Source organism: Meleagris gallopavo, chromosome Z, assembly GCF_905368555.1.
Source record: "Meleagris gallopavo chromosome Z, MGAL_WU_HG_1.1, whole genome shotgun sequence".
Taxonomy (NCBI): domain Eukaryota; kingdom Metazoa; phylum Chordata; class Aves; order Galliformes; family Phasianidae; genus Meleagris; species Meleagris gallopavo.
Window position 1 is genome coordinate 15969313 of NC_139435.1, and position 121896 is coordinate 16091208.

The window sequence follows — 121896 nt, forward strand, 5'->3', positions numbered from 1 at the left end:
AATAGCATAACTGCAGCACAGGATCTTATTATCCATGTCAGCTATTAAGGTTTAAATGTCCTCTTCTTTAAGAGGTAGAAACCAAGATAGATAAACTTTATGCCAATGTAAATAAATATATGAACATTGCAATTGTCCCTAAAACTGTCAGTTTCTTAATCTATGAGTACACAATAATCTGTCGCGACTACAGTGAAGAAATTATACATCCCTTTTGCCAGAAAGACTTCTGATCCCTCTCCATGTATATATACATATTAAAAAAAATAAAATAAAATGCTATCTTTGAATACATTATACAAAAGTACAACAATTTTGTGCATTATCTTACCCCATCTCAGTTGTTCACAGGAACAGCGCTGTACAAAACAGAAGCTGGAAAGACACTAATTAATGTTAGTGTTGCCTCCTGTGGTCAAGTGGGAAAATCTCCAAATCAAGAACTTGAGTTTGATACACTACCTACTGAAGAGGCTGGATGCTTCAAACAGTACCATACTGAGTCAGCGTACCAGCCAGTGATTTATGACCATTTTGTTTCCTCATAAATTTATGTTGCTATTTGCAAAATTTTTACAGTATTTTTGCACAACAAATAATTGTATCAGGTCAATTTCAACTACATAATGTGTTGGCTATATAATTTTCCTTATGTTCAGATATATGCTCCAGTGTTCTGAAGGCCGGCAAATACAGACACTTTTCATTCCAGAAAAGAGCATAACAGTGCTTGCGGGAAAAGAACAGAATTATACACCAGAACCGAGGGGGAAGGCAGAGAAAGGAAACAGTTTTTCACACCTCATCAGTGAAACCATCTTCACTGTTTGATCATAACTAAAGTTTCCACCCAGAAAAACAGAAAACAATATTTAACTTCTTGGAAGTAATTTGCAATAGAGCAAGACATGCACTGAGAATACTTTTCTTCTGTATTGATACTATTCAATTTTTTTCATACACTTCTTTGTTTTACTATATGTTGCTCAGCATACCTAATTAATAAAACAGGTTTTCTTGCTCTATATCATCCAACTTAGACATCTCTTACTTCATTATCATATTGTAGCAATTGTGTTTCTTCTGACAGAGCTAGGAAACTATTTAAAAAGCAGCAAAGATGAGTTAGTCTGCTAGAGAGATTACAGGCTTCTTTCTTATACTCAGCCTGCTCTAACTCCCACTTGAAGCCAATGGGGATCTCACAAATAAATTCAGCTGGAGTTATATTTTTCTCCTAGGCAAATAGCTTGGGAATCTGTTCTCAAACACAGATTTCATGATTGGAAGAATGTCTCTAAAAATGAAATCTAATTAAATTCTCTGCAGAGATAGAAGCAAACAATTCTCAGCAGTTTGTAAAGGACATCATTTTTGAAACAAGGATTAGTATCACTCAGAATATTTTATGTCTTTCCTTATTATTCACTTTATTTTTTAATGAATTACTCTCACTATGAGATTTCTGCTATCCTCTCCGAAACCTTCTAAAGCTATGGAAAGAACAGATTTATTCTCAGAACTCCATTTCCCATTCTACGATATTTCAAGTTATAAGTTATTACTGTATTCTGAACAAGCCAATCTCATATAATATACCACGTATTGTTTTGGATGAGGACATATTTCAGATTATTTATAGAATCATAGAATCAAAGAATGATGTGGGTTGCAAGGGACCTCAGAGATCACCATGTTCCAACACTTCTGCCACAGGCAGAGATGCCAACCACTAGGTTAAGTACTAGATCATGCTACTGAGGGCCTCATTCAAACTGGCCTTGAACACCTCCAGGGATGGGGCACCCACAACCTCTCTGGGCAGCCCTGTTCAGCACCTCATCACCCTCTCAGTGAAAAGCTTCCTCATGTCATCCAATCAAAATCTTCCCTCCTTTAATTTGAAAAGATTTCTTCCTTTTCTGTCTCTATCTACCTGTGTAAAATGTTGATTTCTCTCCTGTTTGTAATCTCCTTTTAAATACTTGAAAGCTATGATGAGGTCTCCCCACAACTTTCTTTTCTCCAGACTGAACAAGCGCAGCTCCTTCAACCTGTCTTCATAAGAGAGGTGCTCCAGCCCTATGATTATCTTTGTGGCTCTCCTTTGGACCCTCTCCAAAAGCTCAACACTGTCAATGACATTATTAATTGACAAACACCTTTCCTGCATTGCAGTTCCAGATCAATACACAGTGCTCCAGATGAGGCCTTATGAAGGCAGAGTTGAGGGGGACAGTCACATTTCTCTCGCTGCTGGCCACCCTTCTTCTGATGCAACCTGGGATACCATTGGCCTTCCAGGCTGCAAAGGCACACTGCTTGCTCATGTTAAATTTTTCATCTTCAAGGACCCTTAAGTCTATCTCAGCAAGCAAATCATCACTAGGAGTTCCTCTCCCTGTCTATATACATACCTGGGATTACACTGACCCAAGTGCAGAACTGTCCACTTTGCTTTATTGAACCTCATTAGGTTTACTTGGGCTCACCCTTTGAGTTTATCAAGGTGCCACTGGATGGCATCCCTTCCTTCAGCTGTAACAACCATATCGCTCAGCTTGGTGTCATCAGCAAACTTGCTGAGGGTGCACTTGATCCCATCCTCTATGTAGTTAACAAAGATTTTAAAGAGTACCATCCCAACACAGTCACAGTTCATCATCAGTCTCTCCCTAGATAGAGAGCCATTTACCACAAACCTCTGACCTTCCAATTAATTTCTTATCCACAGAATAGACTAATCTTCAAATTCAGATCTCTCCAATTTAAGGATGTGGTATGGGACCATATGAAAGGACTAGCAGAAGTCCAGGTAGATGGCATCAGTTGCCTACTACATTCCTTTATTTTTATGATAATTTGAAAGCTGTGCAAATATATAATGCTGATCCATTGCAATAGTGATATGCATGTTGATTTCACAATACACCCATTGCCTTTATACATTGAAGTAAATTCACAACTCATTAGCAGAAATGTTTCTCTAGAAACCCTCAACTCCAGTATGAATTCCAACTGCTTTCTGTGGCACCACTGATCCCTAGAACCAAAAAAAAAAAAACAATCAATAATTTATCTTATTATAACAGTCTGTGATCCTAATAATAGAGAACATGACAAGGAGGCCTACACTTTTTGACTCCAAAAATAGACTACGCTAAATTTTAGAAAGAGGTGTCAGTGTCTTGTATGTTCTGTTTGACTGAATGTTATAGAATAACCAACAGCCATCTTGTACTTAATTAAAAAATGAGGAGTCTTTCCCCTGTGTATTAAATCATTGGAAAACAACAGGACTGCATAAGACAATAACACTAAACAGAGCTGAGTTCCAGGGTACTTGAACCTTACTAATTTCAAGTTGATTGCAACTACTGAACTTCTGTTCAGAGCAAAGGCTGGGATTCTCCAAAGCGTATGAAATTATGATAGATCACTCATTAATGGGAGATTTCCATTCTTCCTAAGAAATAACATAAAGTTGTAAATAATTTATTAGCTGCAGTTAAAATTCATTGCAATAAATGTCAATATCTCAACTTCTAAATGTATAAACTGGTGCATAAATGAAAGATTTTCCACTACCTAACAAAAACTTGCTGTTATAACCCTGAGATAATTGAATATCCAGAGTGCTACTTATCTTGGCCACTGCTGCCTTCCAGCTGTACAGTCTGCTGACTTAATTTCAGAGGTTGGTTGTGATCTTAATCTTTACTGATATCTTCTAAAATATTAAGTAGAGCCAGTGGTTTGTTCCCTGTCTCTTTCAGAATGGCTTTCCCTATTATGTATCTGCTAAAACATTTCTTATCTCTCTTGCCGCTTTCTTGGGAGTTCTGGAATGGATCTGTATGTCCTGACATTCGCACAGGCTTCAGACATTCTAATTTTTTGACCATCTCTGTTGACAAGTTCTTATTATTCTTCAGTATTTCATGTTCTTCCCTTGGGAAATGACTGTCCCTATGTTTTTTTGGAAGCCCAAAGTTAAATCATTTGATAAGTCTAGTTATGTATTCCTCTTTCTATCAGTAAATAGCATCCTAGGTTCTGTCATCTCTTTTAACTAATCTTTATTCCTAGGACCATTATGAGTTTTATTTAGTTGGGCACTTATTTCTCAAACATCTTTCATTTCCAATTTTCCTACAATTGTTTATGCTTGGTCTTTAACATCTTTTGTATTTCTTCCATCACACTTATATCCAGCATATTTCTTTTTCACTTCATTACTTTTTCTTTTTAGTGACTGAAGTGGTTCCAGTCTCTCGTGTACTACGTTAATCATTGGCTACAGTGCGTCACCTCACTGATAGCTACTAAATGCAGTACGTTTGCTTTTATAATCTACTATTTATTCCTTCACTCAGGGTCTTCTGTCCTCTTTCATAACTCATCACATTGAAATACTACAGCTTTATTAGCCCCAAATATTACAAAGCTAGATTTATAACCTCTGCTTTAAGACTGCTATAAAATAGCCTCTAAATAATGGTGTTAAAAAAAAAAAAAAGGGACCACCTCAGCCTAAAACCAATTTGGCCTTGTACAGTGTTAAACTGGTCAAAAAGGTTCAGCCTTAGAAATAACTGGGAGCAATTTGTCTCTGCACAAATGTAAAAATTACTTTGATTTAAAATATCGACTTTTCTTTGCACTAGTAAATACATTTCTGTACCTATGATAGCCCATTTGCAAGGCTCTGTTGACATTTCCACTTGGAAAATTTATGGTTGGGGAGCAAAGGAGTAAAACTCATTGGAGCATGTTCTCCTTAGCTGTTTCATCAAGCAAGCGAGAATAGTTACTACATGACACATCACAGGAGTACTTCACAAACTCTGCATACTTCTCTTCTGATGCCTCATAGAGGGAATCAACAAGGGACTAGAATTACTCAGAATCACAGAATCACAGAATGGCCAGAGTTGGAAGGGACCTCAAGGATCATGAATCTCCAACCCCACTGCCACAGGCAGGGCCAAATGAAATAAAATTCTAAAGTACTTCACCATACTGTCAGCATTAAGCCACACACAGTACAGCTTCTATGCAACAAAGCCAGCATTCATTCCTTCCTACTTTTTCAGCCTTTATCACAAACTCGCTTTTAACAAGGTTTGCCACTCAAAGGAAAAGAGTTGGGAGTATTTTCTGAGAAATTTCACAGAGATACAAAGGGATTAATAATAATAGTTATATAATAATAATAATAATAATATATTATTTATTAGCCCCAAATATAATAATAATATATTATTATTATTATTCTATAATTATATATTATTATATATTATTAAATATATTATTATTAAATAATAATTATTATTAAATTAATATTAAATTTATTATTATTAAATATATATTATATATATTATATAATATATAATTATGTATAATTATTATTAATATTATTATTAGGCATTGTCCAGTTCTTCCTTAGGATATTCAAAAAAGAGAAATATAATCATATCGTAGAATCATAGAATGACCTGTGTTGAAAAGGACCACAACAATCATCTAGTTTCAACCCCCTGTTATGTGCAGGGTCACCAACCACCAGACGAGGCTGCCCAGAGCCACATCCAGCCTGGCCTTGAATGCCTCCAGGGATGGGGCATCCACAACCTCCTTGGGCAACCTGTTTCAATGCGTCACCACCCTCTAAGTGAAAAACATCCTGCAAATACCTAACCTAAAGCTCCCCTGTCTCGGTTAAAACCATTCCCCCCTGTCCTATCATTATCCACACCTGTAAACAGCTGTTCCCCATCCTGTTTATATGCTCCCTTCAAGTACTGGAAGGCCACAATGAGGCTTCCCCAGAGCCTTCTCTTCTCCAAGCTAAACAAGCCCAGTTCCCTCAACCTTTCCTCATAGTAGAGATGCTCCAGCCCTCTGATCATCTTAGTGGCCCTCCTCTGGACCTGCTCCAAGAGCTCCATGTCCTTCCTGTACTGGGGGCTCCAGGCCTGGATGCAGTACTGCAGATGGCGCCTCACAAGAGCTGAGCAGAGGGAGACAATATCAAATTAAATTCTCTGAAAACTGTCTACTCACTGATTGGCTGTGGTACAACAGAAAATTATAAATTAATAAATAAAATCTATAACCAAATGAAACAGAAACACAGTTAGGAAAGTAACTAAGAATAAAGCAGCATTATTATGCCAGTAAATGAATCCATACTATCATACCCATGCAGAGAAATCATTACTTTATACTTGTTCTAGTTCTATTCTTCTCGAACTGACTGGATTTATTCTGATGCAGAATATCAGCACTGTTTTTATGATCCTCTTATGTATTAATAACTGTCACAGAAATGCTAGATCATATCTCAATTACATTCTTTCAAATGAGGGTGCTTGAATATTGCATTTTAATGTTCCATGTTCCATGAAATCAAATATCGTACTGAAAAACAGTTCTTTGAGTAACACATTTCATACTTAGTCGGTGTGCTTCAGATACCATCAATAGGTTTTGGTTTGTACAAGTTTTACATTTACCTACTGAAAATATTTTTTTGGATAACAGTTCCGTAAAACATGCTTGCTTTGTTTCTTTTATTTTTAATAATAAGCTACAGGAATAAAGAATTGAACCTTTTTTTAAGTTTTTATCATTTTCTTTATTTGCAAACACATTTGATTGTCTTTTATTTTTAAATAATCTCTATTATTACTTTAGTTATCCTCATTTTTTTTCTTCAATTGATTAGCAGTGTACTCTATGTCCAATTCATTCAATTTCAGTGTCCTCTTTTGAAAGATGAACATCTAAATCATTTTTAAAGATTGATTTTATTTGCTGTCTAACAGGCTCTACCTTCTGATTTTGTTTCTTATAGAGCTCCTCGCTTTTTTGTTTTCAGAAAGTTGCCTGTTTCATTACTTAATACAATTTTCTTTCTGTGAAACATTTTCATACTTTAGACAATTTTCCTTTCCTCTGTACATACTTTGTTTATACTACACCTTTTTGTCTTCATCTCCTTTCTCACTCATTAAAGAGTACCTGCATCAATTCCAGCTATTTCACTGATTACAATAAACACAGTTTCCATTTAGCTTTTTCTCTCACAATGATTCAAGCAACTCCTAAACTTCATGTCTGTGATGTGAATTTGGCTATAAAAGCTTTCAGCACAGCTATTTTAATATACTCACATCGGTAATACCATTCATTTTATTTACAAAAGAAAGAATAAAGAAAGGGTTAGGAAAAATATTTACTGTCTTCTCAATTAAAGTCTAGTCATCCAACAACAGTAGTTCTGCCACATGAGTATTTTGTTATTATTTGGAGCTGTTGCTGTTTGCTAAAGCTCCAAAGAGCTCTGATTAGTGCCAGAATTCCTCATCTCTATATTACAGACACAAAGAAGAATATTATGATGCTAGCTGAAAAAGCCTTAAAGTCTACAAGATTCAACAAATAGCCTTTTCCTTCTGAAGAATATATTCCATTTCACTTTTTTGCACATTTCTCATTTAAACCCTTTCTAATATGCCTTTTTAGGTTTTCTTTTTGTTTTCAAGCTGCCTGTCACACTGTATTATCTTTCATTTCATTCCGGAAGTATTCACTCACTTCATTTTATTTCATTTTTATTCCATTATTTCACTCAAAGACATTAATTTCATCCTGCTTGATACAGATGAAATCATGATTGGTTATGAACATTATGCATTCCGCTCCTTAACAGTGAAATATCTTCAGTGCACAGGCATCATGTGAATCTGAAACTGTAACAGGTCTTCAGAATCTACACACCTCTCCAGGTTTTTAATCCAGAAAATAAATTTTGTTTTTGTGCATAACAGATCCACAAAGGTTTAGTTATTTCGCTAAAATTTACACCTGCAATGCTATAGCTGCTCTTGTTATAGTGTTTCCTCTTCTCCAATATTAGAAGCTAAATAGCAGCTTACTCTGTGCAGGGCATTGTCCAATGAGTTGTATCATATGAATTTTTTCAAAAAAATGTGCTTTAAAGAATTTGAATTGGCAATACTGTTCAGATTTCCTAACAATCAGAAGGAATTTCTCTCTTATGATTTGTTTTGTTTTGTGGCATAGTATTCTTGAAGTCATTTAACCTTTAAAGATTACAAAGACTCATAATAGTAGTATGTGTTTTACTTCTGGGCCTTCTCCCCTGAAATTTGTGCAAAAGTCTGTTAGATATCTCCTTGGCTGAGTGGCTTGTTCTGCAATTGATTGCCTGGAATCACTCTGACTGCAGTCAGATTCCACTGGAATTTGTTGTTCCCTTTACAAAAAGGCAGACCTTGCCTTCTTCGCTTCCCATTTGGAATGACTGTTAAGAACCCTCTAACAGAGTTTGCAGAGATTTCCTTTCCCATTATGCTGCACTGTAGGTTTTCCTGTGGGAGGGGTGCTCAGATTCCCTTCTCTCCGACTTAAGGCAAAACATCTATAACAGTATCAGAAAGTTAATGAAATGGCTGACTGTGGGGAATGGCTGCTGTTTGTTTTCTGGCCTCTTACAGTATTTCCTGAACAATATTAAAGTTGTATTTCTAATATGCATAATACTGGCATGTCATAGTGTAAGCACAGATTTCCCACAAAACTTTCAGCTGTACCTCCAAAATAACAAAACTGCATGCTCTCAGCTTCCACTATTCTTGGAACAGAAAAAATTGACTGATCCGTAGTTCTGGTCTCTAAAATCTCAATCGCAGAACAGGGCCTTGGACAAAAATAAATTTGAGTGTTACACCAGTTGCTGTCAGGACTTGAAAATGTATGTGGCGACCATATGGCAGCTGCAAACTAGACTTATTCTTCTGATTAGTAACTACATAAAATTGACAAGAAAAACTCCCAGTTTCATGAGGCTTCAATTCATTCTCCTCCCATTTAGAATTCAGGTATATTACACACACATGTAGATGAAGCTCCCAGGCCTCTTCTAAACTGGTGTAGATTGGGACCTCAAATATAACCTACCACTAAAGCATCCCCCCCATTGAAATCCATCTACAAGCTTATGGGCTCCAGAAAGTCTCAGAGTTTTGTTTTCTTGGAAAATTAAAGCTCAAATATTAAGATCTTCTGACTCATGCACAGAAGTACAATTCTCCTTTCGTTTGCCTTCCTTTTTCTTTGAAATAGCTGAGGCAAAGGAGAATTTTGGAGTAAAAACTTCTCTTTTGATTCTAATTTCACTTTTACAAATGCAGTTTTCTCTCTTAGCCTTACTGAATTTGATCCCAGTCTTTACTATACTGGCTGACACTATCAAGGAGAGAGGAGGTCTTAAGCAACCAGAGGTTCCATGTTGTCATGACAGAAACCCATTTTAGTTTTTAAGCCACATTTGTTGTCACAATTATGAAGCTCACAGAAAATGGCTACACCACATGCAGTGAAAATCTTGGTCATAAATTCTACAGCACTTACTATAAAGAACAGTTTTTCTTGTGTTTTCATTCTTGAAGTAATTATTTTTGAGTGCTTTTAGGGCACATTAGGGCATCATATTTGAAACATTACTGCAATAAAACATGTTTACTCGATGAAGTAATACTATCTTTTAAGCTTAGCAGTGTCGTACAATCTAACCTCACTTATCATCTTAATTTGCCAGGTGCAGTTTGGAAGGAATCTTCTCATGAAAATGAAAGCTGCTTTCACTGGAGTCCTGGTTATTAAGATATGCCTGAAGTTTCCTCCAGTAACATGAAGTATGTGCAGCACACTGATATCTCTACTGAGAAAATAGTTGAGCCAGTTGGAGGGATGTCCTCACTTGCAAAGGTCAGCCAATGTGAAGTGTAACAGCTATTATTTTGGGCTTTCGAAGACTGGGAAGCCTGTACACTGTTTTTTCCCTTCTCTCCCTAGAGAAAGGATAAATACCAAATGGGCCCAGCTGAGATTTGTAAACTTAACAGCTAGAGATGGGGAATAAACTATGTCAGATCAGCAGTCACCACAGATTTTTGCTTGAAGATTAATTTCAGGGCATATCTTCATGTGGGCTTTCATTTCCCACTTCCTCCTCAGAATTGTGTGAATATATGTGTCTTCTTGCATTTAGTGTCCTCTTCCTTTCAGTATTCTTTTATATATATGTATATATATCAGGGAAGTAGATTTAAATTCCTTTTCTGCCTCAACTGAAGCCTTGTTTGTATAGATTTTCTAGCTGATACACTGAAATAACACTTCTCTTACTGTAGTCAAGCTTAAAACCTAGACTCAGTCTTAATCTGTGATATTTGTGACTGCTCTCAAACTCTACCTTGTATGCACTTCAGGACATAAGATGTGTCTTCTTTTATTCACACTTTAATTAATCCCCAAATCCTTTGAGCCTTCAAAAACTCCTCTCATTACACAAATCTTAAAGTGTGTAGTTGAGGCTGGGCACTTCTATCTGCTTGCCTTTTAAGTAGAATATTACAGTGAATGGTCTTGAGTCACTATTATGGCATGCTTTGATGCCAATATTCTCATAATGCTTGCAGCTGTAGTTTAATATGGAGACATTATTTTAGCTGTATATTTGCTTACAAATTCAGTTAAATGACTGGAATGTTGAATCCAGTTTGCAGGTGGGGCAGAGAGTTTGTGTGTTGTTGAAATGAGTGTTCAAATCCAAATACAGAGCATTTATTTTTAAGTCATTATTTTATCTAGACACACTTTTCAACAATCTGAGTAAGGAATTAAAATATAACATTGTGAACTATAGATCCTATACCCAATAAAATACTGGGCAGATATACTCATATTATTACATCTATGTACACGTGACATACTCATCCTGAGAATTAATACATTACAGAGTTTAGGCTGCTCCCAGCATTGCTACTCAACTGCTTCCACATGGTTACAAATAGGAGACTGACGTGCAGCATGGCTTTGCTTTATTCAGTGCTTTTTAAAGTATTGAAATAAAGAATATTCTTAAGGAATGAATTTCAAATTTTCTCTGTCCCACTACTAAGATGGATCCAAGAAAAATATGTTTCAGGGAAGGTATTTCCACAAGAAAGAGAATACTCATTTTTCAGATTACAGAGGAATGGATGTTACTGATTCAGTAGCTTCAAAATATGTTTTTTATTCTATCCCTCAACATTCTGCTTGTACTGTGCCACCTATTTGAGATTCCCAAACAGAAAACGCTTGTATGATAAGAAGAGTATTGTTGACAAAGGAGAATTTTTCAGAATTTCATCCTGAAGATGACCTTTCAACCAGAACACAATAATAGAGGTAAGATGGAGTTTAACTGCTGCTATGTCAACACCACACTGGTATTTTATATATTTTATTCCATGTCTTGGCCACTCAGTGACTCTTTTCTATGAAACTGTTGCACAAAATATATTTCTTCTGGGAATGTCACCCCATGAAGGAAGAAGAGGTTATTGCTCTCAGTAGTGGTATTTTTCAAAGGAACAGGAAAATACAGCTGTGATTTCCAAATCCATCACATCTGTCCCTGAAACTCTTTGACATGTTGAGAGAAATGGCATGCACTTCTCAAAAGAACAGTTACTCTTGTACTGGAGCAGCAGAAAATTTCTCTGTCTGCCTAGAGTACATAAGTAGTCATCATTAAGCTAAATACTCAAAGTAACTTCATAAAATAATTACACTATGTTATTGCTACCAAGTGATTCCAGGAATCCAACAAAGAAGAATGAAAAACCTCACTCAGATGCAAGCTCAATCATTTTTTTATTACAAAAAGCACCCTCGGGAAGAACACAATTTATATTCGTATGTATTTTTTACTTGTCATTCCTTCAGCTTGATGGGTGTCAGAACATGATGTTTTTAGTAGACTTGCAATTGCTCAAGAATTTAAATATACCCTGTGATTATATGCTGCAGGACCAACAACTGAAATGCCAAATGGCCATTGCAATGCTCCTGGCAAAACTATTCTCCCTTTGTGGAAAAAAATCAGGTGCTTGTCTGCAGCTGCAATTATTGTCTGATGTTTGGAATAGGCTTTGGCTGCTCTCTTTCCCTCCTCTCTCCTTCTTTCTCTCTCTTCTAAGGCCTATTCATACAGTCGGAACACTGCATAAATTATCATTTTAGCAGGATGGAAAGCAGGTTTACTACTGTATTATTTGATGTTACATAATTGCTAATCCATTTTCTGTTAGAAAAGTGCATTTCAAAGTTTCTGAAGAAATAATCTTCTAAAGATAACTAGGAAGTACTGTAAGTGAGTACACAAAATAGTGAAATTAATATTAAATTCACTAGCAGGGCACATTATGTTTATACCAATAATAGTATAAAATAAAATACTTCAGAACTGTATAGACCAGACTGAATATATGTTATAGACCGAGTAATAGTGACAACTTTTGAAAATTATTACATAGAAAAAGCATAGAATAATAATGTTTTTTGTTCATAGGAAAAAGAAAACCAGTAAGTGACAAAACGATCTATATTGTCTATATATTTGCTTTTTGAAATATTACATGGATCCTTGTATCTGAACAAACTATCTTCATTTGATTTTCAGCTTCATTCTTTGAAGGTATATATATTACCTTTTGGCCAAGCAAGAACTGCGATGCAAGTTTAGGGTGACCAGAAATATCAACTTCAGTGCAGCATTGTAGTGGTATACATACCCAGTACTCATATTTGAACTCTAGAGCTGTTCAAACAGATGCCATTTGTATAGATCCTAGCACTGACCCCGGGGGAACACCACTGTCACTGATCTACATCTGAACACTGAGTCATTGATCACCACTCTCTGGGTAGTATAGTTTTGGACATAAAGCAAAGACTAGTAAAGCTAACACTTAGTGAGTTTTAAGGTCCAGGCATACTCTAGTAGTTGAGAAGATGTGTACAGTCTTCATCAACAATCTTCTGGAGTTTTTATGGATGGCACTCTGAACAAGGTGTAGTATCATGTTTTAAGTGGAGCGCTGGTCTGATGGAGTGTGATGGTTCCCACATCCTTTTTTTTTTTTTTTTTTACAGAAAGGCCAGGAGTAAAAATGTGTTGAAGTATCCAAGGAACTGTAAGAACAGACAAAATGACATATAACAAGACAAATCAGTGTCACGGAGTTAACGAGATCAATCTACACCCGTGACAGGGGGCGGTAGGCCCCCTGCCCTCCCCTTCCCAGCCCACAAAATGGGAAGGAAGGGAGGAAAACCAAAAAAAACAGCGGCAACAATCTATGGAGGAAAACTTATTTTACTAATTATGATATCGGAATGCAAGATAACACAATATAATACAATCTGATTGAAATTGAGACTAATAAATCAAATAAAACAGGAGAGAGAGAGAGAGAGAGAGAGAGTTCTCGATACCGATTCAAACCTGAAAAGCTTGGAACGGCCAGGAAAGCACCCTCCAGCACCTACTGCCAGGCAGTAAGAGACCTCCCCACCCGGAAGGGCCAGATCCCATGACTTCTGTAACGTATAGGGATAGGTGCCTGGAATTGGAGCATTAACACTTTAACTCCCAGTATACTACATGATGTATTGATGCGGAATACTGAGAACCAAACCAAAACAAAAAAAAATATAAAACCATGACATTCCACCCCTTATTCTACATCACTACATCATGCTTAATTTATATACATATATAAGCGAAAAAGATGATTAAAATGCATTACACACACGTCTATATACATATACATAGAATTATCGACTGCACTCCCCCAGCATCAAGTTTCCTTGTGGTACACATTGAACATCCCCGTTTTTTTGCATTACCCACCAAGTGGTCCCAGATCCCTGGGCAAAAACAGTACCACGGAGTGGGTTGCCCTTTCCAGAAGCTGGAAGAACCCAAACTGCTTTTCCCAACATGTTCTTTACATGTACAACAGGGACTTTATCTCCTTCTACAGTAAGTAGGGAGCTGGATTGGGTAGGACCATCACGATTGATAGATCCTCTGGTATTGACTAACCAGGTGGCTTCTGCCAAATGCTTCTCCCAGTGTTTAAATGTACCGCCTCCCATTGCTTTCAGCATAGTTTTTAACAACCCATTGTATCGTTCAATTTTACCAGAGGCTGGTGCATGGTAGGGAATATGATAAATCCACTCAATGCCATGATCTTTGGCCCAAGTATTTACAAGAGAATTTTTAAAATGAGTCCCATTATCTGACTCAATTCTTTCTGGGGTACCATGTCGCCACAGGACTTGTTTCTCAAGACCTAATATGGTATTTCGGGCGGTAGCATGGGGTACTGCATAGGTTTCAAGCCACCCAGTTGTTGCCTCCACCATAGTAAGCACATAACATTTACCACTGCGAGATCGTGGCATGGTGATATAATCAACCTGCCATGCCTCTCCGTATTTATACTTTAGCCATCGCCCTTCCCCCCAGTGTGGTTTCATCCTTTTGGCTTGTTTGATTATGGCACATGTTTCACAGTCATGAATAACCTGTGCAATAGCGTCCATAGTTAAGTCCACCCCTCGGTCTCTAGCCCGAGGGAATGCTTCTAATATTTCAAAAATAATTTTATTAGTGTCATTTTTCCTGCACAGTAGGATTCATGTAGAGAATACAGGAATCAAATGGAATCTATGAAATATTGGAATGCTTTTTGAGAAATGAAAAAAATAATAATAAAAAAGAGTAACAATGATCTAACATTGGCATTGGATCAGCAAGAGATGTTTCTGGTTAGATTCTAAAATCTTCATTCTAGCAAATCTGTGTTTAAACTCATGCCAGTATGAAAAAGGACTATTACTGAAGTACATTGCACTTCAGTATAAAACCTAGACATATTCAGTAGCTGTACTAGGTGTTTTTATAGTCACGATGTTTTTAGTTCCCTATTTAAAGTTGTTAGCATGCAAAGGTTGCCTAGTAATCGATAAGTATAAGTAATAATAAGTAAATGAGTCACATCTGTCATTTCCTGGATTGATATTTCCAGGAAGGAACAGTGAGTATGATTGAACAAAATAATGAGTGAACAAAATAAAAATATTATTTAAAGGAGAAAAAAAAAAAAAAAAAAAACACCAAAGAAAACCACTAGAACAGTAACTGAAAATTCTCTATCAAGCTGACTTACGAACTTTCCAGTCTGAAAACCTGCTGTTGCTTACAGTTTGCATCAAGAGCTTGGTGTGTAATAACAGGTACAGGAAGTAGGAAAGGGAAAAATATCTGTAGCACATTTTGTAGGGAAACAAAGAACAGACATTCACAGCCAGTGAGGGTCTCCTTATACTAGTGAAGATATATCAATATAAAGGCATTTAAATATGAGAGGAGAATCTTTCTGTTTTCTAGGTAGTGTATACCTAGTGTATTTTCATAGTCTCAGGAAATGAATTCATTTCTAAGTACTTTACTTGCAAATGGAGCACAGAAGTTATTTGAAAAGAAGGGAAGAATATTGAGATAGCAAGTCTGATATATACAGATTTAAATATACACAGCTTACGTTTTAGAAGAGACCGCAGTTTCCTCAATGCTGTTCTAGGGTAATGCAACACCACTGAAGTGGCATTTTTGATTTTGTTTGATTTTGTTTTTAAATCTATAATCCAGAAAATCTCCTGCAACAGGTAGAGAAGAGAAAGCAAAAACTTCTAGCTGCAACCAGTTTCTGTGGTATAAAGCACGGAAAAAAAAAAAAAAAAAAAAAAAAAGGCTGATAAAAATTGTTGTACTCTCCTGAATGTTCTTTTCTGCTATTGACTCTAGGGGAACTGGCATGAAAAGTACTAACTGGGCCTGACTATTTCTAGAATCATTAAGATTGGAAAAGATCACTAAGATCATCAATTCCAACCCATCTCCACTATGCCCACTCACCATGTCCTCCAGCACCTAATCTACACATTTCTTGAACACCTCCAGGGCTGGTGACTCCATCACCTCCTTGGGCAGCCTGTTCCAATATCTCACCATTACTTCTGAGAATGTTTTCCTAGTATGCAACCTGAACTTCCTCTGATGCAATTCGAGGCCATTGTCTCTCATCCTGTCACTAGTTATGTGGGAAAAGATGTTGACATCCATCTTGCCACAACCTTCCTTCAGTTAGTTGTAGAGAGCAATAACATCTCCCAAGAGTATCCTCTTTTCCAGACTAAATAATCCCAGTTCCTTTAGCTGCTCCTCATAAGACTTGTGCTCCAGGTTTGCTGCCCTTCTTTGGACATGCTTCAATATCTCAGTGTCTTTCTCCTACTCAAGGACTCAAAACTGAGCACAGTGCTCAAGGTCCAGCCTCATCAGCACCAAGTACAGAGTGATGATCGCATCCCTAGTGCAGCTGGGATACCAGCTGATACATGCTGGGATACCACTGGCCTTTTTGGCTACCTGGGCACACTGCTGGCTCATGTTCAGCTGGCTGTTGACTAGCACCACCAATTCCTTTTCCACCATGCAGCTATCCAGCTACTCTGCCCTAAGCCTGTAGCACTGCATGGGGTTGTTGTGACCAAAGTGAAGGACTCAGCACTTGATCTAGTTGAACCTCACAATCAGTTGAATTAGTCCATTGATCCCAATCCCTCTGTAGTGCTTCATCTGCCTTCCAGTTTCATGTCATCTGCAAACTTACTGAGGGTGTCCCCTCACATTTACAGTACAGCTCTTCAGCCTTAATGACACTGGAACTCATTTCTCAAACAGGTGTATTTTACCACGCAGTAGATCTAATTTAAAACAATTATTTTAACAATTCAGAGTAGATACTAAGGACAAGTCAATGCCTAAAAGAAATGCACATCATTCTGGATAAAAATTTGACACATTTGACTTAGCATTGTGTTGCCTGTTAGCACAGTGCCACTGACTGTCCTTTTCATGAGCAGAAATATTTGTGATTTAGAATGCATATTATTTGCTGCCAGCAAAAACTTTTGAGAATCACATTGTTACAGTACTGCCAAACACGCTTCTAGGAAATAATGTTATTTAATTATATTAAAGACAGAAAAAATGATTCAGATGCTCTAGAAAATGAATCATATTGGGGGGGGAAAACTAAAGTTCATTTGTTACATTGTAATCCTTCCCCAGGCTTTTCTTGTTCTACAGCCTTCTGCTATATACTAAATGAAAAATCACTACAGAATCCTTATTTTTGATAACTCTGGCATTGCTACTGCATTCGATCTGAGAAAAAATGAACATTACAAGAACAGTTTTATGTGCTAGGAAGTAATCTGATTTCCCATGGAAACAGTGCACAACGTAGCTCATTGTTACCACTAACAGACTTCCTTAGTGATGGTTAGATTCACCTTTCTTTTCCTTACTTGACTGCTGTTTCTAATTTGTGAGCAAGAAACACTGAGTTATTGTCTGTTGGTAACTTTTTTATCTTTATGTCATAATTTTTTAATATTTATAAAAAGCAGCAGTGGCTTGAAACTAAATGTCTGTTTTTTCTATACTAAAGATTTGTGAGGCAAGGTCTAATAATATTGTATTATACTGTATTATATTACATTGCATCACATTATATTATATTATATTATATTATATTATATTACATTACATTACATTACATTACATTACATTATATGTCTTCCTATAAGAAATTTTTATTGTTTTAGGGGCTGGAGTTTTGTTGTTGTTGTTTTGTTTTGTTTTGTTTTGTTTTTGTAGTGGTGGTGGTGATCTGAAGTGTGGGGTTTTTTTATTTCCCTGCTTGTTTTAGTTTAAAGAATTGCCAGAGAATTACTTGCAATATAATTTGTAGCATTAAAAAAAAAAGTCAAGAAAAGTCACTATGATACATGCCATGTTGCTTGGCATTCAAGAAAAAATGAAAGAGGCCATTAATCTATTTTTTTTGTTGTTGTTGAATAAGAACAATTATAGCCTCAATATCAACTTTAAAAAGGAGATTTCAAAAAGGGTAGTAAGATTGGTTTTCAGCTCTTGTCAACTACGCTTGGATCATCTTCAGTAGCTGACATAATATTCTCTAAGATTATGATACAGCCAGATACGACAGGGTGAGATTTGACCACAGGGAGTAAGAGAGTAAAGAAGGAACATACTGAAGGGCACTCTCTCTTTTCATCTGTCACTCACGCTTTCTCTTCCCCACTGTTTTCTTCAAACATACCTAATTCAAATGACATTTGTGCACTCCTGGTCAAATGTTCCAAGTAGGGTTGTGTCCCATCCCTGCATTATGTTTTTAAGACATTCAGCCAAGGCATATGAGACCAAATTTGGGCTGTTTCTGCTGCATGAGAAGAATCGAACCCACAGTTTCCTCTTTCTGAACAATGCTCTCTTGCTGAATCCTCTCACAATCAGATAGCTTGTTGGTTGTAGGAAGGGTTGCCCTACAGAACTCATTTTAAAATGATCTCATTTTTTTCTGGAAGAACCTGTGGAGAATATTTTCTCTTTCTTGAAGACAACATTCTTTCTAACTTACATAAAAGCACTGAAAGCTACATCTTGTTTTTTGTATAAACAAACTCAAAATACAAAGTCAGCAACTCTAAGATAGCTACTGGCTGTTTCTTAAAGAAGGAAGATGGTATGCTGTTGGCAAGTGAAGGTTAAAAGTATAAGGGCTTAGCTGACAGCAGTAAGGGTCAGTTTCAAACAGCTTAGGAGATCTTCCTAAAAGTAACAATAAACATTACAATAAATAATAAACATTAAGGTCCTTCAAGCTTCCAGAAGAGAACAACAAAGATGATCACGGGGCTGAAAAGCATGTCCTGTGAGGAAAGTGTCCCAGTACAGTGAAGAAGAGGCTGAGAGGTGATCTCACTACTCTCTGCAGCTCCAGGAGAAGGGGAAGCTCCCAGCTTCTACTTCTGTGAAATTATGGCAGGATAAGAACAGCATAATGCTGCCAGGGGAGGTTCAAATTGGGCACTGGAAAATATATCTTTACAGTGAGGATGGTCTAACACTGAAACAGATTTTCTGGAGAGGTGGTTGATCCCCCACGCCTATCATTGTCGAGAGGTTTTTGGATAATGTCCTCAGTAATATGCTTTAACTTCTGATTATCCCTGAAGTGATACAGAGATGGAATTGAGAATGTAAAGGCACAGAAGGAACTAAATTTGGCAAGAGATGTGAAAAGTAACAAGAAGGAATTCTACAGCTACACTGGTTGGAAGAGAAAGTTAAAGGAGAGTGTTACTCCTAAATGAGAGAACTGGCAACAACAGACATGGAGAAAAATGAGGTACTTAGCAAGTTCTTCAGCTCAGTCTTTATTAGGAGTCAGGCTTCCCAAGTTTCTCATTTTCCTGAACCTCTAGGAAGGAGTTGAGGGAACAAAATTTCTCCCACTGTAAGAGAAAAGCAAGTCTGAGAATACCTGATGTCCTCCTCTACTCTGCCCTTGTAAGGCCCCATCTGTAGCACTGCATCCAGGACTGGGGCCCTCAGCATAAGAGGGACATGGAACAGTCGGAGTGGTTCAGAAGATGGACACAAAGATGATCAAAGGGCTTGAAAATTTCCCTTATGTAGACAGGCTGTGGGAGATGGGAATGTTTAGCTTGGAGAAGAGAATGCCCTGGGGAGACCTCACTGTGGCATTAGATATAACTGTCTTGTCAGTTCACAGTAAACATACACAGTGACATCTTTCTTCATATCTCTGCTTCACAACATCAGATAGAAACTCATGTCACTTTTTAAGCTGTGACATTAATTTAGGCTAAAGGGCAAAGGAAAAAATCACACTTCATCTCTGAGCTGTAGAAGTCAGATGGAGGGCACAAAAAGCCTTCCTGACACCTCTACTTGGAAGTACAGATATAGCTCTTCTCATGAAACCAAAGGCAAGAAACTTGGCTTCCACTACTGCTGGCACAATGCGACTTCTCACGTTGGTACCTGTATTGTTTCTTATAGAAGAGAAAATACTCTTTACTCCATTTGGAGTGGTATTTTCTTGACATATTCTCAGTCACATCTGCCAAAGGACAAAGAATGGCTTTACATTATTATTTTCTTTTAAATTAGTTAAATTAGAATCAGTCTGTTTGTTCTTTAGTTACCAATGTGCTTCCTTGGAAACTAAATCCTAGATTTATGACATCTGATTAAAATAGACCTCGATTTTTCAATAGCAATATCTAGAGCTGTGTATTCAGATCTGAAAAGTTTTACAAAGCTATGAGAAATGGTCTAAGGAAGACAGAAAATACTATTTTGTTTCAAACTCATTCACAGCATTAAGAAGTAAATATAAATGTACATTATACATTTTTTGATATAATATATATATTTTTCAATAATGTGATGCTGTCTGTTCTTGCAGTTCATTTCAGAATTATTTTAATTAAATATTCCACCATTCCAGCTAATGCTGTGTTATTTCTGCCAGTGCCTGCCCAGAAATAAAATTGCATGTTAAAGGAACAAATATAATTACTAGCAAACTATTCTCTCTCTCTTTCTCTCTCTCTCTCACACATACGCGCATACGCGCACACACTCAGAATAAAAAGGACTGCACAGCTAGCAAAAGCAATCAGTTGGATTGCTTAGAGGAGTTGCCATCCCTGCTGCTGTCCTGCTGATTCCTTCTTGTTGACAGTGCCTGCAGCACGCAGCAGAGCTGGAAGTCCAACACTGAATACATCCCAAGGAAAATATTCATTTCCATTACTTCAGCCCTGACTGCCTAACTTTGCTGTGTGTCTGCATCAGAAGTACATCCTTGCTTAGTTCTTGCAAGCACATCAATGGCATGGTCTTGTGGGACTGGAGCCTACTCTTTCCCTGCTCGTACACAGCTCCTGGACCACCTGTGTCTAACACAGGTTTTATTTATAAGGTCTTTCTGCTCTGTCCTGACTTCTTCAGGTTCCAGGTTGGTGGGATCAGATATAACATTCTGGAAGTGTATGTATGCAAGGAGTTTGGAAAGGGGATAACAAATCTGACCATCCTCAAGGTTCTGTCTACCCTTCATATGCTTACTGTTTCCCATAGCAGCAATCTCTAAACTTAAAAGCAAAGCTAAACAGAGAGCAGAGTCTACAAAAGGAAAAAGCACAAGAGAAGGAAAAACTGGGGGAGAGAAGAAGACCCTTAACTCCCTCCATGGGGGGGGCATGAAATCAATATGTCAATGAATATTACAAGCACATTCCACACATGTCCCCCACCCCCACTCCTTACTCCCCTCACCTCCTCCTCCCCCCCCAAAAAAAATGCTCAAGAAAAATCTACCATAAAGCAACCAAAAAAACAAAAAAACAAAAAAAACAAAAAAAAAAACACACAACAAAAGAAAGAAATAAGAAGAAAAGGGGGAAGGGAATAACATGCCCATAGAAGTGCTTTTATCTTTTGTGAAATTCCGATTACTGAATGGATTTTAGAAAACTTTTTTTTAAAAGAAAGTTATTCTCTTCCGTAGATCTCATACATTCTGACACTTCTACTGCAGATTTTTCATCCTAGTTTTCATCAGTATTCTCAGCAAAAGGAAACTAGTCTCAGACCAAGATCATCCTACATTTTTCTGCACAGAAGCTGCATTCTGTTTTGTTGTCTCTCCCAAGTGTTTCTTACGACAGAAAGGCTCACTTTTGATTCCAGGATATTTGTTATTCCCTTTATTTTTTTTCCCATTGCAGAGTCTGTATTGATTCAGATCTCTAACTACACAATTTCAGTTAGAACAAAAAATAACACGTTTCTCAAGTTGTTTTTCCATACAGATACTTCTGTCCATACTGAATTATATTTTCCCTGAATCCAGCTGAGATTCATTACAGGCATCTGGGGAATACAGTTTCCTACTGTGCACTGTCGCAGAACTCACACTTCAAACAATCAACAAATTACTTCTATCACCACTGTTGAAGTTTTAATGGGATCAAGGTGGACAACAGCAAGAATCAAAGATAAAAAGTCCATCCATTTGCATGTCTTGGCAAAGAAGTACGATAAAAATAGTCCAAACAGAAGTGGAGGTTTGGGGTAATATCAAATAAACTGTCACAAGGTGAGGATAAATCCAGTTTGCATAAATATTCAAGTCGTGAAAATAGCATATGAGTCTAAGAAAAAAAAAACTATGACACTCTGAAAAGAGATTCATTACAGTATTTGGTTAAATCTTTGCTACTTCTTCCTCCATAAGCTTCTCTGTTGAAATTACAGTCAATTAAATTAATCTTTGTGATAATAACTAAGCACCATATAAATCTAAATTTCACCCGGTGCAGGAGAATTTCACTGTAGCCTATACAGCTACCTGAGTAAAAGAGTTAAGGTTTATCACATTGCATTAATGTTGCCCTCTGCCTTAAATATGGACATAATCTCATGAAGTTAATAGGAATCAAGTTAAATTGTAAATTGTTTCATTTCTTTTGGATGAAAGTAATAGTACAGGAAAGCCTTTATTGTAAGCATACAAAACATTAAAATGAAAAGCGAAAACATCTCTTCTAAATTTCAGAAATTTAAAATGTTCTGTTGCTTCAATAATCATAAGCTAATGCTTGTTTTATATCTTATATAGATCCAAAATAAGAAATAAAATATTATAAATTTTAAGAACAGGTTCGTATTCTTTGATTACCAAAACAAATTGTATTCATGTGATTAAATCCAGTTAGTCTGAAAGAACTGCTTGTACAGGTAAGAAGTAATTATTCCAAGTATATGTGCTCTGAACATAAATAAATAAAATAGTTAATTATGCGATAAGGAGGCTTGAAATCCAAATAGTCTTTTCCACATTAGCGTTGCAAAAATTACCTTGGTTTATTATGAACTTTCCCTTTAAAAGGAAACTAGAGGTCATTATTTGAGTCAGCAGAAAGGATTATCATGCTGGAGTCAGCAAAATTGTTTCATTTAAAGTGCATATGGAATTTCACATTATTATTCTTGCAGAATCTCATTATTTTCAATGTTGCAGAAATTCTCTAACATAAAATTATTTGTGCTCTACTTCTTCACATAGTGCTGAAAAGCAAGGCTAACACAGAATCTATCTTTATTAGCATATCTATACTGCTGAAGGTGTGACTAAACAGGAGGACTGATGGTTGGTGGTCCAATTAGTTAATCTTCAGACCACTAGTGATACTGGTAGGTATAGTAAAATGATTTCTTGAAGTGCATTTGCAGTTTTTATCTTTTTGTTTTGTTTGATTGATTGTTGTTGTTTGCTTGTTTGCTTTCCAGTCAAACTGAATGTATTTGTCCTCGAGAAACTTCTACTCCACCACAGACAGTCAAAAAGTAAATATTCCCAATATTTAGTATAGCAGTGGTCCTTACAACCATTGGAATTTCCTATCAAGACCTAAACAAAAACCAGGTAACCATCATCCAAAATGTAGCAGATCCTTATGCTTTTCACCCTACTTTTATAAGGTATTCCACCCAAAACTGTGACAGCCAATATTGGCTACTGAAGTAAAGCACAAAGGATGATCTTATTTGAAGTAATATCACTACAGACACTGACATTGTTTCCAAATATCAGGCACAGATCAAACTTGGTTGTTAGAGTGGAAGCAAAGTTCCTGAAAAAAATACCTGTTATTCTAGTCTTAAACCCCTACTACAGAACAGAATGGAATGGAACAGAGCAGAATAGAATGGTTCAATTGCAAGGGACATTCAAAGATCATCTAGTCTAACTGCCTGATCACATCAGGGCTAAACAGAAGTTAAAGTTTATTAATGAAGGCATTATCCAAATGCCTCTAAAAACCTTAAAGGCATGGAGCATCAACCACCTCCCCAGTAAGTCTGTTCCAGTGTTTGAACATCCTCGTGATAAAGAAATTTTTCCAAATGCCCAGACTGAACCTCCTCCATCACAGCTCTGTGCCATTCCTATCCTGCCATTCCAAGTCAGTTTCCCCTCCTTAGAGAGATGAATAGAGCAATGAGGTTGCCTCTTGACTCCTCCAGACTGAACAATCCAGGTCTCCTCAACCTCTCTTCAAAAGACATGCTTTCCAGCCCTGACATCATCTTTGTTGCCCTCTTCCGGATGCTTTCAAGCACTTTGATATCCTTCTTCTGTTGTGGAGCCTAGAACTGCATACAATATTCAGGTAATACCATACCAACGTTACATTTTTGCTGGCTGATGCTATTTTAACACACCTCAAAATGCAGTTTGCCCCTTGGCTGCCGAGGCACAGGTCATACTGGACCTGCTGTCTGTCTGTGCTGCTCCCAGCCCCTTGGCCTCCAGCATTGCTCTGTCCCAGAAGATGGAAAATTACATTTAGAAGTTGAAGGAGATGTTTCTTTGAAGATGGAAGATGAAGACTGAAGAAGTATTCAAGAACCATAGTTTTCTCCTCTATTGCATGAGAACTCTCACAGATAGATATTATATCTCTGAAACATGCCTTTTATATGGTCATGCACACTGATTTCAGAAGATATTTCACAGACTAGAATGACGTGCATGATAGCCATGAATCTTCAAACTCCAGAGTGATGTGATAAATGCCTTCTACATACACTTCAGAGCTAGAGCTTCTACAGGGTCACTCATAACACGCATTTTAAGATGGAGGAATCCATCCTGAACAAACTCTCTTCCATCTTCAGCTATAGAAAGCATAAACAACCAGCTTTTATTTCATTCTCAGATGTCAAAAATTGGATATAATTAATGCAATATAGATGAAATCCTAAAGTCAGTTTGAGGCTGAATGAACTTCAGGTTTAAAGAATGTAGTATTTTAGCATATCAATATCAGGTATTCAGAGATGTGCAAAAACAGATGTTTTTGCAATATTTTACAATATTGTAATTATTTTTTTAATTATTATTTTACATGAGGAGATTCTTCTAGTTCCAGTCAGGATCTCTAGTGCAGATGCTTGAAAATCTCTTTTTGTCTTTTCTACAGTACATTATTTTAGGGCATTCCAACTTCTAAACAACCATGGATTAAATTATAGTTGCAGTCAAAACTTCAATACATACACTTCATATTTCATTTTATCTTCACTCTATTTGCTGTATAAGCTCTGTTTTCATTCTGTAAATTACTGCTGCTCTCCTGCTGGAAGACAAGAAATTTAATGTATTTTTGCATCACAGAGTTGAAGCATCTGGGAAAAGGTGTGAAACATTTTCATGCTGAATGAACGGATGTGCAGTTATTCACACATTGCTTTTTCAAAGGTTAATGGAGTATGTTGTATCATTTCAAAAACTTGTTATATTGTTTATTTTGGATGCAATGTTCACTCACATTATGTTAAAATTATGTTAGTTTATTCAAGGTCACGTATTGTTTTCTTATTTTCACTTCCAATTTAATTATCTTGCACAAAGAAACGCCCAAAATTATGAACAATTTCTGAGAAAACATTAATCAATGTTTTGATAATGAACAAAGGATATGAATAGCAGAAGAAAGGTGTTCCAGAGCTACAGATTTAAAAGAAGAGAAAACAGGAAATAAAAAGTAATGCCTATATATATCAAATTATGTTCTACTCGATACTAGCAGATATTTGACAAATGGCTTTGGTTAGACAGTCACAATTTAATTGCATAAGACGTATCTTACCACAAAACATAGTCAGGTAACTTACTAAGGAATTCTCTTCAATATTGAATTTCAGAGTCAGAAATATAGAAAAGCTACAGAAATTATGATCAAAATCCTCCTATTTAGTATATATCGATACATCAGTTTTTATTCAAGGAGTCTTACACCTGCATGTCAGATTTTATACCCCTTTTCCAGTCTTCAAAGGATCATTTTTTATTTCATCTTGTTATGCATGCCAATTCTATTTTTTGTCAAAAAGTTTCACCTTGTCAGATAAAAAATAGCCTAGACTAGTCTTGATAACAACCAAACTGTGCACAGTTTATGGATAATAGATTCCTAAAAGGCAAAAATTTGTTTAACCTTTTAAAAGAATGTTAAGATATCATTTTGGGGTAGTATGATTTTTAAAATGTTATATGACTCAGTAAAAAAAATAGAAAACAAAGCCAAAGAAATTTCATTGCGCTGATTCTATCTCTTGTGAGAGATACTATATGAACTTAAGAAACTGTTTTTTATATTTTAGTTAGGATGTAAACTTGAACTACATGAGGAGCATGTAATATTTAAATGATTGCTCAATTATTTGTTTAAGAAAACAAATGCCAAACTTCAATACACTCCATGTACTTGTCTAAACATGTTTTTTAAAATCAACCTATCTTTCACATAAACCTCCTCAGCAATTTTTATATATTTAAAAAAGACTAAGCCTTGACCCTCCATTTGTTCAAGATAACTCCTTTTAAGTGTTAGACCTGGGATAAAGAAGTTCAGATATCATACAATGCATTGTCAGGAAAAGGCGTGGATAGTTTGCATACGACATTTCCTGAGAGCTATGTTTATAGGGAATTTGCTTTGTTATAGTTCTGAAATCCATTCTGCTTGTTATTAAACACTGTTCTTTTGGGAATATTCATTGACCAGTGTTCTTGCTTACTACAAAATATAGTATACAGTTTTCCCACAGATGTTTCTGTTCCAGATACAACTTATTGTGGTATTGCCTTTCATAGAATATCCTTCATTAATTATTATAGCATCTGTTTTCATACTGATTTCTGTAGCAGGAAATAGACCACAAATGAACCAAAAAAGCTGGTGATAAAAAATATAAATAACATCTTTGCTTTCTTGCTATTGTGTTGGCTTTTCTTCAGTCCTGGTCAGTATGTGAGAGAGTAGCTGTTAGGCTGGGTCTGAAAATTAACTCTACAGAGCTACTTTATCATCTGTTTTTGATAAGCAGGTAGTACAGAAATACAGGTTAGAAATATAACACTCCACACTACATAACTATGGCTATGATTCAGTAACTGCAAATACATATTATAACTCTAGGGAGGTATTTTGTGTTTTATTGACAAACCTTCCTCAAATTGAAATTGTCATTATTAAAAAAAAAAAAATCATGCTATTTAAAACTTATTCTTTATTTCCACATTCTCTCTTGTAGTGTATTATTTCTATTTCACAGTGAAAAAAAAAATTAATGGATTATAAAGCTCTGGTCCCCTCACTATAGAAAACACTTTGAGGCCCTAAAGCATGTCTGAAGAATGGCAACAAAGCTATGACTTCAGCACTGAGAGACGTAGCTAAACAGGCACAGTGTTGATAAGTTGAACTAAACGCTTTTAGTGGTCTTTTCCAACCTTAACGATTCCATGGTTCTATGATTCCAATACACATTCATGGGTGAATGAGGTTGTTAATAGCATGAAATCTGGTGATTTTGTCTGTGGACTGCTTTCAGTAATTTTATGTGAACAGAAGCTAGAAGCTACGTTTTAAGAAGAATGCATCATGCCCAGTCATATTTTTGAGCATATATTTCCTCTCGTAAACTCTGATGCTTTTCTTCTGAAGTCCATGAAAAATTGAAAAAAAAAAAAAAAAAAAAAGGCAAGGATAATCTTAGATAATGTTCAGCTCAAGGATTTTGAGAAGTGGGTACAAATGCTCCATAACATAATAATTTTGTTCTTTTGGGGGGGTTCTGCTTCAAAGCTATTGGTTTAAAGAATTTGAAGCCCCATTTGAAAATTCTCAGCTATGCTGGAGAAGACAACAGGAGTCAGTGGGTTGAATAAATCTGTAAAAAAAAGAAATAAAATTTGTCTATTAAACAGACAATGTTTTATTTTCTCTAGTACTGCAGAAATGCATTTTTATTTACCAAAACAGTATATTAAAACAAAACTGTGCTCTTCAGTCTTTCAGACTAAACAAACATAACAATTCCCTTGGCCTTCAGATCTGTTTAGTCTGAAAAAAAATTTTGGCCAACTCACTGGAAATACTATTCCTCCACTGTGACAGGTTTTCTTAAGCATTTTGCAGGCCTAACATTTTGAAGAAAGTCAATATAATATCTTGAAAGACATGCAAAAAATTACTTATTTAACACAAAATAACAGCTCAAGACCACAAAGACAAGTGGCATGTGAAATATTAATTCAAACTGACTGAAAATTATGTTTTATTGGATTTCGATACCTTATGAAAAGCACAAAATTGATCACTTCTCTGAATTATAAGCTTCTTTTTCCCCACTAAAAATAGTCTCTGAGGACCAAGTAGAACAGAAAAAAATGTAAGAGAGTAACAAAAATAATGTATTATGAAGGGTTAAATCAAATTATAATAAATCATTTTTATAATATAATGTTATCATGTTATAGTATTTGTAGCACTAAATAACATACCATTTCAGTACTTATTCTCATTTTAACTGCCCTAAATGAATGACTTTACCATCAGTCTGATTCATGAAATCCCTTACCAATTTGCCCAACAAGCACAGCATGCAGATAAATTTTGGAAAAGATGGTAGCAGTAAAAAAATCAACATAAGCAAGTACGGAATGTTCTTGATGTTCATTCTCATTGTTTTATCGGTTCACTGACCATGTGCAATGAGTAAATTATGTTTATTTAGAAAGTTCTCAATTTGCTTAGTCTATTTAGAAGATCTTATGTTGTATCTATGCTGCTACTATGTACCTAACTGTAGAACTTTCTTGATGTTGTCCATGTGGCTATATGGCTAATAACTGTATAAAAAATTTGTCTCTAATTACAGTTTACTTTTCAGTTTGGATTAGTTGATTTTTATGATTACCAAGTCTGTGAATTTTCAATACTCTTTTCTCCACAGGTTTGCTCTTTCCCATATAAAGCACACAATGCTGATTCAGCATTGTAATCACCACTATGAATCTTGTTGCCATACCTACAGCTAAGCTGGCTGTCTTATCGTAAACTAAGTATTATGTCTACAAGGCACAGCACTGTGGTGATTGCTGTACTCTAAACTCCTCTTTCTGCAGCCCTTTCATTGTCCTACTTTAGCAGAATCTACATGCTGCTGTAAGTACTAGCTGGCTGTGTGGCATGAACAAACCAGTGTAGCTACATACAACTAACAAAATAATGCCAAACATGAATTATGGGAATGGTTACAGCACAGTGTTTGCTCAGATTCACTGCTCAGTTCTTATCTTCCTCCACAAAACAAGACAAAGTATTTTCACAAACGAACTCATCTGACAGTACTCTGACTGACTTGACTTCAGAATCATGGAATCACAGAACATCATAACAGGTTAATTACTATGAATCTGTACACATCAGTATCCATGTCACATAAAAAATGGTAAACCTGGAAGCTGGGATTTTTATCTCCCTATCAGATTAATAATCCAGGAACCCAGGAACCATGCCTGAATCTACAAATAGCATCTCCTGGAGCTTTGTAATGCAAATGTCAGGTAGACAAGCTGGTGCAATTTTAGCTTTGGATCATCTCTGGAAAAAATATCACTTCAATACCATTTCAAAATCTCAGCAAAGACCTACCAAAGACATTTTTCTTCTGGTTATGAGCTATTTTTCAATCAGCTTTACTGCAGTCAGAATCATTTAGCTGAGAACTGAGGCAATACTTCCTGGAAGAAATAAAGTTATCACATCTGTGTGACATGTATTCCTCACTGGCTAGGTAAAATATTTTCAGAAAAGGTCATAAGCCTCTAAATAGGAGAGGAAATGGGAATGTGAACAAATGTGGTAACAGGTATAATCACTCACTTTATCTTAAAACAGGCACTCATGAAAATAAACATGCTTTTCTTCTAGCAGACCCAATTAAACTATGTCCTGAAGACAGAAAACCTTGTGTTAGAGTCTGAAAGGTTTCTTAAAAAAGTTGAAGATCTCAGGCAGAGAATTGCCTTTTAGGTGCATAGGTATTCGATAATGGTGCCAGACTGAGTTAATGAAGAAGCTGCAACCCGTTTGGACCAAGGTCAAAAAGGCTGCTGAGCACAGAGGGCAATGTTCTCCTGAATTGCTCCATGAGAATTTACTTGAATTGCTGAGACAGCTTTAAAGGTTCTGCAAAGGGTGCTGATCTGAACCAGAGTCTTGGCTTTGAGCCTGTCCCCATTTGAGAAACAAATGTCAAAGACAGTAAGCACAAATTAATCCAGGCATAACACTCATATCCACTAACTTACCAATGAACACAATGTTATTAATGAAATTAATTCTGGTTCTAGAAAATACATTAGTTATTTTAACAACCCTAGTGTGATCTCTCAGCTCTTTGACTCAGCTTTATTCTAATAAACCATCTTTGAGGAAGGTGACACAAGTTATTCCTAAAGAATATGATATTGTCTGGAGAAACAGACATGATTCGTCCATGCTTATTATACTATGGAATATCTTGAGAATGAAAGAAATTGACTTCAGATTGACAAACGTGTAAAAAAATATTTCTTCTATCTTTCACTTATCTACAAAAGAGGCAACTTTGGTGCTTCTTCTCTTAATACTGTATCACCTGAGTCAGTATTACCTTGCAGCAGAACAAGCATGCATCTGTCCATAAAGTTACTGCTTCTTGACAGTGGTAACCATCAGTTTGGAGAATTTCCTTCTCCTTGCTTCTTAGGTTTCAAGTAAGTTCTGGTTGCTAAAACCTGCTACAATTTCCTGCCAGCTAACAGAAGTTTTTGCACTGTTCTCTTTTTTTAAGATTGTACTTTTACAACAAACAAAAAATACTTAAAGAAATCACGCACATGTATCATAACTTCTATTAATTTCTAGCTCTGTGGCTGGTAAACTGGAAAGGAGAATAATGCAGTAGGTGCAACTTTATTTTGTTTCACAGGCGATGAGTTTTGAGACTAACAGCTACTAATCGCAAACTCCCATTGTCAGAGCAGAACTTCCTCTTTCATTGTGACTATATACTTTAAACAATTTCTAGGAAGTGCTGAAGTTACATTTGCTACACCCAAGGCTTATTTTACAGAAATGAAACACAGCTGCTTACTTTTTGCATCAGGAAAAATTAAAATACTGTGAGAAATTTTTCTTTTTAAGTTAAGACAGAAGCTGTGTTTGCTTTGTAGTTTAGACCATGGATGTCTAACTTTTCGCATGCATGGACCCAATGACTGAAGAGAAATTGCCTTTGGACACATATAAAATACATAATATAGTTAATGCTTATGAGCAACAAAAGTTCTGTAATAAATAATCTTTTATTAAAACACAAAAAGGATGTAAAACTAGCAGAATATTTGACCTTGTTTTTGTGAAACTAATGCATGAGTCTGGTTTGATGGAAGTAGTGACAATTCCTAGTGATTTGTCAAAGTGCTCATCACAGGTTTCTTATCTAGTTTTACTCTTCCTTTCTTCTCAGAAAGAGTGGTGATGCATTGGAACAGGCTGTCCAGGAAAGTGGTGGAGTCACCATCCCTGGAGGTTTTCAATAAAAGGGTAGATTTGGCTCTGAGGGATGTGGTTTAGTGGGCATGGTGGTGATGGGTTGATGATTGGACTAGATCACGTTCTTGGTTCTTTCCAATTTCAATGATTCTATGATTCATTATGTGCTGCGTACTTAGGTTACCCCAAAAGTAACGTCTCCTATCTATTACAATGGAAACTACAACAGATACAAAGAGCACAATAGCACTATTTAATAGAGCAAAGTCTTAGCTACAAAACATGGTTTTTCAACAGATGCCACCTGTATGCATATTCACCAGACACAAACAAGAGCCTGCATGCAGCACTTGAGTAAATCTGCACCAGCAAAAGTATCCATCACCATTGTCACTCTTGCCACAGCTAAAAAGCACCACCCACTGTCTCACTGTGCTGACATCCACTATTTGGTCTCCATAAACATTTAGCAAACAACAATGAATGTCATTGGGTAGCATTTTTTTCTGCATGGAGGAATTCAATGGCACACCATTGCTTCATATGCACTTCCATGACAGATGCCAGTTTGTCAGACTGCTCCTCTGCTGCCATCTGTCATACAGCAACAACTTGTACTGAAGTATTGGTGGGAAGTTTCAGCCTCTACTGCCATACCAACATCCACTACTGGCATTGTAGACAAACATCACAGAATCACAGAAGTTAGAAAGGAGCTCAAGAGATCATGGAACCCAACCCACTCACTAAAGCAGGTAGCATACAGTAGGTTGCACAGGTAGGCATCCAAACAGGTCTTGAATATTTCCATGGAAGGAGACTCTACAACCTCTATGGGCAACATATTCCAGTGCTCCATGACTTTTACTGTAAAAATTCCTGCATGTCTGTGTGGAACTTCCTATGTTCAAGTTTTAAGCCACAACTCTTTGTCCTATTGCTACACATCATCAAGAAAAATCTGGCCTTATCCATTTGCCTCCCACCTTCCTTTAGATATTTATAAACATTAATAAAATTCCCTCTCAGTCTTCTTTTCCTCAGACTGAACAGACCCAGGTTACTCAGCCTTCCCTCATGAGGGAAATGCTCCATCTTTGTGGCCCTCTACTGGACTCTTTCTAGGAGATCCCTGTCTTTTTAAAACTGGGGAGCACAAAACTGGACATGCTGTCCTAAATGTGGCCCCACCAGAGCAGAATAGAGGGGGAGGATCGCCTCTCTCAACTCACTGGTCATGCTCTTTCCAGTGCATTCTAGGATACTACTAGTCTTCTTGGCCACAAGGGCACAATGCTAGCTCCTGGCGAAACATCTGCCTACTTTAACACCCAGGTTCCCCTCCTTCTCTAATAAAATAGGAGGTATTACTTCCTTACAGAGTTTGTAATTAAGACTAGATGATCTCAGGAGATTGCTTCCAGTTGAACAGCTGTATTATACTTTCATTCTGAACCCTTCTGGCCTGAAGAAGCCATAATCCTTAACTACAAGCATTAGTTTCAACAGAAACCTGCAGGAATCCCGGTAGAAGTCTGCCAGTTTTGAGGTAACTCTGGAGACTGCAGATGTGATTTGAAAAGACTTTCTATCTAAAAAAGAACACCAAGTTATAACTCTGAATTTGAAAGTGAGTGTCTCATTAACTTCTAACAAAATAACGTGTATTACCTTCTCTGTCAGCAGTCCACTGTTTCTACATCATTCATATTCATAAGGTTTCAGACTCTGGCCTGAAGGTAGCTAGAGATGCCTATCTGTCTGTGTCATGAACTAAAATATGTAGGTTTCAAGAAGTAAGATTTCAGACTTACCCATGTGTTTGATATTACCTTACTTCTGTAAAACCCAACAATGGATAATAAAACCCAGTAAGGCCTCTGTATGAATGCCAGGACTATATGCCTTACCAGAGTGACACAACCATGAAGATAAAACCATCACAGGGTTTCAGACAAATTATTCACATGAAAGTGCAAGTGGAGTACTGCGATTTAGATTATGGGTCTCAATAGTACTTCTGAAACAAAGAGTTACAGTTATCTACAGAAAGTGGAATTCCTACAGGCATCTGGTTTGCAACATCTATTAAAAAACTAGCAATGTGTTGCTTGTTAGAGAGGATTGCGGAAAACTCATAATTTGTCTTAAAATCACACAGTTAAAAAATAAAAAAGCAATTATTACAAGATTTGAAGTTTCTGCACTACTGAAATATTTTTCTCATTGACCGTTTGTTTTTTAACTCTATGAAATAAAACATACAATGGCATCATGACCAGGCTCACATTCCCATAAAAGCAAATTTCTTTTCCAGATCATGAAGATTAAATGAAAACATGGACAATATTCTATATTTAAATGTTGTTTTTGAAATAACTGAGCAAAATAACAGAAATGGAAGAGGAGTGTGTGTATGCATCTGTGAAAAGGGGGGAGAAAAAAAATTTATGGTAAAGTATGTAATTTGTTACAGAGCTCAAAGATACATTGTTGGCATAATAAGTAAATAAGCAAGCAGAAAATTAAAATCACATTGCAAGAGAAAACTCTGAACCAGGATTTAAATATATTTTCTTTGTAGGAAGATGAATCAAAGGAAGTTGAAGTAGCACAGGAAGTGATGGAAAGAGGAGAGGTTAATGATAAATAAATGAATAAAGTGAAACATGCCAGATAAGTTTATCCCTTATTGTTCCAAAATCTTCACATGTGCAGACAATTCACATTTGAGATGCCTATATTATTAAGGTACAGCAGTTTTGATCAAGACAAGCTCTACAAACTGAGGATCAATATTGAGTTTAAAAAGTGCCCTGAGAAAATGTAGAAAAGTAAAGCAGTGTGACTGAGGATGTGAGATACTTTAAATCTGCTAAGGAAAAAGGTCAGATTATTTTGGTAAGAATACAGACTGCATACTAATTTTGTTCAAGAATATTTTATGATTGTTGACAGATACTACAAGATAAACTAAGAAGGCATAAAATGTTCTGTAGAGAAGAAATTTAACACAGAACACAAAAGGCTTCTTCCATGTTTCCTACCAACATTAATTAAACTAGCACAAGTTGCAAAACAAAAATTTTATGAAGATCCCTTTGTATAGTAGAAAAGGATTCCTGGCACATTTGTTACCTTTAGTTAATACAGATGCAGCAGAAACATGGGCATTCTCCAAGAATATCAAGTATCTGCTAAAAGCTGAGCTGTAAAACATGAAAAGATTTATGCATAGAGTATTGCTGGAACCATACCAAATCCTACAACATCTCCTGGTACTTAAAAAAGGAGCCCTTGAATATATCAGACATAATAAAAACAAGACTATAGTCCTACAAGTTTTGCCAAGTGAATTCTAACATGGTTGTAGAATCAGGTTGGAAAAAATGGAGACTAAAAATGAACATCAGAGCAATCAAGGTGAAAGACATCTTGGAAACTGTGAATAAGCAAGTAAGAAAAAATTAAAATGTAAATATCACTAATCCACAGTACAGTGTATACTATCAAAGATGATAATAAGAGCTTTCAATGATAAATCTTCACTTAGAAGTTATACGAACAAGCTCTGCACCATTTTTTAAGCAGTGCATAATATCCTGTAAAAATAACAGTGAACACTGCAGAAACATGTTACATCTCTCTTATATTCATTGATTCTGTCATACTATTCCTTTAATGGAAGTAAGTTAAGCATACTTTTGGCTATATGAAGTCAAAAGTCATTGCTCTCTTGTGCTACAGATTACAGATGTCTTTTACCTAACAATCAAAATAAAGGAAAATGGTAGAACAATTTCAACAGAAAATTAGTCCTCTGTACATTACAGTCACATTACTTAGAAGAGAGCCTACCACTAACACTGTTTCTAAAGCTTTGGTTCCAGTTCCTTTGTCTCTCACCTTTACGACAAGGAGCATTTTCACTTTTTTTTCATAGAAATGACGCCCCGTTAAAGAAGTATGTCTTCCTGATTTTTTTTCCCTGTTTTTTCACAGTCCAATTCTTCAAAGCCTTTAAATTAATCTTACATTACAAATATTTCTATCGGATTCCATGGAACTGCTACTGCACTCAATTATGCTTTAACATATTTATCAGTGATGTAGGCAGTGCGATGGAGCACACCTTCAGCAACTTTACAGATGACACCAACCTGAGCAATGCAGTTGATATAACAGAAGGGATGACATCCAGAGGGACCTGTACAGGCTCACAAAGTGAGTCCACATGAACAGAATGAGGTTCAACAAGGCCAAGTGCAAGGATTTATATCTGGGCTGGAGCCATCCCAGACAAGTGTACAGATTGAGAGAAGAATTTCTTGAGAGCAGCACTGCAAGAGGACTCAGTGGTCCTGGTGAATGAAAAAGTAGTGTGTATTTGCAGCCTAGAAGGTCAACAGTATCCTGAGCTGCACCAAAAGGGATGGCCAGCAGGACAAGGGAGGTGGTTGATCCCTCTACTCTGTCCTTGTGAGGCCATATCTGGAGTATGGCAACCAGGCCTGAGGCCCCCAGCACAAGAAGGAACTGGAACTGTTGCATTGGGTCCAAAGGAAAACCACAAAGATGATCAAAGGGCTAGGGCATCTCTCCTGTGAAAACAGGCTGTGAAAGTTGAGCTTGTTCAATCTGGAGAAGAGAGAGTTCAGGGTAGAGCTCATTGCAGTCTCCCATTAGTTAAAGGAAGCCCATAATCAGAAGGGAGACCAACACTGTGCAAGGTCTGACAGTGATATGACAAGGGGGAATGGTTTTAAACTAAAAGAGGGGAAATTCAGATTAGATGTTATGCAGAAAATTTTCACTGAGAGTGTAGTGAGGCATTGGAACAGACTGCCTAGAAGCTGCTAGAGAAGCAGCCCTTGTGTAAAACTTAGAACTCAGTATCTACATGTATATTCTGAACAGCTGTCTGAACAAATGCACTCAAGCAAAAAAATATGTATTCCGCACAGAGACAGTAGCTATTCTACAAGCAATAGGAGTTTGTTTTATTCTGAATTAGTTGATATTCAAAAATAAACAATGGTCTATAATGTAATTTACTTGAATGTATTCCAGTTAGTAAGAAATTCTAGCTCAGTCCAACAGTTCATCTCTTCTATTGTCTTCCTTTTTGACATTGCCTAATGCAAGATGTTTATGAGAAAATGAAATATAAAAAAAAATAAGAAGAATTTAGAAGAAATTATATGCAATCTTACATCAGGAATGTTTGATTTTAATCTCAAGAAGCCTTACCCTCCACCATGGTGTACACTCCCTACATATGTACCAACTATCATTTACAGTTAGTTCAAATAGGTTTGAACTGAATAATTTAATCCATGTGCAAGTACTTAGTCTCCCTGTTTGTCCACTGGAGTAGCTAACCAGCATTGCAGACAGAAATCTTTCACAGTGATTTGAAGCAAACTCAACTTCTCCACATGCATTTAGTTGAAGTATAATGACACAGAAGGAATGCAAATATTTCATTTTAGAATAACAGTACAAGATGTTATTCTTTGACACCAGTCTAAAACTGTAAGTAGCAATATAACTTGATTAAAAAAAAAAATGACAGATTTTTTCAAAATCTCATCTTTTTGTTTGAATTCCACTTTGGTTTCCTTTTGTTTTATGCCTAAATACTTCAACTAAAAAAGACGCGTTTACTTCCTTAAATTGAGGCCAACATATCTAACATACTCATTCAGCAAAAGTTACGCATGTGCCTAATTTCATTAACTTTGAGTAGTCCCACTGTGGTAATTGGATTAGATATTATTTTAATGTGTAAAGGCAACCATATGCATAAATTATTCCTGAATTGGGACCTTAGCTCTTAAATCCAGCTTTGAAACTGTGCACTATTTTCTAAAATTTGGATTTCCACAAACTACAAATAAAAGTGTATTCAATGTGTTCTCATAAAATGTAAGACAGAAGTTGGAAGACATCTTTAGCTATTGTAGTGATTATGAACAGCTGTAGTTTACGAGTCTCCAAGGAACTTAGAAAAATTCCACTACCTTCCACTTACTCACCAAACTCTCTGTTCTCTGTTGTTTCTAGTAGCAGTAAGATCCCCAAATCCTCAGAGTATTTTGACTTCTCTTTCACTTGATTGAGGGACCATTGCTCGTTTTGTTCTATGAGCAATTAAGTCATTTTTCAGTAGCTCCAACGTAAGAACTCACACACTGATAAAGGAATGTCAAGTAACCTGAGCATAATTTGGTAAATATGAAAATAAAATCCTGCAAGGTGATATTTTACTGAGTGTTTATTGAACCCTGGAAGCGCCTACTCACAGGCTGGAACCTGACTGATTATTAACTTTGTAATTTATTAGTGAAGTCATTCAAGCTGCAGAGAAGGGAGGACATCACAGAAGCATAGAATCATAGAATGGTTTGGGGTGGAAGGGACCTTTAAGAACAACTAGTACTGACCCCCCTGCTATAGGCAGGGACACCTCCCTCTAGACCAGGTCACTCAAAGCCCCATCTAGCCTGGCCTTGAATGCTTTCAGGGAGGGGGCACTGACAGCTTCACTGAGCAACTTGTTCCACTGTGTCACCATACGCACAATAAAGAATTTCTTCCTAATATCTAGTCTAAATTTACCTTCTTCCAGTTTAAAGCCATCTCCCCTCATCCTGCTGCTACTGGCCTTATAAAAAGTTATCTTGGCTGTCTCAGGCTGTCTTCATAGAGAGGTGCTCCAACTCACTAATCATCTTTGTGGCTCTCCTCTAGACCTGTTCCAACAGCTCCATGTCCTTCTTGTCCTTCTTGTACTGGGGACTCCAGAACTGGACACAGCACTCTAAGAGGGGTCCCACGAAAACAGAGTAAATAGAAGGGTAGAATCATCTCCCTCAACCAGCAGGCTGCTCATGTTTCTCCTGATGCAACCTAGGATACGGTTGGCCTTCTGGGCTACAAGCACACACTGCTGGCTCACACTGAGTCTTTCATCAACCAATATTCCCAAATCCTTCTCCTCAGGGCTGCTTTCAAGCCATTCTCTGTCCAGCCTACATTTGTGCTTAGGATTGCCCCTACTCAGGTGCAAGATCTCGCATTTGGGCTTGTTCAACTTCACGAGGTTGGTATGGGCCCATATCTCAAGCCTGTTCAGGTCTCTCTGGATGGCATCCCTTGCTTCCAGCATGTGAACTGTAACACTCAGCTTGGTGTCGTCTGCACACTTGCTGAGGGTACACTTGATTCCACTGTCCATGTCACTTACAAAGATGACAAATAACACTGCTTTGAACCCCGATCCTTGAGGTACCCCACTCATCACCGATCTCCACTCGGACATTTAGCTGTTGACAACAACTCTCCAAGTGCAATCATCCAGCCAATTCCTTGTCCACTGAGTGGTCCATCCATCAAATCCATTTTTCTCCAGTTTTGCAACAAGGATGTCATGTGTATCAAACGCTTTGCACAAGTCCATACAGACAACGTCAGTTGCTCCTCCTTTACCACTGATTCTGTAACTCCATCAAAAATGCCACCAAGTTTGTCAGGCATGACTTGCCCTTGGTAAAGTCACATTGGTTACCACCAATCACCTCATCTTTATTTTCCATGTGCCTTAGCAAGGTCTTCAGGAGGATCTGCTCCATGATCCTGTCAGGCATAGAGATGAGACTGACTGGCCTGTAGTTCCCTGGATTTTCTTTTTTTCCCTTCCTGAAAATGGGTGTTATGTTTCCTCTCTTCAATCAGTTGGACATTCACCAGACTGTCATGACACTTCAAATGTGGATAGTGGCTTGGCAACTTTGTCTTCCAGTCTCCTCAGAACCTGTGGATGGATCTCGTTGGGTCCCATGGATTTGTGCACCTTCAGATTCTTTATTTAGATGGTCTCAAACCTGATCTTCAGTTACAGTGGGCAGGTCTTCTTCCTCCACATTCTTACCATTGCTTTCTGCAACTTGGGTGGTGTGGCTAGAGCCCTTCCCAATGAAGATTGCAGTAATGCAATGCCATGCAAATGTCCACTAGATAAGGACAAAGGCAATTGCATGGTATTTCCCTAGTACATAGTATAGAGAGACACAAAGATTTGGGAAGATTGTCCTCTGGAGAGTTATTGCATCTCCAAAGCTGCAGAAAAGAAAAAGAATAAATTTGACCTGTACTCAGAAATGTTTTTCTTCTGCTGAGAAGGGGACAGAGGTGACAATGAAGCATGCCCAGGTCTCTCCTATCCTACTGAGAGGGGGTTGGCCATTGGGAAGCATTATTAATTAATTAAAAGTCGGCAGATGTCCCTTTAAGGTCTGCTCTGCTCTCCAGCGGCTGTAGCCGGAGACTTAGAAGGGGATAGGATTGGCTTTATTTGTACATCTTAGCGCTGGGTTAAGAGTAGGGGGTGGTTTCCAACGCTAAGAGGTCTTTAGTGGCTTAGGTGGGAGGAAAGTTTTGCGCGGCGTTGGTGGGGGGAGAAGCAAAATTCCTCTTGATGTGAAGGGGAAAAAAAAAAAAAAAAAAAAAAAAAAAAAAAAAAAAGCCGTAAAGACTGAATAACAAACAGGAAATGCCTAACTCGGCTGCGAGGCGGACGGGAGGCGCAGAGCGCTGAACTCCACTCGCAGCACAGCCACTACCGGGCGTGCCGGCGGCAGGATCGCTCCCGTCTATCGCTCCTGTCTCGGCCCCGGGCTCTCGGCCCGTGGCTCGCAGGAGCCCAGGCATGGCTGCCTCCTACTGGATGCTGACAGGTGAGGAAAGCCCCTCTCTTACTTTGAAAACCCTGGTCCGAGCAGTAGTCCTCCTTTCTTCGGGAGGGAGAAGAAAATGTGGGGTTCTGGCACTCCAGAGATCGAGTTCCCGCTGCCTCTGGTCCTTCGGTCTTTCCCTTCCTGCCTGTCCCGGGAATGCTCTGCTCCATCTAGCCCTCCTGCAGGAGTTCGTAGGTACTACTTCGGGTTATTTGTCTGGGAACTTTGATTCTTACAACAATCATGCAGTCGTGTGGGGGAAAGAAAAGTGCTGCTAGATGAAGATGAATGGGTAAGAAGAAATACTGTAATTGGTACTGGCTTGGGAAAAGAAATGCACCCTGCAACATTTTTATTTTTATTTTTTTAGAGCTTTTCTATTTTCCTCCTATTAGATTCAAAGATATCATGCATGGTAAAGGGGAATGTAAGGAAACAGTTAACTACCCAGTTAACTTGAGGAAAAATGAGTTCATCCGGAACTGAAATATGTAATATTGCCTTTTAGGGTTTCATTTATTGTTAGGAATTTACTTTCTTTTTCAGTAAAACAAGTATGACAAGAAACATTTCTTCCCCCTCCCCCAGTAATTATGTCTGTAGCAATGCTTTGGAACTAGAATCAGGAAAATCCAAGGTGTGGGAAAGAGTGTAAGGCAATACTGGGATTCATGTGCTTAGAAACTTTGACACAGAACTCCCCAGCAGCTCTTGAGCTAGCAACTAGAACACAGTGAACTTGAATCAGTACAGAGGAAAAATCCATTTCAAAAGAATAATCAAAATGCAGGCAGCAGTTAGTGGGGAAAAGGCAAGACAAGGTTTTTTTCCTCTTCACTGTGCTTATTGTGCAAGAAATAACTGGTATGTGAACATGTGGGAATCTGAACATAGTTCTGCACTGTGCAATATTTAGCTCCTGTTCATAGATGTCATTACTGCTTGTACTACACAACAATATTCACCAAAATGTGTTTGTCATTCTTTAAAGAGGTCTGCTTTACTCACTGGCAACAATTTAGTGTGCCACTTCTTTTTCAGATTTTCAAAGTTGCCACTGGTAATACCAATGAACAATTTAGTAAAGTAGTAAAGTAGAACTTTAATTAATAAAGGAAAAAAAAAAAAAAAGGTGTATTGTCAAATAGGAGTGCATCTCAAGGATGGGTCCTGACCAACTCCATTAGTAGTTGGTGTGAAAGAGAATACACTTATAAAAAAGCTAAGGCATTATAGATAAGAGGAACAGGATTCAAAGCATCTAGGGTAAGTAAGAAAGAATGTCATATATAAATGGAACAATGTCAGAAAGATGCAGACAAGGGGATTTAAAATTACAGCAGAATAATATGCAAACTAATTACATGCTTTTCCTTAGAAGGGGAAAAGTAAAGCAAATACTATCATAGATTCATTGAATGATTTGAGTTGGAAGAGACCTTTATGATCATCTAGTTCCAACCACCTGCTATTGGCAAGGACACCTCCCAGTAGACCAGGTTGCTCAAAGCCCCATCCAGCCTGGCCTTGAATGCCTTCAGAGAGGGGGCATCCACAGCCTTGCCTGTTCCAATGTCTCACCACCCTCACAATAAATAATCTCTATCTAATATCCAGTCTAAATCTACCATCTTCCAGTTTAAAGCCATTTTTCTGTCATGTCGCTACCTACCTTTATAAAAAGTCCCTCCCCAGCTTTCCTGTAGGTCCCTTCCTGGGTACTGGAAGGTTGCTATAAGGTCTCCTTGGAGCCTTCTCCTCTCCAGGCAGAAAAGCCCAGCTCTCCCAGGCTGTCTTCATAGAGAGGTGCTCCAACCCACTAATCATCTTTGTGGCCTTCCTCTAGACCTGTTCCAACAGCTCCATGTCCTTCTTGTGCTGGGGCTCCAGAACTGGACACAGCACTCTAAGAGGGGTCCCACAAAAACAGAGTAAATAGAAGGGTAGAATCACCTTTCTCAACCAGCAGGCTGCTCATGTTTCTCCTCATGCAACTTAGGATACGGTTGGCCTTCTAGGCTGCAAGCATACACTGCTGGCTCACGTTGAGTCTTTCATCAACATCAACAATATCTGTGCTTAGGATTGCCCCTACTCAGGTGCAAGACCTCGCATTTGGCCTTGTTCAACTTCACAAGGTTGGTATGGGCCCATATCTCAAGCCTGTTCAGGTCCCTCTGGATGGCATCCCTTGCTTCCAGCATGTGAACTGTAACACTCAGCTTGGTGTCGTCTGCACACTTGCTGAGGGTACACTTGATTCCACTGTCCATATCATCTACAAAGATGACAAATAACACTGCTTTGAACTTCGATCCTTGAGGTACCCCACTCATCACTGGTCTCCACTTGGACACTGAGCCACTGACAACAACTCTCTGAGTTCCTCCGGTTCCTCCAGCCAATTCCTTATTTTTACAGCATGCACTAGAAGTCAAAACCATGCTAGAGTAAAGGAAAAGTACAGAAGTGTATGTTTGTGTATTCACATTGACTTTGCTTTTAGTTAACTCAGTATTTGCCAGGAGTCTAAAAACCCAGAGGTAAAGGAAGTAAGAGAAATGCAAATAAACAGACAAGAATGCACAGAGAAGTCACAAGCCTGACCTGGATGAAAGGAAAGAGAATCCTCAGCAAGTATGCTGATGATATGAAGGTAGGAGGAATGGCTAATACACCAGAAGGCTATGTTGTCACTTAGCTTGACCTGCACAGGCTGGAAAGTTGGGTAGGGACAAACTTTATGAGGTTCAACAAAGGGATGTGTGGAGTCCTTTACCTGGAGAGGAATAACAGCGTGTATCTGTACAAGTTTCAGGACAACCAAGGACAACCTGCTGGAAAGGGACTCTGTAGAGAAGGACCTGGGTATCCCAGTAGACAACAGGTTGACCATGAGCCAGCAGTGTGTCCTTGTGGCCAAGAAGGCCAAGGGTATCCCTAGGGTGAATTTAAAGGAGTATGACCAGCAAGTTGAGGCGGGGTTTTCTCCCCCTCTATTTTGCCCCTTTGAGGCCACATGTAGAATACTGTGTCCAGGTCTGAGCTTCAAAATAGACAAGAAACTTACAGAAAGAGTCTAGTGAAGGGCCACAAAGCTGATTAGGGGCCTGGAATAACTCCAGCCTTATGTGGATAGGATGTGAAACCTGAGACTGTTCAGACTGGAAAAGAGCAGACTGATGGGAGACGTTATTAATCCTTATAGATATTTAGAGTGTGTGTCAAGCAGGTAGAGCCAGGCTCTTTCCAGTGGTGCAGGTCCAGGGGCAGTAGGCACAAACTGCAACACAGGAAGTTCCATGCAAACATGAGAAAAAACTTGTTTATTTTGAGGGTGATGGAACACTGGAACCAGCTGTCCAGAGAGGTTGTGGTGTCTCCTTCTGTAGAGATATTCAAAATGCACCTGGGCTCTTTCCTGTGTACGGAATCTGCTTTAGGAGGGGATTGGACTAGATGATCACCAGAGGTCCCTTCCAATCCGTACAGTTCTGTGATAAGAATTGAGGAACTGCAATCAATGAAGAAAGACTGAACAAATTAGGCTTGTTTATGTAGGAGAGAGAAAATGGCAAGCTGTTGAGTGTTTCAAATCTATGTTTTTACAACAGTACTACTATATAAGAATATTTTTCCAAATGTCAGTGTTTCTTTTCTTTCATGAGAGCAGTAGCTCTATAAACCAACGTATTCAATATGTAAAGTCTAATATAAAGAGTTTATGTACTTGGTTTTCTATGTCCAACAAAGAACAAGGTAACTTATTGGGTAAAAAAAGAAAGAAATATTCAGAAGAATTTTAGTATTCATCAGGTATTGATAGAATTCCTAGAATAGATTACTTAAAAAACACCTCCATAATCTCCTTCACTTCAAGTTTTTATGAAGTTGGGTTAATACTTCTCAGGGTTGATTAAGGTTTTTTTCACCTGGCTTCAGTGTATGTGGTTTCAGAAGGGATCTGCTGCAATTTCCGCAAGCTCTGATTAAAAGAAGATGAAGGAAGAAACCTAGCCAGAGGAGTTGCCTTACTTTAGATAATTCTTCAGTTATATTCTTATGCTTATCCTGCTACTTTCTGGATTTTTTTCTCTCCTCACTGGTGATAATCATGTTGTCGGTATTAAATAAGAGTACTATACTTGTCTTTATAATACAAAAGACCAGTAATCAAAAAGAAATAGTTGTAGAACCTCATTTCCACAGAGAAGGAGGGAGTCCTGAAACTGCATAAGCAGGACTTTGGATGAAGGAAAAGAATGAAAACTGATTTTTTACCAATTTTACTCTCTACTTGCATCTTCATTTGCTCTTACAACAATAGCATCCATAAATCTCTCAGCAAAGTTCCCCCTGTATTTGATAATCTTTCTCACTAGCTCTTTTTGTCCAGAATTTTAATGTTTTTTGCATGATTCTACCTATAATAGAAGTCATGGGGGCAGGTGGTGGATCGAGTTGGGTGTCATAGGAACATCACCTGTCTGTCTAAAACACATCCCTTCTTCATAAGGTAGATGATCAAAACTTGAAGATACAGGATTGTGCGTCTTAAATGTGTTCACTGCCTTATTAATACTCCTACAAGTATTTGCTTGCCACCATTCTTGTTTTGCATTGCACTCAGAAAGGCAGTTAAAATGGATGATAAATTGCTGCAATTACTACTATCTGTTATTACTTTTTTTTAAGTGATAAACAGAAAGAACTCAGATATGACATCTCAACTTAGTTTTTCAACAAGACTGGAACACACCATAAAATTTAAAACTTGACTCTACGGAAGTTAACTTCATAGCTCTCTGTAACATGAACAAAATTAGTATGCGCTTACGAATTTAGTTATATGTGCTTAAACTTTTGGAGATGTTGTCTTTCTTCTGCTGCTTTTTCTCTAATATTCAAACAAATAACAATATTCAGTAATTACTTTTCACCAGAGTAGGCAGAGCATACTCATCTAATAAATGTTTTTCTTTGTAAGTGACAATGGGCTTGCTAATTTTAGATAACACCATTTAAGTTTACAGTTGCTACTAAATACTTGTGGAACATTGTTCCCAACTGTATAGAATCTCATTATTTATTTGAGAAAGTATTTAAGCACATCTCAAAATGCCTCTACAGCAACAAATTAGTATCTTGAGAGGTAACTTTATTGAGTGTTTATTGGTTTGGTTGTTACTTTTATGCAGCATTTGTGCTTTGCAATAAGTCACCTGCTTCCATGAGCTGAACACTTATTTTTTCAGGTACTAAGTTCCAACTTGCAAACTTTCTCTGAAATTTGTAGCATATCTAAGGATGTAAGGTTGCTAGTGAAAATTAATCTAGAACCAACAAGTGGAAAAAAGTTTGTAAAAACAAGGCATTGAAGGAAGAAAAATAAATACTAATGTGGAATGCTAATATACCCTTTAGATATTTTTACTGACAGAATAGTGTGAGGTCTACTCTTGCAATTTCATAACTGCAAAGAATGTAAAGAAAACTCACCATAAGTATAGCATTTGCAAAGACAAATGAAAGGAATTCCTGAGAAGCTAAATGCAGCCACAAAACGTTAATACAAATTATGAGTATGCACAAGCCCAAATTAAACAAATAGTTATGTGTGTGCTTATGTTTTATTCCCTTGGGTGGTCCAGTTTCCTTCTGTGAAAGTACTCATGTTAACAGTTAAGCATGTGTACTCATAGGAAGTGAGTCTGAGGTCTCATAAATAAATCCTGTTATGTAATATCTGATAAACTTGTTTTTACATCAGTATATCAAGATTAGGAACACTGAATGCATGTCACTGGGCCAGATATGAGTTCAGTGTCCTGTTCTAATCAGTGGCCAGTGCCAGATACTTTAGAGAAATTCCTATGATTTACATGAATAACAACATAATGGGAGATATGATTTTTGCTAACTCTAATCTTGTATCTCATTAAATCCTTCAGTCCAATTATTTTTCTTGTTAGGAACATTTTCTTAAGAAACTAAAGGAAACCAGAAAGTTCCTCTTAACCAGGAGGAAGGCAGCAAATTTAAAACTGTTAAGAGGATATCTTTTGCTTTTCAGTTATGGCTAAGGTATGGACATTCAAAACTTACTTTATCTGCTCCAGTTGTCCTGATACGCTTAGAAAGAAACATAACTTCTCTCTTATCAAATACTCTCACTTTCCAATCTTTTCTTCATACAAAAACATCCTTTTAGTCTCCATTCTTCTCAGTTTTCTCTCATTCTTAATAAATTTGCAACATTCCTTCTGAAAACAGCGTTCAGCACTATTTCAAAATTAGGAGAATTTGCACAACAGTATCAAGTTTTTTATATTATTTCTGCTTTGTTAAACTTGTCCAGGCTGCAAACTGAGCTGTCAATATCAAAACATCAAGCTTTTTATGAATTATGGTTCTCAGAGCTGTCTCATTTTGACTGCAGTCACCAGAAAATTCAGCAAGGAGCTCAAGTTTTTGAGCGTGTTTGAGCATAACTGAAGGTAGGATGTATAAAGAAAGATGGTGTCAGTTCAACCAAAACCCTTAAGGTCTTTCTAAGAGTAAAGTGAAACTAACAGTTCAGTTTTTAGTGTTACTTTGAACTGATTTTCATTGCGATCTGTAAACGTGATCTCTCTAGTCACCTCTTTTGTGCCTCAGCAGATGTTAGATACCATTGCCTGTTCAATGTGATTCTGAAGTATCACAGCGTTCTCTTATCACAGCAAGGAAATCAGCTATTTAGCTGTACTTTTCTCATCTCCTTTATCAGTACCCATGACTTTCCTCACGTACATGCCTGTAGAACTACTTAGTTGCCTGTCGGCCCCCCCGCCTCACAGCACCGAGCAGCACCAGGACTGCCCTACTCCCGCCTTAGGCTTTCTGACAGAGATCGGAACACTCCCGACCTGGCGGGAGCCGCCCCCACCTCCCCAGACGGGAGCGGCTGAGCGCTGCCGCCGTTGCGCATGCGCCAGCTCTGAATGATTGAGTTGGCGGCGTGTGGGAGACGTTGCGCATGCGTGGCATGCAAAAGGACCGCCAGCTCCCTGTAGGACGGCTTTGACGCACGCGCTTGGGGAGGTTGGTGGCAGGCACTGCGCATGCGCACGCTGTGAGGCGAGGTGGTGGCTGAGGGGCCTGGAGGAGCTGGGTCGCCGCTGTTGCGAGGAGCCCGGGTTTCACCGCGGGGCCGCGTTCCGTCAGCGGTTGGGGATAGGCCCCTGGCTGACCGGTTAGTAGCGAGTACGTCCCGCTCGGCCCCGCCGCTAGGTCTCCCGGGGCGAGCAGACCGGCTGGGCCGCTGCTGCCGCGGCTGAAGAGAAGGCGGGGAACGGCGCCGGCAGGATGAAGCTGGTGAGGAAAGACCTGGAGAAGGATAATGCGGGGCAGGTGACGCTGATCCCCGAGGAGCCCGAGGACATGTGGCATACCTACAATCTGCTGCAGGTGGGTGACAGCCTGCGGGCCTCCACCATCCGCAAAGTGCAGACCGAGTCGTCCACAGGTAGCGTGGGCAGCAACCGCATCCGCACCACCCTCACCCTCTGCGTGGAGACCATCGACTTCGACTCACAGGCCTGCCAGCTGCGGGTCAAAGGCACCAACATCCAGGAGAATGAGTACGTCAAGATGGGGGCCTACCACACCATCGAGCTGGAGCCCAACCGGCAGTTCACGCTGGCAAAGAAGCAGTGGGACAGCGTGGTGCTGGAGCGCATTGAGCAAGCCTGTGACCCGGCATGGAGTGCGGATGTGGCAGCTGTGGTCATGCAGGAAGGCTTGGCTCACGTCTGCCTGGTTACCCCCAGCATGACCCTCACTCGTGCCAAGGTGGAAGTGAACATCCCCCGCAAACGGAAAGGAAACTGCAGCCAACATGACCGGGCCCTAGAGAGGTTTTATGAACAGGTGGTACAGGCCATCCAGCGGCACATCAACTTTGAGGTGGTGAAGTGTGTCCTGGTGGCCAGCCCAGGCTTCGTTCGAGAGCAGTTCTGTGATTACATGTTCCAGCAGGCAGTCAAGACTGACAACAAACTTTTACTGGAGAACAGATCCAAGTTTTTGCAGGTAAGGAGATACGCTATCTTTAAAAAGTTTAAGAAGTGGATTAAGAGCTGTTATCTGTGTTAACAGAAAAGAAATGCAAGGAGTATGGGGAAATAATACCCTTATTGGAGAAAATAACTTTCTATTACAGCATCATAAGTTACAAAGTAGTTAGGCAACATTCAGGGATTTTTCTTTCCTCAGGTAACTTCACGCAGAATCACACACAGAAGTACAGAAACAGTAGTGTCCAACTTTGGGCCCCTCACTGCAAGAAAGACATTGAGGCCCTGGAATGGGTTCAAAGAAGGGCGACAGAGCTGGTGAGGGGTCTGGAGCACAGGCCTTATGAGAAGCGGCTGAAGAAGCTGGGATTGTTCCGTCTGGAGAAGAGAGGTTCAGGGGAGACCTTATTGCTCTCTCTAACTACCTGAAGGGAGGTTGTAGTGAGCTGGAGGTCGGCCTTTTCTCTCATGTAACTGGTGATAAGACTAGAGGGAATGGCTTCAAGCTACACCAGGGGAGATTTAGGCTGGACATTAGGAAATACAACTAAAGAGTGGTCAGGCAGTAGAATGGGCTGCCTGGGGAGGTGGTGGAGATACTGACCCTGGAGGTGTTCAAGGAATGTTTGGATTTTGTGTTGAGGTGTACAATTTAGTCAGAACTATTGGTGATTGGTGGATGGTTGGACTTGGATGATCTTGTAGGTCATTTCCAACCTTGGTGATTCTGTGATTCTGTAATCAGTATTAATGTTTTTTCCCTAGGGTAATTTAGCATGAAGTAGAGGAAATATTGGCTTTAAATATATATTTAATGAACTATTAAAAGTGAAGTACAAATTGAAAAGCAGTTTAACTGTAGTGTTAATCAGCCATGCTGTGTAACATGTAAATTTAGTTGCATCTTTCTTAAGGTTTTAAAAGAGGAAGATAAGTGGTATTGGTTAGTTAATGTTGCTGTTAGGTATAGATTGTGCGGACCAATACATTTGTTCCTATTTTTGATTCTAGTAGATAGTTGAGGTTTTTGTTGTTGTTTTTTTTTTTTGTTTGCTTGTTCATTTTTGCCTTTCACTGAAATAGGCAAAGTCAGATTGAAAAAATAAATTTTTCCTTTTTCATAAGGATTCTTTTATCACTTCAGAGTTGTTACAGGCCTAATCTGTACTTTCAGAATGGGGAGGGTCCTATTCTTAGTCGTCATAAAGTTTGGTAGTCCTAAATTACACTAATAAGTCTGCTCTTGCACATACAGGAAAATGATGATAATGTGTGAAAGCAAGCATAGAAATATGCATGTGCATTGGACTTAATGCTTTTGTGCTGGATGTCTTCAATCTTAAGAGGTCATCTTCTTGTATATTTTAATATAAAGAGGGTTAAGTTTTCTCAGTATTTTGAGATGCTCCTACCTTAGGTGCTGTTAATGACAGCTTGCTTATTCAGGGAAGTTTCTGAAGAAGTTGATTTTTTTTTTTTTTTTAATACGCTTAAAATACAGTTTGTAGATTTAGGTTAAGCTTTGCATTGTAGGAGAAGGAAAGAGTTAAGAAAAGGGTTGTAGACTTCAAGGAAGAGATGAGTTGATTATTGTCAGGATAAATATGTATTCTGGAAGCTATTTGTGATTGGCTAATCAAGAGAATTATATGTTGTATTAAAGAAAGAATCTCTGATTTTGTTTACTCCAGGTGCATTCATCATCAGGACATAAGTACGCACTGAAGGAGGCACTTTGTGACCCAGCTGTAACTAGCCGTCTCTCTGACACTAAGGCTGCTGGTGAGGTCAAAGCCTTAGATGACTTCTATAAAATGTTGCAGCATGAGCCTGACCGGGCTTTTTATGGCCTAAAACACGTGGAAAAGGCCAATGAAGCCATGGCCATTGATACTTTGTTGATCAGTGATGAGCTCTTCCGGCACCAGGATGTGGCTACACGTGCCCGGTATGTTAAATTGGTAGATAGTGTACGGGAGAACATGGGCACAGTGCGCATTTTCTCCAGCCTTCATGTGTCTGGGGAGCAGCTTGGACAGCTGACAGGGGTAGCTGCTATCCTGCGCTTCCCTGTTGCTGAGCTCTCTGACCAGGAGGATGAGTCTAGCTCTGAGGAGGATTGACAACAGTGGCTTCATTTCACAGTATCTCTTCCAACTGACATCAAAATGACATTAAAAGTCATCCCACATCATGTGTGCAGATGTACCATGATATGTAACTTAAGTTTTTGATAGTATTTCTTATACTATGTGTTTCTTCTCACCATACGAATGGATGTCTATTCTATGGTAAAGATGATTGGAATGCTGAGCTCTAGAGCTGACTGGTTTTGCAAGTTACACCCTGGATCTCCAGCACTACCAGAAACAGATCTCAGTCCCCAAAGCTGCTTATTCTTCATGTTAAGGCAGACTGTCAGCTTAATGTTTTGGAATGTGTATGAAAAGATAATAAACTATGAAGCAGAAAACTGTGTCAGACTCTTTATTTTAGCTCAAATGTTTGGAAACAGTATTACAAATTGAAAATCCGTCATGTAAGACAGCCAAACTATACTTGGTCTTCTTAGGAACTCATTTACCATATCTTAAAAAGCAAGGTTGAGAAATGGGATCATCTATGAGAGGCTTTCTGTGAAATGTTTGAAGCGATCTTTCAGAAACCTGATTCATTAGAGGGACAGTTTTCTCTTTAATGTGACAGTAGGTGCCTGACAGATTGTAAAACTCACTATGTCTGTTTCAGTAGTCTTTCCAAATGCTCTTTGGGAAATTGTTTGAGAGGGTGCCGGAGGAGATAGACAGAGTAGTTGTATGTGTGTTACCACTGACGGTGTTCTGATGAATTGGCACTGAAACTATTTAGTACCCAGTTCTAAACAGCCATATGAATATATGAGTAAGGTTCACAGAAACAGGCCCCTAGTTTTTATTAGGATTTTTTTTTACAACTAACAATAGAAGTAATTTCATAATCTGGTACCTTTTACCTGTTTAAAAACACATGCATTACAATGTGGAGATAAAAATTACGGACTTATAAACAGAATTTTAGCTTAAGACAATGACAACAGTAAAAATAAAGTTACTTCTCCAATTATCTGATTTGTTCAGTGAAAGCCTCAGTAAGTTTTATTTCTTCACTTTAACAGTAAGATCTTAGGGTAAAGAAGCGCAGACTGCTTTCAGATGCTGATGTGCATAGGCGTGTGAAATTGACCCTAGAATATTGTTTTTTCAGTTTAAACCAGTATGTGGTGATGAAGGTGATGGGTGTAAATAGACCTTCCTTGATTAAATACAGCAGTGGAGGAGGTAACTGGAGACCGGCTAAAAATAAATTTCATTTGGAAAAACCGCAGAACAAATAACAAAAACCTGAAAGTTTTATGCCGGATCAAATAGGAAAAGAAAGTAACGGCACTCTCAGTGCTGACCTGTGCCAGCTCTGTGATTTTGATATTAAGTATTGCTAAGTCATATAAACCAGAACACTAGCCCTAACTTGTTGATAGGAAGTTGTACTGAGTTGAAAGCCCTCAGAGGTGAAAAGACAAGCTATGGAATAGTTTGGTATTTTTTCAGACCGAATTTAAGACTGTTACTCCATTTTTAAAAAGGAAATTGTGGAGAATTTTTACTGTATACTTTTGTAAGAAAGTTACAATGGCAGTTTTTTTAAGTCTGTGTTTACCTCCTATGTTATGGTAGTGTGCACAAAGGAGGAGAGGCAAGCATTTGATAAAAACAAAAAATACATTCTCAGTGATTCTTTAATTTTTTTTTTTCAATTAAGATAGCAATTCTACACAGAATTTGCAAGTTATAAATATTTTTTTTTGTTTTTCTAGCTACTGCTATCATGTCATTAACTCTCTCAAAGAATTACAAATCCAGTTGTCCGAAGTATGGAAGGGTGGGATTTCTTGTTTTATAAGCATTTTTATAGTAAAATAAATATGCATGCACTCTGTAGACAACTGCATCCTGTTTCAGGAAACAGCTTAATGGCTTAGTTTTGAAAGTAGGCTATATTCAGTCATGCAGATGCTTAACCTGGCACAGTTCCAGGGATGTTAGTATCTTTTAAAATTAAAAGTATTTTAAGTAGTTGAAAAGTCTAGATTGACAAAGTTTTTTGTTTGGCAAACAGTTTAAGGTCTGTGTCTAGATAACACGCAGAAGATGCATGGTATCTGCAAATCAGAGGAAAAATATTTTCCTGTTCTGTTAGCACTTACTCAAGTCTTTTCTTTTGAGGTAGATATGCATGAAATAAAACCAGTCCACAACATGTAAGTTGGTTTTCTACACCATAATTTATTAATTTCAGCAGTATGTAAGTTTGGGTTTTGTACTGTTGTTGTGAGATAAATCTTTGAGCAAGGAGCTTGTTTTATCTTCTAATTTTTCAATTTTCAAAATAAGTGATTACACACTGCAGAACTTTTAATACTTACTGTGTTTGCTGGGAAGAAAGCTTTAAAGTATATCATGAAATTGTCTTGATAATAAATCTATTTATTTTCTTCATAGAGTATCTTTTGCAAACTAACTGAGATCAGACCCCAATTTATTAATTCTGTCACCTTTGGCATTTTCATCCAGTTGTTATTATATCAATGTAGGGCGTTGCTTATAGGATAAAGTCTACTGCAAACTATGAAGTTGCTACCATAGAAAGACCAAAATAATCCTGCTAGTTATTAAGTAAAAGATAAATATTTATTGAAATTACACCCCACTTAATAGTATTTGGCTCAGGGAAGTCTTCTTTCTTATGCGTTCACCACTGCACTCTTTGAGCTAAGAACTGGTTACAAATGAGCTTATGACCATTCCCTTATTGCTCTCATCATAACAACAGCCAAGTAGCTCTTCAGCTGAATTTGTGATGTAACTTCATTGATGCTTTTAAGGACATGTAATAATCTGGGGTAATTTTCATCATTTTATATCATTTTTGCAAATGTTAAGTAGCCCTGATTATAATAACTTTCCCTTTAAACATTTCTTAATTTATATTCTCAGCTGCTGACACTTGTTTGCATTTGTCTATAAAAGTGTATATAGCTGCCTTCTCTGACTTACGTATAAGTTGAGCTGCTTTAATTGCTGTCCGGATGCTGCATCACCCATCCAGAAAACATGCTAAGTTTTATAAAGATAAGCTGGGAATATAAGTGGAATTGTGTGTTTGATTTTTTTTTTTTTTTTTTTAGGGTTCTTTTGTTTTGGGAGATCACATTTCTTATTTTACAGGACAAAAAATTTCTAAAGCTGTTCACTCTATTGTTTTATATGAAGCTATGTTTGTCCAGTGTGTGGTCTATTTCTTCTACAGATCATCAAAGAAAGCAGTTTTAACAACATGAAACTGCAATTAGAGGGTCAGCAAATAGGAATCCTTGTTATAATTCAAAATTTGAATTCCTTCAAATTGTATTAAAAAGAAATTAAGGAATTTCTTCAGAAATCTATTTTCTTCCTTCTTAAATACAGCAAAGCTTTAGACTTTGTTTTTTCTCTGATGCTTTTATGTTTCCTTTTTTCAAGATACAGTTAAAATTTTTATTTTGAAATGAAGGTATTAAAATGCTGAGCTAGGTGCTGTTGAGATGGCTCAAGTTGATGATTATTAACATTTCTTCTGCCATAAACTGTGCTAATGTGGAGAACGACAGAGCTGTGTGTGTTCTGTTCCATCTCAGTTCCTGTAGAATGTCTGCAAGTTATTAAAAAGTTAAATGTTAGGACAAGTGCTTCAATGCTTTTGGGATTTAGGATTTTTCTTTAAGATGATGGGAATGAAGTAAAAACGAAGTCATCGCAGTAGTTGATTTTGCTGTGTCTTTGGTACTCTTTTAATAGCCACAGCCTGGATTTAGAGACTACTGTGTTCAAATTTACTGTGGGAGAATATTTTGCAGACTTTCTGTACTGCTAGTGTAGAGTTAAGAAAATCCCTACCCTTTTGGATCTTGTGGTTTTTGTTACAGTTCTTAATTCAGACTCTGACATGGGTCAAGCCTGGGCTATTTCAGTAGAGGAAAGAGTAAACATTGGCTGTGTAGCTTCTTGTGACAGTTGCCCTAAGAACTGCTTAATAAGCACAATACTTAGTTTTACTATTTTTTATACTTGACTCATGTAGGGCATTGACTTTGATTTGTGAATAACTGCTTTCGTGATCCAGAATACAAAGTTTAGTGCATATTCTCTGTAAGCTTATGAACTTGCCTTTATTAAAAATGTAGTATAGTTTTCATCAAAAAATTGTCATAAAATGTTTTAACCTAAAATGGAGTGTGATGGAAAGTTCTCTGAAACGATACTTGATTGTTTTTTGAAAATAACCAATGTCTCCTGGGAAATGCAATATGAAGCAGGACTTTCAAACACTGCCAGCTTTTGTCAGACTTTCCTGCAGCAGTTTCTAATTGCCTTCTGTTTGTGAAATGCTATATTCATAGCTAATGTAATTACTTTCATATTGCTTTATTAGTTACTCGAAGTCGAATTAGAAATGATCAGGAATTCTCTGGCAAAGTAGCTTTTCCATTAGGGAATGTTAATTGCTTGAAACCAGTCCTTTTCAGGAATGTATGTACCGAACTATATGGAAGTTTTTTTCTCTGGTCCAAAATGCAATTCCTTCTCAAAGACAAGCCTAGAATAGCAAGGAAAGAGTCTAGGAGTTCAGGTGTAATACAGAAATGGAAGGTATGAAGCTTAAGATTCTTTTCTGATAAGTTGTTGGTCTAGGCTAAAAGTGCTCCCTCTTTTGTAAACATTTCTGGGAAACACTGTTCCATATACTACAGAAGTGTTCCACACTGACTTGGGTGCTGAATCTCTTGGCATGTAGGGGATGATCTTTAGGTTTTTGATCTTGATAGGAAAGAAAACTGATTTAAAGCTGGGACTGTACCTCCATAACATACTGCAACTAGAGTCTCTGCGATTCAGAAAATAATCCTGAATAGAGTCTGGTGTTTAAAAAAAAAAAAAAGATATCTCATGGCAGTCAAACCAACCTTACTTTTGAAGACAGTTAATTCCTCATAAAACTTTATAACAAATCCTTACTTTTCTAGGCACAATTGATTATAGGTGTCTTTTTACTGATAAAATTTTAGAATGAAATGAAATGAAACACTGGAAATTTGTTACAGCAAGTAGCCGTATGTGCAAAAATGTGACATCCTCAAAGAATGTACTATCTTGATGATTCTTGAGATCCCTTCCAACCCAAGCCATTTTATGAGTCTGTCTTCATGACAAAGATAATGACTCTTAACTCATAGTTGTGTTTTGTAGCTGAAACAGTGACTTTACCACAAAGGCTTGATCCTTATCTTCAGATCTCAAGATTTCAGTTAGAGTTGCTAGGTAACAAATGCTGCATTTGAGATGTCTGATGGTTGGTTATCAGCCATCACTAACATTTCCTTCAAAGGCTTCTGAAGTTTTGAAACCTGCAATAGGTTCTGCTGAAGATAATCATCTTTTTCATTGACCTGAGTGTTCAGCCTGGTGACTTCAAATATTTAATACTGGTATAAGTGTTCAGATTTGCATATGAGAAATTTATTGATTACATTGTTTGTCATTTATCTTACTCAGATAGTTGCTATGAAACCAGTTCCATTCCTTTTGTAAAGATGAGTATTTTATCCCTGTATAATTTATTCCTCTCCTGAATCAAAATTGCTGTACTGGTATAGGGTAGGCAAGAGGGGAGGAGCTTAAAAAGATTTTTTTTTTTTTCCATACCTGTTACTGGGAGAGCATCTGCTGTCAGACAGACCTGCCAAACCTGGGGCAGCAGCAGCTGTCTTCACTCTCAGCTGGTACTTCAGGCAGTGGTGGTAAAAGGCAGAAAAGAAGCAGCTGCATCTTGAGGGAAAGTTCCTAAATTCCAGAGCAGTGAGAAAGAATGAAAAGTTACAGTATAACAAAAAGTATGAGATGCTGTGTTGAGTATGATTCTTCATCCTTGAAAACAGCAGCAGTGGATGTTAGAAATATCTGTAGTTTCTTCCAACTGAATTTTTCTATTCTAACACACCAGCTAATATGGTTAATCTTGTATCCAAAGAAGAGGAGCCGTAAGCCTGGGACTAGGCATTGTGATACTGGGAGCTCAAGAGAACTTGCTAATCCTTTCATTATGTAGTCAGTACAATTTCTGATGAGATGGCTAGAGAAATGTCACATGTGGTGTGACAAATACAAAAGCAGTATTTCTTGTTTTGTGAAAGACAGAGGCATTCAGCATGGTCTGTAGTCAATTTTTAATGAAAAAATATCAACGTGATTGAAATAAACGTTCCAGAGTTTCTGAGGATGAATGCATTGAGAAGCAGCAGCTAGAAAAAGTCAGAAAACTTACTATATTGAAAGGTGTTTTTATTAAATATTTCTACTTATGTTTCAGTGGAAGCAGTGTTTTTTATTAACCAGACAATTACATCAAGTTGGCCAAATTGCAAGGCTTTATGCTTTTTTCACTTAAATCTCAGGCATCAGTTATTACAAATATAATAATAGGCAGTCATTTAGTTGCCCAGTCAAGAGTACAAACCTCTTGATAAGAGATTTATGATTGCTTAGGCAATTGCAACCTGTCCACATGTTTCATGCAAATCTTCTTGCATGATCCTGTACTATTTCTATTTTGACACAAAAATCCTATTAAGATTTCAGAAATGACAAACTAAATGTTGACAATATATACTGACAAGAATAAGTCTAACCTTTCCGAACTTTGAAGACATGCTTTAGACCAAATAGGTTGTAAAATTTTTTGAAGTCTTTCTTTTCAAGCAGGTCACAATTGAAACTGTTACTGAAAAAATGTTTAGAGCTTTAGAGAAACATATTTTGAAATCAAATGTTTTCAGTTTTATTTCTAGAATGCTTTTTAAAACTGCCTGGTTCTCTAGCTTAAGCACTCTTATTTTGACAAAAGAACAAGCAAGAGGTAAATGTATGTCAGAGAGCAGAAAATTTCTACTACTGGAACGTAAGAAGACGGAATAATCTTTCAGACAGAATAATCGGAGCAAAAGGTCTCTTTAACGTGGACCTTGTTAAGAGAGATTCTTATATGAGGGACATGATATAGCTGCCAGCAATAGATTGGATGCAACAATCCGGACTCCTATGGTCTGTATAGAAGCAGCGTGCTTGCTGCTGTTGTTTTAGTGGCATTTTGAGTTGCCCTGTTTATATGACTACAATACTTAGAATGTGCATTTGTGCCACATCTGTGACTTTTTACAATACTGGCCTCTTGTCAGGATTGAGGGAGCAGGAGGAATTGTTTCTCAAACCATGCCTAAGCTGATGGTTTGAAGATGCTTGTATTAGGTACCTGATAGCGGTTTAATGCGCACTTGCCTGTCTGTCAGTTCAGTGCCTTCCAGTAACTCTAATGATTTCTTTAAAATGTGTTTGAGCATTTTGTTTGCAAATAGACATGAGGCTTATTTCACTAATTTTTAAATACTTTTCCTTCAGAAACAATGATCTCCCTCAAGACTCTGAGCTGAGATATTAACAATTGATCCTCTTTTTCTCTGGACAGTTTAGAAATGTCTATGGTAGATGAAGGCAACAATAGTATCCAAAGAGCAGTAGACCAAAGACTCATGACCAGGCCAGTGGTCACAGCCCCAAGCTGCCAGAATTCAAGGAGCACTTGTACAGCGCTTTCAGACATATGGTTTGAATTTTGGATGATATCATGTGGAGCCAGGAATTGGACTTGGTGGGCCTTGTGGGTCCCTTCCAGCTTGGGTATTCTATGATTCTAATTTAATAGAAAACCAGCTGATGATATATCTACGGTGGGGTAGCAAGTACTTGAACAAGTGCTAGGAAAACTGTGGTACCGAAGTTGGTGGCAATAGGTTCTTTTTCCTTTGTAGGGGGTCTTTTTTCAACTCTTGCAGTTCTTGTTTGCTTCAGAAACTGATTCATTCTTAAATATCACCAGAACCAGAATATCTGACTTTATCTTTGCAAACTTCTATTTACAATGGACAAGTGGCATTTACACAAGAAAATAAAATTTCCTCACTCTGATGGTATTTGGATGAAGTTGATGGAGATGTTTCAAAGTAAGAATAAAAGATACTCTGTGGAGCTCCTGTGGAACCTGAATACCTTTTCCTGAACAGGGCAGAGCTGGACAGATATCTTAAAATGAGATTTATTTCATGTATTGGAGGTAGGAAACATAAGTTATGAGCTCCGGTAAGGCATGTAGAAAGCTCTCTATTGTGACTTAGATGCAGTTTGTTTTCCTCCCTTTGGGGTCTAGCTTTAATTTTTTTGGAAGGGACACAAACCTTCCTCTTAAAATCTCTGAATGGCTAATTCTAAATTTCCCCGATTTGTTTTTTGATCAGTAAAAAAGAACATTTGCAGTAAAAAGAACTAGGATTAATTCTGTGACACTTTCAGCTGGCTTGCTAATAAAATCCCTACACCAACAGCTCAGCAAAAGAGGTGGTGATGTACTTTATGCTAGCAGACTATCTTATTTTTAAAAATAGCAGAAATTATTTGTGAGACACTTATTATTCATGAAGTTTACACAATGTTGTTACTCAGTATTATTAATCCTTGGCTTTTAGATAATTTCTTAAAATTTTAATTGAACAAGGTATAGTGACTACAAATATATAACACAGAACGTAATAATGTTGTTCTTCATAAAATGTTACTGCTGTTTTAAAAATTGTTTTATTGCTTTTGTTTCAGTGGTGAGATACAGATGCAAAGTTGACCTTTTTACTTTATCAGATTTTTTTTTTTTTTGCAAGCACTGCATGCCACTGTCTGAAACACTAGTACATTATTCCATTTGCAGAAGTTTAGTTTTCGTCAGTTGCTTGTAAATTATGTTCACCTCAGAAATAAACTGGAGTTTAGCTACCAACATATAAAATAATGAGTCTGTAAAAGTTTCTATGATTGTCCTAGATCGTGCAGTGGGTAATGCTGCTTCAGTAAGGTGAATAAAAGTTCATAACAGCAGTTTATGAATTAGCCTGTGCAGCACCAGTCGTTTTTGTGGTGGTTCCATGCAATTACAAAAGCAGACTTTAGAACAATGAACAAGCTTTTGTTTTGGTGATCTTCAGTTTTTCTCTAGGGTACTGTGTCTTTCATGACAGGCAGGTGGTGGTGGTTTCTTTGTCCATTTCTACATTAGGAAAATAATTCATGATCATGGATGGTTGGAGTTAAGGACTACTGTGGTCATAGCTTGGATTTCTCAGTTAAAATTCTAAAACTATGAAAACAGGAAACACTGATTCATATTCTTTAAACTATTCAGTGCAAGGGAAGATTTCTTATTTAGATAGGATAAGAAATCATATTGTCTTTGGTTTGCCTTCCCTTTCACCAATGAGCAGTAGAAAGTTTTGAACAAAAGAACCTGACTAGGATATTTGTATAAGTGTTTTGAAAAAGCGTTTTCTCTATTAGGCTGCTATAGCATCAACCTGTGCAGTTTAAATGGAGTTTAGCGTTTTAAAAATAGACTTGTTTTTCATTTTGCTACTGCAACTTATAGTTAGCTGTCCTTGATACAGCAACTTTGTCTGAAAAAATGATATGAAAGTCCTTTTGCTAAGGACTCTTAAGAGTTTTCAGGTCTCCACTAAAGTAAATATTTTGAACAGGAAAACATGGAATTATTATTTTTAAGCAGTCATAACATCAGAAAATGGAGCAACATAGTAGTTCCTTTTGCTAGAAAATGATACAAATGAAGAAAATGAGTGTTCTAGGTATACCAATGAAAATTATTGTGGGTGGCTTATTATCAGAAATATAAGGAAAGGTATTCATAATGCTTGCAGTTGAACACACATTAATACCTCTGCCTCAGAATTTCTGATAACGTATCTATTGTCTTTTGTGTGAACTTCAACTCTGATATGTTGTAAAGTACTTCTCTGATTCAAAAATGTATGTAAACTGGCTGATACTTAAGGGAGTAGTAAGGGAGTAGTCCTGTGTCAAGTTTGTCATACCATTTCTTGAAGTAGTTGTTCCACAGTCCCAGTCGTTGCTACATCTTCAGACTGAGTCATAAGCATAATGTTGGGGAATCTGTTACTTGAAGTGATTTTTTTGATTACATAAGCTAGAAGAGGTATTGGAGCTCCTTGTTTGAGTTGAAAAAAATTGAATTTGCTTCCTCCTGCCAAACATGTTACAGAAGTTAATATCATTAGAAATCTGGAAAGAATATTTAGAAATATTTAGAAATTATTTAGCATGATAATAAGGCTCTGGATACTCAAAAGCTGCATACTTGTATAGAAGAAAGTGTAAGATTCTTATTTAATCTAATTGGGCTTTTCATTTAGCATAACAGAAACAAAATTTATTGGAAATAAGCCTATTAGCAGTCCAGTTAACAATATGAATTAGTAATTTTAGAGAGTGTTGTGAGGAACATGTTTTAGTGTTGTTTTTTTTTTTTTAGGATAACAAATCCTTGTTCATTCAGTTAACTTTTTTGCACAAAATTAATATTTTGCTCCTTTTTAAACTTCTGATTTTCATTCCAGAAAATAATATACATGACCTTTTAACCATGCTTTTGTCTGAAATTTGAATTAATTGCAAATAACTGTAAATATCTTCAATCTAAAAAAAAAAAAAATTCAGCAGATAGGTAGTTAAATGTTAAGAACCAGATGTGGTGGGAAGAAATGGTCTTTGACAACAAAGAAGAATGTGGCTAGAGGCAGACACAAGGACTTTATGTTCTTGAACATTGTTAAGTATTAACGGAGCAAGTATATCCAAAAGATGGCCTGAACATCACTGAAGATGAGCTCAAACATTTTCTGGGAATTATTTGCCTTTCAGCAAGCTGCTGAATTTTCTAAGCCTGTATACATTTGTACATGTCTTGTAGCTGACCTCACATTTTTCGTAAGCTACTGCATATTTTTAAGACTTTTTCTCCCTTCTGTGAGAAACTGCAAAATGCTAAGAAATGTTCCAGTGAGAGGCATGATTTTAAATGTTCCAAGCTTTGGACAAAATGGTTTTATTCTGATGGCTGTTGAGTGGAGCAGATATCCTTGGTTTCTGCTGTTGTATGTACAGAAGTTTTAACTGTTGCATTGAGTTACTCATTCGGAATCACGTTACAAAGCTTCGATTCATTTTATTTTCAGGCTTGACACCACATTATAAAGCTATTTTCCAGTACAAGTTATTCAGTACAAAAGCTGGCAGAGGAAGCTTTATTTAATGAGTTTGAAATTTGGCTTTGAAAAGCAAGTGGCTACTGAACCTGGAACCATTTCCAAACATGCATTTCTGTGTCTTTTTTGGATATTTATCTACATTTAATGATAAGTCTTTTTTAATAATATGGGCTTACTCCAGAAAGTAAGTCTTTTGCTTTTCAAAGGTTAAAGATTAAAGAAAAAAGCTGGAGGCAAAATTAAACAAAGGTTCCTTTGTAGCCCTGAAAAATAAATAGCTCAATTTAAACTCCACTGAAAAATTTCCAGAAGTTAAAATTTTTCTCCATTCTTTTTTTCTTAATCTACAGCTTTATTTGAAATACAATGATAGTCAGCCAGAGCTGAATGCTGTGCAGGCTCCTACCGCAGCCTCTGTGGTCTTCAGCACTAAGGCCAAAGCACTTTGGCCTTCCAGCTCACAGATGGTGATTGTACCACACAGGCATACTTTCTTCCACTTGGGATGTTAGTGACTGAATCTCTATTTCATAAGTTGTGTATAGTGCTGCAGTGACATTATTACATGTAAAGTAAAAGGTAAAATGAAGATTCTCCCCTTCAGTGCATCTGTAAATAATCTACTTTTGTATGCTAGAGTCATCATGTTACAAATACTACACTTTTTTTTTTTTTTTATCTTTGTGAGCAAATACATGTCTAATCTTCCCTTTCTACCAGTCAGAGGCAGTCTAATTTTGAAGGATGATATTATTTTCTGTTGTTTTCATTTTATGCTTTTGTGGGAGGCCAAGGCAATATTCCCAGTCCTGCTCCCTTGGCTAATTGTCATGCATCTTAGCTTTATAAGTTTGATCATCCTTCCTAATGTCAGCTAGGTTTCATTACAATTTGTTGTTCCACATTGCACTCTTATATTGCTTACAGATCATTTAAAATACCATTCTAATATCACTGCAAGACACCAAAGCAGTATTTTCTTTTTTTGTCAGTTTTCTTTTTTTTTTTTTTCCTAAGAGAAGTCCATAAAATATTTTAGTGTTATTTTAATTTTTGTCTTAAACTTCTATTTTACTGCCAAGGGTGGATGCAGACTGTTCTTCTTTTACAGGCTTTCCTTTTTTGGACTTCCCCAGTATTTTCTAGTTGTGCATACTTTCATAAGACATTTCTACTTTTTCTTTCATGGCTGCATTCAGACTTGCTTTATTTAAATCTCTCCTAGCAAATTACAGAGGAATTAATAAGGGCATTTAAAATGCTATAGCACAAAGTGTTAGACTTCTGGTGAAGTCTAGGTGATTCTGACCAAATTCTGATGTAGAGAAGTGTGTGCAGCCCGCATGGTAAGCTCTGCTGAATGTAATATACAAACTTGTCCTTTCCAGGAATAACCTCTGATTATAGAGGGTGCAATTGTTATTAGCTGCAGACCATACAGAGACAAAATATCCAAACTGAAGATGCTCTCTTCTCTCAGTTTGGTTAGTTTCCATGGTGTCATTTATTGTGAGTGATTTGAGGTGATGTTTTTTTTCAGCAGTCAAGACCAGGTGTTAAGGTTTGTGCTGCCATTCTGGTTATGTTTACTTTAAACTATTCTGAGAAAATGTGGGTGCCTCTTTTGCAGTTCTTTGTCTGCACAGGCTAGAGGTCCAGACGAGTACCGGGAAAATCTATTTTAAGCATTTTTGTCTAGTTTAACACAACAACCAGGCAGACAGCATGAAAGTCTGGTTAAAACTTCTGTTAAGTATAACAGAAGAAAGGAAAAAAACTTATTAGTGGCTACTGGACAAGTATGAGCTACTACTCTAGGTTTGCAGTACTCTATTACAATAATATTTGGCTTGTTGTCTTGGTGACTGAGTGTTAACCTTTCATGCATAGGTACAGACTGTACTCAACTATGAATACCATGTGCACTAGCAAGTTTTCATACTCTGTTCAAATCAGCAGTGAGAGAGTCCTTGTCCCAGTTCTTCAACAGTGCCTCATTTGTTACAAAATGAGAACATAGAAGCTTAAACTTCAGTTTTATCCTTTGATAAACATTTATATTGTGCATCTCTGACCTGTACTTTGACCTGCCTTCTTAGTCATTCTGTTAACACATCACAGAATCATTCCAAATCTTAATTTATCTACAATGATTTTGACTACGTATGTAGCCAAGCACCATATGCCTCAAAAAAGTGCAGGGTTGTTTGTTTTTTTTTTTTCCTAGTTCCATGTAGCTTTCAAGATTCTCTCCAACATCACTATAGTTTTTGTTTTTCCACTGCTTCTGCCAGTACTCCTTTTACTTTTCCAGCATCAGTTTTCTTGAACCAGGTGAGAATGCATACAACTTAGAGAGAAATTGCGAATCTGGAAGAATACAAGCTAAATACTGTTATATGTATATTTGCTTATGTAGTGCTTATAAAGCATCATTTTCACAGTCTCAATTTCAGTTTTTTACTAACCTGTGAATTGCCAATTTTTTACAACATTACACTGAAAAAAAATGAAACAACTTGAAAACCATTAAAGTGAAGTTGTTCTTAGTTTTCTTATTTGGCAGTGTAACATTGATCACCGCTAACTCCGCTTTTCAGTTTGCCATCTGCACACTTTTATTCAGTATACTCATGGTATATTGTGATGAACATGGAAGCCGCAGGAGGTTGTGTTGTATGTTTGCAGAGGAAAATAGCCTAGACAATGTATACATAAAATCAAACTTCTGAACATCTGATTTCTAGCTAAACTGAAGTTGCAAGTTGAGGAAAATGAAAACCTTACTGAATCAAATCAAGTCTTTAGTACAGCATTTTATCTTCAAGAGTAAATGCAAGTTGATAGACGGAAAGATACCTGCTCCTCCTGTGCGCTCTTCCAGTCTTTTAATCTGCGTTTTCTGATCCAGATGCACTTCCTATATGGTTTGTAAATTACGGTTTTATCTTCTATTAACCTAGTTATCCATTGAATATATGCCATTTAGCATACAAAACATACTTTGTCAACAAGATCTACAGACCCGTTCCCTGCTCTGTGGAGTCTCCTTTTTAATTCTGACGAGTCTGACTCCTCCTAGCTACTTTTAATTTTTCTAACTCTACTTCTTAAAACTATTATTATTTCTGATTCTGACTTGACCTCTCTCAGAATTAGGAGGCTTTGGGGAGTTAGTAGCAAATAGTAGAAGACAAAAAGAAAATGTCAACTTTGTTTGTTTAGCATTTCACATTTTCAGGTTTTGTTATATTGGAATATAGAAAAGAATATATATTCTTTAAAATTAAAAATGTTGAGTGAATCACATCTCAGATTCAGAAAACTTCATGGACCAAGTGTATAATGAATATGTTGTAAAAATCACAATAATTTTCTGAGCTGTATTGTTATGAAGAAACTCCTCTGTTGGCAGAATGAAGTGAAGATTATGTGATAGACATTGCAGTAGGCAATCTATGTTACGATGTCCTCATCCTACTCATTATGTCAAAAAAAATAATAGCAATTATATTTATTCTCAAAATGCTATTAAAAACATTTAAGACAATGATAATTCATTACTTTTTTAAAGGGATATTTTATTGATTTAGTTATGTTTTGATTACTGAGAGAGAGAAAAAAATATCCTTTGCACATAAAGAGAAATAGCAACATTTTTAAAAATTATACTTAAATGATTAGAAAAGGCAGAAGATGCATGAATTACTTTTCTTGCAATTTTTTTTTTTTTTTGCAAATAAGATTTGTTTTAGTATGTTCCCTATTTTGTATTTCCTGACTGACTGGAGGAAATAAAGCTGAAATAACACAAACTAACTTTTCCTTTTTCTGCTGTCCAGTTAAACCAGAAATACCTACTAAGTGATAAGTAGTCTTTTTGTGATATTTTACTGCATTAAGCAGGAAATAAAATGCTGAGAGGGACAGATTAGTATTGACCATTGGGAACTTAATTATAGTAACAAGCTTTCTGTGAGAACATTATCAGGTCAGTAACAGAAGTACTTTAGTAACTAGTCATTATTTGAATGGTTTGACATGCAGCAAGCATTATAAATTTTGATATTTTTAATTAACTGTTAAATTTCAGCAAATGATCATGAAATGCTTATTTCAGATGAAAGCTGTATATAACTGTGTTGTTCAACTAATCTTAATGCTCTGTAAATTTGACTAAGTTTTGATTCTTCTGTATTAAAGGCACCACTCTGCAGATGAATCGATTTAAAATTGACTTTAGCATAATGAGAGTGGAAGAAATCACTGCTAGAATTTAAGAACATAGAAAAGAGAAAAAGCCTTATTTTTATGTACAAGTGGGAATGTTAACTAGTAATTCAGTAATTTTGACTTTTCAAAATAACATATAGATTTTGGCTGCAGAAGTCCATCTCTAAATATATCTCTGTATGTATGTGTGAGAAAGTACATTTTAAGTCTCTCACTAGCTACGGTAAACATGCTTAAAATTCCATTTTCAACTCTTGTCATTTACCCTCAGTAACTGAATCTTGTTATCTAAAAGTCTTGGTTTTCATGCATATTACTTCTCTCTCTTTTTTTTTTTTTTTTTTTTTTTTTTTAGCTCTCATTCACCTCATCGGTGCATCCAATGTTGATGTGAAAAATGCAATGACCTTCAGTGGGCCTCTTGAAGACATGTTTGGGTACACTGTTCAACAGTATGAAAATGAGGAAGGAAAATGGTAAGCTGCTTTTCTTAAGTTTAAACTCCAAATTATCAGATATTCAGTGACTCAAGTTCTGTATTGTGTTTCTAAATATGCCCAATATTTAAGCAGGATCTCTTTTTGTCAGTCTTCATCAGATTTCTTAAACTGATGAACTGCCATAGAGAAGCATGCAGAGTTTGGGTAAAAAAGATCCAAGTCAAAATTTGTATCTTTCATGATTTCCTCAAAGACAGGAATGAGTTCATAAATTGGGTAAATTCTCTCCTTGTTAGAGCTGAGCTTTATGTTCTGTCAGATCCATTTACCAAGTGAAGTAATTGTTCATCTTTTCCAATATTAATGTATTACGAGTGAAATTGCTCCTGCTGTATCTAACCTGTTTTACATATTTTTTCCTAAAGTGTTCTGTCAATGGGTATCTGAGCTGAGTTTCTGGTGTCAGTGGTGAGAAGGTTTCTCTGTCAAAATGTTTAGTAATACAATTCCTAGATTCTCTTTTGGAGGTCTAATTGTATCTCTCAGTTGGTAATATATTGTCAGTTGGGACCTGGCGCTACCTTCTTCACCTGCCATTTCCTTGTTATAATTCTCCTGAATTATAAATCTGGTTTTGGTGTGCTTACCATTATCATTACTTGTCAGTCTTTTGATAAGCAGTTTATGCTCTTGCCTCATAAGAACTAACATCACAAGCAAATCATGGGGTTGGAGGACTGAAATAGCAATTGAATGGTGAAAGGTTTGGGAACCCTGAGGTCTGCATTGTTGTTAGCTGATTTCTCTGTTTTTCCGCAAGCTTTGCCAGCAATCTGACATTCTTGATAAACCCCAGGGACTCCTGCTGGCAGCCTGGGACGAAGGACATGTGGCCGCTTGACAGCCACGCTGCTCCGCAGTGCCTCAGTGGATCCTTTCTTCAGACACCAGACCTGCTCAGTTCTGAGAGTCTGCCCTGCATGGGAAGTGCTCACTGAAACGAAATCGCAAAGCCTGCTTTTGGAAGTGCTAGTTCTTGACCGTCTTTGTTGCAGGATGTTTAAATACCAATCTGCATTCAGATAACGAAAGACAAATAATGACCTATTTTGAGCTAATTTAGACTTTTAGGAGATGGCGTCCATTCTAGGAGCAGGTATTTTGTACAGTAATAATATTGCCGCAGACTGTCCTGAAACCTTGTACATGCAAAAGCTATATGAGCCAGAAGTTACTACTCTCTCATTGGCTGAAGGAAGACCACAGTCTAAGCCAGTGAGTGTCAACATCTCTGAACATTGAACTCCCAGGTTGTTGTTAAGTTTTCAAGCTTTCAGCTTCCTGCAGTGTAACAACATACTGAGCAAGAAAGCTGCAGACTGGTAGTTTAAATGTAAAAAGCTTTTGTGGTGCTTTGTCAAGTGCAGTAACTCTACCTAGATACCCCAGGTAGAGTTTTTCAACAGAAACAGATGTTCTTAAAACCTGATTGCACTTGTTTCTCAAAGAAAGAGTAGAGTCCACTGGGCCAACAGATAAAGTGGCTTTTTAAACCACTTAACTCAATTCACAGGGCTCTTCTTTTATTTATTTATTTTTTTTCTGAAAAAAAGCACAACATGTAGGCATTGTCCTACTGAGATTGATCACCTCTTGCGCAATGTCAAGCATACTCAGCTTTTCTGCAGTTAAATGGAAGTCAGAGATGCACTAGAGGTTGTTGTGCATGCTTCTAAGTTTTGGTGTATGCTGTAATGTACTTTTTTCAGCTTGAAAGATCAGTCAGATCTAGTATGTGCTCAGACCATTTAATTTGCTTTTAAATATTAAAAAATCTTACTGAATCACAATGAGCTCTTTCAGTATATTCATTTGGAAGCTGGATGGTGTACTGGGTTTAAATTCTCCTTTCAGCTTCTTTTTAAAATTCCTAGACAACATCTTACCTGTATTTTGTAGTTGGTTGAAATATCTTGTGCCTGGAATCATTAATCTATGATTAAAGGCAAAATTAGTTCTCACAGTAACTATTCATAATCACCTAAGTGTCCAGAAGCAAATCTTACATAACTGTTACTCTTAATGGCAGGGTTTCTGTTTCCATCATGTGCTATGATTCCATTTTAACTGGAATTCTTCCTTTCACTTAATGGAGTCAGCCATTCACTGGGTAATGTGGCTGACAAAGATGTGAGAACAAAAACAGCATCCACCTCTAAAAAGCATTTTCTGCTGAAATACTGAATCTAGGAGTGAATGTTAATTTTTAGTGCTTAAAAATATTATGCAAGAATGGAGATTTTTTTATCATATAATCTTTTTTTTATTTAATTGCACAGAATAAAAGCCATCTGTAATGTTTTTTGAACTGCTGACTCACATTCTTCTTGGTGCTTGAGAACCTCCCCTTTTGAACTTGATCCCTGCTCAGCACTGAAATTTTTCTCCTAAAATATATTAACAATCAAGAATGATACAAATAAAACATATTTTTCTTTCCATACTGCTCACAATGTGTTTCATACATCCAGTGATACTATTTAAATATATATTTGGTATATAGGAATATTTCCTTTCCATGTCCCTTTTTAAAGAGGAAACAGAAGAACTTCTTTTTAACGCGTGTGAATGAGCAATATTAGATACGTTTCTTATCTTCCATCCTATATTCTTTGTGAAGAGCTTGCTGCAGATGTGTTCTGTATGTAAATTTTATTTGCCAATTTTCATGCGTTTAGTGGAAGATGAAATTTCAGATAACATATTTAATTTGCAGGGTACTTATTGGTTCTCCTTTAGTTGGCCAACCGGAGAAAAGAACAGGAGATGTGTACAAATGCCCTGTAGGAAGGGACAACCAATCCCCCTGCATAAAGCTGAATTTACCAGGTATGATAGCAAATGAAGCTGATATGTGGAGGTTTGAATCTTAAGAGATTTTATTTAAGAAGTGTTATTTTTATAGGGAAAATTTACTTTTGACTCCAGAAGTAAATGTGAAGGAAGTTCTGTTTGTAATATCAAAAACATTTTTATTTTAAAGCTTCTCATTGCCCTTTGGAAAACATGCTTGTACTTGTAGAATGGGCATTGGCTATGTTATCCAAATATTGTTATGACTGGCACTGATTGACTGTGGTTTGGAAATTCTGGCAGAAAGACCAAGGAGCATAGATTCATAAGCCACCCTTTCCAAAGCTCCATGAGGCCAATGAGAGCCTTCCAATTGCCTATTCAGTAAGATTTTGATAATCACCTAACTACAAAGACTGAAGTACCTAAATAAGGTGCAGGTAAATGTTCATCTGTTTCTTTGTCTTGTGTCAAGAGATACTCACTGCAGACAGAAAGAGATTTCCCCTTGATATGAATTCTCCTAAATATGCCTGTCACCCTATTTTTTTCATTCTTTTCCCTTGAAAAACTAAAAAGTTGCAAACATAGAAGCTATTACTCAATTATAGCAAGACAAGGAAAAAAAAAAAAAGGAATGTGTTCTATTTGACAAAACTGTGTGAACAATAATGTTTTGCTTTTATAGTGCTTTTATTTTTACTTTATTATTTTTGTAGTTAAAGAAAACTATTTGAGACAGCAACGCAGACAAATTTTCTGGGATAAAAGCCAGTCTCAAAATTTTTTCTCATTCATTGCAACTGAAAGAGGAGGATGAAGGGGTGCTAAAATATTTGATGGAATCAGTGTCAGTCTGTGTTTTATTTTAGAAGCTGGAAGCCCTTTGGTAGCAGATATATACTTTAACATTTTGTTTTCACATTCTGAAATACTTAACATTTTAATCTATTTATAGACGCTACTTCAGTGCCTAACGTCATGGAAGTAAAAGAAAACATGACTCTTGGAACAACCTTAGTCACTAACCCGAAAGGAGGCTTTCTGGTAAGAAAGAACTTTTTGCCAATTTCAAAAGAAGTCTGTGTTTTCCTTAGGTACCATACCAAATATTTCACCCGTTTTCATCTTTTAAAGGCATGTGGACCACTCTATGCTTATAAATGTGGGCGTTTGCATTACACAACTGGAGTCTGCTCCAATGTCAGCTCCACTTTTGAAACTGTGAAAGCGATTGCTCCATCTGTACAAGGTATGCATGCCACAGGAATTCTGTTGTGTGTCTGAAAATACAAAGTGCCAAACAAGATGAATGTATACACACAGGCATACCAAAAAGTCCGAACTCCTTTCCTTAGCTAGTAGCATTACCAAGTTAAGTAAATGTTTTCATTGTCAGTATATAACCTAAATTCTTTCTAATTTTGGAGTTTATCTTCATATAAACAATTATTAGAGGGCTATGTAACATCCAAACACAATTGCTAAAAATAGTTGCTTATGTTTTTTACTTAAGGCCAAAAGACTCTTGTTAAACAATGACAGCATGTTGTTAAGACTTAATTCAAACCCAATTTAGTAATATAAAAATCCTAAAGGCCTGGTCCCTTGGAATATCAGAGAGGAATTAGTATTTAATAAGGCACGCTCACCAGTAAATATTCCAGTTATGTGATCTTCTAATCCCATTCTTAAACATCAGTTTGCAAGAAAGTGCTTTGCTGTTCAAAGGAATACCAAACCACATAAACTACCATTGAAAACTTGTTGAATGACAATTTGCATCAAGCATGTCAGCTCGGACCCACTATAGAGGGATATATGTTTATTAATACATCATAGAAGTAATTATTATAATTATAATAATTACCTGCAATTATATATTTGAACCTTATTTAAATCAATTATTATGTGGCCATCTGTGTTGCAGAGTGTAAAACCCAGTTGGACATCGTCATAGTCCTTGATGGGTCCAATAGCATTTATCCATGGGAGAGTGTCACAGCCTTTCTTAACAGTCTTCTGAGAAACATGGATATAGGTCCTCAGCAAACACAGGTAAAATAATAGAAATTTTATTGTTGTTTAACTTGCAGGACAAAGAAAAAATTTACAGGAAATGAGATAAGAGCATAATCTATGGAACCTCTATAATTATAACACCATACTGTAATAGAGTGCAAGAACAAAGTAGCTGAAAACTACAACTGAGTCTGTCTATGCTGCTAAGTATTGATGTCAGGGAGGCTCTCTCTTCCCTCGCTATTCAGGCTGCTTGAAGAGACCAATTTTCTAACTGAGTGACAGAAGTTAAGCGTCTTAAGTAAGGCAGTTTGAGCTTTGTCCTTTCCTGCTTCCTTCCTTTTCACAGTCCCTTCTTGTCCTTATAGTACAAAGGACATTTTTGCTCCTCTAAGACAGACATTCATAGTTCAGACCCTTGATTGTAAGATATCTGGAGCGGTGTTCAAAATTTTGTGCTGTGGAGCATCAAGCATATACATTTGAAATGACAATAGCAAATGGCTTTAAAGCTGCATGTCATTAATTGCAGGAACTTCATTTCTTCCTAAACAGGCCCAAATTCCCTGCTGCAGTAAATCAGAGCAGTTTCATCATAATTCATGAAGCTGCAACCAATTACCACAGTTGAGGACGTGATATGTTTCACAGTGTTTTCAACAGAGTATGCAAACAGCAATTTGACCATATAAGGAGGAAGTGGTAAACATATTTTAACACAGAAAGTTTGATTGGCAAGAACCTCCTGTCACTTGATCCTCTCTCTTCTCCCAGAGTAAAGGATTTTTTATGATCCTTTATGGTACTTGATGTGCTATAGGTCAAAAATCTTGTTACTATTTCTCATTAGCTCCTGCAGATGTAAAGGATACAACTGTCCACAGATAATATCTCTATCATTTTCCAAGTTAATAGGATTAACATCCAAGTCCCTTATTGGCTGTGCTGAGCGCAACTGGTAAATTGTTGCGTATAAACTGTCACCTTTACAATTGTGTCCTGTTATTTTATACATGCCACTTTCCCAGGTAGTGCGAGGAAGAGGGAAAAACACTGTCAGATGTAACAGAAGGGAAAAAAAAGTGCTCTTGGTCCTTAAAGTGGTGATTATTGAAGTACACATAGTGTCTTGAGAAAATACTTAAAGATCAATGGCTGCATGAAAGTCATTACTACCTTGTGCCCAAAGGGCTTAATGCAAAGAGTATGTAGGGCAATCAATGATACTGCACCCTCGCTGTGTTCCTCACCCTGAGATTCTAAATTTTTTTCATTGGCACACCTCTTCTACTTGATTTTGGACTCCTGCTTTGTCCTGCACAAAAGGTTCTCTTGCTGATCTCCTGCTCACATTCCAGCAGTCAGTCCACCTGCAAAATCCATTCTTTCCAAGTTTTGGCATAGCTACTCTTTCTTCTCACATGTATGCTTATTCACTCAAGAGCATCAGCTTTGGCATCTAGTTACTAAAGAGTTGAAACATTTGAGAGGCAGATATGAATGGGAAAAGGGAAAGAAAGATTGAAAAAAATGGAAATGGAAGGCAAATATTTACAGAATTTTGGGAGAACTTGTTTCCTCTCCCTTCCTCCTAAGAATTTTATCCTAGCTAGCCTTCTCCTTTCCTCCCCGCTCCCTATCAAAGAACGCACTCATAGCCACAAGCAGTAGGAAGTTTATTCTGCTTCTTGCACCCATGCTGTCTCCTTTCTCAGAGGCTGCGTTTAAACTACTGTTGAATAGGAAAGAGGAGAAGCAGCAGAGCAGACTGGTTTCTTCTCCTTCATCTACAAACACAAAATAGAAATAAATGAGCAATTTTTTATTTTCTCTGATTTAACCATTTTTTCCTGTGTTCATTTTCTTAGGATTTTTGATCTCATTGAAATCCAGTGTACTTTCACTGACTTCAAATTGTTTTCTTCTCATTCAGGAAAGGAATGAAGTGATTACAGAATAGCTTCTTAGCTTGGGTGTGACTTGTTCAAAACTATGTTTTGATTACCGAGTTAGAAGAATAATTTTCCACTCTCATTTACCCTGTGCATGAACAATAGCCATTAGGGTTATGGTAAGTCAGAACAGAAATTCCTCAGTATCCCATTTGGCATATTTGAAAGCTAGGAGATTCAGATGCAAAAACACAAATTTAGTATAATATTTTTCAGAAATGCTTCCTTTCTTTCCTGTTTTCCATTCTCTGAAAAATAATGCCTTATTGATAGTTAAGCTACATATCTCAAGCTTAGGGATAGAAGTTGTAAAGAAAACATGACAACAGAGAAGAGGAAATGGAATATGGATTAAATGAGAAAAATAATGTGAGGACAAAAATATTTCTCTTTGCCTTATTCCACATTTTAATACAACTGCAAAGAAATAAATTTTTTATTTTTCTCTTTTAAATTCTATGGAGACAACTTTTTTTTTTATATGAGAATGTACTTTTTCAATCCTTAGTATATGAACAGCCTTCTCGTAGAAGAATATTTAAAAAATACTTTGATGTGCTCAATTCTAACTTCATAGCTCTAACGTAATGGCACTCAGAAATTTTAAAACATGTTTTTTTTTTCCTCCATTAACACATGAGATAGCCAGCCAGAGGTATTTAGCCTGATCCTTATTATGTGCATAAGGATTGTATCAGTGGACAAATAAATCATATTGTGTCATATCTTATATCCAGAAGAACAGAAGTGTTTTAAAGAAGCATCAAAAAAAATAAAAATTGAATGGAGAAAGATACCTTCAGTGGCTTGAAGGTAATTTGTGTCTGACTCCTTTTGAGCATGGTAGAGGAAACAAATCGTAGCTGGATTTGGCTGTACTTCCCACATCCCTCTGATGTGAATCCCATCACGTAATTTCCATGTACAACATGGTTTAGTAATTGATTAGGAAAGCCAAAGTATGCTCTCCAAAAAAGAGGCTGCTTTCACTAACAGAAGGAACAACAGGAAGTTATTGTAATTTAGAATGTTTTGTCCCAAAGTAGAACAGTCTTTTCACTTGCCTGTTCTTTCTTGCAACACCTTTTTCATAGGTACTGGAGACAATTAAAGAATTATTCTCTTGTATAATATAGATCTATGGTATGCTAGGTTACGGAACTTAGACTTGGAATTAAAAAGATGTTCAGTAGATTGTGGTCAATAATGTTGGGAAAAATGTAGTTTTTTCTGAAGTGGAGCAGAATTCATGTTCATCAGCATAATACTACTGCATTTTCCAGATTTAAAATAATTAGTTCATTTAAATTAGATTGCTGAAGCTACGCAGTTTGAAGACGTTTATTATCACATAATGGGATGTTTGCACTGCATTGGTATTTCATCAATGGTTTTCTATTAGATTTGAACCTTCATCACTATCTCATACAATAAAATTCTAATTTTGAAACTTGAACTTTAATTTATGATCCTGCAGGAGACCAGGACATGCAGCCTAGAACTGTTTTGTCGATTCTGAGAAGTTATGTTACCTTCTGTGAGGTGTGGCTCAACAGTAATGCCATGAAAGACGTAGAACGTGATAACTAGTGTTTTCAACGCTACTGCTAAGGAAGGGTCTCACAGAACAATTGTATCCCACAAGATAACCACATGCCCCTTTTCCTTCCTGATTTACAAGCTATGCAATGTAACACAGTTCTCCAGACTCAGATGTTCTTCCTATTCACTTCCTGAGAAGGAAATGCTCAAAATGTTTACTTGCTGTGATCATGTACAGTGCTTCCTCTCAACTAGGAAATGAGACAAGTCAGTGTCTTTTTTAGGAAAAAGACAACATCAGCATGAGTCTCTAGCACAGTAAAAGATGGGCAAATACTTATTATCCTGATCTTGGCAGAAGTCAGTGGTCAATTTAACCCTTGATGTCAATAAAATCCTCAGTGAAGGAGTCTGAATCCATAGAAGCAGTCTCACTGACAAACAGAAGTCTCTTGCTGTGTTTCTTGTGCATGGTCCTGAAATATTTGTTCTGATCCAAGAGGCCAAGCATGATGAAAACCTGTTGCTTTTCATCATTCAATAGGTATCTTTTTAAATGATCAGCAGCATCCTTTTCAGATTAGGTTACATGAAGGAGACTAATAACCTGCTAATAATCTTTAGCAAAATAAAATAATTATTAGAAGTAGTTTGTTGACTGCTATGACAAAAACAAAAAAAAAAAAAAAAGAAACTCAGTCATGAATGTAGTATTATCTACAGAACAGAAACAATTACAGCATGTTGTCTCAGTGTCACTTTCACAGATAGATGCCACAAAAAGTTGCCTTAGAGAGAAAATGCTAAAATTACCGAGACTGGATAGATTTTGCATTACACTTCAGTAATTTTATGTAGATAGCGTTTCATAATGTTCATGATATCAATATCTAGTACCAAATATTTGACAAAATCTATTCTTCTACTACAAGTCTCCTTTTTGTTTAAATATAAGCAATGAATGCCAGCAATCAAACATTGTGCATGGTCTGAGAGGCTATGAAAGTACCTCAGAAAACACTTACAAAGCAATTGCAAAGGACATACTAAGCCACCTCTAAAATAATGTGATGCTTAGTATCTACATGCTAGAGTGGTTTTAAAAATAAATGAGTGAGACATAAATGTGCCATGTAATACTGCATTATCCTAAATAATACCTATAAATTGCCATATGTAACATAAAATTGAAATATGCTAATGGAACACTGTGTATATTCTTCCCAGTAAAAGCTGTCAAGTACCTGCCAAAACATTAAAAGTGACAGAAATGAATGAGGGAAATTAATTAGTATTTAAGGATATTGCTTATCTTCTTTTCATTTTACATTTTGTTTTTGCAGCAGGTTCCCTCAAGCATTTGTGTTTGTTTTCAGTCCAAGGTGGTTGCGTTTTTTTGAGTCTTTTCATCACTCCCTTATTCCAGGAGCTGCCATTTTGTATTCTTTCCTCTGGCACTTGTCAGGGATATTACCTGCTCTTACCTCCTCTTGTGCTAATGGTTATGCTCTTTTGTCTTCATAAAGATACGGTTGCTTAGGTCTTTCTCTCAACCCCAATGACCTAAATTTATCAACAGAGCTTTGTTTCTAGGCTGTGTGTAGAGTAAATAGTCTGTTGATTTATAGAGCTTTGTTTGGACAGAATTAGGAGTTATATGTGAAGTACAGCCTCGTATTCTTTAAAGAAATCCCTCTGAAAACTTGTGACTGCTTGTTAGGGCATTGAGTGCCTTGTCCTAAAAGTGAACGGATCTGCATTTCAAATGACCCTGTGTCAGGAAGAACAAGGAGTTGAGCTTGCATTTTACTTTGTTCCTATTTGTAATAAAGAAACAACTTAGAAACTTGATTTCATTGACATTAACTGTTTTCCAGTTTCTATTTCTCAAATGCTTATAGGTGCTTCATATTTGGGGAAAGACATGGAGTATATGTAATTTTTTTCTCCTGGCTGTAGGTACAGATGAGCATTTACCTCACTGCAAGAGATGTAGCTACTTTCTTTAATGATGGTTGATTTTTAGTATAAGTGGTGTGTTTCAGGTTGGAATTGTCCAGTATGGGCAGACTGTAGTCCATGAATTTTACCTGAATACCTACTCAACAACAGAAGAAGTGATGGCTGCAGCCCTGAGAATACGTCAGAGGGGTGGCACACAAACTATGACAGCCCTTGGAATAGATACAGCAAGGTAAATTCACAAAATATTTTCACAAAATAATTGAATATGACAGGAACAAGTTTAAAAGATATCAAAAATAGGATGTGGGTGACTTCATTTAGCTAGATAAATGAGATTTAAGGTGAGGCTGGATAAAAAAGCTGTCCAACCTCCATGACAGTTACATGTGGCACCCTGAAAAGACAGCTGTTTCTTGAATGAAGGAAATGGGAAAGAGAAAACACGTGGAATAAATTTGTAGTCCTAAGCAAAGGCAATTGAAGGACTTGGGTATAGGTTAGGTAGGAACTGTGTATGCAGAGGGATAGATGAAATTAAGTTTTTCAGAGAAAATGGGAAAAAATAGAAATTTTAGTATTAATTTCTTTCTTCTGAGGTTAATATTATTGTGGGATTTAAGTCCACATTTGTCAGCAAGTCTAGAAATTTTATGTCGGAAATCTTTAAATCTTCTAGAGCAGAGGGGAAATAAAAACTTGTAGAATCTTAGAATGGTTTGGGTTAGAGAGTTCTTTAAAGAAATCTAATTCCAACATCCCTGCCTTGGTCAGGAATGCCTTTTTCTAGGTCAGGTTGCCCAAAGCTCCATTCAGCCTGGCCTTGAACACTTCCATTGTTGAGGCATCCAGGCTTCTCTGGGCAGCCCGTTCCATCCAGCACTTCACCATTCTCACAGTGAAGAATTAATCCTTAGATTTAATCAAAATTTGTCCTGTTTTGGTTTAAAACTATTCTACCTTGTCCTACTACTACACTCCCTGATTTAAAAAAAAAAAAAAAAAAAAGTCCCTCCCAGTCTACCCTGTAGACTCCCTTTAAGCAATGAACGACTGCAGTGAGGTGTCCTGGAGCCTGTTCTCAAGACTGAAGAATTCCAACTGCCTCAGCCTGTTTCAGGTGCTCCTGCCCTGTGATCATCCTTGTGATCCTCCTCTGGATCTCCTTTAACCTCCTAGCTGGGTCACCTGGTGATAGAAAGAGATCGGTTTGGTGAAGCAGGACCTGTTTGATATGATTTCATGCTGGCTAGGCCTGATGCTGATTGTTCTGCACATGCTGTCTGATCAGAATCTGAGGTGGCTTTAGCACAAAAGATTACCCAAGAATGAACTGTATTCATACACACAAGTATAACAACAATCTGCATTGCTAAACCTTTCATATTTTTTCCCTTTTCTCCTATTTCTAGCATGACAGTTTAACTTATCCCATGACATAGCATGTCTCCCTTCCCAAATATTCTTCTAGTTTAAATCTGCAACATCTTACTGATTAGCTATTTAAGTTCATGATTTGTTGATGCTATGTCTTAAGCTCAACAACATAGTTACTTTTTCACAAGTAATATTAGAGGAATACTTAGTTACAAGTAAGGATTCAATGGAGCCCAAGCAAGTTCATGCAGAATCAATTAGCAAATACTGAGAAACTGTGGTTCAGGAAGTCCCTGTGCACCACAAACCATCACAGGCTTGTATGTACAGGAAGCATCTACAAAGTTTCCTTAGCTCTTGCAGTCCCTCCTAACTTCCATTTTTGGTTGTCATCTGAGATGAATTTTAGCTTTTATTTGTGTGGGCAGTCTTTAAGTTTGGTGATACTTTTCTAAAAAGAGGAAGCCTTGCTTCCATCTTCTCTAGAATCCTAATCCACCGTTTACTTTTATGGTTCCATACAGAACCATGTCATGCCCAGCCTGCATGAACACCCTCTTAGTGTTCCTTTCCCCATCTGCGGTATTCATTGAGTCACCCACGCCTGCCATCACTCACTGGGAGCCTACTTCTGCCACGTCTACAACATCCTGTTTTGCTGGTAACTGAAGAAATACTTCTGGCCACTGAAAATGCTGCTTTAGTATGGAAATAGATTTTTTTTTTTTCAGATGTGGATTCTGGGGGAGGGGTTTTGATTGACATTGAGTTTTATTTTTTAAGCTGCCAAGACTGTTTTTAAGATGACAGTTTATTTGGTTAGGAAAATAATTATTCACCATCCAACATTGTGCTTGGGCTTCTGTCACAGTTGAAAGAATCCTTGTGAAACTCTGACTGTAAACTGTCATCTAAATTCCAATTGGTCTTGTTTGTATTTGTTCCTTGTTAATTTTTATTTCTCTTTTCCTTTATACTTCCTTTAGGGAAGAGGCATTTACTGAGGCTCATGGTGCACGAAGAGGAGTACAAAAAGTAATGGTTATTGTGACTGATGGGGAATCACATGACAACTACAGATTACAAGAAGTGATTGATAAGTGTGAGGATGAAAACATCCAGAGATTTGCAATTGCTGTAAGTGAAAAGTAATGGGAATAAAAGTAGGAGTCTGAAAAATGTTTCACCTTTCAAATGTCCGTCTAAAATGTTTATGTCACAGAATCTTGATGGAAATATAATCATTTCAGAGATTTACCAAAAAAAATAAATAAATAAAATAAAAAATTTAGCTTTGTTTTCTGATCTTAAAACATGTAAGAAAAAATTATCTGAAGGGGTTTAGTTTGGGTTGTTATTGTGTGTGGGGAGGGTTTTTTTGTTGTTTTTTTGGGGGGGGGTTTCTTGTTTTGTTTTTTGTTTTTTTGTTCTTCATTTGTTTTGTCTTGGTTTTTCTGTGAAGATAAAAGAGAGAAAGAGTTTAAAGGGCAGTATAAAATATAATCTTTTTTCTTAAAAGGAATATTGAACAAAGCAGATTAGTTCAAATCTTCTGAACATTTGTATAGACATGTTATCCACTTAGAAACAAACAATAAGAGCAAAGGTGTGTTATGGATGCACTGTATGCTGGGATACTGAAGTTGTCATTTTCATGTTGAGCAATCTCAGTAGCTGAATGAGAGGTTGAATATGATGGAAGCTAACTCATACAGAGTGTTACGGAACAATTAATGATAGATTTGGTGTAACCTCTGCTATATTTGTATATTCTATGCTGGAATCATTGTTTTTTTTCTCATTAACTTTTAAGATACATTGGGTCGTCTCTATTCCTGTCTCTCTCTCTTTTTTTTTTTCCTAGTAAGAACAACCTGTCTTATTAATACTCTCTGGTTCTGAGAACAGAACCAAATAATCTCGACCACCAAAAACTGATGAAGTATAGATCTTTTATTTCCCCTTCATACCTTAAAAAATGACCCTTGGAGGCACTGTTACCAGATGACGAAAAGCTTACTTTACTTGCATGAGTATCCATACAATGACATAATAGGGAATCAAACATTTTTAAGAAATTAATTGTCTTTAAATTAAATAAAATCATAGAACTGAAGATCAGTTACATACGGGTGGCATTTTCAATAGTTGCATTTATAAAGCTAGAGAGCACTGAAGAAAAATGTCCATGCTGATTATGCAGTAATTTTTAGCTAAAATCCCTGTCTAAAACCAAATTTGAATTGCTTCAGTGTCCAGGAATGCTAGAACATTGAAATGTGTTTGGGGTTTCCCTCTCAAAGCAAGAAAGTGCACAGATTTATTTTTTTTTCCCCCCCAGAAAAAATAAGCATTGGTCAGGGAATTGGAAAAATTAGTCTTTTTTTTTCAAGGCATCCTGAATTTTTACAGCAGCAATTTTGAAACTATTAGCCGAATCTGAAGTCTTGTACCATCATACTGAATGCAATGTCATGATGTGTTTACAGGACAAAGTTATACATTACAAAAACTAACAATCCTGTTCCTAAATAAGTATGTCCTTAATTGTTCATATATTGTGTTGAGAGAAGAACTGGTGGTACATATTTAGAAGGCAGTACAATTATATATTCTGTCTGGGACAGGGTGTTTTTTTTTCGCTTGTTGTTTTCTAAATTAAGGTCTATGTCAACAAATCATGAAAATTTTGTGATGAAAGGATGAAAGCAGCAGTTGAGGATAATGTATATTACACCATGCGGTTGCTTTGCTTGCTGTTATTGGTGCTTGCAGAAAAAAAGAAAAAAGTGAGCTCTCACAGTTCTGTTCTAGTTACAAAACAATGGCTTTTATTCAATGAAGGCTATAAATCTGAGGGAGGTTTTAATAGAACAATGAAGGTTAGATATGATTTTCCAATATTTTCTGACAACCTTCCTTGATTCTCTTTTTTTTAATTCTCTTTAGATTCTTGGCAGCTACAGCAGAGGAAATTTAAGTACTGAGAAATTTGTAGAGGAAATAAAATCAATTGCCAGTAAGCCTACTGAAAAGCATTTCTTCAATGTCTCAGATGAATTGGCTCTTGTAACTATTGTTGAAGCACTTGGAGAGAGAATATTTGCCCTTGAAGGTAGGACATTATTTAAAATTTTACTTTATGCCTGCATTAGTGCTGAGGCAAACACAAGACCACTTGCTTTTATCTTCCTTTTCAGTGTGTTATGCTGCATAAAATGTGTTATGCAAGTATTTTTTCAGCTGATCATAAAGATATTTTACAGTACACATCAAAAACATAGATAATAATTTGAATTATGTTCAGATGGATTTGAGTAGATGGAGACAGTAGCCTAGAAGAGTAAGAAGGGTCACTATAGTAACCACTACCATTTTACCCCTGGGTGAACTTGAACTCGCCTTCTCTTATGTAAAAGAGTGTTGCAAGAGTGTGTCCTAGACTGCCCCATGATCATGTGTTTGTCTGCCTTTACCTTTAAATACTCTTTATGGTTAGTTATTAACTACAATATATTAGTTTGCTGTACAAGTTAATGTGAATTTTGTATATAGAGTTGGCAAGATATATTTTTTCCTTTGGAAATGTTTGTGATTGTCAGATTTTAGCAGAGAAAAGTTATCTCCTCATGTCTCCTCACATTCTCCATCCAAATTAGGCAACATCATCCAACTCTGTTTCAAGTACAGTGCTGGTAATTGAAGACTGCAGTTTATTAGTTATAAATTACAGTGACCAACTCTGAAGGGCTTAGTGTCATACAAAGACAACATCCATCTGTTTGGGCTTATTTTTTTCAACATTTCAGCTTTCCAAGTAGCTAGAATTGTGTAGTTTATAGCTGGAACAAAAGATAACGTTGAGTTGAATGTAAAAATAATAATAATAATACAAATATGAGAGATTATTTTAAAGGTCTTTAAATTTGAGTTAATGTTTCTTAGACATTTAGGTATGTTTGTAGTGTATCATTTAATGTGAGTTAAATGTTTTTGTCCTCAGTTGATTGCTACTAAATATTTTTTTTTCCATTTTGTATATTCTTATTTTTTCCCTTTCTGAAGGATTTTATTTCCTCACTTATAAAACAAATTTACTTGAGACTAATTTAACTCTCTGAAGACCTAAGTTTAGCTTACTGAAGCTTACTCAGTACTTTAAAGTTCAGGGGATAGAAGCTCTTTTGTTAAGTTTATGTTTTATAGGAAGAATACACTTTCAGTTGCAAAACAGTTATTCAAAGAGAAGTTGAAAACTTAGCCATGAGTTTTTGAGACATGAGAAAAATCATTGTCTTTTATTATTAGAATGAAATCTGTTAATCATCCCTATTATATATAATGTAATTTTAATGAAAATGTTATAAACTGCTTTATTGGTCCATGGCAGGACAGAGGATATAAGACACAGGAACACTGAGTTTCTGGACATCGGTACGCTTTCAGTACTCAGATTCAAAGATTCACCGTATAGTACAACCCACTGAACTACCAGATGTACCCAGAAGAGACGGTGTAATTTTGTTACACTTCACCTTATCCCTTTCAGCAGTCTATAGTCATCAGGTAGTGCCTAGCTACCACATGGAACCCCAGCCTATACAAATAGCAGAGTAAATTGTGCTGGCCTCAACTTTCTGTTAAGAATGCTTTCTTTAGCAGGCTCTAGCCCTGCCACTGGCATTATTAATTAGTAAATTAAATTAGTAAATTGGTAAAGACAAAACATTTAAACAAGTTTTGTGCTCTAATGGTACAATTGCAGTTATGTAGATGAAGAGGAATCTAACAATGTGATTAAATAATAGAAATGTTATCTGTTTGTATAATAAATAGATCTCCTTTAGTAATGATATTTTCAGCATATTTCAGCATACCTCTTCTAAGTATCAGCAAGTTCTGCAGTACTCCTTGAATTCAGTTTTAATTTTCTGCAAAATATGCAGAAATAGACAAATATCTGCTTCTTGAATATTACAACTTTGCATTCAGAAACTTATGAACTATTAGTATTTTTGTGCTTTGATATATTTTTGCCGTATTTTCAAATTTCGTTTCAGATAGACTTGGCTGTATTAGAAAAAATATACTTATCCAAACATCAAGAAAAAAGGTTAAAAATTGAATTCTTTCAGCCTGTATGAGTTTTAGATAACTTCATACCCAAAAGCCTCTTTGATTTCCAAATCTTCACTAGAACTTCAGAAAACAATTTATACTCCCTCCTGTACCTGCAGAAATCTCAGACATTGCTTCCTCTGTCTGCAAGGCAAACTAGAGTGGAAACTAAGATGAGATCTTAGCTTTATACCAAAATGTGATGAGATTCAGTCATTAAGAGTTTCAATGAGTTTGTAAGACTGGAGCTAGAAGATGCTATAAGCCTATTTTTGATGGTTGTTTAGGCATGGTTTCCTGCTCCACCCAAAGCATTTCAGCAACTATTCTAGGTTTGCATGTCCATGGATATATTGTGGTGAATGGGAAGAAAAGCAGATTAATTCTGTCCCTCACAGCTTTCTTGGGACAGAGTAGTTCGTTGGATGTGTTCATTGTGTTAACCCTATACAATGTAGCTGAATTAATTTCTGTATGTATTGTGGAGGTCAGAGGAAACTAGATTCATTTTTTCCTCTTGTAGATTTCTTGTTTTTGTTTTGTTTTCTTTGTCTTTAAAAATACTGCAAAGGAAAATTCGGAGAGAGCTGAGTAATGAAATCTAACAAAAAAATCACACTTGACAGCCAGTGGATGTTTACACATAATCTTTTTCACATGCCTCTGTATCTCATGGCATGTACTTCTCATTTTAACGGCATTTTTATGTTTTATCCAATCTGTAGGCAGGCACAAATGTTTTTTCACAAAACATCCTTTATTAATGCTTGGCAGTTTGAAACTCAGTGGAAAGTTAGAGTGAGGCCATTATCTAAGCAGAATTCAGAAGTACATATACTTACAGTACTAGCATTGTCTTCTTCCTGAAGCTGTGAGAGTCATGTCTTTCTCAGCTCATTAACAAGCATCCTTTGTTGCATGATTAATGCTGTCACTGAAAAATATTGTTTATCAGCAAATGGGCAACTTAAAATCTTTATACTCAAAAAGAACCAAATTTTTCTCAGACTTAGCAAAGCAGCTACATCTTGTGAAACACACTGGCCCATTTTTGTATGTTGAACATTTTGTGTTTGAGATCATGTCTGCTTACTATAGCTAGTCATAAATCCCAGCAATTAGCAAAGACATACACGAGTGAGCAGTCTTTGTGGTTTAGCTGCTGAGTAGCAGAAGTTCAGTTTTATTTAGTAGTCCTGATGCCTGAAATTTGTGCAGCCATATCTTTCTATGCCTCAGTCTCATTCACTCTGTTTGAGGTTTGCCTCAGTGCTCAATTGGTAGCAAACTATCAGTTCTTCTTGGACAAGGCTCAGAACACAGATCATAGTTCCTTTCTGATGCCTGTTACCATGTCATGCTCTCAAGAAGGAATCAATATGCAGAATATAGTCACCTTACTTGTGATGCTCATGTACCTGAGAGCAAAGCACTCTGCTGAAGGCCTGCCAGTTTAGTATGCGGCATGTGACTATCTGAAAAGATATCGACAATACTACTAAATCACATGATACCTTTTTTTATTCAGTCACTTAAGAGAAATAGAAACATTTTCATTTGAATTTCTGGGAAGAATTATTGTTCCCAAGCCCTTCCCTTCACTTATGAATCTTGGAATGTTGAGATTTTCCTAACTTGTTTTTAACAAAGGTTCATACAAACATCAAATGTTTTTCATTTAAAGTTCTACTAGCTGCCTACAAATTTTTAGTTGCTTGAATACGAGGCTGGGGTTACATGGATGTGTTTTATTGTTCGCTTAGCTCAAGTGGAAAATGGCTTAACCATATTAATCAAACATTCCAAACATATTTAACATCAGCCTGAGGTCAAATCTCAGCCCAGAAGTATTACTTGGACAAGTTCTGAGACACGATCTTAAAATGGAAATGGTTTCTTTCACTTAATGGTAGCATTTAACACAAATCTTAATTTCTGTATTTACTGTGAAAATCTGTTGCAAGTTATATTCACAAAATAGTCTTGTTAATTATGTTATCCTTTACTATCATGCGAACATTTTCATTACGTATCTTTTTTTGTTTAACAGCAACAACAGATCAGCAAGCAGCGTCATTTGAAATGGAAATGTCACAGGCTGGTTTCAGTGCTCACTACTCCCAGGTAAACAAGCTGTCTGAAAAGAGAAGTTAGTTTACAAAGTAGATTTTTGTTGGTAATGTCACAAGTTTTGAATGAGCATTCAGAATTCCTACTGCAGCTCTGCTACTTATTTGCTGTTGGATATTTCCACGTTTCCTTTAACCCAGTATTCTGTAAAATGTGCATGAAGAAGGATTTTAAACAATGGGAGAAAATAAGTGTCTTATTCACACTAATTCTAAATGTGATGCTCCCATAGTATTTTTCTACCGGGGAAATATTCTATAATATATTATATATTAACTGTAAAACTGTTCTCTATAAATATTAATATACAAATTGTTATTATATTGTTTTGATGAACTTTAAACAGAAGATACATATGTAATGACTATTTCTGTAATAGATATGGTCTGAATTATCAGTAACACAGTACATTGTTAGCTCTATTAATATATTGAATACCTCAATTCTCAGGGGATAAATACTTACGAAACGGGATGTCAAAATCCCTGGGAATATTTGTTAGTAGAAGAAATCACTTCCTGCAAATGTTATTTATTTTTGAAAATCAGAAAATTCCTATGCTTGATGTACACAAATTAAATGGAAATTTAGCATGAGATCAAAGAAACTGAAAAGGGTTACACTTTAAAGATGTGAAAAAGTAGTGAGAGTTGAAAAGAGCACAAAAGGAAAATAATTTAACTGAGCAGACTTTGAGTCAAAGTGACGTCCATAGGAAAACCTTCTATACAGCTTTGTTTGCAACTCAGTATATCACTGGTAAAACAAAGAATAACAGACCTTCATCAGGATTTAACATAAATACTTCATTGCAGAAGTCTCTGTGTCCATTTTCACTGTGTGCTATGAGATTGTACATTATCCTTCAAATGCTGTATTTCACCTTACATACAGGTAGTATCCTTATAGAGAACCTTGAGAAGATTTCTAAGGATGTCTATTAGGTAGAGTGAATGTTTGAAGTTCCATAAAACTGAACTGCTGTCATCAGAGCTTGACTTCAGTAGTGGGTCCTCAGTTCTTTTGTGTGAAGTACTCAGGGTATCTGATGTCTCTTTTATCAAAAGATAGCATTCCTACCTTCTGGCAAAGCATTTATTCTTGATAAAAGGTGCTTTTTAAGTACAAGTTCAGCAGAGCAGAGAAAATTTCATCTTTCTAAAAGTTCATCTTTGGACTGCATTTAGATGTACTTTCTGACTAGCTTTGCTAAATTTCTTTCATCTTTCTATCTTGTGGCTAAACTTGAAGAAGATATATGTCAATCTGTCGCTTTTCCTGAATGGTCAATGTTTTTTTAAATTGTTTGTGTTTTTATCAAAGAGTGTGAGACATCCTCTAATTTGGTGGCCATGTATTTTAAGAAAAGCAGGACTAAATCTGATGCGCATACAGAAAGTATTGTCCAGCTAAGCACTGTGATGAAAAAAGGCTCACATAGAGAATTGGCTTTTTGTTTTTCTCTACACAAGGATTGGGTTATGCTTGGAGCAGTTGGTGCATATGACTGGAATGGCACAGTGGTCATGGTGAAGGACAGTGGTATTTCAATACCAAGTAATGACACTTTTCGTGACAGACATTCAGAAAAAATTGAACCCCTTGCAGCCTATCTAGGTAAGAAAATTAGCCCATATTGTAACATTTTTAATAAAAGCTCTCACAAGTCTCGCTTACAAATATTCTCTATTATCTTACACTCTAAGAGTCTGGCAAGTTTTATAATTTATAGACATGTCTAGTGTATGATTTTTTTTATTCTTTAAGAAGCAATCAACCAAAAAGTTAATCTGAACACTTGTAACCCTAATTACATCTGGACTTTTCTCCAATAAAGGTCTCTAATGTGTTCAGAGATCTCAAAGATTCCCCTTGCACTCTTCTCAAGCTTTTCTCTGCCTTCATAAAAAGCTTTATATAATTTCCATCTAAATCTTCTTTGCTTAAAATTAAGCTGTTTTCTATCACTTGGTGTACAATATCAAGAGCTTAAAACCATCCTCTTATAATAATGTACTATATATTGACAAGCTATTGTTTTTCTTTTAGGCATTTCTACCAAAAGGCATCTCCATTGCCTGTGCACTCTGCTGGGTTCTTCTTCCTATACCTCCTGGCTCTCTCATACCTTCTCTCATTTCATCCACATCTTCACTAATGAAAAGTCACCAAAAGAATCATTTAATCTTTTCCCTTAAGCACATTTTTTCCTTATTTACAGACTTCCATTAACTTTTTTTAATACCTCCATTTCAGACCTATTCACCAGAATACTTGTAATTTTACTACAATTTTTATTATCTACAAATATTATTAGTCTTCAATCAAATTGTTAAACTGTCACAAATACTAAAGACAGATGGATTCAAATGCTCCCAGAACATTTTGACCAGTGTCAGACCAGGACACTATCATTTTGACAGCCAATGACAACTGTTCTTTTCAACCAGCTATTGTGATCAGTGGTTCTGTGTCTGGGTAGAGGCCTGTCGCAAGCAGTGTCTATCAATGGTCAGTCTTCAACATCTTTATGAATGACACAGACGATGGCATTGAGTGCACCCTCAGCAGGTTTGCAGATGACACCAAGCTGAGTGATGTGGTTCATACACTGGAGGAAAGGGAAGCCATCCAGAAGGACCTGGACAGGCTGGAGAAGTGGGCCCATGTGAACCTAATGAGGTTCAACAAGGCCAAGTGCAGGGTGCTGTACTTGGGCTGGGGCAGTCCAGGTATTTATACAGGCTGAAGGAAGAACTCCTTGAGAGCAGCCCTGCAGAGATGGACTTGGGGGTCCTGGTGGATGAGAAGCTGGACTTGAGCCAGCAGTGTGCACTTGCAGCCCAGAAGGCCAGTTATATCCTGGGCTGCATTTAAAAAGGGGTGGCCAGCAGGGAGAGGGAGGTGATTGTCCCCCTCTGCTCAGCTCTTGTGAGGCCCCATGTTTCTTTGCTAGAAAAATGGACTAAATCCCCATCCAGGCCTGGGGTACCCAGCACAGGAAAGATACAGAGCTCATGGAATGGGTCCAGAGGAGGGCTACAGGGATGATCAAAGGGCTGGAGAATCTCTCCTGTGAAGAAAGGCTGAGGGAACTGGGCTTATTTAGCTTGGAGAAGAGAAGGCTCTGGGGAGACCTCATTGTGGTCTACCAGTATTTGAAGAGAGCATATGAACAGCATATGGAGCATATGAACTGTTTACATGGGTAGATAGCAATAAGACAAGGGGGAATGGTTTTAAACTAATACATGGGAGATTTAGGTTAGATATTAGGAGGACGTTTTTCACTCAGAGGGTGGTGACACACTGAAACAGGTTGCCCAAGGAGGTTGTGGATGCCCCATCCCTGGAGGCATTCAAGGCCAGGCTGAATGTGACTCTGGGCAGCCTGGTCTGGTGGTTGACAACCCTGCACATAGCACGGGGGTTGAAACTAGATGATCTTTTCAACCCAAACCATTCTATGATTCTATAATGATGATTCTATTTCATTTGTACCATCATCCTCTTACTCTCCCCAAGGATAGCAAACTGTACATTATAAAAATTCTGCTGAAGTTTAGACTTACCAGCCTGTGAACAAGTTTGATGACACTGATGCTCATGACTCTGAGCCTGTAGACAAATACACCTTCAGCCCTTTCATTTGACTCTGGTATTGTTCTTCAGTATAATTAACAGTGAGCATCTGTTTGTAGAGCCAGGCCTTAGAAAGCATCTGAATCACAGCAAGTATTTCTGATGCATTCTGTGTGTATTGCATCATGAATTCTTTTCTGCTTCATAGGCTATACTGTAAATTCAGCATCGACGCCTGGAGGTGTGCTGTACATAGCAGGGCAGCCACGATATAATCATACTGGTCAAGTCATCATTTATAAAATGGAAGGAAGAGAGGTGCAAGTACTTCAGAGGTTAAAAGGAGAACAAGTAAGTATGCATTCATGATTGATGAACATATCAGATGAATATAGCACGACAAATAGAAATAATGATTTCAAATGAGAAAACTCTATTGCAGAAGAACCAGATAGAACTGTAAGTTATAACTGAAAGATTACAAGATCAGAAACAAAAGTTAGGTAAATGCTCTGGTCTATTATGTAGCAGGAAGTAAAGGAGTCAGAGACTCTTGGATATCTTCTGTATGTGGGGTAAACCTTTGCTGATGTGAAAGTGGTTATAGCCATTTCTGGACTGGCAATTTTTTATCCACTGCCTGGAAAAGATGTTATTGGCAAGAAACAGATGTGATAAGCAACATTCTGTGGGGGAGAATCAGTTGGTATAGCATGAAATATTGAATAGTTTATCATTATATAGAATAGCAGCTGTTCCTTCAGGAAAAAAATAACATGTGATTACTTAATTAGAGAAGGTAGTATAATGTCATGCTTAAGCAAGTTGAAAGACCTGCCGACTCTAGTATCTCTAGGCTGCAGTACAATCTTTGATCAGGACAAATCAGGTTATGTGATTTTTGTGTTCTGTAGCTGACATCTGCATCTCAGCTAACCAGTCTTGGAGACTTTTAGAGTTAACGAAGAAAAGCAGGTGTTTTTAAGGTTTGAGTAATATGGCCCATCTGAGACCAATATCCAGCGTAAAAAGGACCACTTTTCATGTTGAGTGTAAAGGAAACAAAGAGTGTCTAGCTTAGCTGTAGAGTAATGTTAGATTCAACCCACACCTTGTGCCTTGACTATGAACATATCACTTTGGAAACAGGTGGAACAAAGGACAATGGTTTTAAACTAAAAGAGAGGAGAGAGAGGAGATTTAAGTTAGATATTGGGAGGAGCTTTTTCAGTCAGAAGATGCTGAGGCACTGAAATAAGCTGCATTCAGGAGACATTCAAAATTAGGTTGGATGGCATCCTGGACAATCTGATCTGGTGGGTGGCACTCCTGCCCACAGCAGGAGGTTGGAACTGTGTGATCTTTAAGGTCTCTTCCAATCCAAATCATTCTGTGATCCCACTTTTTTCCCTTGGCAAGCCTAAAAATATTGGTTGTCCTCTTTCTATTTATTACTGTTGTGACTAGCTTCCCTAGGACACTTCTGTTCAAACTCTCTCTACTGAGAGGCAAGTACAAATTTGGACAGAAATCAAGCTTCTAAGTCAAACTGACCAAAATGGTCTTCTAGATACAAAGAAAATGTCTTTGTAATGGTGACATTTGGTATTGTTGTAAGCAGCAGTAAAATAGATCTTGGAATCAGAACTGTTGCATGATGCTGCTGACTCTACCTCTGATTTATACCTTTATATTCCTGCAGATTGGCTCATACTTTGGGGGTGTTATTACCACAATTGACATTAACAGAGACTCATTTACAGACCTTCTCCTTGTTGGAGCTCCTACATATATGGGAACTGAAAAAGAAGAACAAGGGAAAGTGTATGTATATGCTCTGAATAAGGTAAGGATTGTATTTGTTGACCAACAGACTGCGTTCCTTTCTGTCTTCATATCCTTATGTTAATGAAATGTGATAATTTGAGCTGGGAAGAATGATATATTGAAAAGCAGAGAAACATGTTAAGAACAGAGAGTGTACTACTGATTATTTTTGAATACTTCTCAAACTTTTGTTTTTCACTTTAGTAGAGTATTTTGCATAGATAAACACTACTCTCTAAACTGCAACAAGATATAGATGGAAATTTACAAGGTTAATTTTTCTATCATATTTTCTTTCTGTTGTCATGCACTAGGGAGAAGTAGGGCTCATCCATCCTAAAAGTGTCTGTTCCAATGTTTTTGAGACTCCCCAACTTATATATAAGTTCCATACATTCAGCAACCTTTTAGCATGTCACAGCTAAATTAAGGAGTACCTCAGATGATTTTAGTCATTTGATAAGTCCCTCCTTCCCAGTTTCTATATATATCTTTTTTCTTCATTTCCCTTTAGTCCAACGTTACTGCATATTGTTATAACAGTTATCACAATAGTCCTAGAAATAATGGTCTCCTAAAATGCAATGGCAGGAGAAGGGCCTGAAGAGACTGGATCTACTTGACAAATAGCTCTTCCAGTTGCTTCATGTGTGCTGCCAACAACAGATTGATGGTGAATAACACTGGCAAGAAAACAGGAATTCAGAGTCCTCTAATTACAAGTGTTTGAAATTTGTTTTTCCTGTTGTTACTTTTATCCATCTTCAAACAAAGGAGGTGCAGCAAGGGCTTTTTTCTTACTAATCATTAAATTCCTAGGGCTAATCTCTTGGAAGGATTGGCTATATATCATGCTGTATGTGTGGTTTTGGTCTAGGATTCATGCACACTGGACACTGTTGGCCAGAAGAGTACGTGTGTGAGGGCGTGGAGTTTGTGTGTGCTGAGGATAGAATTCAATCTATGTAAGACATAACAGTATTGCCATCTGTGATTCCTATGAAGCTTGGCTTACTTCTCAAATTAAAAGACTGTCTTTGAAAGAAATATTTTCATTGTGTTGAGAATGAAGTTACTTACAGTAACATCTAAATACTTCTATGAAACTCTGCTTTCTTGTAAAACTATAATTAAAGCATAAGCATATGTATAGCATAAGCAGATGCAGAAATGAGGAAGCGAGATTTTCTTTCACACTCCCTGCTTAAAAATGTTGTAGTTACAGAGTCAGTTTCTACAGTGCACTCAGTCATTATGAATAGTATATAATTGTTTCATTTAACCAGTTTGTCTTCTGTACAGGAGCTTTCTAAAACCCGCATTGGTAAAATGTTTGTGGAAATCCACTAACTCTAAATCTGTCCTTTCACAGACAAAGTTTGAGTATCAAATGAGTCTTGAACCTATAAAACAAACATGCTGCTCGCCATTAAAACATGACACCTGCAAAGTTCTTAAGAATGAACCCTGTGGAGCACGCTTCGGGACTGCAATTGCTGCAGTGAAGGACCTCAACCTTGATGGGTATAATGATATTGTAATAGGATCTCCCTTAGAGGATGATCATCGAGGAGCTGTTTATATTTATCATGGCCGTGGCAACACAATCAGTAAAAAATATACACAGGTATGAAGTAAAATTTTACAGGTTGGCAGCTTCTGTACGTCTGTGTAGGACAATTCTCATTTCCGCATGTCTTTCCAACATAGAATCAAATTGTGACTTCACTTGTCATGATAATTTCTTTTTTAAAATGTTCAGTACTTTTAAATTCAGTCTGATTTAACCAAATTTGACTCTATATTGTTAGAAGATATATTTGCATGTTTTTATTAGAAATCTCCTGGTATATTCTGTGCAGCCAGAAAAGTATATATTTTGTAATTCTAAATATTTATAGCATATTTCTCACCATGGTAACCTTTTTAGGAGTATTATAAAGAAAATTTAATAGATTTAAAGAGTTTAAAAGCCATCTAACTGTGAACAAATGCGTGTTGCATGTTCCTAAGAAATCCATCAGCCTGCACTTTATAAATCTCTTAATGCTTTTCACAGCGTATTGCATCTGGTGGAGATGGGGAGAAAGTGAAATTTTTTGGCCAGTCTGTGCATGGAGAAATGGATTTAAATGATGATGGTCTGATTGATGTCACTATTGGAGGCCTTGGTGGGGCTGCCCTCTTCTGGTATGGATGTTCACAGCAGCTGTCAGGCTAGAAAACAAACATTTATTTATCTTGTGATACCTACATAACTTGGTTGGACCACAGTTTGGACTGTTTTGAGAATACTGATTTTGTACTGGTTTCATCTCATACTCTGATACTGGATGTGACTTTTCATATTTTCATGTATCTCTGGAAGTAGTATGAAATGTTCTAGATAATACTAATGGATATAGGAATGTTTTAGGGTGATTGCTATCCTCATAGGTCATATTCAGAATAGAAACTGATTCCACCTGTGGAACAAAGTAAAATAAGGGAGTTGGGAGAAAGCATTTTCTTTTATACTGTGTACTGTTTTATTAGCAATTTGAAGGATAGGTTCAAATGTAAGGACCATCACTAAGATGGTCCAACTCATTTGACCTCCTACTAATAAAATTCTAGTTTGACTCCTTACAAAAGAAATTTAGAAAAAAAACTATCTGGTGAATAGTGAAATTGTTTGTTTGACAAAAGATCACAATTACAACGGAATAACAAGCAACATACATTGAAGGAAAAAGAGAAAAATACCAGTAATATAAATAAATGATATAATATTTAATCTCTCATTTCTAAAGCACAGCTAAAGCTACTTCATAATTCTTTCTCTGGTAAGGCAATTCCTAGGCCAGCTCCCTGTCCTGTTGCCCCTCTAACTATCTGTCAGGTCCTGCTTACCATCCTCAAACTGCCAGATTTCCTAGCATTCATCTGCTGATTTGTCTTTATAAAAGCTCCCTGGGTCACCAGACTGCATCTTTGCTGGCTTTCTCCGCTATTTCACCTTTTAGCAAAAATGTGTACAACATTGGAATGTAACACAAATCAACTAAAAGCTACAGATTTTCTGAGAATTTCTTTCATTTCAGAGCTTACAGAAGACTCCTTAGCAAAGTCATTTTCCTGGTTCTGTTTTCCTGACTTCTAACTTTTGCAACCTAACATAGAAGAATATCACAGAAACTTTTAATCTTCTTTAAACACATTCAATTATACTGTTTTACACTCCATTCCTCCTCTGCCTTTTCCCCTGTTGTATTATCTTCCCCCAATGTTCTGCAAAGTTAATATGATAACTTTCAGTACAGAAAAGAATGCATCAAAATCTTTGTAGTATCAGCATACAATGATTAGTATTAATTACAATAATAGTATAACTTCAGACTTTAAAAGTTATGATCTACATTACCCCATGAAAAACAAAATCAGAAGTTATATTTGGTATCATAACATTTTATGATTAATATTTTCTGTCTTCAATTTTGGTGGTATTTTCCAACTTTTGTCTAGGATTATATCTGTTAAGATCTTTGTTCTTATAAAAGCTGGAATCTTCCATAACCGATCTTTTCTACAACAGTACACAGAATACCCAATATTCACATTAAGACAGTAAAGATTTGTCCTAGGGAGAACTGCTACATTCTGTAAGTTTGTCATCATTTTGTTGCAGTGGATATCTAATCTAAGTCTTGACAGTATTAAAAGAATCTTTCACTCTTCCAATTTGGCCTTCAATGCTTACAGCAGCTTTTGTTTATTTATATTACTGTAATTTATTGTTCTGTCAGCACTGGATTGAATTCACAAGTTTATGTGTGGGAACATAAAAAAATTCTTTTCCACAGCTTCCTTGAAATGTTTTTGATGAACAGGGATGCCACATAAATTGCACTTATTCTCAGTGAGCTGTATAGTCCAGGGTGATAAATGCTCCGTAGACAGGTCAGCAGTGCTTAGCCAGTTCTTATAACTATCGTTAAGTGTGAGGTAAAGCAAAATTTTTCTTAAAATTCTTTCATGCACATTTCACTTAATACTGCTGCTACATAGGAGAGTATGTGTGAGTGTGTGAGTGACTAGCATACTTCTTCATATGGAAGTTTGGCTTTCTCTTTGGGCAGGAGTAGCACTGGCTGAACAGTCCCACTGCTCACTGCTCTCCTCCCAAATGTTTGTGCAGCCGTGCAGTGAACTAGCCGAGAATCTCATCCAGCTGGAACAAAAGTCACCCAGTCTCCTCTCACCCTTTATTTTCCTTGTTCATTTTTTAACTTTGACCTGCTCCTCAATCTGGTCACCATGCAGCTGCATCAAAGCTTTTGTTGTTTTAAGTGACCCAGGGTGCATGCAGGATGGGGAAGAGGAAAGGCAGAGCTTGTCTAGCAAGAGATGACTATGGGGAGGAAGTAAGAGCAAGAACTTGCAGCCCACACTGCTCTTCCCAGGGTCTGGGACCTGCTGGCCATACTTCCTGCCTTTTCCTTCCTGCCACCTAGCCCTTTTATACAACTTTTGCCACCCCTACATTTTCTGGGTACGGGATTTACCTGCTTCTTCACTGTCATGTCAAATCATAAATCTGGGGGAAAAAAAGCTATTCTACCATTTTCTCCTGAATTTACTAAACTGGTATATTCCATCTTGAGGCCAAGAATAAACAGATCCAAAGCAAAGGTTTGCAGGGGAGTGGCGTATGGGGGTGTTAAAAGTGGGAAAAAAAGATAGTAAACCCTTGCCTGTTTATCTACCCAAAAACATAAAAATGACACACTAGCCTCTAGCCCTTGTGTAATAATTTGTTTGCCTGAGGTTGTCCCTAAGAATCAGTCTGGGTCTTCAGTCTCTTTTGAAGTGTAATCAGCTCTTTAGAGTTGCTTAAATGCTTTTTTGAGATACTTCCTTTCATCAGTCTGAAACAAATACAGACTATGGAGAGACCCTATGACCATTTTCTCCTTAATATGTTGCTTACTGATAATAGGTAATAAGTGTATAGTTAATTATTTAGACCATAATATGTGTGTATTTCAGTGTTCAGTGTTGTAAATTTTATATGTTCATTCTTAACAATTAAAAAAAATAAGTTGCTGATATTGTCTTCAAGATGCTTCCTCTAACATTTTTGTTTGTTTGTTTTATTTTTGTTAAGGTCTCGTGATGTGGCTGAAGTAAATGTTTCTATGCAGTTTATGCCCAAAAGTATCAATATCCAACAGCAAAACTGTCAGATAAACAAAAGAAAAACAATATGCATAAATGCCACAATTTGTTTTAAGACCAGACTAAAGTCAAAGGAAGATATATTTGAATCCAGTAAGTAGGAAAGTTCTGAGATATGTTACAAAAATGTTATGCACACATTAGTTTGTTTCTCCAAAAATTGGATACAGCTCTCTTTTTTAAAAGAGTGTAAAAAAGAATGTCTGAAGGTAAAATCACGGAGAATATTAATCTCAACTTCCTTTGCAGGTCTACAGTACTGGGTTACTCTTGATGCACAAAGACAGATATCTCGAAGCTTGTTCACAGAAACTCATGAGAGGAAAATGCAAAAAAATATAACTATCAAAGGGTCAGAATGTATTAAACATAACTTCTACATGTTGGCAAGTAAATCATTTAAAGTGGCTATGTTTTTCTCTAGTTGATACTGTAATAATCTAGATGTATTCCATTAACTGTAAACTGGACTTTTTAATCCTAAAACTGTGCATGAAATGCATTTACTGTTTACATATTTGTATATGTACATAGATGCAAACTATTTACTTTTTAAATGCTCTGTTTACATTTGTCTCTTTGGTATAGCTCTGTCTTAGAAAAGAGCACAGCTCATTCAATCAGTTGAATTAAGCAACTATCATAGTTAATAGTTTTGGCACATTCAAAACTGCTGGAGCACACAGGCTGTAAGTTTAATTTGATTATTGGTACAATTTCTTCTAATAAAACTGTAATCAAAAACTCCCAAATTAGGTTTGGGAATAGAGAATACTAATTGACTGTAAAAGAAGAAATGTAATTAGCAACTACAGGAATGAAATTGCCCAGATTATAACTAATGTGCACAGTGAATTGAGTGTTTATTACAAGCTCCCAACATTTTAAATGTTTAGCAACTTCACAGCTGTAGCGTAATTCAAAACTAATGATAAATGGCAGCTAACATTTGCTTAAGTATGCAGTATATTTTTTAGCAGCAATCTCAATTTGACTTCATCGAAGATGATACCAGTGTTGTTTCTCTTACTGATCCTTTAAGCACAACTGTAAAGGAAAGTCTACCAGCTGACATTTCTGAGATATTCTTAAATGAAACTGTCGTGGAAACTCTCTTGCTGTGTGACATTTTTATGATAATGACATACACAGAAGCATTAGTCATTATTTATAAGAATTGGCTTGCACATTAAATGCATTATCATCAATTGTAAGCATTCAAATATTTATCTAGCAAGGATGGTTACGTTGTGACTGAAAAATATTTTATCTCAGCCTTCTTTTTGCTTGTTGGTTTTTTTTTTTCTATCCTCCTTAACTAGCTTAGGTATTAAACTGAATGTCCATAACAGCAATACTATTTTTTTTTATCTTGTAGGACAAACCTGACTTTCAGGACTCTGTAAAGGTTTTGCTGGAGTTCAATTTCTCTGATCCAGAGAGTGGACCTGTTCTTGACAGCAACCTGCCAAATTCAGTATCTGAATTTGTAAGTCAGCAAGATTCTGTATTAATAAACAAAATATTTAAGGTGAAACACATATCCCACACAAGACCTGAAAGTATTGTTCAAAGAGATAGTTTTTAAGCCCATCCAATAGATGTGTCTTTTAAATATCTGCTTAAGTGTGAAGAACTTAATTCAATGAGTTCTTGGGACCCAGTCTAGGAATCCCTAGCTTTAAAGCTGTCCGGAATTAAATGAAGATACAGAGTAATTGTACAGTCTTTTTTTTTTTTTTTTTTTTTTTTTTGGCAGGGAAATATTAGCTGTATACCTTAGTGTTCTTGGCATCATTCATGCTTTTCTTTCGCCTATTTTTCTAACTTAGATGAATCACTTAAATTTCCTCATCATTCCCTTATATGTTTCACCTGACACTTTGAAGAATCATTACAGATTCATAGAATGGCTTGGGTTGGAGGAAATCTTGAAGATAATCTAGATCCAATCCCCCTGCTCTAAGCAGAGCTGCCCCATATCAGCTCAGGCTGCCTAGGGCCCCATCCAGCCTGGCCTTGAGCACCTTCACGAATGGGGCATCCACTGCTTCCCTGGGCAGCCTGTGCCAGTACTTCACCTGCTCACAGTGAAGAATTTTTTCCTAATATATAATTAGTCTTACCTTTTTTAGTTTAAAGCTATTTCCCCTGCTCCTATCACTCTCAGATCATATAAAAAATTGATTCCCTTCCTGTTTATTAGCTCCTTTCAAATACTGGAATGCTGCAATGAAGTCTCCGCAGAGTCTTCTCTTTTCCAAGCTAATATTGACATGTTAAACTGTTTAATATTAGGGAATACGTTTTTGAATGTCTGACAGGAGAGCTCATATAAGGTTAGATGAAGATTTAAAATGCAAATATTTGATTTTAATAATCAGTATAATAAAATTGAGAATAAAAATACTATTGTTGCAGATTCCTTTCACAAAAGATTGTGGAGCCAAAAATAAATGCATTTCAGATCTTGTTCTGAATGTAAAAGCAAGCATAGCTGGAGACAGGTAACTACACTGGGTTTATTGTATTGCTTGATAACTGTACAAAATTTGAATGTATAATATAAAATCTTTAGTATGATAATTTAATACTGTGCCATGATTTCCAAAACAGAAACAATAGAGTCTGGACACTTTAAAAGATATTTCTTTTTATTCTTACGAGTATATTCAAAAGTTAAGAGGTACAACAATCGTACTTTATTTTACAGTTCTTCTCCATTTATTGTCAAGTCACGCAATGATAGGTTCACCATCCAGCTCTCTATCAAGAACAAAAAAGACAGTGCCTATAATACCAGAGCTTTGGTTCAGTATTCTCCAAATATTATTTTTGCTGGCATTGAGGTAGGAGTTTTTCACATTCATCACATTTATCATAATTTATATTGCTATGGAGATCTAAAGAAGCCTTTGTATTAAGACTTAAGTTCACTGCTCTAGCATCATCTTGATTGATTAAAAAATATTCACTGGAAGTACTATCCTTGCTTACACTTCTGTAGTGATGTATTTGTTTTGTCTTAAGCCAACTTTGATGTACCATCTGTAAATGGCTGATGGGTTTCACAGTGCCACTTTGACAATCCCAGATTGCATCCCAGATAAATGCCAGAACCATCAATCACCGGTTCAGATCTATCTGAATGTATATGTAATATATGTACAATATATACTTATCTATGCAGAAATGCCTCATTATTTATCAGAATGTCTCCTGTCACTCCAATATACTCCTCTGACACAGAAGCACTCTCTTTGTAGCTTTGCAGATTAGTGCCTTCCTTAGTCCAGCCCCAGGTAGCATCTCCAAAGCAGCTGTGTTTCTGCATGCCCCTCTGCTGCCATCTGTCACACAGCAACGAAATGCAATGGAATATTAGCCAGAAGGTTCAACCTCCACTTCGATTCCATCCAAACACTATGGCCAACATCATAAAATAAGAACCTCTACTTTTGTAGCAGCCCTTGAATATATATGCTTAGTCAGAATTTAAAGAGTTTATGCATGATAATGATTTCACTTTTTTCTTTATTTAGGATATACAGAAAGATAGTTGTGAGTCTAATCACAACATCACCTGTAAAGTGGGATATCCATTTCTAAAACCTGAAGAAGAGGTAAATAGTTTTCCTACCTTACAGACTTAATTCTTTCACGTTGTCCTAAGGCCCAGGCATTTGTTTTGAATTTTTTTTCTTTTTTTTTCTTTTTTTTTTGTCTGGAGTACACCCAAGCTATCCCCAATGTAAATCCATCCCAAGCTATCCCAAATGTAAATTTCTCATTACCCACCCTTGTGGGCAAATCAGTGCACTGAGAGAAACAGGAAAACATCAGATTTTTGGAACCTGCAGAGTCATCTGTGGTATGTGATGATGTAAAAAGTGTATATACACTTCCATCAGTCATACTAGCAGAAGGCAAGTGGCACACTTGACTAGAAAGGTCTGTTTCTAAACACATAGAATATTGCTTTGGGTATGTTATCAGAAATACACTAATCAGATGTTATAGAATCATCATAGAATCATAGGGTTGTTTGAGTTGGAAGGGATCTTTAAGATGATCTCGTTCCAATCCCCCTGCTCTAAGCAGAGCTGCTCTCCACAAGCTAAGACTGCCTAGGTCCCCATCCAACCTGGCCCTGAGCACCTCCAGGGATGGGGGCGGGCACCCACAGCTTCTCTGGACAACCTGTTCCATTGCCTCACCACACTCATTGTAAAGAATTTCTTCCTAATATATAACCTAGTTTTACCTCTTAGTTTAAAGCCATTTTCCCTGGTCCTATCACTATCAGATCATGTAAAAAGTAGGCCCATCTCCTGCATATAAGCTCTTTTCAAGTACTGGAAGGCTACAATGAGGTCTTCCCAGAGCTTTCTCTTTTCCAAACTAAACAACTAAACAATTCCAGTTCCCTCAACCTTTCTTCATTGGTGAGGTGCTCCAGCTCTCTGATCATCTTCACAGCCCTCCTCTGGACCTGCTCCAACAGTTCCACATCCTTTTTGTGCTGGTGGTGCTAGCCTAGGCACTATACTCCAGATGAGTCTTCATAAGGGCAGAACAGGGAGGAACAATCTCCTCCTTCTCCCTACTGGCCTCCTTTCTTCTGATGCAGGCTAGTATACTGTTGGCCTTCCAGGCTGCAAGAACTGTAAGCTGGCTTACATCCAGCTTTTCATCCACCATGTCCCCCAAGTCCTTCTCTGCAAGGGTGCTCTCAATGAATTATTCCCACAGTCTGTATTCATATCTGGGATTACTCCTTTATCCAAGTCCAACACCTTACAGTCGGCCTTGTTGGATCTTATTCTGTTTACATGCACCTAATTTTCAAGCCTGTCCAGGTTCCTTTGGATTGCAATCCCTTCTTTCTATTGTGTCAGTTCCATCACTTATCTTGGTGTTGTCTGCAAACCTGCTGACGTTACACTCAATTCCACTGCCAATGTGGGATCTATGATAACAATACTGAAGAGCACTGATCCTAAGATGTACACTTGGGAGCCACCGCTCATTACCAGCTTCCACCTGGATACAGAGCTGTTGACCACAGCCCTCTGGCTACAGCCATCCAGTCAACTTTTATCCACCAGATAATCCACCCCTCAAATCCATATTTCTCCAGTTTGAAGACGTGGTGTGAGACCATGTCAAAGGTTTTCCACAAGTCCAAGTAGACAACAGCAGTTGCTATTCCTTTTTCCACTCGTGTCATCTCTCCATCACAGAAGGTCACCACATTGGTCAGGCATAATCTGCCCTCACTGAAGCCATGCTGGCTGTCTCAAATACACCTCCTTATCTCACCTGTGCCTTAACATGTCTTTCAGGAGAATCTGCTCCATGGTCTTCCTAGGTACAGAGAGAAGGATCACCAGACTGTAGCTTCTTGGGTCTTCATTTCTTCCTGTCTTAAAAATGAGAGTAATTTTTCCCATTTTCCAGTCACCAGGGAGGACTTCACCTTACAGCTATGACCTTTTTGATATGATGGAGAGTGGCTTTGTAACCTTATCAACCATGTCTTTAATGACCCCAGGATTTACATTACCAGCTGCATACAATCAGAATCATAGAATCACCAAGGTTGCAAAAGACACTTAAGATCATCCAGTTCAACAGTCCACCTATCACCAATATTTCCCACTGAACAACATCCTTCAGAGCAACATCTAAACATTCCTTGAACAGCTCCAGAGTCAGTGACTTCACCACCTCCCTGGGCAGCCCATTCCAGCGATCAACCACTCTCTCAGAGAAGTATTTCTTAACATTCAAGCTGAATCTCCCCTAGTGCAACTTGAGACCATTCCCTCTAGTCATTAGATAGATAGATGAGAAGAGGCCAGCCCCCACCTCTCCACAACCCTCCCTTCAGGTGGCTGTAGAGAATGACAAATTCACCCCTGAGCCGCCTCCAGACTAAACAATCCCAGTTGCCTCAGCCATTCCTTATAAGACTTGTGCTCCAGATCCCTCACCAGCTTCATTACCCTTCTCTGAACGCGCTCCAGGGCCTCAATGTCTTTCTTTTAGTGAGGGGCCCAAAACTGAACACAGTACACCAGTTGCAGCCTCACCAGTGCAGAGTACAGAGGGATGATCCATTCCTGGCTTCTGCTGGCAACACTGTTTCTGATCCAAGCCAGCACACCATTGGACTTCTTGGCCACCTGGGCACGCTGCTGGCTCACGTCTAGCCAAGCATTGACCCATACCTCCAGGTCTGTTTCCAACACGCAGTCTTCCAGCCACTGTGTCCCCAGCCTGTAGGGTTGCCTGGGGTTGTGGGGGCAAAGTGCGGGACACAGGTCTTGTTGAATTTCATCCAATTGACCTCAGCCCAGCTATCCAGCCTGCCCACATCTCTCTGTAGGGCCTTTCTACCCCCAGACAGATCAACACTTCCTCCCAACTTGACGTCGTCTGCCAATTTACCAAGGGTGCACTCAATGCCCTCATCCAGGTCTTTAGTAAAGATATTGAATGGGACGGGACCCCATGCCAACCCCTGGCGGCACCACTTGTGACTGGTCACCAGCTGGATGTGAACCCATTCACCACCACTCTCTGGGCCTGGCCATCCAGCCAGTTCTTTACCCAGTGGAAGTACTACAGGGAGCCCGTCTTCCCTGGCACACACATATGCACACCCACAAGAAAGCAAACTGGATATCACATTTAGAGCTGTTCCTAACTTCAGCGTTTTCTATTAGAAAGTCATGATCTAACATCTATGTGATTGCCATGATTAATCCTGACAGATGAGTTAATCCTGACAAATCGCACATCAGTGTAAAACATGTGGAGTTGCCTCCTTCATCTCCCCGTCCACCTCAGGTCCTCTGAGAATCATTCAAATCCACTTTGGAAAGAAGGTTTTCTTACATGGTGATTTAAGAGCAACAGATCTTGTTATACAATTTAACAAAGGGTAAACATTTTAAACCCAATGATCTGTTTTCCACTAAACCTTTTAGTGACAAACAGAAAAGGACTAATAGGGATAACAAAGTCTCACAATAGATGTTGGCAAGATGTTTGAAAGTCCAACTGGGTCAGTATACACTTGCTTTCTTAGCAAAATACAGGACCCAGGGCTTGGTCTTGTTGAACTTCATCCCACTGGCTTCAACCCAGTTTGTGCAGTTGTACACATTCAGCCTCATGTGGCTATCTTAGACTTGCAGTACTCCCCTTATCACCTAAGGGTTCATGGACAAGAGCATTGCGATAATGCTGATTGCCAGAACTCATTGAGTACCTCTACCTGTTATTGCCATGTCTGTTGTTGCCAGTTCTCCCTTCTCATCTATCAGAGGAACTGCACTCTCTTTTGCTTTTCGCTTTCCTAATCCCATCTCTGCATGTCCAGTGGCGCCTTTGTATTCCTCCCAGGCCACTTGTCCCTGTTTCCACTACCTGTAATTTTCCTTCTTATCTTTCAGCCTGACCAGCAGGTCCTTGTTCAGCCATGCTGGTTTCCTACCTCCTCGGCTTGTTTTCTTATACTGGGAGGTGGAGAGCTCTTTTACTCTTACAAAAGTTTCCTTTAAAAACTACCAGCTCTGTTCTGTTCCTATATCCCTAAGGACAGTTTCCCAGTGGCTATCATCCAGTAATTCCTTAAGACAGAAGTTTGCTCTCCTGAAGTTTATATAACTTCACAGCTTGTCTTATGTCTTTCTAATACACTGTGGGATAAGACTAGCTGAGGCTTCTTGGCTCTGAAAATTTTGAGGCTACTGTTTAATAGGTGATAAGTTCTAGATTTCTCCCTATGTTGGAGGAAAATTCAAAAAAAAAAATTCCTTCATAGAAAAGATTAAGGTATGAATAAGGATCCCATAGGTAAAAGTAGAATAATTTTACTCATTTTTCTTCAGCCCAAACTTCATTAATGTGCATTTCTTTCCTTTTTTTTTCTTTTCTTTTTTTTTTTTTTTTCTTTAAATGCATGCAATATGTTTCTCCAAACAGATTTCCTTCAAAATATCATTCCAATTCAATGCATCATATCTCCTGGAAAATGCCACTGTTGATGTATATGCTACAAGGTTAGTTGCAATCTTTGCTTGTTTACACTGTGATTTTTTTAGAATGCTCTACAACTAACTGTTCTCATGGAAAAACAAGGATGTATTTTTGAAATGTAGAAGTGGCTGAACAACCTATAGAGAAAGCAGCTTTAAAGATGTACTTGGTCCTGCAGTAGACTGAGTAGTCAAATAAAAAGTTGTTGATCCTGTGAACCACAAGTGAGTCAGAACCCGTGGTGGTTTTACCTTCAGAAAAGGTTTACTCTCTTACAAACTTACCATACGTGTTATCATAAATTGCAGTTTATCAAAAATGTCTCACCCTCAAGGAGCAAGGAAATTGAGGATATTTTCCGTGATAGAACTGAATGAATCAAAGAGATGAACATGCCCTCAGTGTTTGCTCTCCCTGCAAAATACATAGATGGGTGAAAATAATGGTCCTTATTTGTTCAATTTCCATCCAGTCAGCAATCTGTAATTTCAACAAAGATGCATCTCTGAGCTTGGTCTTGTTCAGGACTTAATTTTTTTTACTGGAAATAGTCTTTTGAACTTTATTTAGAAGATAGTAATTGAGTGGAAATGGTTGGTAGGTTTTCATAACAAGAACTGTGTGTATTTCAGTTTCTTTGTACCTCTTGCCCCCAGTAGCCCTCTTACATGTGCAGATGAGTATCACAGTCTGACATGAGTGGCATATGTTTTATTTTAGTGACAGTGAAGAACCACCTGAGACCTTGAGAGACAACAGAGGACAAGTTACAATTCCTGTAAAATACGAAGTAGGATTAATATTTGTAAGGTATTCATGCTTCACTGTGCTTCTGTTTATTAGCATAGTAAATGACAGGTGTTCAAATAGAATATACCATTTTTTTGTTTCTGAGCTGTGCTCAGTATCTACAAATGACAACTTCCAGTCTCATGAAAATGAAGCACAAGCTTCACTGAAAAGAGCAGTCATGTGAAGTGATAAGTGACAGTGACTACTGCATTTTGCTGTAGCTCCTCTATATCAATTTAAATTTGATTTGCAGTTTGTAGCTTTTGATGCTTCTTGTTCTTACCGTACTCATTCAAAAACATTTCAGGCACAAAAGAAAGGAAACAAGGACAGACACAAGTTCATATTACTGTAATATTGTGAGGTGTAGTGTTTGATTTCTGGTTTCAAAAATTAGCCTTAATTTTATATTTACAGGGGATTGTTTTTATCACTTCTAAGATAAGCTTTAATGCAGATCTTATACTATATTTTCAGAATCAGCTGGAATTCAGTTAAATTCCGTCCATCATCAGTATTATCAGTAGAATACAAGACATGATGTACATGTGTAAATAATTAAATTATTCATTTGGAGTGCATTTTGAGTGTTCAAATCCATCCTTCTCTAGACAAATTTAAAAGAATGCTTTGTTCTCTCTTTTATGCGAACACTGCCCATTTCACGTGGCTCTTACAATAAGGAATTGTGCAGGCAATATTTGTTTGCTTCATTGATTTTACTGAGCACAGCATTTGAAATGTACAAGACAACAGGAGGACACTACTCAGAAAAGCAAGAGTTGTTTTCAGTGGAAGCAGCATTACACTCTTATTTGCAAGACTAGACCTGGAGGATTAACAAAATAATGAAAATTCCTATATGATTATCTCACTTAGAGTTTTTATGAAGTTTTTGTTCTTACTGTGTGTTTTTGTTCTTTAACCTGCAGTGTTTTCAAAGAGCACCATGTTATAATTGCTGCAAATGAAACCATTCCTACTGCTATTAACACAACAGAGCAGATAGGAGATGAAGTTACTTTGCATTATAGGGTAAGAAAAAATAAAACTGTATTTTTTTTTCATTTAATTTGGGTCATTTAAAGTGATAGCTTCAAGGTATGGAGTATGTGAAACTTTTGACAATATTTAACACTTGTTTTCTTGCTTGCTTTGGAATAAGGTGAGTAAGAAGTTTTCAGAATGGTTCATTTGCTGTGGAATAATTCAAGTGTATTTTAGAGATACTGCATATGCTAGTAAATGAGAACTTGGTCTTTGGCCATTACAAGTTAGAATAGATATTTCCAAAATCCAGCCAGCTTTCGGAAAATGTGAATGCTGTGATCTAAGAACATTGTCTTCTTAATGGAATGCATACTGCAAATCAAAATCTCTCGGAAAAATATACATACAGGAGTAGAAGCCCAGCCTCAAGTTGCAGTAGTGTTGAATTTAGCGTTATCACGACAGCATCCTTGTTTCCCACTGTCAAATTCAAAGCTGAACTAGGATTCTGCACAGACAAAAGTCTCTGAATCAACTTTGTCTATAAAACACAAGCCCAGGAAAAGGTCTTGCTTCAACTAAGCAGCAGTTGCAAATGTTTTATGTTTTTTAGGCCACCTACAGTGTTTTGCACAATTACTTCTCTTATTCTTCAAGTTTAAATCCAGTAACTCTGAGTTTTTGTGGATGCTTTTTCAGATATCATTCATCTCATTTCAAAAGCAAGAATTTTGAAATGTAAAAGAGCTGGTGGACTGCAGAACATATCATTTGTGGTCTCATAAACATAACTTACCACTTAAGGGTACTACTTACTACTTAAAGGGGGAAAAGTAAAAAAATACAATCAAATACCAATAAAATAAGAAGGTACTAATCAAAATACTTTTTCATTTTTACAGATTGAAAAAGGTGAACATTTTCCAATGCCAAATCTTACACTGCAAATCTTGTATCCTGATGTAACAACAGCCAAAAACACTCTTCTCTACCTTACAGCATTGTCACATTCCCAAGTAAGAATGCAGTTTGTATTTTTACTATTATTTTTACTATTAAGTTTAAAACTTTTTTATTCATGTTAAAAAGTAGAAATATTTGGGGCTATGTATTGAATCATAGCCTACATTTCTTTAGTCTGATTAGAAGCTTTTGTTTTAATAATATGTGAATATTTCATAGGAAGACAGAAAAGAATCATTAGAAGGAAACAAACAAGTTTAAAACAGCTTTGAACAATAATTGCAATATAAAAATGTTGATTTGGTATATTGCCAAGTGCTGAGAAGTTCAGATTGGGATACCAGGGGCAGAACTTTCTTTCTTAGTTCTGGCTACTGAGCCTCTGATTGTCTCCACTATTAGCAGTGCTTCTTATGAATAGTCTAGCCCTGCATTTAAATCTAGAGCTCAATGACCATGCCATCTTCAGTATTCTTCGTTCTGAAATTAGCATTCCTGTATGTCTGTTCTCTGGCACTGGCAATCCTCTGGCTTCTTCCTTGTCTAGGGCACTGTGACATATTGAAGGAGTAATAAGCCATGTCTTCAGTCCTCATTTGAGGAAAATCAATTTTTCCATTTCACTCCTTCGGAGCTGCTGGATGAGATCACAATTCCAGCAAGTCCCACAACTCTAGATGTAGATGTTAAATTTAGATCTATTTTACTAATTGAATAGCTCAACAAATATCACCAAGTGGTAACATGAACCTTTTCTGTCATTCATCTTTTTCACAGATCTCTTCCCACATAGTTTAATTAGTTGTAATGTGCTGCACCATTAAAAAGAAAATAAATTATTGAAATGAAATTTTGAGGTTCATTTTAAAACAAACAAATAAATCAGAATATTTTAAGTTTAGTGTAGAAAGAAATTATGACTGTTCTTTAATTCCTTCCCCCATTGTTGTCATTTCTAACCAATGACCATGTTTGACCCACCTAAATTTACATATATATTCACAAATCAAAATGCTGTACAGGAAATTTGCAGTATCTCTTCACTGTGGTAATCTGAAAGTGAATATCATTGATCTAAAGAAAAATAAAAATTAAATAATAAATAAATAAATAAATAAATAAATAAAAAGCAAAAGGTAAAAGCTCTGCACTCTTCCTCTGCACTGAAGATATTAAACAGTTTGTCAGGAGCCCTTGCAGGAGTCACAAAGTGTCAGCAGTGATCCAGCCATCCTCCCTGGCTCCTGAATCCTGCACTTCACCTCCTAGTCTTTTGCTGAGGCAGAAAGCTGTGGAATCCCATTCAAAAACTATTTAGCTCTCTTAGTAGCCAGCTCTCTTGCTGGATCATGTGGCAGTCATCTTCCAGGAGGTTTGCTTCTACAGATGTTTAAGCAACTGGATAAAATTTAAGTCATTATCTCATAAAGAGTAGGTAATGATATTTAAATATCCGTGCTATCTGAATTTGCTTTTCTGCCCTCTTGCAATGTTTGTTTTTATTATTGCATTTAGTTGCTTACCATTATTACAATTAGCAAATGTTGATGTTATTAAATATAAAATGTTATTAATGTTGTCTTGTTTCAAAAACCTTCTAATGGTAACAGGTTGGATATTCAAGCAATAAGTATATTTTTTTTATTTCTTCTAACAGAACGCTATCTGCAAATCGAGTTACCCTGTAGATCACTTAAAGATCGGTTCTGGCAAATCATTTGTGCTGCCAAAAATAAAAGAACCTACAAAGGATACAATTATGGTAAGCCTCCCTATGGTATATACTTTCAACCTAGATTTACATTTATTAACATTGAGCTGAGCATTTCTGAAGTTAATATATAAAAACTTATGTCAAACTACATCTTCTGAAAAATCACTTTGTTTAATAGCCTTGAAAGGTATCTTCATGTAGGACTAGCTGTATATTTTTGTTATTTCTGGCTACAAAACTGTGTGTAGAACTGAATTTGAGGCTTGTTTTTTTTTTTGTTGATGTTTTTTGTTTGTTTTGGTTTTTGGTTTTTGGCTTTTAATTCAACAAATGTGTAAATTATGGCAGCACTTTGGACAGACGAGTAAACCTCGCCTTCACTTTCCCACTGTGATTGTCAAATAATATTGATAATTCTCATTTCCTTTGCTACTTTTCAGATGATCAGTTAAAAATATTTTCAAGTACAACTGGTAAAAATGTAGTTGCTGGAGCAATTTGAAAAAGTTTAGCTTCTCACATTTAGACAGAAGAGCTGTTGAGTATAATTTTGCTAACATAGTTATGTTGTCATATTGAGCGGAAAGACATCATACTACCTACTCAGCAGAGAGATGCAAGTGGCACAAGCTCAGTTTCTGTTACAAATGAAACCATGCCAAGAGATGAGTGTTTTGCCATGCTTATTATATATCCTTCATGGGAGTGGTAACAATCCAGGCTAGCATGTTTCCAAGTTATCAGACATGTCTGCTGTACTCCCAGCTGATAAGTAAAGACACCTGAATTCTCCTACTTCAATTTAGATATCCCACAATTTTGAATGTTTAAGCTGTGGCTGTGCTGACAGAAAAGTACATCTTGCAATTACAGGCTATGCCTCTGTCAGGGAACTCTGCTGCACAACTATAGTAACTGAGGTTTCTACAGGCTAAGGGATTGCATAGGGGGCTGTTCTGCCATACCATGAGAATCTCAACTCATTCTACATACTGTGATGTAGTTTTTACATTAAAAAAATAATAATAAAAAAATTAATAATATCCTTTGAGGATTAATATCACAATAAGACAGTGATCTATAGGGGTAGTATGTTTACACATTTTTATTTTAATAATGTGAAAAATCTACTACTATTAGTTCATGTTGCTGGCTTTTAAACAGGAATGTGATACATTCGGCTGTGCATCTATTAATTGTGCCCTGACCCCATCTGACATATCTCAAGTGAATGTTTCTTTAAGAGTATGGAAACCTACCATCATAAAAGTAAGTAAAAAAAGTGGAAAAAATAAGCCAGTGTTTGTAATGTTTACTGAAATTATATCTTTAATTTTCTTGTCTGCATATTCATCAAGTGTTAAAAAATGATTCTCTTCCTATTTTTAGATTTCTACAAATTAATTTCCATGTTTTATTCACCTTAGAGTATTTAGAACTGAAAAGGAAATTCAAAACACGATAGAAAGGCAACTCTTACTTTTTCTGTATCGACTTTTTTTTTTCACTAGTTTGTTAGCCATCCACAAATTCTAATTCAGCAGATGTAAGGAGGGACATACTGAAGCATATTACTTTTAAGTAAATTTTAAGCTGGAAAGATTTTTTGAATCTATAAGGGATTTTTGATCAGTTTTTGACACTGAGTTTTCATTATCTCTCCCAGAACTTGAGCATTAAGTTTTGCTTCCAAACTTCTCATTTCTGCAAAGATTTCTACTTCAAAATACCTACTATAAACCATTGGCATTTCTTTCTTCTTCCAGGCAAGTATTCACAGCTTAACCCTTGTTGTGAAAGCATTACTTCGGAGTGAAAACTCATCACTGATTTTGAGAAATGATCATCAAAAACTAGAGGTAACAACATGATAATTCATGGATTTACTCTTCACAGAGTATCTTTTACTGGATCATTTGTTGTCATTCAATACTAGAGAATTGATTGCCATTTGTTGTAATGTACTATCCTAATCAAAATACAAGTAAGTGAATTCACATTTCAACCAAATGTCAGAATTAGCCAAGCCGTGTGCCTGGGACGTGTCTGAACTACTTCTGCCTGTTGCAGTGTAAGTGCTTCCCGTATCTGTGGATAAAAGCGTAATTAAAATGATCTTTTTAATGAATTGGTAGTATTTTCAAAGCCCTCCTGGGTTACTTACAAGTGATTCTACTTTATACATTGTATTTTCTTTACTATTCCTATTATTAATGCTTTTTGCTCCATTCCTTCCTGCAAATTCTTGTACTTAGAATGAAGTAGTACCTTGAAAACTCAGCGCATATAATAACAGTCATGCTGCTCTGATGATATTTTAAATGGACAATTTATTTATTGCTTACATTCTGAACGCTTTGCAGACCATGATTAAGATTTCCAAAGAACTTCCTCCAGGTTCAGTCCCCTTATGGGTTATCCTTCTGAGTATCTTCGCTGGACTCTTGATTCTTGCACTGCTCATATTTGCTTTGTGGAAGGTAAGCTGCACATCCTTGTCTTCATGAAAATAAAAAAATATATATATGCTTAACTTATATTTCCTATCCTCCTTATAATTAGAACCTGGACACTAAAATTATCCAATAGGTAAATTGGGATGGGTCTTGGAGAAACGACAGAATAACATTTTACTGAGGTGTAACATGCAATGCTTGATGATTGACACTCATACTGATATATTCATAACTGTATATTATGAAAAAATAAAAAATAAAAAGAGATTTTAGTACTGTAAGGTTATTTTGCTTTTGTGCTGCCTATGTGTAGCGAGGTTTTCTTTGTGCAAGATAAGCCTGTGGTGTAATTATTGCCACAAGTGGGCACTCTTCTCCAAGCTAAATATTCCGTTTACATTAAAGTTTAAAGGCTGTAGTTTTTTAATTATAACATGCATAATCTCTTGAAAAAATCTTGAAAAGCATTAAGAATGACTTGTTTATCTGACTTCTCACTATTACTAAGCATTTTAATCATTGACAGCATGTGCACATAACAATGATTCAGCAATCACTTTTTGTCTGCTTTTGTGACACGTCTCCTTAGTTTTTCCGTTTCAGGAAAAGCAATGTTGTACTTCACTTATAAAAAATTAAATGACTATTTACTGTTCTGCAAGTATGAAAATAGTGGTAAGACTTTAGCATATAAATGCTACCAATATGGGCTGTTAGCTTTAAGTAGTTCTTTATTCACTTCATTTCTCTTCTGCAGGCTGGATTTTTCAAGAGGCCACTAAAGAAGAAAATGGAGAAATGAAGAAAAAAAAAACAACACAAAACAAAAAAAAGAATTTTTTACTCAGGTCTGCCTCAAAAATGTGACTCTACAATTAAAAACTTAGATAAACATGCAGCGCTCACAATATTTTCTAAACTCCAGTGCATTAAAAAAAAAGAGATCAGAACGTCAAGCAATCAAATTTAAACACACATCTGAATGAATCAAAGGAAGAACAAATGGCCTTATGTCACTTTGTGATACTCAAGGATGTGTTTTCAAGTGTTACTCATTTTTGGAGAGTAACTGAGTTCAAAGATTCTAATGTTTTTTAATATGGAAAATGCCTAATCATATTTTTATATGCCTATGTATGCAGAATCCCTTTTTATCCCAAATTGTGCAACAAGACATCTGTATGTAGCATTCCCAGTTTTTTGTCAGTCTGATTTTCAAAGAGAAAATATCATATTCAAAATTTTCTCTTTTTAGTGGACTGTCAGCTACAGAACATTCAAACTTTGAAAATGAACCAAGTACTACATGGCAACTGAGGTAATGGCATTTCAAAAGACAGAAGCACCTGCAGAACTTTGAATGATGATTTGTGAAACTCATTGAACTTCTCTTTCGACTTGTTTTACTGGGTCCAGCTGATATTCCAAGAAATTTTTATTGTCAAGTGGATCACTGGGGATATATCCATTAATTCATGTAACTGTTTGAACTTGAAGGGGATTTTTGGCAGACCTGGAAATGTATGCACAAAATATTCAAGCCCAAGTAATTGCACGCTTTATTCAAATAAGCAAAGGAACAGTTGTGTCTGCAGATTGATATATTCGTATTTATGCAGAAAATGTTTAGAGGTACCCTGAAAGTTTGACTTGCTGTATATCTTGGAGTAGCCAAGAGGGTGCTTCGTAAACTTTCACTGTAAATTTGTTGTGTAGCTATTTAATCCAATGAGTTTAAAGTGTATAAATTGATAATTAACAAAAGAGCACAGATAAGAAACTTAGCACTGGTAAGCTTCTTCTGGTAGTGTAAGTCTCACCTCATCTTTGTTACTTAGGAGTTTAAAGTGATGAATTTGCATACTAAATAAGCACTTAGCAAATTATTTTGTGTCAGAGATTAAAAGTTTTTAAGTTTATATAAGTATACACTGAAATGTAGATAGCAAAGGATTTCTCCCAAGCTATTTAGAGTGTTCAGCTTAGCAAGAAATTTCTTTCTCCCTTTTTCTTTCACACACTTGTTTTCCTTCCACAATGATCCCTGCCTGCAGCTCTTGGCTATCTATACGTTGGCCTTCAAAGCTTCCTACATTGCTTGCAGTCACACAAAGCTAAGAAGGAAATGGAGGCATGCAGGCTAACTGCAATTTTTCCTCAGCATGGTAATATTTAGTATTGATTCCCAATAGATCAGAAAATGTTGAGGAGTGCTTCTGTAAGATGCACTCATTTGCAGAAATACCTTTACCTTGTCAAGGAAACCAGGCAAATTCATCTGCTTGGTACAAATTTCACTGGAACAAAAAAAAAAAAAAAAAAAAAAAGTCATCACAGCTTTCAAAAGGCTTATCTTATGAGATAGGTTCCGCTGACTTTATAGTAATAGCTTTAAAAAGCAATAATATATTTTATAAACACATTTTTTTTCTTTAAGAAAAGATCACAGATTGAGTTGAACATTCTGGCAAGTACAACTCCAGCAATGCACTTTTCATTATTTAAAAGATGCTGTCTCTCCTCAGTGTCTTCTATTTGTTTCCTTAATTAAATAATAGCTATTGGGAAAGGCTGAGATTTGTGTGAATTCAGCAACTAGGATAAAGTTTGAAAGAATTTGTGTCTGCCTGTGGGAAAGTTGGTGATTTCATAACAACGTTCTGCTGATGGTGCATGACTCAGAGCAGAGGGCAAAGCCTTCTGCAGGAGCACCGTGGGCTGCAGTGCACAGTGTGAGAGATCCACAGCCTTGGTGGGCTTGCTCATCAGGCTCGTCTGCATGCCTGATAGTGTGCCTGTCCCCGGGGGTTGGGTACAAGATGTGCTGCCCTGGTCCTGAGTGCCAAATGGAAGATGTAAGCAAGGCAGAAGAATTGTGGGTAGGATCCCTATTTCATTCATCATGCAAGCTAAACAGTCCTCAAAGGAAGGCAAAAAAAAAAGTCCAAACTAACATTTGCAAAGATGTTTTCAGTACAGTCTGAGTTGAAAGTTTGGTTTTTAACAAATTAAGATTTTTCCAATTTGTTTGAAAGAATTATATGGCATTTGTCATCACAGCATCTGAATGCCTCAGAATCACCACTTTTTATTCCTTGTAATATCCCTGTAAAGGCATAACAGTGCTATACCCCAATATGGTCTTGTGAAGGAAAAGTTATGAAGAAGCTGTGACTCGTCTATGCACACATATAAAGTCTATGGTAATAAAGGAAATACTTGTGTTTATTGTTATTCACCCAGTTTGTTAACCATTAGCTCATTTTTCCTAGCTTCATAAAATTAATCACTGCAAGTTATGCAATTCACACGTCATTTTTATGCAACACACTTTTTGTTTCACTCTTTAGTTATGGTAATCTCCTAACAAAAACTTTTAACTTTTTCTGATGACTTTTTGTGTCATATTTTAAAGCATCAGCCTGATTTAAAATAGCCAGTAGGGCAGTTTCCCTGAAGTATGCACAAAAATACATATTTTATCAATGCAAAGTACGTTTGAGATCAATGTTCCATTTTTTTAGCCTCACTTTGCTCTGTAAGAGCAGTAGGAAGCTTCATGTAACCACACTGCTACTCTGTTTATTCTGATACTTTCTCTGTTTTCACCTTTGTCCTACTATCAAATGTTCAATTATAGTATCTATTTAAGTATGTAAAGAGAATAGCACTGTATCACATTCCTCTTGCATGGGCTACATTATAGTTAAATCACTATTTTAATTCACAGAATCTTTCCATGCTCCACTGCAAAAGCAGTATTTTTACTGCTTTTCACATTATGCAGCAAAAAAGCCTACTGAAATCAATATTGCAAATATCAGAAGCATCTCACTGAGATTTGGCAGGTCAAGAAAAATCAGTAGAACATGTAATCTGTTCTATTTCTTTAAAAAGACACATTAGGCTAGTATTATGGTTCCAACTACTAGCAACATTTTTTAATTCAGATAACAGGCTATGAAAAAATATAATAAATTAGGTGTATAACCAGAGTTTAGGCTATCAAAGGAATCTGGCCCGTGTCCACTCCTAATATCAGCACTGAACTAGCTAATGTTAGAAAGAATGGACAAGCTATATTTCTGTAGCATTGCACTTTGCTGGAAAAAGGAGACAGAGCTTTAAGCAGTCGCACCTGTTTCAAACTGAGGCTGTTGCATAGGTTGTCAGTCTATTATATGAAGACGTGTCAAACAGCATCTATATTATAGCAGTCCCCTTGGTTTCTGCTTATGTTCCTGTCACTCTCAGGCACAACCCACCTATCCTGAACCCTTACCTGAGCCCTTCAGTACAGCTCCTGTGCTGCTGAGCTGTTTTGAGCACAATATTCTCCTGCAGAGTTTGAGCACACCTTCAATAGCAACCAATAGGGTTTGCACTTTTCTCGTAGTAAAGAGAGGCTGGAGTTAGGGTCACGATCATCTAATGACTTTCACATTGTTTCTTTGTTTTAATACATTGGATTAACTATTGTATAGATAACAATACAATTCCAGAAAGAAAAAAAAAAAAAAAAAAAGTAAGAGATTCAGAATGTATGCTCATTAATTATACCACTAAGCATGACTAAGATGGAATTTTTTTAAGAAAGAAATCACAGCATTCTGCACAGCATTCTGTTTTTCCTGTAAAATTATACCATATGTTTTATTGATTAAAAATTTTTAAATCTAATATACATCTTTTGTAGTTTGTTTGCTTTCCAGTGATATAAGGTCCATTACAAAACTTGTAATGACTTAACTGTTATCAGAGACTATTTCATGGTGAATCACAATCCTGTAATACCAACATCCTGTCCAGTCACAGAGGAGTGCTTACCAAATGTCCTACTATGTATGATCTATGTATGATCTAGAGTTTGCTGGAAATATAAGTATTTTTAATTAAAATCAGCCTTTTTTTTTTTTTAAGATTAATTTTCAAGGCAATTAAAAAAAAAAAGGCTAAAATCCATTTTGTGAGGCAAGGAGTGCAATATTACATTCAATTTGCACAAAACTAGACTGTAATTAATAGCATTTAGCAGAAGCAGCCCTGATGCTTCAGATTTTGAAAGCAATAGTAGTTCGTGGAGCATGTGTGGTTTGAGCCCTATAAGGACAAAATACCTCTTCAAAAAAGATTACAGAGCTGCTGAAATTTTAGTAACTTCTGTCTGTTCAGAACACACAGCTAAATTCTTTTTAAAGAAGTGGGTGACAGTGTGAGCTGTCTTCAATATAATCTTGACTTCAATTGCAAATATCAACACTAGAGATGTTTGACTTTTCTCATTCTGGGGAAAAAAAAAAAAAAAAAAAAAAAGGAAAAAAAAGGAAAGGGGTAACCCTCAAGCTTTTCTTCTGTCATAGATAGGACATGGTACTCCTTGACTGCTGTTCCTCTCTTTCACTAGCCACTCTGCCCTCTTTTCCCTCGCCTCAAATCTTCTCATAAATGACAGACGTTACTGAAGAGCTTACTGAATGTTGCACCTCCTAGATATCTCAACAAATGACAGAAGGAGGAGAATTATTTGAAACATATTGCACGTTTACATCTAGCATGTTGGTTACCTTGGCATAATTTGTCTCACCAATTTCTGCACTATATCGGTTCACTTTCAGAGGTGACCACAGCAAAATCTGGCTGCTCAGTTACAGAACAGCTTGATTTGGCACTGAAGGTGGTCGAGTTTGTTGAAACAAAGAATCATTAAGTTTGTTGAAACAATCGTTAAGTTTGGAAAAGACCATTAAGATCATCTAGTCCACGAGCGTCCAACTTTTTGGCTTACCTATGCTACACTGAGTGAAGAGGAATTGTCTTGGGCCACATATGAAACATATGATATAGTTGAAGTATACAAGTAATAAAACTTGCTTCACTTTATTATTATTATTAAAGCATTAAAAAAAAAAAAAAACAACAAACAAAAAAAAGTAAAACTGGAAGGGTATTCAATCCTGTTCTTGTGAAACTAATACATCAGGTTTGTTTGCTGTGGCTGTGATTCTTGGCGAGTTCTCAAGGTGTTCATCAGAGATTTTTCATTAAATTTTATTCTTCCTTTCCTTTGTTCTTGACAATAGTTGTTCAAAAATGTATGTACTGCCAAAAAATGATGACATAAACAAGGTGTGATTGTGAAGAAAGGAATATTTTTTCTCTGGTAAGTCAGGGCTTATAAAAGTCTGATAAGAGACATGATCAGATTTTTCAGTTGAAATATGATTGCAACTCTATATATTCCATTTGAAATTTGCAGTCCATGCGTTTACATCAACCAAAAATTAAGTCACAAACATATACAAAATTGATGGTTTTTTCCAGGAATCTTGAAACCTATTCTTAAATTTCTTTATCAGAAAGCAAGTCTGCATGTCTTTTATTGTTCACTGCACTGTGTTTAACCAATGTATAAAATTGCATAACATTATTTGGCGTAGCATGCATTGGCACTGCACTGTGCTCTGCTCATGCCCTTGTTTCAGTCCAGACAGTGTCAATCGCACATCAATTTTTGGTTGTTGCTGAGCAAAAGGTATGTACCTGACACCAGATTGGGCCACTTGGCAGGGAAGGGCTGCTGCCATGATGGAGAGAGGATAGGGGGGCAGCTGCAGGACAGGCTGTGCCACGCCTGTCCCACGCCATGGGTTGGACTTGCCTGCTGTGGTCCAACTATTAACCCATCACCATCATCCCCACTATACCACGTCATTCAGTAGCATATCTATTCTTTTCCTGAACATCTTTAAGGACAGTGGCTCCACCACCTCCCTGTGCAGTCTGTTCCAATACCTCACCATGTTCTGAGAATAAGTGTTTCCTAGTATTCAACATGATCTCCCCTGTTGGAACATAAAGTTCATGTTCAACCAACTGCCAACCCACTCCCCAGGATCTTCTTTCCTCTATGCAGTCTTACAGCCACTCTGCCCTAAGCCTGTAAGATTACCTGGGATTGCTATGACCAAAGTACAAGACCCAGCACTTGGTCTTGTTGAACCTCATACAGCTGGCATCAGCCCTTCAAACCAGCCCGTCCAGGCTTATCTGTAGGACCTTCCTGCCCTCAGGCTGATTGACACCTCCCAGCTGTGATGTACATCACAAGAAACACGGCTTCAGGCAGACAGTCACTGAACACTCTGCCAAGATTTTGATAAAGATACTGAATACCTGAATACCAAGTCCTACACTTTGGCCAAAACAACTTAAGGCAATGCTACAGACTTGAGAAAGAGTATCTGGAAGACTGTGTGGAAGAAATGGACCTGGGGGTGTTAGTCAGTGCTCAGCTAAACATGAGCCAGGTGTGTGCCCACGTCAAAGAGGGCCAATGACACCCTGGCTTATATCAGAAATTGTGCTGCCAGCAGGAGCAGGGAGATGATCCTCAGGTGAGAGAAGTCAGGAAATGAAGTCAAGAGACTGGCATGGCTGAGCTGTGACCTGCTAGTCAAACTGAAGAACAAGAAAAAAGTACACAGTGAGCGGAAATGGGGGCAGGTACCATGGGAAGAGTATAAGGATGCTTCTAGGCTGTGTAGGGATGAGGTCAGGAAAGCCAAGGCCCAGATTGAGCTAAACTGGTCAAGGGGTGCCAAGATGAACAAGAAGGGCTTCTAAAGGTACCTACACCCTAGAGGGTGTACCCTGATAAATGAGTGACACAGACAAGCTGGTAACAATAGACAAGGAGAAAACTGAGGTACTCAGCAATTTTTTGCCTCCGTCTTCTCTGATAACTTCTCGTCACACAGGGAACAATGTCTCTCCCATTGTGAGCATAGATCAGGTTTGCGGCCCCCTGAGGAACTTGAACATCCACAAGTCTATAGGTCCTGATGAGATGCATCCCAGACTCCTGAGAGAAGTGACCAATACAATCACCAAGACACTCTCCATGATATTTGAAAAGTCATGGCAGTCAGGTGAAGTCCCTGGTGACTGGAAAAAAGGTAACATCTTCCCCATTCTTAAGAAGGGTAAAATGGATGACCCTGGGAACTACCAGCCTGTCAGTATCACCCCTATACTGGGAAAGATCATGGAGCAGATCTTCCTGGAAGCTATGCTAAGGCATGCGGAAAGCAAGGAAATGGCACAAGAGAACCAACATAGCTTCATCAAGGGAAAATCTTGCTCGAGCAACCTAGCGGCCTTCTGTGATGGTGTAACTGCATGAATGGACAAGGCAAAAGCCCCCACTACCAATACAAGCTGGGGGATTAAAGGATTGAGTGCAGCCCTGCCAAAAAACACTTCAGGGTACTGGTGTATGATGAGCTGGTCATGAGCCAGTAATATACCCTCACAGTCACAGTCACAGAGAAAATCAACCATATACAGGGCTACATCAAAAGAAGCAGGGCCAGCACAGTAAGGGAAGTGATCCTGCCCCACTACGCTGCACTGTTGAGGACTTGCTTGAAGGACTATGTCCAGATGTGGAGTCCTCAGTAAAGGAGAGACATGGATCTATTTGAGTCTGTCCAGAGGAGGGCCAAGAAAAGGTTCCAGGGGATGGAATACCTCCCTACGAGGGCAGGCTGAAAGAACTGGATCTCTTCAGGTTAGAGAAGAGAATGTTCCGAAGTGCCTTTCGGTATCTAAACAGTAGCTACAGGAAAGAAAGGGCTAGAGTTTTTAGCAGGGTCTGTTGTAATAGGACAATCAGTAATCTTTTCAAACTTAGACATGGTAGATTTATATTGAATGTAAGGAAAAAGTCTTTACAGTGAGGTGGAACAGGTTGCCTGAAGATGTGGTGGGTGCCCTTTCTCTGAAGACATTCAAGGCCAGGCTGAACCAGGCTCTGAGTGATCTATTCTAGCTGTGGATGTTGCACTTCATTGCAGGGGAGTTGGACTAAATAACCTTTAAAGGGTTCAAACTTCAAACTCTAAGGATTCTATGATTCTATGATTCAAAGATCACCTCCTGTACTCAGCCCTGGTGGGGCCACACCTTGTGCACTGTGTTCAGTTTTGGACCCCTCACTACAAGAAAGACATCAGGGCCCTGAAGCATGTCCAGAGGACAACAAAGCTGGTGAGAGGACGAGAACACAAGTCTTATGAGGAGCGGCTGAGGGAACCGGGATTGTTTAGAGGGGAGACCTTATAGCTCTCTATAACTACTGAAAGGAGGTTGTAGCAAGCTGGATGTTGGCCTCTTCTCCCACGTAACTAATGATAGGACTAGAGATAATGTCTTTAAGTTCCAACAGGGAGGCTCAGGTTGGGTATTAGGAAAAATTTATTCTCTGAAAAAGTGGTCAGATGCCGGAATGGGCTGCACAGGGTTATGATTGGCTTATCATCCCTGGAGGTATTCAATAACCATCTAGATATTATACTAAGGAACATGATTTATTAGGGAAATACTAGTGGTACAGTTAGTCTAGATGATCTTCGTGGTCCTTTCAAACCCTGGTGATTCTGTGATTCTATGATTCTATCTGCCCTGAAGAAAACTCCTCCAGCAACACAGTAAGATTAAAAGACAGTAACTTCTCAACTGTTCATTTTTTTAGTGCCTCCTAACATAAGAATACAAAAGACATGGTGTCACACCACATTCTTGTCTCTAAATAGTAGAGATATAGATTTGAAGGGTGAACTGTTTAGTGGATAAGGAATCACAGAATCACAGAATCACGTGGGTTGGAATGGATCTCAAGAGATCACTGAGTCCAACCCCCTGCTAAAGCGGGTATCCTACAACAGGTAACACAGGTAGGCGCCTAGATGGGTCTTGAATGTTTCCATAGAAGGAGCCTCTACCACTTCTCTGTGCAACTTGTTCCAGTGCTCCATGACTCTTAGCATGAAGTTCTTCCACATGCTGGTACAGAATTTTCTATGTTCAAGTTTTAGGACATTTACCCCTTGTCCTGTCGCTACGCACTAACAAGAAGAGCCTGGTCTCATGCATTTGCCTCCCAAATCCCTTTCGATATTTAGAGATATTGATCAGATCCCCTCTCAGACTTCTTTTCCCCAGGCTGAACAGACTCAGGTTACTCAGCCTTTCCTCACATGGGAGATGTTTCAGGCCTTTAATCATCTTTCTGGCCCTCTGCTGGACTCCTTCTAAGAGATCCCTGTCTTTTTTTTGAACTGAGGGGTCCAGAAATGGTAGGAAAATCACAGCTAGAGCATTGTGGTAAATGGCTCTATATCCAGGTGGAGGTTGGTGATAAGCGATGTCCCCCAGGGTCCATTTTGGAACATATGCTCTTCAACATTTTTATTAATGACATAGATGATGGGATTGAGGATTGTACCTTCTGCAAATTTGCAGATGACATCAAGCTGAGTGGTGCAGTTGATATAATAGAAGGAAGGGGTTGCCATGCAAAGGGATCTGAACAGGCTTGAAAAGTGGGTCCACATGAACAGAATGAAGTTCAACAAGGTCAGATACAAGGTGTTGTTGCTCTTGAGTCAAGGCAATCACAGGTACGAGTACAGTCTGGGAGAATAACTCATTGAGAACACCCCTGCAGAGAAGGACTTGGAGGTCATGGGGGATAAAAAGCTACATGTAAGCCAGCTTATAGTGTTTGCAGCCTGGAAGGTCAACACTATCCCGGTGATATCAGAAGAGAGGTGGCCAGCAGGGAGAGGGAGGGGATTGTTCCCCTCTGCTCTGCTCATCTGGAGTACTGTGTCCAAGACTGGGGTTCCCAACACAGAAAGGCTGTGGAACTGTTGGAGCAGGTCCAAGGGAGGGTCACAAAGGTGATCAGAGGACTGGAGCACCTCTCCTGTGAAGATAGGCTGTGGAGCTGGGCTTGTTCAGCCTGGAGAAGACTCAGAGGAGTCCTCATTATTACCTGCCAGTGTTTAAAGGGAGATTATAAACAGGAAGGAAATCAACTTTTCAAACTTAAGAAAGATACATTTAGATTACACGTCAGGGGGAAGTTTTTCACAGAGAGAGGTGAGGTTCTGGAACAGGTTTCCCAGAGAGGCTGGGGATGACCTGTCCCAGGAGGTGTTCAAGGCCAGGCTGGATGGGGCTTTGGGCATCCTGATCTGGTGCTTGATCTAGAGTTAGCAGCCCTGCCCATCGTGAGGGGTTGAACTAGATGACCTTTGACGTCCCTTCCAACCCAAGTCATTCAATGATTCTAAGATTCTTAAGGTTGCTTCACATTAAATGTTATTCCTCCTGCAGTAATGAGATATTCTCCATAATAAACATTGCCTTAATGTAATCTTCCATCATACAGCCTTTGCATCTTGTTGAAGGATATCAATTTGCCCTAAAAGCACATGCAAAATTTTGCAATCGTGAGAGTCAATGTTGTCCATGACATACAATTAA

At 37.2% G+C, this 121896-nt stretch overlaps 2 protein-coding genes and 1 long non-coding RNA gene across 3 annotated transcripts; 2 read left to right on the forward strand and 1 right to left on the reverse strand.

Annotated features, from left to right (window-relative positions):
* Positions 1–33648: 33648 nt before the first annotated feature.
* Positions 33649–40253, reverse strand: LOC146542141 (uncharacterized). The gene is made up of 2 exons (XR_014880292.1): positions 40060–40253; positions 33649–39420 (listed from the first exon to the last, which is right to left on the reverse strand). It is a non-coding gene; the product is annotated as an uncharacterized LOC146542141 (long non-coding RNA).
* Positions 39658–115245, forward strand: ITGA1 (integrin subunit alpha 1). Its single transcript, XM_085212684.1, has 30 exons — positions 39658–40037; positions 65935–66055; positions 68796–68908; positions 69831–69919; positions 70010–70124; positions 70803–70930; positions 76434–76582; positions 78714–78864; positions 80677–80842; positions 84896–84969; positions 86448–86592; positions 88766–88908; positions 90260–90403; positions 91757–92011; positions 92444–92574; positions 95531–95694; positions 95851–95987; positions 96980–97090; positions 98023–98108; positions 98315–98450; positions 99144–99224; positions 103597–103673; positions 104371–104460; positions 105375–105477; positions 106335–106448; positions 108053–108157; positions 109274–109378; positions 109876–109968; positions 110473–110589; positions 111323–115245. The coding sequence occupies exons 1-30, from the start codon at positions 40010–40012 to the stop codon at positions 111365–111367; spliced, it is 3516 nt and encodes a 1171-aa protein (XP_085068810.1). The 5' UTR covers positions 39658–40009; the 3' UTR covers positions 111368–115245.
* Positions 46519–50567, forward strand: PELO (pelota mRNA surveillance and ribosome rescue factor). Its single transcript, XM_010725405.4, has 2 exons — positions 46519–48110; positions 49786–50567. The coding sequence occupies exons 1-2, from the start codon at positions 47385–47387 to the stop codon at positions 50215–50217; spliced, it is 1158 nt and encodes a 385-aa protein (XP_010723707.1). The 5' UTR covers positions 46519–47384; the 3' UTR covers positions 50218–50567.
* Positions 115246–121896: the final 6651 nt, after the last annotated feature.

Bases quoted from the DNA above. Each gene is read 5' to 3' on its own strand.
- ITGA1 (XM_085212684.1), top strand. From the start codon at position 40,010: ATGGCTGCCTCCTACTGGATGCTGACAG. The intron at 90,404-91,756 runs GTAAGGATTGTA...GTCCTTTCACAG, and splicing joins ATGTATATGCTCTGAATAAG to ACAAAGTTTGAGTATCAAAT. The intron at 104,461-105,374 runs GTATTCATGCTT...TTTAACCTGCAG, and splicing joins GTAGGATTAATATTTGTAAG to TGTTTTCAAAGAGCACCATG.
- PELO (XM_010725405.4), top strand. From the start codon at position 47,385: ATGAAGCTGGTGAGGAAAGACCTGGAGAAGGATAATGCGGGGCAGGTG. The intron at 48,111-49,785 runs GTAAGGAGATAC...TGTTTACTCCAG, and splicing joins ACAGATCCAAGTTTTTGCAG to GTGCATTCATCATCAGGACA.